At 41.4% G+C, this 133,286-nt stretch overlaps 1 protein-coding gene and 1 long non-coding RNA gene across 2 annotated transcripts; one reads left to right on the top strand and one right to left on the bottom strand.

Moving 5' to 3' along the window:
- Window positions 1–17,320: 17,320 nt before the first annotated feature.
- On the top strand, window positions 17,321–119,658 carry LOC140491367 (FERM and PDZ domain-containing protein 1-like). The gene is made up of 16 exons (XM_072589450.1): window positions 17,321–17,642; window positions 46,083–46,187; window positions 64,508–64,659; window positions 68,060–68,162; window positions 71,556–71,601; window positions 73,651–73,755; window positions 76,842–76,937; window positions 83,007–83,132; window positions 84,853–84,972; window positions 87,067–87,203; window positions 89,568–89,694; window positions 93,861–93,956; window positions 94,042–94,224; window positions 95,994–96,132; window positions 100,641–101,489; window positions 109,627–119,658. Exons 2-16 carry the CDS (start codon window positions 46,087–46,089, stop codon window positions 111,942–111,944), a joined length of 4,698 nt encoding a protein of 1,565 aa, XP_072445551.1. The 5' UTR covers window positions 17,321–17,642; window positions 46,083–46,086; the 3' UTR covers window positions 111,945–119,658.
- LOC140491372 (uncharacterized) lies at window positions 101,607–110,985 on the bottom strand. Its single transcript, XR_011963298.1, has 3 exons — window positions 110,881–110,985; window positions 109,904–109,984; window positions 101,607–101,918 (listed from the first exon to the last, which is right to left on the bottom strand). It is a non-coding gene; the product is annotated as an uncharacterized lncRNA (long non-coding RNA).
- Window positions 119,659–133,286: the final 13,628 nt, after the last annotated feature.

Here is a 133,286-nt window from a genome sequence, read left to right as displayed (position 1 = left end):
ATACATTCTGTCAATTGATGCGTGCTCATTATTCACTCACTTGATTCATACCCACAGAGTATGTACACTCCACTCAATTGTCACACCCTTGTTTTTAAATCTTCTGATTTTCGCTTGCTTCTTATACTCACTCTGCCCATTTGTCATAGTGTTGTTATTCACTCTGTCTGATAGATACCCTTTCAATATGTACAGTTGTTGATTGACACCTACCCATTAAAAACCTTAACAATTCACACACCCTCGCTATAAACCCCGCCTGATTGTCACCCACTCATTGTACACCTTTGTTTTTTGACACCCACTTGAACTATTCCTGCCTGATCAACCCCTGCCTGTGATATGTCCCATTAAATTGTCATGAACTGTGTTCGGCACACTCACTACCCACTTTTACACTTTATTGGTAAATATTAAAAGATTTAAGAGGACAGAATGCAGCTTTATATCTAAGGTTGAATGCACATCAGGATGAATATAGGAGAGAACTGAAAAGTGACTCAAAGGACAATAAACAGAACACGAGTTAAGGGCAGTAACTCAGAGTGGAACGAGATCTTCTTGAAGATCCAGTTCCAGGATCTATGCTGTTGAGTGAGTATTTCAATGATTTGGAATATAAATCTAGAGGTCCTGGTGATGATGTTTCACAAAACACCTAAAAGAAGCTATTATTTCTTTAGAAAGCCAAAGGAAATTGCAAAGGCTATCAGTAAACTGCAGGAATAGGTTAAACAGTCACAGCTCGAACAAAATGGCAAGAGAAAAAACAGGGGCATTTATAAAGCACTTTTAACATAATAATCAATAAACATGTTTCACAGGAACATTATCAAATAAAACATGCCACCTATCCATATAAAATGACAAGTAACCAAAAATTTGATCAAAGAGGAAGCATTTCAGGAATGAGTTAGCAAGGTCGAGAGATAGAGGAGGAGAGTTTCAGCTTTTCATTATATTTATTCCTAAATTGAGGGCATAGCTGCCTGCGGTGGTGTAATAAACAGTTACTGCTCTGAAGAGACCAGAATTGAAGGAATTCAGAAGGGCTATGCAGCTAGAGTAGGCTGCAGAGACATGATGCAGTGATGTTATGAACAGATTTAAACATGAGGATGCGAATTTTAAAATAATGCCCTTGGAGATCAAAAAGGTAGACAAGCAGGAGGCTGGGAGAACACAGCAAGTCAGGCAGCATCAGGAAGTGGAGAAGTTGACGTTTCAGGTGTAACCCTTCTTCAGGACTGCGGGGGTAGAGGGGGGGGTGTAGAGGGAGCTGCAGATAAAGGGGTGGCAGGGGCAGAATGGCGATGTTGGGATAGGTGAAGACAGGTAGAGGGTACAACCTGGTTGGTCAATGGGAGGGATGATTCTGGTTGGTGGCAGGGAGGAATGGAATAGAGGGGGAGGGGCTGAGAAGGGGCTGAAATTGGAGAACTCAATGTTGGATCCTCCAGGCTGTTGGCTGCCCAGGTGGAAGATGAGGTGTCGTTCCTCCAATTTGCGGTTTGATTCACTGTGGCAATGCAGGAGGCCAAGGATGGTCAAGTCAGAAAGGGAGTGGGAAGGGGGATTAAAATGGGCGGTGACTGGGAGGTCAGGTCAGCCCCTGCAGGTCTGGCTGAGATGCTCGGTGAACTGTTCCCTAAGTTTATGTTTGGTCTCCCCGATGTAGAAAAGACTACATCAGGAGCACCAGATACAGTAAACTAGGTTGGACGAGAGGCAGGTGAACCTCTGTCTCACCTGGAAGGACTGTTTGGGGCCCTGAATGGAGGTGAGGGGGGTGGTGTACCAGCAGGTTTTGCATCTTTTCCGGTTGCAGGGGAAGGTATCTGGGGGTTTGAAGGTGTTGGTGGGATAAGTGGCGTGAACCACAGATTGGTGAAGGGAACAATGAACTGCTCCAGTTCAGCCTGGATGCAGTAATTGATGTAACAGAAGAGTTAGGGCACAGTGCCTGTGGAGGGACTGAAAAGGAGATCAAAACATAGTGTAAAAGGTGAGTAAAAGGTTCACATTGAATGACAAGGACATGGAACGGATGGGATAAAGTCAGCAGAGCTTTGGATAAACTATTGTTTATAAAGAGTGGAGATGGGAAAATTTTGCAAATGATGAGTCTGGAGTCCAGGGAATGGATGAGGGTTTCTGCAGCAGATGAGCTCAGGTAGGGGCACATGTTATCACAGAGATAGTAATAGCTGGTATTAGTCATAGAGTCATAGAGATGTACAGCATGGAAACAGACCCTTTGGTTCAACCCATCCATGCCGACCAGATATCCCAACCCAATCTAGTCCCACCTGCCAGCATCCAGCCCATATCCCTCCAAACCCTTCCGATTCATAAACCCATCCAGACGGCTTTTAAATGCTGCAATAGTACCAGCCTCCACCACAACCTCTGGCAGCTCATTCCATACACGTATCACCCTCTGAGTGAAAACGTTGCCCCTTAGGTCTCTTTTATAAGTTACCCCTGTCACACTAAACCTATGCCCTCTAGTTCTGGACTCCCACACCCCAGTGAAAAGGATTTGTCTATTTATCTTATCTATGCCCCTCATGATTTTATAAACCTCTATAAGGTCACCCCTCAGCCTCCAATGCTCCAGGGAAAACAGCCCCAGCCTATTCAGCCTCTCCCTATAGCTCAAATCCTCCAACCCTGGCAACATCCTTGTGAATCTTTTCTGAACTCTTTCAAGTTTCATAACATCCTTCCAATAGGAAGGAGACCAGAATTGCATGCAATATTTCAAAAGTGGCCTAACCAATGTCCTGTACAGCCGCAACATGACCTCCTGACTCCTGTACTCAATACTCTGACCACTATCTTCACTGTCCTTTCTAGTTGCGACTCCACTTTCAAGGAGCTATGAACCTGTACTCCAAGGTCTCTTTGTTCAGGACCTTACCATTAAGTGTATAAGTCCTGTTAAGATTTGCTTTCCCAAAATGTAGCACATTGCATTTATCTGAATTAAACTCTATCTGCCACTTCTCAGCCCATTGGCCCATCTGATCAAGATCCTGTTGTAATCTGAGCTAACCTTCTTCACTGTCCACTACACCTCCAATTTTGGTGTCATCTGCAAACTTACGAACTGTACCTTTTATGCTCGCATCCAAATCATTTATATCAATAACAAAAAGTAGTGGATTCAGCACCAATCCTAGTGGCACTCCACTGGTCACAGGCCTCCAGTCTGAAAAGCAACCCTCACCACCACCCATTACTTTGGAGCCAATTCTGTATTCAAATGGCTAGTTCTCCCTGTATTCCATGAGATCTAACCTCGCTAACCAGTCTCCCAAGGGGAACCTTGGCAAACACCTTACTGAAGTCCCTGTAGAGCATGTGTCCCACTCTGCCCTCATCGATCCTCTTTCTTACTTCTTCAAAAACTCAATCAAGATTTTGAGAAATGATTTCCCATGCACAGAGCCATGTTGACCATCCATAATCAATGTTTGCTTTTCCAAATACATGTGCATCCTGTCCCTCAGAATTCCCTCCAACAACTTTCCCACCACCAATATCAGGCTCACCGGTCTATAGTTCCCCGGCTTGTCCTTGCTACCAACCTCCAGTCTTTGGGCACCTCACCTGTGACAATCAATAATACAAGTATATCAGCAAGGGGCCCAACGATCTTTTTCCTAGCTTCCCATAGAGTTCTGGGGTACACCTGATCAGGTCCTGGGGATTTATTCACTTTTATGTGTTTCAAGACATCCAGCCCTTCCTTCTATTTTTATTTTTCAAACTGTCACCATCTATCTCCCTGAATTCTGTACCTTCAATGTCCTTCTCCAATGTAAACACTGATGCAAAGTATTCATTTACTATCCTCCATCTCCCGCGGCTCCACACAATGGCCGCCTTGCTGATCTTTGAGGGGCCCTATTCTCTTCCTAGTTACCCTTTTGTCCTTAATATATTTGTAACAACCCTTTAGATTCTCCTTAACTCTATTTGTCAAAGCGCTTTCATGTCCCCTTTTTGCCCTCCTGATTTTCCTCTTAAATATACTCCTACTGCCTTTATATTCTTCTAAGGTTTCACTCGATCTATCCTGTCTATACCTGACATATGCTTCCTTCTTTTTCTTAACCAAACCCTCAATTTCTTTATTCATCCAGCATTCCTGCCTTTCCTTTCACCCAACAGGAATACACTTTCTCTTGATTCTCATTATCTCATTTCTGAAGGCTTCCCATTTTCCAGCCGTCCCCTTACCTGCGAACAGCAGCCCCCAATCAGCTTTCGAAAGTTCTTGCCTAATACCATCAAAATGAGCCTTTCTTCAATTTAGAATTTCAACTTTTAGATCTAGTCTATCCTTTTCCATCACTATTTTAAATCTAATGGAATTATGGTCGCTGACCCCAAAGTGCTTCCCCACTGACATCTCAGTCACTTGCCCTGCCTTATTTCCCAAGAGTAGGTCACGTTTTGCACCTTCTCTATTAGGTACATCCACATACTGAATCAGAAAATTTCTTGTACACACTTAACAAATTGCTCTCCATCTAAACCTTTAACACTATGGCAGTCCCAGTCTACGTTTGGAATCCCCTATGATAACCACCCTATTATTCTTATAGTTAACTGAGATCTCTTTACAGATTTGTTTCTCAACTTCTCTCTGACTATTAGGGGGTCTATAATACAATTCCAATAAGGTGATCATCCCTTTCTTATTTCTTAGTTCTATCCAAATAACTTCCCTGGATGTACTTCCTGGAATATCCTCCCTCAGCACAGCTATACTGCTATTCCTTATCAAAAACACCACTCCCCCTCTTCTCTTGCCTCTCTTTCTGTCCTTCCTGTAGCATTTATATCCTGGAACATTAAGCTGCCAGTCCTGTCCATTTCTGAGCCATGTTTCTGTAATTGCTATGATATCCCAGTCCCATGTTTCTAACTATGCCCTGAGATCATCTTCCTTCCCTGTCAGGCCTCTTGCATTGAAATAAACGCAGTTTAATTTATCAGTCCTACCTTATTCTCTGCTTTGTCCCTGTCTGCCCTGACTGTTTGACTCGGTTCTGTTCTCAACTGTGCCAGTTTCAGATCGATCTCTTTCCTCACTATCTCTCTGGGTCCCCCCACCCCACACCTTACTAGTTTAAATCCTCCCGAGCAGCTCCAGCAAATTTCCCTGCCAGTATATTATTCCCCTGCCAATTCAGGTGCAATCCGTCCTTCTTGTACAGGTCACTTCTACCCCAAAAGAGATTCCAATGATCCAAAAATGTGAATCCCTCTCCCATACACCAGCTCCTCAGGCATGCATTCATCTGCTCTATCCTCCTATTCCTATCCTCACTAGCTCATAGCATCGGGAATAATCTAGATATTACTACTCTCGAGGACCTTCTTTTTAAATTCCTGTCTAACTCTCTATATTCTTCCTTCAGGATCTCATCTTTTCCATTCCTATGTCATTAGTTCCAATGTGTGCAATGACATCCTGCTGGTCCCTGTCTCCCTTCAAAACTTTCTGCACCCTCTCTGAGATATCCTTGATCCTGGCACCAGGGAGGCAACACACCATCCTGATATTTTGCTGCTGGCCACAGAAATGTCTGCCTGTGCTTTGGACTAGAGAGTGCTCTAACACAATCGATCTCTTGGAATCCAACGTACCCCTCCTTGCATTAGTGCCAGTCTTGATACCAGAAACTTGGCTGTTTGTGCTACAGTCCTCTGAGAATCCCTCATCTCCTACATTTTCCAAAACAGCACAATTGTTTGAAATGGGAATAGCCACAGAAGACTCCCGCACTACCTGCCTCCCTCTCTTACCTTTCCTGGAGTTAACCCATCTATGTGACTGTGATGGTGAAGATGTGTAAATAAGGTCAGTTCAGATGCTGACGAGCAGTGTAACAAATCAGAGGCAATAGAGAGAGGTAGTGGTGAGCTAGTGATAACTTAAAGCTCGTTAATATTTCCCTGGAATATTTTCTTGGATTAAAAGGATAGTTTATGCAATTGCCTGTAAAGGCAATTTTTTTGTTGTGCTACCATTCCAAGTGTGTTAACTTAAAGGGGTTGACTTGTGAGTGGCTTGTGCAGGGGTCATTTGTGGTTCTACGCCACTTACATTTTTGGTGAGATGCACATAGGTCTAGTCAGCATATAATTTCAACTGATTGCATTGTGGGACAGCAGGCAGGTGAGAAACAGAAAGCCACGAGGCGTAGAACATTGGAGACGCCAGTGGTACTGATTCTGGGGAGGAAGTAGAGGTCATTGCAGGAAATTCTCTGTTCGATGCTTTGGATAAGGGCTGTGGGCCAAACATGCTACAGACAAGTCAAGTAGGGTGAGAGGGCTGGGGGATATCATAGTCATAGTTACTCAAGATCTAATTTGTGACATTTCAATGCTGTGGTAGATGTGGAAGCCCGATTTGAAGGATCAAATATGGAGTTGTGGGAAAGATGGAATTGACAACATGTTCATGAGCTTTGGAAAGAAAATGGAAGCCATAGCTGGGGCATTGGTTTCTAAGAATAAATAGGTCAAGAAGTTTTTGTTTTTAATGATTAGATAGACGATGATAGCAGTGAGGAGGGAGAGACAGTACCTGAAAAGGGAGGACCATTAACAATATCAGCTCAATGGAGACCAGGAAGGAATTTGGGTGGTCAGTGGTTTGGTGTGAATAGGGTTAGGGAGCATGGAGTGGTCTCATGGGCAGAGAATAAACAAGAGATAGAAGTGAGTTCGGGATTAGCAGGAACCTTTCACAGTTAGGAACAAATATATTTGGGTTAGTGGGTTTAGGGGAGGGAAGCAGAAGGTATTTGAGTCAATTGGATCAATGAAGCATTTTTAGACACTGCCAAGGAGAATCAGGCTCGAAAAAAATCAATTTGCAAAATGACAGATCAACAGTGATATTGATACCAGATACGTCTCTGTCTTTAGCTAGGGGACTTGTGAGGAGCTGGTTCATGGACCTGTGGCCTTGTATTTTTTTCATACTATTGTTCATTCAAAGGCTCATCACCAAGGTCACCTCAGTCTAAAATAGGATGTGGGTGAAATTTAGTGTTGGAAGGAATCCAAAAGTAACTGATTGGCTGTTTGTCATGCACCTCACCGGATGAAACCAATAGAATGAGCGATAAGGTGGCTGATTGATCTGTTGTTGCTTATTTCACATCCATGTCGGTGTTGAATATTATCCCTGTTGTTTTTATAATAGTAATGAAACAATTCACCACCATCTTTATGTAAGAAAATGGATTGGTTGAATTTTGTGCTTGGATGCCAATTGGTTCACAAGGAGGGTGACTAATAACATCTGTGAACTTTAAAATGAATTAGAATTCCTAAAGTGTGGAAACAGACGCTTAGGCCCAATAAGTCCACACCGACCCTCCGAAGAGTAACCCACCCAGACCCATTTCCCTACCCTATATTCACCCCTGATAATAACCTACATCATGGGCAATTTGGCATGGCCAATTTGGCATGGCCAATTCACCTAATCTACACATCTTTGGATTGGGAAGGAAACCCACACAGACATGGGGAGAAGGTGCAAACTTCACAGATAGCTGCCCAAGGCTGGAATCAAACCCGGGTCCCGGGTGCTGTGAGAGGCAGCAGTACTAACCACTGAGTCATGTGCTGTCCCAAATAGCCACATGGTAAAATATTGTCAAAAAGGAATTAAATATATCTCTTGCAGGGACCCTGAGGAATTCATGCCTTGACAAACCAATGAAGAAATTCCAGCAAACAATGTAAGATGGAATTTCCCAGAGCCTTTGATTTGATGTGGGATTTGTCTCAGGAAGTGAACCCTGGTCAATAAATGATTGAGGGACTTGCAATTCAAGGAATTGCACAGGGCCATCTCCTGATCCACCGCTCAGTTGAAGGAAATCAATCTCGATGTTTTTGATCATTAGTGACTTCATGTCTTTATTGACATGTTATCCATTGCAGACATGCCTCCTCATAACCATATGTATGTTAACCCCACTTTAGGTAAACTTGATAATATTTTGCACGTGTGTGAAATGATGAAATAAAGGGTCTTCAAACCAAACCTTTGCCTGGAACCCCCACTCGTCAAACTGCTTAACAGTAAAGAATTGGCTGAGGTAGTAAATGGGTAAAAACAATGACTGCAGATGCTGGAAACCAGATTCTAGATTAGAGTGGTGCTGGAAAAGCACAGCAGTTCAGACAGCATCCGAGGAGCAGGAAAATCAACGTTTCGGGCAAAAGCCCTTCATCAGGAATGCTGCCTGAACTGCTGTGCTTTTCCAGCACCACTCTAATCTAGAAAATGAGGTAATAAATGCATTCCCAATGGTTCGTGCACTGGTAAGAATTTTGACAAACATTTTCTCTTTTTTATTTTCTTCCTGTATGTTTACAAGACCCCAAGGCAATAGAAGGAGGTAGTAATTAAAGAAGCACTTTGCTTTCCCTGATCTGCAGTATTATTGCAGATGCAGCAATCCTTCTTTAACTGGTGGATTTATTTTGTTCTTGTTCAGTGTCATTAAGGATGTTCGTGAATGACTTATTTTAGTTTACTGAGCATCGATTTTTTTTTGCAGCAGCATTCTGTAATGTGTTTATAAGTACGTACTAAGTGCTGTGTTGAGGAAAATATTGGACCTTATCCAGAATGTATACTCCAGCTCCTAGACCTATCCAAGAGAAAATAGAGAGAATATCATGTTTTCAAATCATTTTTTGGAGATGGGAATTGCTGGTAAGGATAGCACACACTGCTGTTTCTTTTTTTCCCTCTTGAATAGGTAGTAAAGAGCATAATTCTTGAATTGCTTCAGTCCATGGATTGAAGTGGCACCTACAATGGTGTTAGGTAGAGATTTGAACATTTCAAACAATTTGGGACGAGGAAATAATATGGCTCTGATTCTGGATGGTGTGTAACTTGGAGGGCCATCTTGGTATTCCTAGAGCTACCCTTGACCTTATAGATGATGGTGGTCAAGGGTTTGGAAGCCTATCCCTCTTGATAAAGCAGTGTAACAAGCTGGCATTTATCAGAATGATCAGAATTGTAGCTCAGTGGTATAGTAATAGTGAAACGTAGTGAACATCATTCCTCGTAAGCACTAGTTTTCGGAGTGGTGCTCCTTCACCAGGGGGTTGTGCACAACTACCTGATGAAGGAGCAGTGCTCCGAAAACTAGTGCTTCCAAATAAACGTGTTGGACTATAACCTGATGTGTGATTTTTAACTTTGTACACCCCAGTCCAGCACCTCCAAATCATGACCACCATTACTTGTGCTACTAATGTCCCAGGAAATTCCAGCATTAATGCATAAGACTATGACTAGAGCAACTGGGATATTGATTAATCACTGATTAATCACTGAAACCTTGGAAGGACTGTGCTATTTTCCCAGATTTCCTCTCCTGGTACCTTGTGGTATTTGTCACCTCTGTCAATATGTGGAACTGGGTAAAGGTTGTTTGAGGCAGCTTACTGCCACCAGTTCTTATTTTTCCTTATTTTGTTGCTGGCCTATCTAATGATTAATGGTGGAGAGCATACCACCATACAATACCTACAAAAGACACACTGTTCTGAGATAATAACAAGGTTTATTGTAAGATAGCAATGAATACAGCTACATCTGGTCAGGCACAATTAGAAGGATCTTAAGAAGCTGGTACAGGGACTTTGTCTCCTTTCAAAAGCCAATTTATTCCTTTTCTATACAATTATCAGTAGAATTGCTACAGTAAATGTAACATAAACATTAACCAATTCAGAATCATTATCTTATACAACAAGGACAATTTTTCAAGATTTTATCAAAACAGGCCAGGTGCAGTTTGCCACATTAAGGCCATTTTTATCAATGCTGTTGTAGAAAGGCATTATGGGGAGGGAGGCTCAATTGCTGCATTACCACTGGGGCAATTATTATGTACTGACAGAGTTGAGACAAATATTCAGACAATAAATAAAACACAAAAGCAATCTATACTGCAAAATCAGACAGCCATACGTTCACAGTAAAAGGCAGAAATTTGTCGAATGCCACTCCTCAAAGAGCTTCCCAAAAACATCACCTTGCTGTCTCACACCTCAATCAAATCCACTAAATGATGTGAAACTCCTGTAGTGACCCCACACATATGAAATAAACATCTTTCAGGAAAAATTAGGGATTATCCAAAGAGGAACCTTGGCATTTTAATGGAATATTAAGGTTTCATTACTGCCAAACAACTGTTTTGGATTGAAAATTAATGTTAAAGAGCATGGATGCGCACGCCTGCAGTTTTCAACAATTACCAGGTTTTTAAAAGCATATTCATATTATTAGCTATTTCTTCCTGTTCCTTTTATTTCTCACTGAAAACAATTGTTTTCCACACTCTTTGTTTCACTTTCTATATTCACTTTGCCACTGAATTCAATATGTCAGCTAATGCTTCATTCTTCAACCTTTTGATCATTTATTAACAATTTTGCGCCCTAATTTGTTCAGGAGATACAACAAATACACCATTAATACACATGTAAAAGCTCATGGAAAATATATAGCTACGTGCGCATATAACAAACAGCTGGAGTAATTTATCTGCCACTCACAGCAATATCTGACCAATGCATCACCTAAAATATAGAAAGTGTACAACCTATGTGGGATGTTATTTTATTCATATGGTTGACAACCAAGTTGTTTATGAGAAGGGGGAGATTGCTGTACTTATTTTGGAATTAATCTAGGATTTAACTTTGGAGATATTCAGCCAAGATCAAAACATTTAGGTAAATGTAACCATGCCATGATTTGGCCACTAATATTGAGGAAGGCAGGTGGGAGTTAAGTGCAAACTAACTTTTTGAGTAAATAAGACACAGTTAGCTATTTGCAATTTGTATGAATGATTTAGATGAGGAAACCAAATGTAACATATCCAAGTTTGCAGATGTTACAAAAGTGTTTGGGAGAGTGAGCTATGAGAAGGATGCAGAGATATTTCAGTGATTTGGATGATTTGAGTGAGTGGGCAAGTACATGGCAGATGCAGTATATCACAATAAATGTCAGGTTATCTAATTTGGTAATGAAAACAGGAAGGCCGCTAATTATTTGAATAGATGTAGTTTGGGAAAGGGAGGCGGACTACAACAGGACTTGGGTGTCTCTGTACATCAAATGCTGAAAGTAAGCAGGCAGGTCAGCAGATGGTGAGGAAGACAAATTATATTTTGACCTTCGCAGTGACAGGATTTGAGTACAGGAGTGGGGATGCCTTGCTGCAACTGTAAGGGCCTTGGTAAGGTCATACCAGGAGTATTATGTGCAGTTTTGCTCTCCTTGTCTGAGGAAGGATATTCTGGATATGAAAAGAATGCAATTAAGGTTTACTGGACTGATTCCTGGGATGGCAGGACTAATGTATGAATAGAGATTGGATCAGGTATTTACACTAGAGTTTAAATGAATGAGGGAGTACTCGTAGAAACCTATGAAATTCTAACAGGACTAGACAGGATATATGCAGGAATGATTTTTCTAAAGACCAAGGAGTCCAGAACTGCGGGTCACGGTTTAAGGATATGGGATAAGGTTGTTTAGGACTGAGATAAGGAGAATTTTTTTCACCTAGAGAGTACGGAGTCTGTGGAGTTCTCTGCCACAGAAAGTGGTTGAATCCAAAACCTTGAATGATTTCCAGGGATTAGATGTAGTTCTTAGGACTAATGGGACCAAAGGATATGGGGAGAAAACAGAAACATGATACTGAGTTGGATGATCAGCCATGATCATACTGAATTGTGAAGCAGGCACAAAGAGCTGAATGGCCTCTTCCCGCTTCTGTTTTTGATGTTTCGATGTGTTAAATGTGTTTACTTCCTGCCAACATCATCCATTCATTGTATCATAATGAGTTTCCATCAAATGCACTCTCTCTCTCATTTCTCCTCATCAGCTTTGAAGACATCATCCGGTGAAAAAGCAAATTGGGCAAATGATCATTCACCAAAAACTCAAAGGCAGCTACAAACTTCAGCACTACTCGGGTTAAAAGTGTAACATCTTCTCGGGACTTTTAAGCTGTGAGAGTTTTGTTCTAATTTAAAAACAAAGAACTGTGGATGCTGGAAGCTTGAAACAAACAAAAACAGAAATTGTCGGAGAAACTCAGCATATGTAGAGAGAAACAGAGTTAACGTTTCAAGTCAAGTGACTCTTCTTCAGAACTGATAGTTGCAGGAAAAGGTGCTTTTTATGCTGATGATCAATGGGGGCTTGGGAAAGGGGGAGGGGTGGAGATGTTGAGGGTGGATGGTAGATACAAAAGAAAGTGTTTTGAGTCCAGAAGGCTGTAACATCCCCAAACGGAAATAAGATGTTATTTCTCCAGCCATAAAAACCTATCTTCTTCCTTTCTATATCAGACATACTCTCCTTTATTTTTTAACAACTTACATCTATGTTTGTGAGCACTTAATTTTGCATCTTTATAACTTTTCTTCCAGTGAGTAATTAATAAAATTCCATTTTCCTTCACTTAAGAAAATCCTATAAGTGGTCCCTTCATTTTGATCTAGATAACTACTTTATTCATTGGTGAGTGATATGGTTGTCCACCAGAAATAAATAAAAATATTTGGTGTGGCCAACCGAGAGGGTGTTAAAAAGAGCTTTGTGTTTGTCACAATCTTCATTGGAAAGGTTGACTTCCATCCCATGATGACCTGCTGGTTTGTACTTCCATGTTGTGCACTCACTGAGGGTTAAGTGAGCCAGGGTCCTAGAGTTCTCTGGGACAAAACAGCCCAAATTGTCTGGCTCCTCAATCACTGTCTTCAACAGATATTCCCTCCACCACCAATACAAGGTAGTTGCAGTGTGGACTACTTGCAAGATGGATTGCAGTAACTCACCATAGCTCCTCTGATAGCACCTTCCAAACCTGTGACCTGTACTATCAGAGGACAAAGGCAATAGATACATGGGAGCACTACCATCTATAACTTTCCCTCGAAGCCACACATCATCCTGACTTGAAACTATATCACCATTCCTTCACTGTTGCTGTGAGAAAAATCCTGAAAATCCCTTCCTAACAGCCCCTTGTGAATGTACTTTCATTCCAAGGACTGCAGTGGTTCAAGAAGTCAACTCACTGTCACTGCCATCTCAAGGGAAATTAAGTATGGGCAATGAATGCTGGTCCAGTCAGCAATGTCCATATCTCATTAATGAAAAATACACATCCTGATGTTTACACTTAATTTGGAAGAAGTGATATTTAATTGTACTGCCTCAGACCTTATGTGGGGAACTGTAGGAATGAAACTGTATTTTAATAGTTAAAGAGTGAAACATGCATTTCTTCATTTGCCAACATGAGTGTCCTCCCTGGTACCAAGATCAAGGACATCACTGAATAGAACCGGAACATTTTGCAGGAAGAAGAGACAGTTAGAAGCCAGCCAGTAAGGAAACATTGATGGATCCAGCTCTGAGGAAGGGTCACCAGACCAGAAATGTTAATTCTTATTCCTCTTCACAGATGCTGCCAGACCTGCTGAGCTTTTCCAGCAATTTCTGTTTTTATTAATGGATCTAATACTGTGGATTGAAGTTGGACAAATTGAACATGCTGCAGAAGGAAAAGAAGTGGGAAACAGAGATCACAGCTCAGATAATTAAATGAAAAAGATAAGAAAGGGTTACAAATGCAAGTACTCAGCTAGACTGGTGTTGATTTCAATGATTTACAAAGGAGTCCAGGTGGATTGCAATTGCTTATTGACAGGTAAATCAGAAAATCAGCAATAGGGTGCATTCCCATAAGGGGGAAAGGAAGGAATTACAGTCTCCTGGATGATTAAAGATAAAGAGATTGCAATGAAACAGAAAATGAAGGATAATGATCATTCAGAGAGGGCCCAGCTGAAGACAAACAAAAAAATTAGAAGTGAACTGAGAAAAGGAAATAAGAAAGGCAAAGAGAATGCATGAGAGTGGATTAGTGGAGAACATAAAGGAGAACATAACTATATTTTAAATATATAAATAGTAACAGATTAGTTAAAAGAAGGATAGAACCAATTATAGGCTGTAAAGGCGATCTTCTTGTGGATTTAGAAGGCAAGACTGAATGAGCACCTGTTGTCACAAAAGAGGAGGCTGCTGTGACGACAGTGAAGGGGGATGCAGCTGGAAAATTGGATGGGCTAAAAATAAAGACACATTTTTTAAAAAGGTTGGCAGCACACAAAGCAGAAAGGTCAGGTATTCCAAATGGCGTATGTCCTAGGATACTGGGGAAAGTAAGGTGAGAAAAAAAAACAGCAATCATTTATTTCTTGAGGTACGGCAATAGACTGGAAGATTGCAACACTATGGTTCACAAAAGGGGAGATGATAAACTTAGCTACTACATGTGGGAGAGAAACCTTCAGTGGAGATAATGTGTCCAGATTTACTGGCATTTGGATAATAATGGAATACTGAAGGAAAGGTAGCATAGATTTGTTAAAAGCAAACTGTGTTTGGCTAAATTTATTGAAATATTTGTTGAAGTAATCGAACAAGTTGATGAGGATAGCATTGATGGTGTTGCGTATACGGACATTCAGACCAGAGACAAGTATGCAATGTAATATTCCAGCGGCTGATGTTCAGATCACTGCCCCTTTGAACTACATATTACTTATAAAACTTTTCACTGTACTTTTTTTTGTAAAAATACATGTGAACAATATATTGCTGTTCTATTTATATTAATGACCTGGAGTTGATGTATAGGACATAATTTAAAAATGGACAGATAGTTCAAAACTTGAAAAATGTCATAAGCAGCATGTGGCTGCCCTTCAGAATGGGGATGATACTTGCTCAAAGCAAGAACTAAAGGCTAATTGAACATGGGGAAGTGGGTTCTGCTTGACCTAGGGATTCTTAGCATCTGTCATAGGTGTACCAGAATAACTTGTAGATTAATAAGCAACCTGTTTGACTGCATCATAGTACAATTTCCATGGCTATCCAATCCAGAGATAGAATTTCAACCTAGAGCTTCTGGCCTAGAGGTAAGTACACTATCACCATGCTGTAAGACCTCCAGCTGTAACCAAAAGTGAGAAGATAATGAAAGACTTCATGAAAGCATAGAAGGCATTGTGATGCAGGCAGAAATAGCAGATTAAATTTAACACCAGGAAGTGTGATCCAATTCATTTTGTTAGGAAGATTAAGTAGAGCCAATATATAAACAAAGTGTTTGAATTTTAAAGAAGGTGAAGGAAACAGATGACATGGAGTTTTACATGCAGAAATATTTGTTTTAAAATGGCTAACAGCATCTCTGGAATCTCTAAGAAGCATGTTATACAAAAGCACAAAAGTTATACAAAGCATCAGAGAATAGTGATTCGGTCCCAGCTAATGCCAATTTCAGACATGATACTGTTTGAAGGATATCAATGTTTTAAGGGGATGGGGGGTGGGTGGGCGGAGGATATTCACAAGAATAGAACCTGGGATGAAAGATCTCATTGATGTGGACAGACCAGAGAAAACGGACTATTCTCCTCAGAACCAAGTTTAGGATAAGATTTGATTTGTATTCAAAATGAAGACATTTGATAAGGTAAATGAGGAGAAGCTGTTTCTCTTGGTGGAATATCTGGTAACCCAAGGAAGCAGATTTAAGGTTAATTGACAAAAGGACCAGAGGAATCATGAAAAAGGCATTGCTTGAGTAGGTAGTTGGATCAGAATCAATAAAAACTTTCAATAAAATGTTAGATGATATGTGACAGGTAAAAGTTTAGAGATTCTGGAGAAAAAGCAGAGGAGTGGGATTGGTTGGAAAGATCTCTCCGAGGGTCAGCACAGAGACTTTGGATCAAATGGCTTCCTTCTATTCCATGTCATTCAATGATGTTTCTTTTAATTGTTGAACTGAAAGCCATCACAGTTCCTTAGCATTCACAGCCCAGCCCCCTTCCAGATCTGGCAGGTGCAACTACACTGGGTTGGGATATCTGGTCAGCATGGACAAGTTGGACCAAAGGGTCTGTTTCCATGCTGTACATCTCTATGACTCTATAACAAAGAGAGATCTGTAAGAAAACAGTCAGTGAACTGACCTGTAACTGGCAGGTCAGGCAGTCTGAATCCACAAGGCTGCTGAACCCAATGGTACCCACTTACAGGACTGCCAAGAGACCAATGGTCAATGACATGTATGTCAACCTAAAGACATCCAGTAAGCAGCCAACAAACGATATAAGAAGGGTTTCCAATTCTTTTCTAGAAAGTCTGTGTGTCGTGCCTACAAATGCCCTGCACACAGGGGCCTGATTGGAATTGACAGTTCAGTCATTGCCAGCAACTGTGGGCACTAGCATCAGGCTTAAAGGTGGATTTTGAGTCCACCTTTCCATCCAACCCTGTGTTGCTTTGTTCCCGATGCTGATTCAATTTGTGAGAAATCTGGGGAACGCTGCAATCTGATCCTTGCGAGAAGGTGCCCCATTCGACCCTGGGGATTGCAGGAGCTGCTTCAAACTCTTGGATGGCTCAAGAGGCATCCCACAATCCAGTGAGGATAGATACCCTCCACGTGCTCTGCACAGTCTTGGAGTGAGGGGAGGGTGAATCGAGATGTGTTGGGCGAGGGAGGATTCGTAATGTCCATTCAAGGGAGAGCTGTGGGTGCTGATGTCAATGATTGAACATCAAGGAATTGCAGGAGGTCGATTCCATTGTGCAGGGCAGGCTGAACACAGCCTGAACTTGGGTCTTGTACCGACTGAGTGCTCTGGAGACACCCTCACGTGACAGAGTGACCCCAAGTTAGGGCAGAAATTGCTTTTGTTTAAAAAAATCGTCAAAATTCACAAGGACGCAGTTCCACTTTTTAACCAAACGTCCCTAATTCTGTAAAATAAAAGTTGTGCTTGGTTTGCGTTACCTTAGATATAAAAAAAAACCTTCAAGGGACCCTGCAAAAGAGTTTTTATCTGTCATTCTTGGGGGAATGCAATCCTGTTTGCATTCAGTTCTCCAGCTCGGACATGACACTGTGAAAGCACTGCAAATGAAATAAAACCATGAGAGCCATTTAGCAGCTTCAGGTCACATTGATGGCAGTACCACTTCTGCGTTATTAGACAGCACTATCTATAATGGAGCAAAAGATTCCCATAATTGAATCATTCCTTCACTTTTCTGTCGCTCTAGTGGAAAAGCTTTTGTTTGCAAAGTACTCCTCTCAGCCCTTCTCACTCAGAACACGCAGCTGCTGTTCCTCGTCTTTTCCAGTCCCTCTCTTTCGTGCGTCGCCTCACAGCCCTGGGGCAGTCCTCCTCCAGCGTTTTGTCTCTGGGTATATTTTGCAAACATTGTACTGCCTGGAAGCTTGCGGCGTGGTGAGCACGGACGCCTGTGGTTAGGGAGTGTGTGAGAATCTGTCGACATGCATTGCTGCTGACCTGGCAATATCGAAGGTCCCTGGTAACCAGTCACCAGAGTCTCAGGCTTGGAGATTACTCGGAGAAGTGTCGGATACCCAGCTCCTGTGCTGCACCTACCGGGAGGGAGCCTATGGACAGTCAGCCCCTACATCCAGAAGGTGAGGCGATTTCATTCTCCAGCAAATCAAAAAGTTACTCAGCACCCTAATTACTCACGTCTGTCTGACCTTCGTGGTCAATATAGCCTTTTATCTACTTGCAGCTTCTAGATTCAGATTAAAAGCTTCTCGGTTTACATGTACAACAATCGAACCGCTTTTTAAAAAATGATTTAAAAACAGCCTTTGAACTCTGCCTTGCGATAAAAGAGGGGTTAGTCTCACTATAAATAGAAACCGAAAGAACTACGGATGCTGGAAATCAGAAATAAAGTTGGGTGACTGAACCCCAAACGTCAACTCTGATTTCTCTCCACATATCTTGCCAGAGCCACTGAGTTTTTCCACAATTTCTGTTGTTTGTGAATCTGACGGAGTCAGTTTCAGGTCTGTTGCAAAATGATTAAGGCAGTGGAATATCATTAGTTGTTGTTTTACATCCAACGATGGCACAGTGCAGTGTGGAGAAGGAAATTAAAACTGGCTCCATCACATTTTAAGGGAGACTCGTTTACATCCTGCAGATTGTCAGATCTTACTGCGTGTCAAATACTGGAAGCTGACAGAGAAGATTCTTGCCAAGGGAAAAGTGGTCTCGGCTCCACTTTGACTGAACAACGTTAAGTGGAATGTTCAAGAGTGCAGAATCAGGGAAGAAATTTGTGAAATTGACAGACAGGGAAATGGTCTGGTGCTTGTTGTACTTATTTATGTATTTTGTTTTTTGTGCATCATTTGCTGTTTCAAATACTTTCCTCATTAATTAATGATTTGGTTGTTACGTCATTTGACAATTGTGAATGCCTTGTAAATTATTGTGGAACAGAAGCAGGAGATTCAGCCTCTTATATCTGTTCCACGCTTCAGTTAAGTCTGTACCTCAATTCTATTTATCCACCTTTAATCCAAATGCTTGATACCCTCACCCAACAAAAATCCATTGACCAAAGTTCTGAAAGATTCAATTGTCCCAGCAATGCTAACATGGTTCTGATGACAGGCTCCAATTCAACTGCAATATTTGCTGCCTATGTTTGGTTTGTTGTCCTCAGGGGAGTTTTTGCATTACCAATGGGTCAAAACATTATCTGTCGCTTTCCTACAAGGCAAACACATGATATTCAAATTCTGTGGTGTTGAATTGAAGAGGATTATCATCTGCTTTGTTCTGTGCTGCTGCTTTCTGAAAACCCAAGAGAATCTGGCAGAGGAAGCAGAAAAAAAAATCAATGACTGAATTATTAAATTATAACAATATTTCTTTTCAAAGCTGAGTGCTTCTTTTTGATAACCATTAGGTCAGGAGATGTTGAAGAACACTGCAGCCCAACAGAATATAACAGAACTATGTCTATGGTAAAATTAATGTAAATAATACAGACCATCTTGTGAAGCACTCACAAAGCTCATAATGCTAATCCACATAGCTTTGAAAGGAATAGATTGAATATTTATGACAGGGGTCAGGAGCTCATTGTATTACCACAGCGTACATTTGAAATGCCAGTTTTGATGCTGTGAAGTGTTTACTTCAGATTTCAGTAAAACTTGCGCTGAGAAGACTCACAAGGTAAAGACTGTTCTGTCCCTTACTTTACAATCAATGCACTAAACTCTTTTAGTTTGTAATGAACAAACTAAATCCACGTCATATGCAGTGATCAGGATAAATACCTTATGTCATTGAGGTTAAACTATATCAGGCAGGCCTTAATCTTATTACTGGGAGTTTGAGTCATCAGACTACATATTCGTTGTATTGAAAGGTCACCCAGAAAGGTGGGGTTTACAGACTAAATGGGACAAAGTAATGAGCTAAATTGCAAAACAAATGCAAATTCTTACAATTTTCTTATTATTGAGTAACTTCTGCTAAATATTAGATTAGATTACCTACAGTGTGGAAACAGGCCCTTTGGCCCAACTAGTCCACACCATCTCTCCAAAGAGTAACCCATCTCCCTCTGACTAATGCACCTATCACTGTGGACAAATTAGCATGGCCAATTCACCTGACCTGCACATTTTTGGACTGTGGGAGGAAACCCACGCAGACACAGGGAGAATGTGTAAATTCCACACAGACTGTTGCCCGAGGCCGGATCGAACCAGGGACCCTGGTGCTGTGAGGCAGCAGTGCTAACCACTGAGCCACCGTGCCACCCCATATTAATCTCTTTTGCTAAACAATGAAGCCAGACTGTAGCATCGCGTTTGAGTATCTGCAGTATAGTCAGCAACAGCCGAATTGACTGATGTTGGGTCGGTTCATTTGGGCAAGTCAACTCTTACATTGCAGACTTAGAAAGATAGATTGTCAGCTTTCCCCTTGAGTCAAGCACGCAGTGCTGCTTGATCAAGCAATGTGGACACTTCTCCTGCTCAGAACACCAGACTGATGTACTAGAGCTGTTTTGCAATTGCAATCTAATCTCATGATATGCTAGTTAAAGGATAGTGTGGGACATTTTCCAGAGTCCAGTCCAGTTTATCCCTCAGCCAACATGAGTAGAATAAATTACCTCATCATCTATCTCATATTGCTGTATGTGAGAAGTTGCTGTTGTCAAACTGGCCTTTCCCTGCATCGACTACACTTCAAAACGTACTGACCCTTTCACCAATGCAGGCTGATTCCTCACTCTCTAACAGCCAGTTAGTTTCAGGAGGGATCACAGTTATAATATTGGGTAGGCAAAATGTGCTATGACTATCCCGTTGGTGCCTCAAATTACAATTACCTCCATTGTTCAAATTGGTATTGACGTTCAACAGTATGCTTAAGTCCTTGAGGTTAGTTAAGAGTGTAACTTTTTTAAGGTAAGGTTGCTACCGTAGTAAATTAAGGAGAGGGGTGAAGGACGACAACAATATAGACAAAGGTGCAATTTTAACCTGAAGTCTGGGAGCAGAAAAGAGTTACAGTCAAGTAGGCAAAAGTGAAGACTGCAGATGCTGGAAACCAGAGTTTAGATCAGAGTGGTGCTGGAAAAGCACAGCAGGTCAGGCAGCATCCGACGAGCAGGAAAATCGACGTTTCGAGCAAAAGCCCTTCATCAGGAATAGAGAACCTCTACCACCTTTTCTCGCCACCTTTTCTCTTCTAATTTCTACGTTCAAATCAATTGCAAACCAGATTTTGCTATTGCCGTCATGGAGTCATAGAATGGTTACAGCACAGAAGGGGGTAACTCAGTCTATCCTACCCACTAGTGCCACTCCTCAGCCTTTTTCCTGTAGCCCTACAAATTCTTCCTTTTTGGATAATAACCCAATTCATTTTTGAAAGCCACAATTTTCCCTGCCTTCACCACACTGTCAGTCAGTGCATTCCAGATCGTAACGACTCGCTACATTAAAATGCTTTTTTTCATGTCAGTGTTGCTTCTTTCACCTAGCATTTTAAATAAAGTCCTTTGGCTCTCAATTTTTCGAACAGTGGGTACAGTATTTCCTACATTGACCAGATCTTTCATGATTTTGAATACCTCTACCAAGTTTTCGGTTTTCTTCAAGGAGAACAGCTACAGTTTCCTCAATCTACCTATCGAATTAAACTTCCTCATTTCTGGAATTATTCACCTAAACCCTTTTATTTGCTTTGTCTCTAGTACCTCACATTCGTCTATATCTTCTTTAGATAAAAAGGGGACATGAGATAGCTTTGGCAAATAGAGTTAAGGAGAATCCAAAGATTTTTTACAAATACATTAAGGACAAAAGGGTAACAAGGGAGAGAATAGGGCACCTCAAAGATCAGCAAGACAGACTTTGTGTGGAGCTGCAGAAAATGGAGAAGATACTAAATGAGTATTTTGCGTCAGTATTTACTGTGGAAAAGGATGTTGAAGATATAGAATGTAGGGAAGTAGATGGTGACATCTTGAAAAATGTCCATATTACAGAGGAGGAAGTGCTGGATATCTTGAAACGCATATAGGTGGGTAAATCCCCAGGACCTGATCAGGTATAGCATAGGAATCTGTGGGAAGCTAGAGAAGTGATTGCTGGGCCTCTTACTGAAATATTTGTATCATCGATAGTCACAGGTGAGGGTGCCAGAAGACTGGAGGTTGGCAAACGTGGTGCCACTGTTTAAGAAGGGCGGTAAACACAAGCCAGGGAACTATAGACCGGTGAGCCTGATGTCAGTGGTGGGCAAGTTGTTGGAGGGAATCCTGAGGGACACGATGTATATGTATTTGGAAAGGCAAGGACTGATTAGGAATAGTCAACATGGCTTTATGCGTGAGAAATCATGTCTCACATACTTGATTGATTTTTTTGAAGAAGTAATGAAGAGGATTGATGAGGGCAGAGCAGTAGATGTGATCTATGTGGACTTCAGCAAGGCATTTGACAAGGATCCCCATAGGAGACTGGTTAGCAAGATTAGATCTCATGGAATACAAGAAGAACTTGTCATTTGGATACAGAACTGACTCAAAGGTAGAAGACAGAGGATGGTGGTGGAGGGTTGCTTTTCAGACTGGAGGCCTGTGACCAGCGGAGTGCCACAAGGATTGGTGCTGGGTCCTCTACTTTTTGTCTTTTTTATAAATGATTTGGATGGGAGCATAAGAGGTACTGTTATTAAGTTTGCAGATGACACCAAAATTGGAGGTGTAGTGGACAGTGAAGAGGGTTACCTCAGATTACAACAGGATCTTGACCAGATGGGCCAAAGGGCTGAGAAATGGCAGATGGAGTTTAATTTAGATAAATGCGAGGTGCTGTATTTTGGGAAAGCAAATCTTAGCAGTGCTTATACACTTATTGGTAAGATCTTTGGAGTATTGCTGAACAAAGAGACTTGGAATGCAGGGTCTTGAAAGTGGAGTCACAGGTAGATAGGATTGTGAAGAAGGCATTTGGTATGCTATCCTTCATTGGTCAGAGTATTGAGTACAGGAGTTGGGAGGTCATGTTGCAGCTATATAGGGTATTGGTTAGGCCACTGTTGGAATATTGCATGCAATTCTGGTCTCCTTCCTATTGGAAAGATGTTATGAAACCTGAAAGGGTTCAGAAAAGATTTACAAGGATGTTGCCAGGGTTGGAGGATTTGAGCTATAGGGAGAGGCTGAACTGGCTGGGGCTGTTTTCCCTGGAGCGCGGAGGCTGAGGGGTGGCCTTATAGAGGTTTACAAAATTATGAGGGGCATAGATAGGATAAATAGACAAAGTCTTTTCCCTGGGGTCAGGGAGTCCAGAACTAGAGGGCATAGGTTTAGGGTGAGAGGGGAAAGATATAAAAGAGACCTAAGAGGAAACTTTTTCACTTCGAGGGTGGTACGTGTATGGAATGAGCTGCCAGAGGAAGTGGTGGAGGCTGGTACAATTGCAACATTTAAAAGGCATCTAGATGGGTGTATGAATAGGAAGGGTTTGGAGGGATATGGTAAAAACAAGGACTGCAGATGCTGGAAACCAGATTCTAGATTCGAGTGGTGCTGGAAAAGCACAGCAGTTCAGGCAGCATCCGAGGAGCAGGAAAATCGACGTTTCGGGCAAAAGCCCTTCTTCAGAAATAGAGGTAGAGTGCCTGCAGGGTGGAGAGATAAATGAGAGGAGGGTGGGGGTGGGGAGAAAGTAGCATAGAGTACAATAGGTGAGTGGGGGTGGGGATGAAGGTGATAGGTCTGGGAAGAGGGTGGAGGAAGGTAGCAAAGAGTACAATGGTGAATGGGGGTGGGGATGAAGGTGATACGTCAGAGAGGAGGGGGGAGTGGATACATGGAAAGGAAGATAGGCAGGTAGGACAAGTCATGGGGACAGTGCTGAGCAGGAAGTTTGGAACGGGGGTGAGGTGGGGGAAGGGGAAATGAGGAAACTGGTGAAGTCCACATTGATGCCCTTGCGTTGAAGTGTTCCAAGGTGGAAGATGAGGCGTTCTTCCTCCAGGCATCGGGTGGTGAGGGAACGGCAGAGAAGGAGGCCCAGGACCTACCAACCTTCGCATAAACCAAATCATCCGACGACATTTCCGCCACCTCCAAACTGACGCCACCACTAGGGAAATATTTCCCTCCCCACCCCTTTCTGCTTTCCGCAAAGACCATTCCCTCCGTGACTACCTGGTCAGGTCCACGCCCCCCCCCCCCCTCCCAACAACCCACCCTCCCGTCCTGGCACCTTCCCCTGCCACAGCAGGAATTGCAAAACCTGCGCCCATAACTCCTCCCTCACCTCCATCCAAGGCCCCAAAGGAGCCTTCCACATCCATCAAAGTTTTACCTGCACATCCACCAATATAATTTATTGTATCAGTTGCTCCTGATGCAGTCTCCTCTACATTGGGGAGACTGGACGCCTCAACTCCCCCTCCCACTCAGCTGAGGACATGGAGGTCCTGGGCTTCCTTCACCTCTTCGCCTCTCATTTATCTCTCCACCCTTCGGGCTCTCTGCCTCTATTCCTGATGAAGGGCTTTTGCCCGAAACATTGATTTTCCTGTTCCTCGGATGCTGCCTGAACTGCTGTGCTTTTCCAGCACCACTCTAATTTGAATTTGGAGGGATATGGGCCATTAGCTGGCAGGTGGGACTCGATTGGGTTGGGATATCTGGTCGGCATGGACGAATTGGACCAAAGGGTCTGCTTCCGTGCTGTACATCTCTATGACTCAATGACTCTATGAGATTCTCTCGTGGGTATAATAATTCTCTTTTGTTCTCTAAATGTTACGCAAACTTGGATTATGTTTGCTTGAAGACCTCCACTAAGTTTCTTTTCAGTTAACCTAATACATAACACAGAGTAATCTGCAGACACAGGCTCTACCTCCAGTGCTACAAAGCCTGGCATCATGTAATATCAGACCAAAAGCAGTTGCATGTTGATCTCTTAAAGGGACAAAGGTTATGTTTGAGTTGTACAGGACATTGGTTAGGCCACATTTGGGACACTGCATGCAATTCTGGTCTCCCTGCTGTAGAAAGATGTTGTTAAACTTGAAGGAGTTCAGAAAAGATTTGCAGGGATGTTGCCAGGGTTGGAGGATTTGAGCTATAGGGAGAGGCTGAATAGGCTGGGACTGCTTTATGTGGAGTGTCGGAGGCTGAGGGGTGACCTTATCGGTGTTTATAAAATCATAAGGGACATGGATAAGGTAAATAGACAAGGTCTTTCCCTTGGGGTGAGTCCAGAACTAGAGAACATAGGTTCAGGGTGAGAGGGAAAAGATTTAAAAGGGACCAAAGGGATAACCTTTTTATGCAGAGATCGGTGTGTGTATGGAATGAACTGCCAGAGGAAGTGATCAAGACCGGTATAATTACAACATTTAAAAGGAATGTGGATGAGTATACTAACGGGAAGGGTTTAGAGGGATATGGGCCAAATGCTGGCAAATGGCACTATATTAATTCAGGATATCTGGTCAGCACGTACAAGTTAGACTGATGGGTCTGTTTCCATACTGTAAATCTCTATGACTATGACTCTATAACAACGGGAACTTCATCAAGTGTCTTCTGAAAATCCATTTATCCAGAAAATTAATCACTTTCTCAAAAGTAAGAAGTAGGTTTTACTGTTTCTAACAATGTACAAAGCTGTTCCTATATCATTGGTGGGGGTTGGATTTAGATATATTGTACTCCCATTGGAAGCACTATTCTTGTTTTTGAATATGCCATAGAAGTTTGGGAGATCCAGGAATTGAGTGTATAGTTTAGCAGGTGCTTAAGTATAGTACTAAGGGCAAGTTGAAACATCAGTGGTGCTGAATCCTAGGTGAGTATTCAACAAATCTGTTACAATATTTAAAGGGAATCAGGGAGCCTTTTAGTTTGCTAATCAACATTCATTTCAATCATCATGAAAAAAAGCAGATAAATTGATAATTTTCTCTTTAATGTGAGCAATTAATTGTTTGATATTTCTCTACACAATGGCAGAGCCTTCAATGTTTTTTACTTCCATTTCTATGTTACAAAGAAATAGAGATGCAAAATTCAACTGGGATGCAATGAATCACCGTTAAATTTATGTACTGTACGTAACGTTATTACTTGCCATTCATATTGTAGAAACAATATGAATGTGACGAGACATTACCTGTTAATTACTCTCATTGTTCTGTTCAATCCAATTTAAAACCAACCAACAAAATATGTGAACATTTCATATTGGCAAATAGTGACATAATATGCCATGAGTTTAAAAAGAGATGACAGGGCAAGCCTGAATTGTGTTCTGCTCAAAGTACAGTTGGATGGAATCTTATCAGATGAGAAGGAAAATATTTTATCCCTGCACAAATGTAATTTACCTTCCTAACTCTCAAGGGAGGATCTGAACTCTGAGTCAACGCCATAAATAATGTCTTCTTCTCCACCTCATTGTTTTAAAGGATTCAAATTCAAAGAACTCAAAGCATGCTGTGTTAAATTCATATTGAGATATACTAAAATATGAAATAATTAAATGATTAAAAAGGACTACTAATTATTCAATGACAGTGAACTTAACTCTCAAATACAGCCCAATAAAATGAATGTGCCAGCGACTGACAAAAAAGCATAAAGTAGATTGACCTAGTAGTACATCCTTCAGTGATCAGATTCACACCTAGGTTGCTTCATTAAACTCCTGAGATCAGGCATATCAGGAGGGATCTCAATTGAGTTATTCTATTTTTCAGAGGTTTCACTGAGCACACTGAATATTTGTGCAAATATTTGAAAAACAATTGGTGACTGTAAGCTCCCATATACCACGCAAAAGGAAATGTTCACAATGTACTTAATGCCACGAAATGACAAAGTATGGGACTTCATCCAAATTATAGCCCTAAACTCTGATTATACAACTAAATCGTCCAATACTATGTCTTATAAATAGCCCTGTTTAACTAAAAAGCCATCAAAATTATAGAAAAGAAAGAGGAGTAGGGTTGATATAATGACAAGAATCACATTACTAATAATTTGGGAGGGATAAGTGGTTAAATGTATATCTAGAGGGGTAGCTACATCTGGGGGGACGCTTGTCAGGTTTCTCTAATATCCATGGTGATGATCCTGATCTTCCACAGTATGTGCATGAATATTCAGGGCCTTGTTTCCACTGAATGGATATTCTGGAGGAGGGCCTAGGGACTCTGAACCTCAGACACTATCCTGAGGAACTCCTGCAGAGATGTCATGGAGCTGAGGTGACTGACCTCTAACAACCACGACCATCTTCCTATGTCCTATGTATGGCATCAACCAATGGAGATTGTGCCCCTTGAAAGCCATTAAGTCCAGTTTTGCGAGGACTCCTTGATGCCATTGTGGGCCAAATGCAGCCTTGATGTCAAGGGCTGTCACTCTTACCTCCCCTCTGGAATTCAGCTCTTTTGTCCATGTTTGAATTAAGACTGTAAGGAGGTCAGGAGCTGAGTGGCACAGACGGAACCCAAATTGGGTGTCACTGAGCAAGTTATTGCTGAGCAGGTGTTGCTTGATAGCACTGTTATTGACACCTTCCATCACTTTATTGATAATCAAGAGTAGACTGTTTGGACAGTAATTGGCCAGGTTGGATTTGCCCGGCTTTTTATGTACAGGACATGCTTGGGCAATTTGCCACATTGTTGGGTAGATGCCAGTGTTGTAACCGTGTGAGTGGTCTTTTTATTTTGCCTACTACAATGCACCACTTGCATGTCCATTCTGCAAGTTTGTTAAATTCTTCTATCTTGTCATTGTCTTCTTTCCTATTTGATGTACCTTCCAATTTTTGCCTTGTCACAAAATTTGTTGTTGTTCTTCGGATCACCAAGACCAACTAATTTATGTAACTGATGAACAGTACCAATCCCAGAACTGATCTCTATGACACTCCACTTCTGACCTTCTACTAGTCTGAAATAATTAAGTTTAAAACTCCAACCGTATTTTATAGCCATTTTGCTATCCGATCTGCCAGAAATTCCCTTCTTCTCACATACTCTGTCTGGAACCAAGTGGAACTTATTGCCTATGAGATCCTTGATTGTGTTGTTAGCCTGGGGCAATCAAGGAAGTCCTGGCTGACAAGGGATCCTGCAGTTAAGCGGTAGTGTGGGGGAGAAAGGGGATTAAAAGAAAAAAATATAGACAGAGGATTCACATGACATGGTTGCTGAGGAAAAATGAGAAAAATGCTAAAATAAAGAAAAAGAGAAAAAAACCAGGAGATAAGGGCATTGCTTGTCACTGGCCACTCAGGTGTTTCCTTTAAAAAAATATAAACAGAAGATTCAAAGTCTCCTGATTTCAGTGTATACAGCCAGTGTGCTGTGCACTTGTAAATAAAGGGTGACTTGGTGATGGAATACCGGCCTCTGTGCTGTTACTTCACTAACCTAAATCTATCCTGCGGTCCTTTATTGGAGGCATTTTGCAAGTCTTTGTAGATTAAATTCACATTGCTATCCTTAAATAATTCATTCACACATTTGATGAAGAATGACTGTCCTTTTGGAAATCTGTGTGGATTACTCTTCATTTTTCTCTCTGTTTCTAACGTTTTTCTGTATTACCTTTGAATAAAGATTCTAAGAATTTTCCTAACTCCAGTGTTAAGATAACTGATCTATAATTCCCCTGGATTTGTCTTGTCTCCCATTTTGAATAGAAGAATAGCATCAGCTGTCTGCCAATTCTATGGCAATATTTCCTCATATCATTAACAGAGAGGAGATAATTTAAAAGCATAACATTTATTTTAAATTTGCTAGATCTGTCTGGTGGAAAAGGAATGAGGTGGTTTCATATCGATCTAAGTTATTGGCCACCTTACTAATTAGTGAGGATGGTTCTTGGTGTTCACTTTATAAACTCAAGGAACTCCTTTTGCTCTGAAGTGTATCTGAGATGGCTGCTTTGATTGATTCCTTTAATACTCAAAGGGCATGTGGAGTGCATTTGGCTTAGCTTTTAGTGTTTACCAGCTCATCTAATTTCTAATATTATCTCAAAATGGCCAGCAAAATGAGTCAGTGAGATTCATTTCTAATAATTTTAATAAATGCATTAATATGTGCAATTTTTAAAAAAACAATTGCTTAAGGGATATGGGCATCACTGGTAAGGCGGGCGTTTATTGCCCACCCTTTACTACACTTGAGCAGGTGCTGATGAGCTACCTTCTTGAACCACTGCAGCCAGTACATAAACAGAGGCAGCTTTTAGGAAGAGAGTTTCAGGAGTTTTACTCAGCAACAATGAAAGGACCAGCATTTTAAGCTGGAATTTTGTGGGTTCTTTGGCAATGGCCTAGGAGGCAGGAATATTGGGAAAGGTGGTCATTGTATTCCTGATGAAGGTCTTTTGCCCGAAACGTCGATTTCCCTGCTCCTCGGATGCTGCCTGAACTGCCGTGCTTTTCCAGCACCACTAATCCAGAAAGGTGGTCATTGGCCTATTCATTGTGTGCCACAAAACTAGATAATGAAATACTTTACCGTCTTATGATAAAGTGGGGACCAGTAACTTTTTTTGAAAAAAAAAACAAAAACTCACTTATTTATTGAAAGAATTAAGTCTTAAAATTTCATGGTTTTAAATTAAAAAATGTTTACTATGAGACTCAAACATTGCAAGCACTGAGTACTATCTAACACTTAGAATGAATATAAATTAGATTTCACAGGCAAAATAACAGTTAATTACAAACAATGAATCTCTTGAAGAGCATTAAGGTGGATAAGTCCCCAGGGCCCAATGAGATCTACCCCAGGTTATTGAGAGAGGCAACAGAGGACATTGCTGGGCCTTGACCAAGATCAGGAGAAGGACTGGTGAGTAGCCAATGTTATTCCTCAGTTTAAGAAGGGGAATAGGAATAATCTAGGAAACTATAGACCAGTCAGTCTCATGTCGGTGGTTAGGAAGCTATTGGAGAGAATTCTTAGGGATAGGATGTACATGCCTTTAGAAAAGAATGGCCTAATTAGGGACGGTCAGCATGATTCTGTGCAGGGCAGGTCATGTCTTACTAATTTGATTGAATTTTTTGAGGAGGTAATGAAGGACCCCAATGAAGGTAGAGCAGTGGATATTGTCTACATGGATTTTAGTAAGGCTTTCGACAAGGTGCCTCATGGTAGGTTCATCCAGAAGATTAAGATGCATGGGATGCATAGTGACTTGTCCCCTTGGATTCAGAATTGACTTGCCATTAGAAGGCAGAGGGTAATGGTGGAAGGGTGTTTTTTTAGACTGGAGGTCTATGACTAGTGGTGTTCCACAAGGATCTGCCCTGGGACCTCTGCTGTTTGTGATATATATAAATGACTTGGATGGAAACATAGATGAGTGGGTTAGTAAGTTTGCAGACGACACAAAGATTGGTTGAATTGTAGATACTGTAGAAGGTTGTCAAAGGATACAGCGTGGTATAGATCAGTTGTAGATATGGGCAGAGAAATGGCAGATGGAGTTTAATCTGGGTAAGTGTGAGGTGCTGCACTTTGGGAGATCACATGTTAAGAAAAAGTATACAGTTAATGGCAGGACTCTGAACAGCATTAATATACAGAGGGATCTTGGCGTTCAAGTCCATAGCTCCCTGAAATTGGCCATTCAGGTAGAGAGACAAATGGCATGCTTGCCTTTATTGGTCAGGGAATTGAGTACAAACGTCAGGATGTCATGTTGCAGCTTGATAAGACTTTGGTTAGGCCACACTTAGATTATTGCGTTCAGTTCTGGAACCAGGTGGATTTTATTAACTATGAAATCCACGTTACAGGAAGGTTATGGAAGCTTCAGAGAGGGTGTCCACAATGACTAAAAACATTGAGACCACGAAAGGACCTGCATAGCCAACATGTAACCGAGTGTAGGGTCTGCCTGGCCATTACCATGAATGTGGGGAGCTGCTTGCAGTAATCTTTGTCCTTGTTGGCACTCTGGACACTACCTCACCAATGTGGCTATGTCTGCATCCAATCCTGGCCACCAGGTATAACTTCTTGCCAGCATCTTCATTTTGGAAACCTCTGGATGACCCTGGTAGAGTTTGGCCAGTGTCTGGCAGCAACCATTGCTTGGGACTTTCACCCTTGGCTCCCCATAATAATATGTCATCCTCTATAGTGATCTGGTCTCTCTGAGTCCAAAAAGATTTCAATTCTGGTTGTGACGGCCCTTTGGTTCCCCCCACCAGCTGTTTTAGTTTTGCCAGGCCCGGATCTTTCTGTGTCCAAAGTCTGATATTGTCAGCTGCGAAGCTATGGATAGCATTGCCTTGTCCTCTTAAGTAGACCTACCTGGTTATTATTACAAATTTACAAGTTATTGGTGGATTTTCCTAACTCCAAATGTAACTGCCAAACCTTCTCTATCTGGACGTAGTTAGGCACTGCATTTGCCAAAGTCCTGGATGTATAAATTATTAGGCATACCACTCCATTGGGCCACCCATGAGCTAATATTAACCTGATGCCATATGGGGAGGCATCATATATCAATACCAGATCTCGCTGTGGTCAGTGTGCCAACACCGTAGAGGATAATAGCTGTTTCTTCATTTCCCTGAAAGCTTTGGTCTGGTTACGTAACCATTTCCAAGGCTAACCCTTGTTTTAGGAGTTGATGCAAAGGTGCCAGGATGGAGGCCAGGTTATGTATGAACCCAAGGAAAGACCTGAGCTGCGGTACAGACATGGGTACTGGGAAACCTTTGATTGCCCCCACTTTACCTTGCAATGGGTGTATCCCAATCTAGGCAAAAGTGAGGACTGCAGATGCTAGAAACCAGAGTTTAGATTAGAGTGGTGCTGGAAAGGCACAGCAGGTCAGACATTTCGGGCAAAAGCCCTTCATTAGGACCTTCTGTTGCCCAAGTAGGTCACTTGGGGTGCCTGGAACATACATTTTTCCCTTCTAAGGCATACACCTGCCTGGAAGAAACATCTAAGGACTATATCTACGTTCTCTCAGTGCTCTTTATTGATCTTCCCTGTCAGTAGTATATCATCTAGATAAATGGTAACCTGGGGTAGACTCTGATAATGTTCTTCATCATCCACTAAAAATTGCACAGGCTGATGGTACCCCAAATGGCAGTCTCGTATATTGGTACAAACCCTTATGGGTATTAATTGTACTTCTGGGAATCCACACCTAACTGTGATTACAAGTACGTATGGTCCATGTCCAGCTTCATGAAGGACAGCACCCCTCCACTAACTGTGTACAAATCCTCCATGCGAGGGATTGGACATGTATCAGCTCTAAAAAGTGGTTTGTCATTTGTTTAAAATTCCCAGAAAGCTGAACCAACCCGTCTGTCTTCACAATCATTATGACCATTCCAGAAACACAGAGCATAGAACATAGAACAATACAGCGCAGAACCTTCAGCCCTTGATGTTGCACCGACCTGTGAACTAATCTAAGCCCATCCCCCTGCACTATCCCATCGTCATCATATGCTTATCCAAGAACTGTTTAAATGCCCCCAATGTGGCTGAGTTAACTACATTGGTAGGCAGGGCATTCCATGCTCTTACCACCCTCTGAGTAAAGAACCTGCCTCTGACATCTGTCTTAAATCTATCACCCCTCAATTTGCAGCTAAGCCCCCTTGTGTAAGCCGATGCCATCATCCTAAGAAAAAGACTTTCACTGTCTACCCTACCTAATCCTCTGATCATCTTGTATACCTCTATTAAATCCCCTCTTAGCTTTCTCCTCTCTAATGAGAACAGACCCAAGTCCCTTAGCCTTTCCTCATAAGACCTTCCCTCCACCAGGCAATATCGTGGTAAATCTCCTCTGCACCTTTTCCAATGCTTCCACATCCTTCCTGTAATGGAGCGACCAGAACTCCACACAATATTCCAAGTGAGGCCGCAATGGCGTCATGGCTCCGGAACTCAATCCCTCTCCCAATAAAATCTAACACACCGTATGCCTTCTTAACAGCACTATCAACCTTGGTGGCAACTTTCAGGGATCTATGTACATGGACACCAAGATCCCTCTGCACATCCACACTACCAAGAATTATTGACCCAGTATCCTGCCTTCCTGTTATTCTTCCCAAGGTGAATCAACTGAGATTTAACTGCATTGAACTCCATTTGCCACCTCTCAGCCCAATTCTGCAGTTTATCTAAGTCTCCTGCAACTTGCATCATTCTTCCATCTGTCCAACACTCAAACCGACGTTAGTGTCATCTGCAAACTTACTAATCCATCCACCTATGCCTGCGTCCAAGTCATTTATAACAATGACAAACAGCAGTGGTCCCAAAACAGATCGTTGTGGCACACCACTAGTAACCGGACTCCAGGCTGAATATTTTCCATCAACCACCACTTGTTGCCTTCTTACAGAAAGCCAGTTTCTAATCCAAATTGCTAAATTACCCTCAATCCTATGCCTCTGCAATTTCTCCAAAAGTCTACCATGTGGAACCTTATCAAAGGCTTAATTGAAGTCCATGTCCATCACGTCAACTGCCCTACCCTCATCGACATGCTTGGTCATCTTCTCAAAAAAACTTAATGAGAATTGTGAGACATGATCTGTCCTTGACGAAACCATGTTGACTATCTCCAATCAAATTGTTGCTTGCTACATGCTTACAAATCATATTCTCTTATAATCCTTTCCAAAACTTTTCCTACAACAGACGTAAAGCTCACTGGTCTGTTTAATACCTGGGTTATCTCGACTGCCCTTCTTGAACAAGGGCACAATATTTGCAATCCTCCAGTCCTTTGTAATTAAACCTGTAGACAGTGACAACTCAAAGATCAAGGCCAAAGACTCCGCCATCCCCTCCCTAGCTTCCCAGAGAATCCTTGGATAAACCCCATCTGGCCCAGACTTATCTACTTTCACACCTTCTAGAATTGATAACCCTTCTCCTTACTAACCTCTATCCTTTATAGTCTAATAGCTAGTATCTCAGTCTTCTCCTTTACAATATTTTCCTTTTCCTGAGTGAAAACTGATGAGAAATATTCGTGTAGTACCTCTCCGATTTCCATTTGGTCCACACGCAACTTCCAACTTCTGTTTTTGACTGGCCCTATTCTTACCCTAGTCATCCTTTTATTCCTCACATACCTATAGAAAACTTTAGGGTTCTCCTTTATTCTATTTGCTAAAGACTTGTCATGTCCCCTCCTTGCTCTTCTTAACTCTCTCTTTAAATCCTTCCTAGCTAATCTGTAACTCTCCATCACCTCATCTGAACCATCTCGTCTCAACGTCACATAAGCCTCCCTCTTCCGCTTAACAAGAGATACAATTTCTTTAGTAAACCACGGTTCCCTTACCTTATCACTTCCTCCCTGCCTGACAGGGACATACCTACCAAGGACACTCAATATCTGTTCCTTAAACCAGCTCCACATTTCAATTGTCCCCATCCTCTGTATTTTGCTACCCCATTCTATGCATCCTAAGTTTTGCCTGATCGCATTATAATTGCCCTTGCCCCATCTATAACTCTTGCCCTGTAGCATATACCTATCCCTTTCCATCGCTAAACTAAACGTAACCGAATTATGGTCACTCTCTCCAAAGTGCTCACCTACCACTAAATCAAACACCTGACCTGGTTCATTACCAAGCACCAGATCCAGTGTGGCCTCCCCTCTTGTCGGCCCTTCGACATACTGTGTCAGGAAACCCTCCTGCACACATTGGACAAAAAATGATTCGTCCGAAGTACTAGAGTTGTAGCATTTCCAGTCAATGTTGGGGAAGTTAAAGTCCCCCATAACGACCACCCTGTTCCTTTCACTGCCACCCAGAATCATTTTTCCAATCCTCTCCTTCACCTCCCTGGAACTTTGCAGAGGCCTATGAAAAAACCCCAGAAGTGTGACCTCTCCTCTCCTGTTTCTAACCTCAGCCCATACCACCTCAGTAGACAAGTCTTCATCAAAAGTTCTTTCAGCCACCGTTACACTGTCCCTTGACTAACAAAGCCACACCTCCCCCTCTTTTACCACCTTCCTTGATCTTAATGAAAGATCTAAACCCTGGAATCTGCAACATCCATTCCCGATATCTGCTCTATCCATGTCTCCGAAATGGCCACAACATCGAAGTCCCAGGTACCTACCCATGCTGCAAGCTCACTTACCTTATTCTGGATACTCCTGGCATTGCAGTAGACACACTTCAAACCAGCTTGCTGTCTGCAAGCACACTCCTGTGACTGTGAAATCCTGTCCATGTCCTCTCTACTTTCATCCTCCTGTGCACTTGAACAACACCACAGGTTCCAGTATCACTGCTGAGCTAGTTTAAACCCACTTGATTAATGATTCAATGGTTCAATGATTCCTTTGCTTCCAGCCTTCTGACTTCTGCCTCTACTTTTCCCCGTAAGATAAAAGGCACTGGGTAGGCCTTGCAGAATCATAGTTTTGGTTCCTGGTCAACGTGCAAAGTGGCATGCCTAGTCCCTAGGCCTCCCTGAAAAACCATTAGGTATTGAATTTGGACTTCATGCAGACAGCGACTTTCTAATTCAAAAATGTTGAGCCAATCAAGGTGAACCTTTTCCAACCAATTGTGCCCCATCAAGCTTAGGCATGGGCCTCTTACTACAATCAGTGGTAACTGAACCAGCTACTTCTCATTAGAGATCAGAAGAGAAGTTGTACCCTTAATCTGTAAAGGCTCCCCAGTACAGGTTCACAGTCTAGCCAAGGTCTTGCGCAAACTTCAGGGTTGGAGTCAAAAGTGAATTTTGCTAAAGACTGGTTGTGCAATGACTGATATAGCCACACCAGTATCAATCTCCATGAGAACTGGGTGACCATTTAACCAGATGTTTATTTCAATTGGTTCTGATTTGGATGTTGCTAAACAGTTTAACTGTTCCAAACCAGATGTAGGTGGACTTTCCAGAATGTACAGTCTTCTGGATACCGGCCTATGAGTTCCCTTACTCCGTTTAGGTCTAGCGGGACTCTTCTGCTGTCTCAAGTCCGAACACCAGCAACAACTACAATGGCTTGCTGGCTTGGATCCTGAAGAAAATTTTAACTGTTTGGCCGAGGCTTGGCTTTGTTTTGGGTTTTTGCTGTGAGCTGACCTGGAGTCCTTCTGTTCAGGATATGTCCTGAGTGAGGCTACGCAATCACTTTCACACAAGTGGTGTGCCCCAACCTCAGTGGAACTGGTGAGGGTGTCCACTTCCATTGAAACTCCTGCTCATATACTCCATTTGCTACATTTTCCAATGATAAAGCCAGTTGTCGTGCCTGTTTGAAGTCCACTTGGGCTTCAGCTAGTAAGCCTTTTTGCATGGTTACATCATTAATTCAACGTGCCAAAAGGTCTCTCAGCTTCTCATTAAGGATTAAACCAAAGTCACATGCCTCTGTCAGTTGTCTTAACCTCATCGAAAATCCCCTGGTTCTCAAATTGCCCAGTAAAACTGATCGTGTCTCAGAATTAGAGGAGGCTCGGGATCGTTATATTCCTTAACTAAATCCATCAACTCTTCAAAGCTGTCTATATCTAATGCCTCATGATAAGTTAGGTTCCTAATAACTGAAAAAGCTGCAGGACCACAAACGTCAGGGGGATCGCACATTGCTTTTCAATGGCCTCCAGTGTCATTTGCCCAAAAAGAAAGCATCCTTTCCTTCTACAGAGACCGTGTAGTTCTTTTCCATATGTTTGCATGGTGTGCCCGCCCATTGAAAGCCCAGTTCACTCGAATTATTTCTTCTTCTGAACTAAACTCTCCACATGTGAAAAAAGCATGCTTTCTGATTCTTGACTATATATGAGAGACATGCAGGAGTGAGTTGCTGGACTTTGGAGTGGACTGCCGCTGCTTTGTTCTCCTTGGTCAGCGTTCAGGCCTATCTTAATTAAGATCAGGTAGCGGTGCATCCAAATTGCACGGGGCATGGAGGCTGGACTGTAATGGGCAGGGGTCAAGGACCCTGGTGGAAATCTGAGTGGTCAGTAGAGGCAGGCTGATCAGGGAAGAGTGGAAAGACTGGAATAGAGTCATAGAGTCATTGAGATGTACAGCATGGAAACAGACCCTTTGGTCCAACACGTCCATGCCGACCAGATATCCCAACCCAATCTAGTCCCACCTGCTAGCACCCGGTCCATATCCCTCCAATCCCTTCCTATTCATATACCCATCCAAATGCCTCTTAAATATTGCAATTGTACCAGCCTCCACCACATGCTTAGCTGCAGGGGCTACATTAGAATCTAAGAGAGGGCCCAAGTGTTGCTGCTGGCTTGCATTGAGTGAATATGTGTCCAGCTGCCATTCAATTCACAGAATCGTAGAATCGTTATGGCACAGAAGGAGGCCATTCAGGCCATTGTGTTCTGCACTGGCTCCACAAGTGAGCACTGTGACGTATTGTGAGTTCCCTCCCTTTTCTCCATATCCTTGCACATTGTTTCTATTCAAGTCAACATTGAATGTCCTCTTGAATGCCTCAAATGATCCTGCTTCCACCACACTCCCAGACAGGGGAGTGCAGACCCAAACCACTAGTTGTGTAAAAAAAAATGCATTAATCCTGAGGTTGTCCCAGTTTTTGTGTCTGAATGTATTGATAGTGTTAAAGTGAGACAGTCCCATGATTGAATGGGTGTTCACGCAAAGGTGAGATTGAACATAACTACAATAGGGTTATTTATTTACATTGTGCTCTGTGCTGTGCTTGCTTTGAAGTGTTCAAATCTCGTTCATTGTTTGATTGGATCTATTAATGTTGCAATATTGCTTTAATACATGACTGCACCATAAACAGTACCTGCTTAAAACATGCCCATACCACAAGCACAGTTAAATGGAAGCGATTAAGAAATGTGATTAATGATGCTGTGGAAGACACAATAAATCTCTCTCATTATGTACTGTCTGAAAATCAGAAGTTTGTCTTTCCAAAGGTTACAATTTCAGTGTACCTTCTTTCCCCATCAAATGAGAAGAAATAGTTGCAAAATAAAAAACCGAAAGAACTGCGGATGTTAGAATCCAGAAACAAAAGCAGAAATTGCTGGAAAATGTCAGCAGGTCTGGCAGCATCTGTGGAGAGAAATCAGAGTTAATGTTTCAGGTCTAATGACCCTTCCTGAGAACTGATGGTAGCTGGGAAAATGTTGGTTTATAAGCAGATGATAGGATAGGGAGATGGTAAGGAGTAAATGATGGGTGGGGATAGAGCCCAAAGGAGTCAGTGATGATCTGTCTAGAAGGGTGGATAACTGTTAGTAGAGACTGCTAGTAGCCAACAATGGGTTGTGTGTAATAGTAGACTATGTGATAGCAAGAAATATTTGCAAGTTTGAATTGCTGTACTCCCAGCTATCCTGCCAAACTGTTTTGTCTCACATTGTATTTGTTACTTCTGTAAATTACTTTAAATCAGTGGCCTATTGTACTCCATCTTTTTAGCTTCTTCCCAGTTAGTCCAACCAGACCTCTTCAGATTTGGAAAACATTGATCAACTCCTCTCAGCCTCTCCTTTCCAAGGAGAACAGTCTCAGCATCTCCAATCTTGCTTCATAAACTAAGTTTCTTATCCCTGGAACCATTTTTGTTCATCTCTTCATTATTCTCTCCTTCATGTAGTGTGGCAGCTGAAACAGCACACAATACTCCACCTGAATCATGGAAGCCCTACAGTGTGGAAACAAGCCCTTTGGCTCAAGTCCACACCAACCCTCCGAAGACTATTCCACCGAAACCCATTCCCCTACCCTATTACTCTACATTTACTGCTGACTAATGCACCTAACCTACATAAACCTGAGCACTTGCGGCAATTTAGCATGGCCAATTCACCTAACCTGCACATCTTTGGACTGAGAGAGGAAACTGGACCACCCGGAGGAAACCCACCCAGACACAGAGAGAACATACAAACTCCACAGTTACCCAGAGCTGGAATAAAACCCGGGTCCTGGCACTGTGAGGCAGCAGTGCTAACCACTGAGCCACCGTGTGTGAAGACTAACCAATGTCTTGTTTAAATTCAGTATAACCCCTTACTCTCGCACACTATGCTCCTATTAATAATGATGATGATACTGTCAACTTTATTAACTGCTGTCTTCACCTGTCCCATCATCTTCAAAGACCTATGCACATACTCACCATGATCCATCTTCCCCTGAGTCTGTTTAATAATTGCATCTCTTATTTTATATTTTCTGCTGATGTTCTTCCCCAAAATGCATCATCTCGGGATAACTGGTCGGCATGGATGAGTTGGACCAAAGTGTCTGTTTCCGTGCTGTATATCTTTATGAGTCTAAAAAAACTCACACTTCCCCACATTGATCTTCCTCTGCCATCTATCTGCCCACTCCTCCAACTTGTTTATGAGCTTTCAGAGTACTATCTGTTCTCCTCACAGTTAAAAAGCTTCCAAGTTTTGTATCATCTGCTTCCTGTACGCTAAGATCTAGATGATTAATTATATATCAGGAAATGCCAGGGTCCTAATGTCAACCCCTGGGGATTTCCACTGCACACTTTCTTCCAACCTGAAAAATACTCTTTAACCATTGCCCTCTATTTTCTATCCACATTGCTATTTTCATGAGCCACAATTTCCTCACAAGTCTGTTGTGTGGCACCTTTTGAAAATCCATATACACAACAGCATTATCCTAATTAATTATTTCAGTTAACTCTTTAAAATAAACCAAATTATTTAAAAGTACAGTTTTTCCTTCAGGAATCTGTGCTGGCTGTTCCCAATCAACTCACCATTTTCCATGTGACTACTAATTCTATCCTGAATAATTGTTCCTCAAAGCTGCCTTACCACCGAGGTTAAACTGGTCTGTAATTGCTGGGCTTATCCTCACTACCTTTGTTTGAACAGGGATGTAATGTTTGCATTTCCAGGTATAGAGCCAGGTTCTTCAACTCCTGAGGGTAACAGCAATGGCTGTTAATTTCCAACCCTTCCCACTACAGGATTTTCTGTGCTCCTCATGCATATGTAACAAGCTGAAAACCATGCAATTGTAACAGGAAATCTACCCCTGAGACTGCATACTGGAAGATTCTGCCCTAAATTTTAGATCAGGGGCCAGAGAATGCATTGAGTACTGACAGCAAACTCGTCTTACGGTCTGCTCCATTAATCTGTGTTGCCATGCTACATTGCTTTTTAGCTGACAAAATTGTATAGTGCTTTGATCCCTAGCCAAATGTGAATCTAGCCATGCTGTGCAAAGACCAACGTGCATTAGTTTTTGATGGTGATGTTGTATAAGGTGGAACACAGTGTACTGCACCTCTCCAACACTGAATTATGCCAGTCTTTGAAATTTACTCAGATTTATGTCCATGCAGTAGGATTCATGCCAACCTGTCCTCTCATTAACCCTATACCTATTGTCTCAGTTGTTAAAATTCATTCTGGTATTGTCACATCTTCCTGCAATGGTGAGTGCTCACTTTTAATGCTTTGGACTAGCCAAAAGTATTAAAAGTGTTGGTTGGTGAATGGAGCACATTTATCTTCTATTCCTATACACTGCTGGAGTGGCATGATGGCTCAGTGGTTAGCACTGCTGCCTCACAATATAAGGCAACCTGGGTTCAAATCCAGCCTTGAGTGACTGCACATTCACCCCGTGTCTGCGCGGGTGCTCCAGTTTCCTCCCGCAGTCCAGCAACGTGCAGGTTAGGGTGGATTGGCCATGGGAAATACAGGGATCAGGCAGATGTGGGTGCGATGCTCTTTGGAAAGTCAGTGCAGACTCAAGAGGCTTTCTATGTTTTTAAGTGGCAATGTACTCATGAGAGCCTATAGCTGTTGTCAGTAGCATGTGTGAATCAGCAATAGAATAACAATGGAGACCGTGTAGTATGACTGCTCAGTTCCATGAAAAGGTTCATCACAAAGTTTGTTCAGTGTTAACAGTCCATGTTCTTAAGGCAGAGGTGCATAGAATCATAATAAACAAAGGAGTGACAAATTATTGGGGATAGGCAGGAAGGTGGAGTAATTAGATAAGCTGTGGTCTTATTGAATTACAGAACAGGTGCAGTGGGCCAACTGGCCAATTCCTGCTGCTAATTCAAATGCCCACATTGTTCGTGTAATCTCCTCTCATCCTTGTTTAAAATATAATCTGTGGCTGGGGTTTTCTGATTTTTTTGTTTAGGTCAATAGAAAAAGATTCAGTTAGTTATTGCTGAACCTTTCCTCCAGTATGATCCTGGCTTTGTCCTTTGCATTCTTTTGAGTAGTTGAATTATTACATCATAGTTCTCTTAGTATAATTGGAATTGCCTGGCGGAGTAACATAAGGGTCAAATATGGCAGACGGTTTGATTATTTGAAAAGGTCCCTCACGGTAGACTGGTTGAGAAGATTAAGTCACATGAGATTCATGGTGAGTTGGTAAGTTGGATACCAAATTGGCTTGGTCATAAAAGCAGAGGGTATTTACAGAGGGGTATTTTTCTGACTGGAGGTCTGTGACCAGTAGTGTTCCGCAGGGATCAGTGCTGGGACCTCTGTTGTTTGTAATATATATAAATGATTTGGATGAAAATGTAGATGGTGTGACTCATAGGTTTGCTGATGACATGAAAATTGACGGAATTGAGGATAATGAGGAAGGTTGTCAAAAGCAGAATATAGGTCAGTTGGAAAGTTGGGCACTAAGAGGGCAGATGAGGTTAATCTGGACTTGTGTGAGATGATGCATTTTGGAAGATCAAATGCATGAGGATTGTATACAGTAAATGGCAGGACCTTTAGGAGCATTGAGGGATGTTGTGGTGCAAGTCCATAACTCCCTGAAAGAGGCAACACAAGTGGATAAGGTGGTAAAGAAGGTGTAAGGTATGCTTGCCTTCATGGTCGTGGAATTGAGTATAAAAGTTATCAAGTCATGTTGCAGCTGTACAAAACTTTAGTCAGACCACATTTGGGGTATATGTGCAGTTTTGGTTACCACACTATGCAAATGGTGTGGAGGCTTTGGAGAGGCTGTGAAGAGATTTATCAGGATTTTGCCTGGATTTGAGTTTATTAGCTGTACCTATTACTGGACAAACTTGGATTGTTTTTACCAGAGCACCAGAGGCTGAGGGGATCATGAATAGGGTAGAGAGAGAATGGAGATGTCAAATACAAGGGGGCATAGGTTTAAGGTGAGAGGGGGACTGCTTAAAAGAGATGTGAGAGGGAAGTGTTTTTACACAGAGGGTATTGGCTGCTGGAACATGCTGCCAGGGGAGGTGGTAGAAACAGATATGATAGCAATATTTAAAAGGCATTTAGACAGACATACGGCCAGGCAGAGAATAGACAATAGACAATAGGTGCAGGAGTAGGCCATTCTGCCCTTCGAGCCTGCACCACCATTCATAATGATCATGTCTGATCATCCTCAATCAGTATCCTGTTCCTGCCTTATCCCCATAACCCTTGATTCCACTATCCTTGAGAGCTCTATCCAACTCTTTCTTAAACAAATCCAGAGACTGGGCCTCCACTGCCTTCTGGGGCAGAGCATTCCTCACACCCACCACTCTCTGGGTGAAGAAGTCTCTCCTCATCTCTGTTCTAAATGGTCTACCCCTTATTTTTAAGCTGTGTCCTCTGGTTCGGGACTCACCCATCAGCGGAAACATGTTTCCTGCCTCCAGAGTGTTTCCAGAGGGATATAGACCATGTGCAGGCAGATGAGATTAGTTCAGAACGACATCATGGGTGGTGTAGCAACAGTGGGCTGAAGGGCATTTGTTCTATGTTCTATTATTGCTTTATCTGCTTCAGCTATGGTTCATAGTTTTCTTAATCCATCTCCAAAACTAGTTAGAGTTGGTATTTGCAATGGGTAAACGTCTGGGTGAAAAATGTTGCAGAACTCTTTTGAGCTCCTAACCAGTTCACATGAGTTTACCCCATGTACCGGAATGTTAGCTTTGGCCCAGTTGATAGCCCTCTCAATTATATATTGCAAGCTCATAGGTTTGAACCTTGCTCCAGATGTACATAATCTTAGCAATCACCAAGGGATGCTGCGCTATTAGTACTAATTTTCTGATGGTGTGTTAAATGAGGATCCATCAGCTCCCGAAGGCTGGTCTAAGTGATTCCATGCAGCAATTTGAAGCAAAACAGAGTAGTTCAGATGTCCTGGCTGATATTTATTCCTCAACCAAAGTCACTTTAAAATCCAATTAAATGGTCATTTATCTCAATGGTGAAAGGGGCTATATCAATGCAAAGAAACATTCCAGAGCAGAACATGGAGCAGCCCAGTGAAGAAATGTTACATAATGGAGCAGAGCACATTTCAACATCAGTGAACTTTTCTGATTTGTGTTAACTTGGAGTAAATAGTCGAAAGGACGTAAGGGGAACAATTCCAGCTCTTTTATGTGAACAGCGACCAGTAACTGGGGTCGGGGAGTCCAGAACTAGACGGCATAGGTTTAGGGTGGGAGGGAAAAGATATAAAAGAGACCTAAGGGGCAGCTTTTTCACACAAAGGGTTCTATGGGTATGGAATGAGCTACCAGAGGAAGTGGTGGAGGCTGGTACAATTGCAACATTTAAGAGGCATTTAGATGGGTGTATAAATAGGAAGGGTTTGGAGGGATATGGGCCAGGTGCTGGCGGGTGGGACTAGATTGAGTTGGGATATCTGGTCAGTGTGGACGGGTTGGACCAAAGGGTCTGTTCCTGTGCTGTACATCTTTATGACTCTATAACGTTGAAGTACAGTTCCCCAACAAGTCTTATTCCAGCAGAAACATAAGTCTTATCTGCAACAAGCAATTTAATAAAATATCTGTGTCTTTTTTTTAAAGGCTATTTTCCCCAGTACTGGTAATAAATGGTAGCTTTTGGGTTAGAATTAGGTTTTTATTGTCATGCGTATTAAAGTACAGGGATACAGGAGTATAGTGAAAAGTTTATAATGTCACCATTCACGGTGATATCTTAGGTACAAGTATTGAGGTACAAAATCTTCGATAAAGAATAGAAAAATAAAGAAATAAGTTAGAATTTCAACAATACAGTTCTTGTCAGTATAGAGTGACAAATAAGAAATAAAATTAAAAGTTCCAAATGACAGTCTTCTTTAGCTGTGGATCTGCAGTCAGATTCCCTGTATAACTGGAGCGCTAAAAAGAACATGAATGATAATGAAGGCAATCTGACTCTCCCAATTGCAAAATGGAAACAGAAGAATGTAGTAAAACATGATGAACAAGAGTTGAGTTCTTCGAGCCTGTTTATGCCGAAACCAGGAGTAGGTGATGAAGCTCCCTATCAATTAGATTATAACTCATCTGCTCCTTAACTCTACTTATCTGTCTTTGATCCATATCTTTTCTTGCAAGACTTCAGATCTCATGGTGCAACATCTGTGGCTGTCTGGAGGAGAGAGCCCAAGATTTCTGTTTTTTTTAATAGACAAAGAAGTACTGTCTGATCGATTATAGGAAAATAGAAGTGTAGGTTTAAGAATTTCAGGCAGTGCAAGCCATCATTAAAAATGTCAGCATTGAACAAGTCTCTGACAATAATTCAGGATTGCATCAATTAAAATAACAAATTTCAATACTGCAAAATATTAGTGGCTATTTGGACCTGACACTGACAACACATTCTTACTGATATTTTCTAATTAAACTGCTCAGAGATATTTTTCCACACCTCTGAAGCAGTTCTTGAAGCCAGGCCTCCTGACTCAGAGTTAGGGACACTACCACTGTGCCATCACTGTCCTGTTTACATCTACCACCCAGATACCAGAAACCAGAAACTCCAGTCCAGCTGTTAGAGCTGAAGACAATTATCGTCCAGTTTTTAGAAACGTTTCTAAATGTGAGAGCTGCTTGTTAAGCTGGGGAAGAGAAGCCACTGGTGAATTTATTCTGACAAGAACATTTTGCTTATTCGCTGTTGAGTTGCTGATGCTGTGAGTCCCATTTTAATATTAACTTTCACTCCGTGAAATGCTTCAGTAAGTTTTCTCCAACTGGGACCATACCTCAGTTGTTGTGAGGAAACTCAGAAAGGTGCCAAATTATACTGGCAGCCTGACACCTCCAACAGTAAATGACATCATCCAACTCCCAGTCTAGGGCACTGGGCTGTGCTGGGCATCGAGCATATAGAATCCCTACAGTGTGGAAGCAGGCCATTCAGCCCATTGAGTCCACACTGACCCTTTGAAGAGCACCTCACCCAGACTCACCCCTCTACATTTCCCATGCCATCCCTTGACACTATTGGCAATTTAGCATGGCCAGTCCACCTAACCTGCACATCTTTGGACTTTGTGAGGAAACCTGAGCATCCAGAGGAAACCCATGCAGACATCGGAAGAATGTTCAAATTCTACACAGACAATAGCCTGAGGGTGGAATCAAACCTGGATCTCTGGCGTTGTACGGTAGCAGTGCTAACCACTGAGCTACTGTGTTGTCCCTAAACCTCTCTGTCTACTAGTACAAAGATCCTTTGCAAAATGGGTTGTGTGTTTTCAAACCAGTTCTCAAGAGATATAATTTGAATGGGATTGATTGACAATCTCAGACATAGGCATTAAAGGACAGATCAGGTGGAAATAGAAAAGTGACACGAAAGCAGAATAGTGTTAAAAGTGGTGCTCTGCTCAGGGAATAAGGCATGTTATTGGGGCAGAGTAAAGAAAGATTTACATTGAATCTAGTCTTCCTGTCCTGTTTGTGTTTGATGCAATACTAGCACCAATGCCTTCGGCGGGATGTTACTCATGACCCCCCTACATATTAACAGCACCGAGGTGGAACAAGTCGAGAGTGTTAAACTCCTGGGAGTAGTCATCCACAACAAGCTTTCTTGGATTCTTCACGTGGATGCACTGGTTACAAAGGCCCAACAACATCTCTCCTTCCTCAGGCAGCTAAGGAAATTCGGCATGACGGTGAATACCCTTGCCAGCTTTTATAGGTGTGCCATCGAGAGCATTCTGTCTGGATGTATCACTACCTGGTATGGCAACTGTACCATTCAAGATTGGAGATGGTTACAGAGAGTGGTGAACTCAGCCCGGACAATCACAAAGGCCAACCTCCCATCTATAGAATCCATCTACCAGGCCCGCTGTCAAGGAAAGGCTGCCAGCATTCTCAAAGATCCATCCCAACCTGGCAATGTTTTTCTACAAACACTACCATCAGGGAGAAGGTACAGAAGCCTGAACACATACACCATCTGGTTTTGAAACAGTTTCTACCCTACTGTTGTTAGAATACTGAATGGACTCACAAACTCTTAACATTCGCCTGTACCTGTGTTTTTGTTTTTGCTGTTTACCTATTATTTACTATCTATGCTACTTAACTCTGTGATCTGCCTGTATTACTCGCAAAACAAAGCTTTTCACTGTGCCTCGGTACACGTGACAATAAATTCAATTCAATTCAACGCAATAGTGAGATTAACACAAGTTATTATTTTCTACAGTTAAATGGAAGAACCAGAGGATAACATGGTCCAAGTCCGCAAATCCCACAAAGTTGAACAAATGGTGTCAAAATGGCTTCGCCTTACACGAGATAATTCACAGAGGTGAGATCTGTTTCTGTTGATTAAAGCCTGACTGCTGGAAGTGGAAAGACAAAGATCGTCAGGTCTCTTTGTTCAACCAATCACTTCAACATGAATGAACAATTCCTCTATTTCCACTGTGACCTTCATACGCATTACAGTTTGGAGAATTGTTCACATCTGGCAAGAAATTCATTCACATTTTATACCTTGTTGCCATCTGAAGAAGTCACTCACATTCTACATCATTGGCATCTGTACATAAATTGATTTGCATTCCCATGTGTGGTGAAATTCAGTCACAGCCTCAAAATAATGCAGACACCAGCCCTGAGCAGAGGGCAGGCCAAGCTAGGGTATGATAGGCCTGGATGAAACCAAAACGACTTCAGCACACCTGAAGATCCAACCTTAACCCCGATCCCTCAATATCAATTTACTTTTATCTTTTACATCCAATGTGCACTTGCATGACATACCATAATCTTAATTCATCTGGTCAAAGATCCAATTCCAAGATGAAATTTGGAGGATTTAGAAAGTGATGACAATTTATAAGAGAGACTCAGGTGTCATTTCACAATGTTTTGCTGGGTGCCATCAGGAGGCGGACAGAAATAATCTTTTTCAGGAACACAAGGAAGAAACCTATTGCTGTCTGTCCTCCAGCAGGTGTATTTTATACCTGTATCCAGTTCTGGAAGCAGTATAATAATTTAACCCACTCAGTAGAAGTGGGTACAGTTGCAGCCCATTCACTCTTATCTTGTTTAGCATATTCCATTTCATCACTTCTCACACCCACTTAAATTTGAAGAGTGCAAGTCATTCACTTTCTGTTCACATCCTCACCTCTCCACTTATTATTCCCACTCACCCTACTCTTCATGTAAAGTCCTGTATATTCCTGATGGATATCCTCACTGAATACACTGTATTTGTCTGGTGAAGACTTAGAGACACATAAGTCTGTGTTCCCTGGTTGTAGATAATCTGAGCACAACACACAAGGAAGGTGAACAGGACTGGAGGTGGATAACCACAGATAGCATCACTGACACTATCAGAGGAGGAATCCAGGGAGATCAGTGGTATATTTGATCATCTAGTGATAGATTTAAACTTCAAACCGCACCTTGTACTAGACTTGGTTATGTTGTCTTGATTTCAACAGCTTAATAGATTATGTTCATCTTAATTATGCAAAGTAGGAACATGTGAAATTAAGTTAGTAATTGTGCACATCTGCTTCTCCACTCCAGAGCCTTTATGCTAGAACTGCAGCCTGTGGACTCTCCTGATGATAATTTTTCTCTCAACAAACCGATTCCTTTTGAGGGTACATCACTGTAGAACTCACTCACAACATGCACTGGCACAAATATTCGCCCTTCACTGCGCTCTGTTAGATAGGTCATGGGTTTTCAGCTATAACCAGCAGCTCGTGAGTGAATATGAGCAGAGAGTGGTGAGAGGAACAACATTGGAGAATCCACGTTGGAGGATAAAGCTGTCTCCAAGCTTTATTCAGCCAGATATAAATGCCCAGGAACTGTCATTTAAAAAATAATAATAGAGAGCTGCAGCAAATCTGTGAAGTACAGGCACTGTCCACAAGAACAGTGAAGATAGAGGAAACTGAATTCCCCCAGTCTTATCAATAAAACGAGTGCCCATGGATCCTGACCATAGCCATACAGATACCAGTACATCTAAAACCTTAAGTAGGATGATACTATATTTTAATTGTGACCTTCTAGCTTGTCACTAATCTGTATTAAGCTCCCCTCCAATAAGAGAGCAGCATGGCTGTCCCCAAAGGATACTCCTAGGGGAAGAGGTCAGAGACATTGGATTAATGCAGTAGGAAGACTTCCCACCTTAAGGCTGCTGTAAACCATGGCGATTGTCTTCGTCAAAAGAGGACCAAACAAAAGTAGTCGCAACATCACCCTCTTGTTAGCACTCTGTTGTCATGTGAAGACTTCTGACCAAACAAAGTCTCTCACAATGCAGCTGAACTAAACTGTTTCCCAGAGGCAGCTGAATGACTAGTTTTGAGTCGAAAATGTTACCTGCAGAATGAGATTCCTGGGCTGTGGGTGTCCGCACTTACATTGTCCTTGAGGTTATGTGCTCCTTGTATCCAGCTAAAGCTCTTCAACCTGTTATGTAATGTGATATTCAGCTATTTGCATCTGTACATTTGCTGTTATCAAATGCAGCTCTCTAGTAAAGTGTCTAAGACCTTTCGCTTCACATACTTAGAGTTAGAGAGAAGACTGGTGTCTTCTCTCTAACTCTAAGAGAGTATCATGTGATCAGTAATTTTTAAAATAAAAACTCAATTGAAAGTTATTTGCTGTGATAAAAGAGTAGGATCTCTTCTAACTTGCTTATTTTTAATGAAGCAAAATATATAATTATCTTAATTATGTAATAACACTGTTAATCTACAGAATGTGGATTTTATTTCACCCTTATTATTTGATTTGGGTTTTTCTTGTTTTAATGCCCATACTTTGTGCCTTTATTATCTGATCTGTGCTCCTTTTTTGGTTTTAATGCCTTTAATAGCCTTAGAGAAGTTTACAGCTCCATGAGATTCTGTTGTTTACTTTGGATTAAAGTAATAAGCCCATCTCTGCTAATCTTATTATAATTTCCCTGTCTTCCCAGTCTTCTTTTGCTGAAAGATGGCACATCCACTAAAGCTGAGGATAAGCAACTGTCTGTCCCCATCTTGTGTAATTCTGGCTGGTACAAGTGAAAACACTGTTCTTCCAGTGGTTTCCATCTGTGACTATAATTGGTACTTCACATGAAGTGTTGCATGGTCACGCAGTATGTGTGTGATATGTACAGATATACCTATGTGTATAAATCAATATATATTTCCTCAGCTAAACTTAACATTTCCTCAGCTGTTGATCCATGTACACTATATCTACAGCTTGGATTTTTTGAGTTCATACCTGCAACATTTGGACTCTGCAAAGAAATATATTGTCTCGAATAATAAGCAATGGCAGTATAGATTTTCAGAGATAAAAAGTGACATCTTCTGAATGAACTGAATTGAAGTCCTGCTGTACCTGCAGAGTAATAGTTTATGATGAGAGTCTATATGCAAATCGACAAAGATAACATGGCCTTGGACTCTTTAACAGCAACCTATTAGCTTTAGTAACAGCATCATTTAAAAGCAAAGGCACAATTTACAATGTGTACATTCTCGGTGTGACAGTGAACAGTGGTGTCACACAGAAGTCTAGGTGTCCAAATATTCTAGCTGGTTATAGGTCTCATCAGACAGACGTAATTGCACACATTCTAAATGGAGTAATTACAGTAAATATTCCTGTAAGCCTTTAGGCCTATTTTTGAACAAGTAAGTGTGTAGGATGGATTAGATGAAAACAGCAAAAGAAACGTCTTTGTGTTTTGCAAGAAAGCTGTAGCGTTTGTTCAAGAAATCAGATTTTAGGTAACAAAATAGAGTTGGTAAGTTTTAAAACCAGATTTCTCATAATTTCATAGGGCTATTTCGTTGTTTTCTTTGTTTTGATGTATTGTGTTTCTTCTGCACTATTCAATTTTGCAAAGTGACTTAGTGACGGAACTGGCAAATTCAATTGTTTACTTCATCTTAAGGGGTTTCAACAAAGATGGATGGTAAGTTGTGCAGGTCAGTGAATTGGCCGTGCTAGATTGCCCATTGTGTTAGGTGCATTAGTCAGGAGTAGGCTACTCTTCAGAGGGTCGGTGTGGACTTGTTGGGCTGAAGGGCCTGTTTCCATACTGTAGGGAATCTAATCTAATCAAATCAAGAGAGTTGTGCAGGCTGTGTACTTCTGTTCTGAGTTTAGGCTGTGGAAAACAGCATCCCATTCTGTCGACTGAACTTGTGTATTTGGGCCTGTTTTCATCTGTGAGAGATTGGAGAACAAATTTCTATTACTTGTGACATAATCTACAACATTATCAATTTCTGAGACTGTGTCAGTGCATTATTTGCATTGAGTTTGATTATGCAAAGACAATTAGGCAGCTTGACTAGTCATGTGCTGCTCACCTGTAACTGTGTTTTGTCTTGTTATACTCAAGTTTCAGTTCTGTGCAGGATTTGGCAGTTTGCTGAGTACATGTATTTGCAATATGATTGTCAATAAAAGATTCAAATTGGAAAATAGATAAAGAGGACCTCAAATAAAAAGATTATTCTCCAGTTAAGTAATTCAGTAACATTTAGCAACCCTTTGCTTTCCATTTTAAAAAATTTATTCCTTGTTTTGCTCGTTCAGTATAGTATTAGTGTTACATGTCACTAACCTCTGAGCTCCTTCAATGGCATATGACTTCCTACAGTGATGATAACGATTTTAAATTGAATTCTGTATTGTTATACATATTTACAGGGCCTCCAAATTGCATGAACTTTAGCAATATTTATCATTACTTTTGAAAAATAACTTCGAGTTGCAGCTGAGAGACCTTCACACATACAGATGGAAACACAATAGATAACTCAGCCTTATAGTGTTCTTAAATCCTAAAGGTCTCTATAGAAGCTAATAACTATTATAATGATGATTACAGCCTGTTTGTACATGTTGGAGCAATGCTTGTATTGAGGAAGCTGCATTGTAGCTCCAGTGGCACAAATATATCCCATTGTACTGTTGTAATATTTCCATTTCTAAACCAGGCACGACTTTGTTGCATTTCTCCTTTGCCTTCATTCATTTTCCTAACTATGCTGGAATAGTTTTAACTATGTAGATCTCTGGTACTTCAGTCAAATGTCTACAGGTGGTATCCTGATTGTGTTTCTCTCTCAATTTCTTCATCTGCATACTTTCACTCAGGACCAACTGGCATTGGGCACTTGACATGGCTGATCTATCCTTTGCATCAGCCGCCTCCAAATTGGAATCTGGAGCATTTGATACTCTATGGATTTATGTCAAATAAAAAAAGAACATTTTTTTTAACATTTTGGAGCGGTCTTGCATCCCTGACTCAATTACCCATTAATGTGAAATTTGGAAGTTTAGTTCTGTACTAGTGACTCTAAACCAAAGCAACGACTGATCTGACATCATTATCGAATTGTTTCCTTTCATCAATATTCTGTAATTTCTGTAATTAGAAACAAAAGAAAACAAGAAATGTTGACTTGTTGAACTTGAAGTTTTTCTTGAGTATTATTCATGCTGACAGGAATTGCAATCCCAGGCCAACATCAGTCATTGACACTGCAAAATCACTCATTCCTATACCAAGAGTTTTTCTTCAGCTTCTCATCCTATGTCTGAAATGATTTTTCTTTGTCTGCCTTTTGCAGGTGATAGCGTAATTGGGAGCTGGATGACGAATAGCTTTTTCCATTGATTTGTTGGGATGCTTTTGATTATTTCTTTCCCTGTCCTTTTGTATACTTGGCAAGCAATGGAATCATTGTCAATTAGTATTTGGATGACTTTCAAAATGGTGTAATTTGCAAGTCCAGATAATTTGCTGCCAATCTCTTTGTAGCTGTCTTTGGTGGTTCATCTTGATTCTCAGTTTGTTTGTGATTCAAATATGCTTTATTTTCCATTAATTCTCTTGTTAGCAATTGGTTTTCCTTTTATTCCTTGCCTTGTGCTTCATTAGTGTTCTTGGTCGCTTCTCTCCAGTGCTGTTTTTCAGCTTCTTACCACAGGTTGCACATGCAGTGACTTCACTGTGAGAAAAAAGATTTTCATGCTTGCAGCAAACTTGCAAGTTGGGACAAAAAAAAAGCAGGAAACAATCGTTTCAAGCTAGTGAGAAGGGAAACCAAGGGCAGATTATAATAAATCAGAATGATAGAGAGTTGCTATAAAGAGTGTGAATAAAAAATATTTTCTAACCAGATCATTGACAAAAGGACCATGTTGATCAGGAATCTGTGACGTACTCTATGAGGTGCATGTTTTTCTGTGAAAAGTGGCTCCTTGTTTACTTCCTTTCTATAATTCCAGATTCCTACAGGCAGCAGAGTAGTTGATTTTGCAGCTGAGTTATGGAAGTTGAATTTTTAGTAATCTTTCTTTTTGAAAACCTTTTACTTGAAACAGCATTGTCTTGGGTAAATTGTGAGAAGGAAGAGACATGAGAAATTTCTCCCTGTGGTGTAGTGGTCAGCGAAGGTGGTTATCTCAGAGTACAACGGGACCTTGATCAGATGGGCCAATGGGCTGAGGAGTGGCAGATGGGGTTTGATTTAGATAAATATGATGTGTTGCATTTTGGTTAGACAAACTAGGGCAGGATTTATACACTTAATGGTAAGGCCTGGGGAGTCTTGCCAAACATAGAGACTTAGAGGTGCGGATGCATACTTGCTTGAAGGTGGAATCACAGGTAGGCAGGGAGGTGAAGGAGGTGTTTGATACACTTGTCTTTATTGGTCAGAACATTGAGTGTAGGAGTTAGGATGCCATGTTGCAGCTGTAGAGGACATTGGTGAGGCCAGTTTTAGAATACTGCATACAATTCTGGTTGCCCTTCTATAAGAAGGATGTTGTTAAGTGTGAGAAGGTGCAGAAAAGATTGACAAGGATGTTTCAAGGTTTGGAGGATTTGAGTTATAGGAAGAAGGTGAATAGGCTGGGCTGTTTACCCTGGAGTGGCAGAGGCTGAAGGGTGACCTTATAGAGGTTTATAAAACCATGAGAGGTGTGGATTGGATCAAAAACTAAAGCCTTTTTCCTAATGTAGGAGAGTCCAAAACTGGAGGGAATGGGTTTAAGAGAAAAGATTTAAAAAGAAGCTGAGGGCTAAATTTTTCATGCAGAGGATGGTCCATGTATGGGATGAGCTGCCAGAGGAAGTGGTGGAGGCTGGTACAATTACAGCATTTAAAAGGCATCTGAATGGGTACATGAGTAGGAAGTGTTTAGAGGGATATGGGCCCAATTCTGGCAAATGGGACTAGATCAGACTGGGATGGCACAGACAAGTTGGCCAGAGAGTTGGTTTCCGTGCTGAATGACTCTGTGACTGTGTCACAACTTACATGAATCTCATTATACCATAATCAGCACAGAGCCTCTGTAAACATTTGGCCTCTAGGCCTTCAAATTTTTTAATGTTCTTTACTTCTTCACATTTACCCGGAAGTGCTATTACGTACAACCAGTTTTTCCCACCACTGGATCATCTGTGGCAATATTCACCTCCTATCCACCATCATTAAATCACTCGTGTTTTCCAACTGATTTATTTACATACAAAGCCCATTAGGGCAATGCAGACCACCAAAGATGAGAGAGAACGAGGAGAGAAGGATGGGGCTTGGCCTTTAACTGGCCCCATAAGATGCTGCTCATTTGTGCCTCCATTTTAATCTGAACCTCGATGCAGCAGTGGTTAAGTTTAAATTTAAGTTAAAACTTTCTTTAATTCACCCTCATTTAAATATTAACACCACTGACCTGTCTCTGCAGGGGAGGGAGTTAGTTGCGATGGCTCAAATCTGAAGTGGTCATAAAGAGAGTTGGTTCATTTGCAGCAGTTTTGGAGTTGGACTTTTGCAAATGTAATACTCTCCCAGTGCAGACGCCCTTTTGTCTGTCACGTGGTGAGAAAGGCGCAGGTTAAAACCTCAAACACTATTCTTATCTGCTAAGCAGCTAACCACATTGAAAGCATCATGCCCTTCCCTCAGGAGTGTGAACTCAAATTCTATATGTTTGAATTTATCAAGAGATCTATTTATATCATATATACCATTATCTTTGGTAGAATGTATTCACAATGTTTACAACAAACTAATCAATACAGTTATTAATTCACATTTTATATTGTGTCCCATCTCTGCAAAACATCTTCACATTTATTGCAACATTCTCTTCCCTTCTGTAGAAGAATCCATTCAATTTTTAATCCAACCAATGAAGGAAATCATTCAATTAATTCCCATCTGTAAAATAATTCATTGTGTTTCATATATTATTCACAATGAAGTAGGAATTAATCCATGTATTTTACTTATACTGTAGTGTAATTCATTCACATTTTACATCTTACACTCGTCTATAGTGCTTTGTTTACATATTTATTGAAATTTTACAAATGTGAATATTTACATTTTATTCATTTATCAGCAACTGTGAATAAAATCATTTACATTTTATATCTTGTTTCCACCCCTTTCCACCTTACAGTAGTGACCTGCATAACAATAAACCTAATTTTAACTGTAAGGCAGTTTTTGTTTGTAAGTTGGAAGAGACACTCCTCTTGAAGTGTTGTCTGTGTCTTACTCAGTTGCAGGCTGCCGCTCCGATGCCTCTAACTGACCTCCCAGAATCGCAAACCTGCTGCCATCCTTAATTAGAAGTAGTCCCATCTCCAGATTAATTAAGAGTTCCCCATAGAAATAACAATGAATGACTGTTGTGACCAGTGGGGGCAAGTTCAGGACTTGAGCCTCATTACAGAGCTGTTTCCATTGCCAGTACAATTGCTGTGCCTGTGTACCTTTAAATCTTTGTGACCTATCAATATTGTGTAGGTTTTATATATATGCCTTCTGTGTAATAGCATTTACATTGTCATAATGTTTTGTTACACAACTTGTAATGGTACTTAATCTTGTAAATTTCTTTGTTTGCTTCTCATATCCACTTTTGATGTGTCAAAGGGACAATGTAACTGTAGTATTTGAGCACTCGTTGCTGCTGAGTCAGCAGGTTTTAGGTTCAATATTCCCCACTCCTGGGATTTGAGCTCATCATCCAGGCTGACACTTCACTGCAGTACTGAAAGGGTGCCAAACTGTCCGGGGTGCCATGTGTGAGTTGAGACATTGAACTGACCTCTGTCTGCTGGCAGTAAAAGATGCAGAACCACTTTTCAAACAAGAATGGGGAATACACCCAGTGTCTCAGTCAATGTTTATCTCTCAACCAACATCATGATTGACCATTTAAATTATTGCTCCTGGTGGGATCTTTTTGTGCAGAAATTGGATGCTGCATTTCTCTGCACTTACGTGACTACATTTCCAAAGTAATTCATTCACTATAAACATTTTGACACACGGTGAGTCGTGCTGTATAAGTTCAAATTTTTCTGTTGTTACCATCTTGGTATAAGAATATTTGTATTCCAATATTTGTGAGTTTAAAATGATAGTAATTGGGTGCCATTAGTGAATATGTAAACCATCTTGAACCTCAATGTTTGCATTTCAAGTCCTGCTGGCCTCCCAATCTCCTTGGGATATAAACTCGACTGTATCCAACAATTCCAGCTGAATTTTAACTCCTAAGAACTGCTAAATGGGAGCAGATGTTGGAGGAAGTGGCAGTTTTGGGATCGAGGGGGGAGCTGGGGAAGTGTCCTAGCCTTGGCCATTTTCACCTCCCTCCACAATAACCTTCCCACCGTCTTAATGTCAGGAGTAGGGATGTTCACCATGATTGCACGGTTTAGTTCCGTTCATAATTCTTCTGGTGAACAGAACAGTCCGGACTCACTTGAAGCAAATGTTATGAATGTGGCTCTTTAAAAGAGAGTTATTGAATTGAATTGAATTTATTGTCACGTGTACCGAGGCACAGTGAAGAGCTTTGTCTTGCGAGCTATACAGGAGATCACAGAGTTAAGTAGCATAGATAAGTAAATAATAGGTAAACCAGCGACAAAAACAAAAATACAGATACAGGTGAATGTTAAGAGTTTGTGAGTCCATTCAGTATTCTAACAACAGTAGGGTAGAAACGGTTCCAAAACCGGCTGGTGCGTGTGTTCCGGCTTCTGTACCTTCTCCCCGATGGGAGAGGTTGTAGAAAAACATTGCCAGGGTGGGATGGATTTTTGAGAATGCTGGCGGCCTTTCCTTGACAGCAGGCCTGGTAGATGGATTCTATAGATGGGAGGTTGGCCTTTGTGATTGTCCGGGCCGAGTTCACCACTCTCTGTAACCGTCTCCGATCTTGAATGGTACAGCTACCTGACCAGATAGTGATACATCCAGACAGATTGCTCTTGATGGCGCTTCTATAAAAGTTGGCAAGGGTATTCGCCGTCATGCCAAATTTCCTCAGCTGCCTGAGGAAGAAGAGACGTTGTTGGACCTTTGTAACCAGTGCGTCCACATGAAGAGTCCGAGAAAGCTTGTTGTGGATGACCACTCCCACAACCTTGACACTCTCTAGTCGTTCCACCTCTGTGCTGTTAATGAGCAGGGGGGCATGAGTAATATCCCACCGAAAGTCAATAATGAGTTCCTTGGTTTTGCTGACATTGAGAGCTAGGTTGTTCTCAGTGCACCATTTTTCCAGGTCCTCCACCTCCCGTCTGTAGTCTGTTTCGTTGCCATCTGAGATTTGACCGACTGTGATAGTGTCATCAGCGAACTTGTAAATGGCATTAGTCTGGTATTTGGCGACGCAGTCATGGGTACATAGTGAGTATAGTAGGGGCCTGAGTACGCACCCCTGGGGGGGCTTCAGTGTTGAGTGTTAGTGAGGATGAAATATTGCCCCCAGTCTTCACTAATTGTGGCCTGTGGGTCAGGAAACTGAGGATCCAGTTGCAGAGAGTGGGGCTTAGTCCGAGATCACTAAATTTAGTAATCAGTCTCAAGGGGATAATAGTGTTAAAGGCTGAACTGTTGTCAATGAGTAGGATTCTTACGAAGCTGTTCTTGGTGTCAAGATGTTCTAGGGAGGAGTGAAGGGTAAGTGATATGGCATCTGACATGGATCTGTTGGTCTGATAGGCAAATTGGAGTGGGTGAAGAGTAGTGGGGAGGCTGGAGTTGATTAATGCCATGACCAGCTTTTCAAAGCACTTCATGACTATTGAAGTTAGGGCCACTGGGCGGTAGTTATTGAGACATGCTGCACGAGCCTTCTGAGACACAGGGATGATGTTGGCCCTCTTGAAACAGGCAGGGACAGTGGCCTGCTGCAGGGAGAGGTTCAAGATGTCCGAGAAGACCTCTGCCAGTTGATCTGCACGTGCTTGGAGTGCACGGCCTGGTACTTCGTGTGGTCCCATCACTTTCCTTGGATTCACGTGAAGGAAAACTGATCTGACCTCTGATGCAGTGACTCTCATCAGGACTTGTCAGATTAGGTGTTACCTGTCTGCCGAAATTCTGCTCAAAGCGAGCATAGAGGGTGTTGAGATGATCTGGGAGGGATGTATCATTGTCAGCTATCTAGCACTGACTCTTTTTAGAACCTGTGATGTCATTCAGTCCTTGCCATAGTCTCCAGGTGTCTGTCTGGGTCTCCAGTTTGGATCGGTATTGGTCCTGTCTTAATAGCTCTGTGGAGGTCATACTTGGATTCCTTGTATTTGAGTGGGTCTCCTGATCTGAAGGCCTCACGCCTGGTTTTTATCAGGTTCTGTATGTCCTGATTCATCCAGGGTTTCCCGTTGGGGAACACCCAGATTGACTTCCTCAGTTGTGTTCTGAGATGTCTCCTTTAACCTGAGGTGTGACAAAAAGTCCTGAGTAGGGATAGTGGTGATTACATTTAATGTCAATCCAGAGACAAGCCCACAGTTTTTGCTGTGCCCCAAATGTCTACTAGATGGATACAGTTACAAGAACAAATCCACAATCTACTCAACTTTCTATCAAGCTCTCCTGGGTTCACTAGGATCCCCTAAAAGGGTGGATTATCTTACAAACCATAGTTAAACAGGTTGGTACTCTACTTCCAAGAGTTTAAAAGAATGAGAGGTGATCTCATTGAAGCATTTTAGATTTTTAATGGACTTGACAGGGTAAATGCAGAGAGGATGTTTCCCCTCATGGGAAAATCTAGGGGCAAAGGGCATAGTCTCAGAATTAAAGGCACCAATTTAAGACTGAGATGAGGAGTAATTTTTTCTTTCAGGAGTTTGTGAGTCTTTGGAACTTCTTGCACAGTGAGCTATTTGGAGCACAGTCCTGCTGTGTACTTAAGGCTAAGACAGCTAGATTCTATTCTAGATTCAGTTGGGGAATCAAGGGTTACGGAAAAAGAGCTGTAAAGTGGAACATGAAGAATGTCAGATAAGCCGTGATAAGCTGTGGTAAAAACAATGACTGCAGATGCGGAAAACCAAATACTGGATTAGTGGTGCTGGAAGAGCACAGCAGTTCAGGCAGCATCCAACGAGCAGCGAAATCGACGTTTCGGGCAAAAGCCCTTCATCAGGAATAAAGGCAGTGAGCCTGAAGCGTGGAGAGATAAGCTAGAGGAGGGTGGGGGTGGGGAGAGAGTAGCATAGAGTACAATGGGTGAGTGGGGGAGGAGATGAAGGTGATAGGTCAAGGAGGAGAGGGTGGAGTGGATAGGTGGAAAAGAAGATAGGCAGGTCGGACAAGTCCGGACAAGTCAAGGAGACAGTTACTGAGCTGGAAGTTTGAAACTAGGATGAGGTGGGGGAAGGGGAAATGAGGAAGCTGTTGAAGTCCACATTGATGCCCTGGGGTTGAAGTGTTCCGAGGCGGAAGATGAGGCGTTCTTCCTCCAGGCGTCTGGTGGTGAGGGAGCGGCGGTGAAGGAGGCCCAGGTCCTCCATGTCCTCGGCAGAGTGGGAGGGGGAGTTGAAATGTTGGGCCACGGGGCGGTTTGGTTGATTGGTGCGGGTGTCTCGGAGATGTTCCCTAAAGCGCTCTGCTAGGAGGCGCCCAGTCTCCCCAATGTAGAGGAAACCACATCGGGAGCAACGGATACAATAAATGATATTGGTGGATGTGCAGGTGAAGCTTTGATGGATGTGGAAGGCTCCTTTAGGGCCTTGGATAGAGATGAGGGAGGAGGTGTGGGCACAGGTTTTACAGTTCCTGCGGTGGCAGGGGAAAGTGCCAGAATGGGAGGGTGGGTCGTAGGGGGGGTGTGGACCTGACCAAGTAGTCACGGAGGGAACGGTCTTTGCGGAAGGCGGAAAGGGGTGGGAAGGGAAATATAACCCTGGTGGTGGGGTCTTTTTGGAGGTGGCGGAAATGTCGGTGGATGATTTGGTTGATGCGAAGGTTTGTAGGGTGGAAGGTGAGCACCAGGAGCGTTCTGTCCTTGTTACGGTTGGAGGGGTGGGGTCTGAGGGCGGAGGTGCGGGATGTGGACGAGATGCGTTGGAGGGCATCTTTAACCACGTGGGAAGGGAAATTGCGGTCTCGAAAGAAGGAGGCCGTCTGGTGTGTTGGAGTATAATTGTTTCATCTATCACTGATGAAATGGAGTTTTGTGTCAGCTTCTTTCACATTGTGTTAAAAGTTAGTTTGTTTCCTGCTGATCATATCTTGGAAGTGTGTCTATTTGAACACTTCGAACGTACATGCTTTGCTGTTTCGACAATATTTCAAATCTGTTTAACATGCTGTGTTTGTACTTTTATTGTAATATTTTTCAACTACTGCTGACAATCCTCATTGCGCATGGTAGCATGAGCATTTTTCAAAGGAACAGTTAAACCACAGTCTGCCTCTTCATGGGGTGGCACACTGCACTGTTAGAGGCTGTATCATTCAGAAACTCTCTCCTCCACCTTAGGCACATTTGAAAGATTCACAGCACTGTTTTGAGGAATGACAGGGAATTTCTCCATAGGCCTTGATCAAAGTTTATCATTTCAAGCAGATTATTTCATCCTTTGATGTCATTGCTGTCTCTGTTACCTTGCTGTGCACAGATTCACAGCTGTGTTTCCTACGTTGCATGATGAATATAACATGAAAAAATAGGAGCAGAAGTAGGCCATTTATTCCTCAAACCTGCTCTACCATTCAACCAAGTTATGGCGAATCTCCCATCCCAGCCTCATCAACTTGCACTGTCCCTGTGACCCTTCATTACCTTAAAACCCAAACAATGGTCAGTCTTTGACTTGAATATGCTCAGTGACAAAACATCCACAGCTCTCTTCTGTTGGAACCTGACGAGACTCAATCTGCTGAGTGACAACATTTCACCTTACCTTGGTACTGAATTGCTAAGCCCTTTTCTGAGATTGTGACTCCTAGTTCTTCACTCTTCTGCAAGTACAAACATTCTTCCAGCATCTATTTTGTCCAGTTAATTAAGAACTGAATAGGTTACAAAGTGATCCCCTTTTATTCATCTAAACTCTTAAGTCTGTAGACTTTGTCTGTTTAATCTCTCTTTATGGAACATTCGTAATGCCCCAAGAATCACTGTGCCTTCATTTCACTCCCTCTGTGAGGAATGTAAATCCCTTCATAGGAAAGGAGTACAAATCCTTTTACAGTACCAAGATCCTGTTAAATTGCAATTAGATATCTTCAACTTATATCTAATTTATCTTTAAAAATGCATTCCTAATTACTTGCTGCCTTTCTCATGAAATCGTGTATCCTGTGCTCCAGGTAAGATCTTCTCCTGGTTTCCTTGTAACACCCACCCCTGCCCCAAAAGCCCAGCTGCCACTACTTCAGACTCTCCCAATCAGCACTGATCTCTCACACTGCAGGGGCTTGATCTGGAAAAGGTCTTTAGGGGAAAGACAAGCTCCTTCCAGGACAGAGATCTGAAGGTGCTGCTGGGCTGTCTGGTGGAGAGGATGGGAATCCTTATCCTTGCTCACCTCCCCCATCCCCCAAAGGGGAACACCATAACAAAGCCAACCAACCCTGGCATAAAGAGCAGTGTGGGTCAGTGCTGTGTACAGAGTGAAAAGATTTTCTGCACTCTGCAAGATCAAGTGCCACCATCTTCGCTCTGTTACCTCTTACTCAGGATATGGCACTTGCCTTTCCCAAGGCTCATGAACTCCTTGCATGCATTGTGTCCCACCCAAGGGCTCACAGCATCACCTCAGCCTCCCAAACTGCTAACCCTTTCAGCATTTCTCGCTCACTCACGGGGGACACCTGATGACCTCTTGTGATAATGCTGTGGCTAAAGGAAGTGTGTTTTGTCCTGGTTACGATTAAGCAAAGTTTTAAGGCAGAGGTGCCGAATTGGCTAGTGAGAGCCTAGAATGTAAACAACTTGGGAGGCCTTGTTTCTTTTTAAAGTTGGAATAATAGATGCAGCCTGATGGGTGTGGTCAGTTCTCACATTTCTAGTTTTTTAGTTTTGAGATTCAGCATCGGTTGCTATTGTGATGTTGAAAAAGTGGAATCTATTTTTCCCCTCTCTTGATTATAATGAAAAGCTAGCGGTTCTCTTCATAGGTTGCTGGATTACATGTGAGTCAAAATCTGTTTTCTGAATTTGCCTTTTTGCCAAAAGGTGTGTTTATGGAATACTACTATATTGAAACAGTTAATTAGTAATAGTTGTTGTATTTATTGTTCTGTTAAGTTTTCCAGTCGAATTAATTTATTCTAAGTTCTTCTTTCTTTTGTTGTATTTTAACTATAGCATTTGAATACATTGTGTTTTACATAGAACATAGAGCAATACAGCACAGTACAGGTCCTTCAGCCCACGATGTTGTGCCGACCACTGATCCTCATGTATGCACCCTCAAATTTCTTGTTTAATATCAAGTAGTTTGACCAGTAAATAGTGTCCGGAACACGGCACGTTACATCTGTCTTTAAAATAAGAAAAGATTCGGGCCTAGACTACCTTCTTAAAATATTTTGAGAGGGTCTGGTCTGGTCTGGTCCATAACACTCTCCTGCTCATCATCTCCTCCCTCCGCTCATGTGTCCCTCTCTGTCAGACTGAATCTCTCCCTTTGTCTCATTGCAAAAAAAAGCTGGACCACCCCCCTCACAGATTGATGCCTCAACTGACCCACCTGTAATCACTAGACTATATCACTTGAATTGACTGTGACCATCCTCATATAGTGTGATTGATTGACTGTGGTGGATCCTCTAATGTTCACACATCACCACTTACTCGAAGCGCATGAATTGTATTTGGTGTGTAAGCAGCTGGCAGTCTGAGTGATGATGGTCTCCGACAGTCTGTAACCTGGTGCTAAAGTTAATGAGCGTCAATCCGCCATGTCAGCATCCTGTGTCGATGTGTGAAGTGCATTGGGTGATGGCAGGATGAGTCTTCACCAAGTTGTAGTTGTCAGGAACCGGCACTGACCTTTCTGTTGGAAATTTTCACTGTCTACATTTCGTGGTAGAGGAGAGGTGTTTTGAAAAAGTGATGTAAGTAGGTCGAATTGGGCTTTTAATGAACTGCAAATGCACTGAAATAAGGTCGTCACCTCTTCGAAATCACCTTTCTAAGTTTCAGGGCAAATCAAGACCTTCTTTTGCAATGATGCAAATCTATACTTTTTTCCTTTCTCACCTTATTTTGTCACCACACTTGTCATTACTCTCATGTCATCAGGGTGGGAGAATTCACTCAAACTTTTAAAATTAAAACTAAGCCTTTCAAATTCACAACTGTCCCAGAAGATGGCATTCCAAGGTAATATGTGGGACTGTAATTTTCAAAGTTTCCCAGCACTGAATCAAAATCCCATGGCCATTTGATGTCTAACCCAATAATTCAGATCTCGGAATCATTTATAGAGTCAGGGCAACACGAAAACAGACTATTCAGTCCAACTCGTCCATGAGGACCAGATAACCTAATTTAGTCCCATTTGCCAGCACTTGGCCCTTACCCCTCTAAACCCTTCCTGTTCATATACCCATCCAGATGCTTTTTCAATGTTGTAATTGTGCCAATGTCCACCACTTCCTCTGGCAACTCATTCCATACACACACCACCCTTTGTGTGAAAAAGGTGCCCCTTAGGACCCTTTTAAATTGTTTCCCTTTCATCTTAAACCTATGCCCTCTAGTTTTGGACTCCCCCACCCATGGAAAAGTCCTTATCTATTTACCCTCACGATTTTATAAACCTCTGTAAGGTCACCCCTCAGCCTCCAGGGAAAACAGACAATCTTGTGGCAGTGACTCTGTTGTCATTGTGTATCCCTCTTCCTCATTCATGTTTTGCTCCTTGATTTGTTCCATTCTGACTTCATTTGCCTAACACCATTACCCCCCATTTGTTATTGTCCAGCCTTCAATCTCATTTCAGACCATCCCATGGTTTTTCTTTCCACTCTCTACCCTTGCATTTGCTTAAAACCTGGTACATCCCTAAGGCTAGGATTTAATGTGGTGAGTACTAAGTGCAGGCATAGGTGACTTCATGGGGCATTAACCTACTAGCCCCCTCTATCACCCCAGCATGAACAATCATTGTATTGAGCATCAATTTAGTACTTAAGGGCTTCTCCTTTGTCCAATCAGGAGCTTGCTCACTGAATCCTTGCCCTGCCCACCACCCACCCACAGGTAACTGGCTAATCAGAGATTTGTAGGCTCAGGGAGTATGGTGGAAGCACAAGTGGCACACCATGACCAGCTTCACCAGTGGGTAAGTAAGTGGGTATTTTGGGGACACTATTGGGGATGGGATGAGAACCTCTCCTTGTCACAATTAGCCCCAGACTGAGGCAAGTGGAGGTTCCCTGTGAAGAAAACACGCCCTGTTCCCACCAGCTGGGAGAGAGGGTATTCAGGCCAATGAGTGGCTTAGGCCCTAAAGTGCCCATTAGCTGAAGATTCAAAAGCTTCACCTGTTGGCGGGCTGAGGATGCCCACCATGGATTTTCCTGCCCGGAGTGGAGGTGGTGAGAAAGGGACTGAGTATGCCTCTGGGTGAACTCAGCCAAATATTTGCCTTTTCCTCACCATCTCCAGGGAGGGGAAATCGCACCCTGACTTTATCCACTTCTGATGAAGACATATTGGAGCCTGAGCAGACCATTCAGCCCTTTGAGCCTGTTCCGCCATTCTAGACCTTGGACTGATCATTCACCTCAATGGGTGCATCAGTGACTCACTAACCTGAAAATTTCTCCACAGATGCTGCCAAACTTGCTGAAAATTTCCTGGTTTTATTCACTAACTACATTTTGATCTCATCCTAACCAATTTGCTGCAGTTTGGATAGGGCAGCCATTCTGTGACTCTTAGCCTCTGTCTTTGATTCTATTAACTCACCAAGAATCTTCTGATCCTTTGACATTCTTGAAACAGCTTGCTGGAATTTTTCACCCTGGATTTGGCAGGTCCCTCTTGTCCTAGAGGATGGGTGTGTCAGTTTTGAGGTGGATACAGAGAAGCAGAGGAAATCCCTTTTACAATGACCTAGCTCTCAAAAAGCCAATGCGATGGGGAGAGGCTACGAGTGAGAATTTTGCAGGAACCTGACAGAGTCCAGGCTGGGGGTGGGGGATGGGGGATTGAAGGGGTGTGGTGAGGATGGGTGCGAGGTGGATTAAATAATATGGAAAATAATATGGAAAATAATAAGATACTGACAATGATTGACAAATACGACTCTTGCTTTTTTTGTGATTGAAGAAATCGAGGTCCAGCCGATGGAGCAGCTGCTAACACAAACCAGCTGAGCAGCCCTTTGAAGGTGACAGTGAAGATTATCAAAGATCCACTGCTGGACTATGGCTTTATGGTCTCAGAAGATACACCAGTGTGTGTGAGGTCTGTCACTGCAGGTAAATACCCTGGGAATGGGCGGTTCCAATGTGGGCGGCACGTTGGCACAGCAGATAGCACTGCTGCCTCACAGTGCCAGAGACATGGGTTCAATTCCCGCCTCTGTGTGGAGTTTGTACATTCTCCCCGTGTCTGTGTGGGTTTCCTCCGGGTGCTCCGGTTTCCTCCCACAGTCCAAAAATGTGCAGGTCAGGTGAATTGGCCATGCTAAATTGCCCGTAGTGTTAGGTAAGGGGTAGATGTAGGGGTATGGGTGGGTTGCGCTTCGGCGGGTCGGTGTGGACTTGTTGTGCCGAAGGGCCTGTTTCCACACTGTAAGTAATCTAATCTAATCTAATCTAATCTAATCTCACTCTTCCTCCCATACAGTCAGATTTGCCATGGTGACAATACTTAGAGTGGAATTTTCTCTTCCCCGAAGGTGGTCAGAAGGTGATATAATGGGCTTGGCCCCTCACCCTCTTCCTGCCACCTCGGTAATTAATTAAAATGATCCATAGATAGCCTTCTTGACTTCCACCAAAATGGTCAATTAAGAGCCTGAACCTGGCACCTTCCAAATTATCTGCCCCCTGGTGGTCAACAAAGGTGCCTAATTTCCAAACTGAGAAACCATGACAACTTGCAAACTCGGTTAAGGAATAGAGCCTGCATTTTATCCAACTAGTGACAATGGGGGCAGGGATGGGGGCAAGGAATGGCCTCAAATCCGCACCCCAATCCAAGCCTCCAACTCCTCCTGAGACCCCTTCCTCAAGAACCCACCCCACAATAAGATCATAAAAGTGGCTTATCATCTCATTGCTGGATTTTTTCCAAGGGGTGAGATATGACCAGTGGACGTTAGGACCCAGAGGTTCTCTCCTCACGTATTTAAAAAAGTTCATAGAGATTTGTAGGGCCTTTACTACTGTCTCTGATCGGCTGAAAATTAGCTACATCTTCAGCCACTCTGTCCTCAATGATAGGCCTAGATATTTGCCAATGCAAGATGTGAGGTTATTTGGGCTATAATTCACCAGGCTTCTGAATTTAATTTAATGTAATTTATTGTCACGTGTACCAAGGCACAGTGGAAAGCTTTGTCTTGCGAGCAATACAGCCAGATCACAGAGTTCAGTAGCACAGATAAGTAAATAATAGGTAAACAGCAGCAAAAACAAAAACACAGGTACAGGCGAATTTTAAGAGTTTGTGAGTTCATTCAGTATTCTAACAACAGTAGGGTAGAAACTGTTATGAAACCGGCTGGTGCGTGTGTTCAGGCTTCTGTACCTTCTCCCCGATGGTAGAGGTTGTAGAAAAACATTGCCAGGGTGGGATGGATCTTTAAGAATGCTGACGGCCTTTCCTTGACAGTGGGCCTGATAGATGGATTCTATAGATGGGAGGTTGGCCTTTATGATTGTCCGGGCCGAGTTCACCACATCTCCAAATCTTGTTTGGTACAGCAGTGATACATCCAGACAGAATGCTGTCAATGGCGCACCTATAAAATATAACAAGGGTATTCACCGTCATGCCAAATTTCCTCAGCTGCCTGAGGATGAAGAGATATTGTTGGGCCTTTGTAATCAGTGCATCCACATGAAGGGTCCAAGAAAGCTTGTTATGGATGACCATTCCGAAGAGCTTGACACTCTCCAGTCGTTCCACCTCTGTGCTATTAATGTGCACTCTGTGCTGAAAGTCAATGAGTTCCTTGGTTTTGCCGACATTGAGAGCTAGGTTGTACTCAGTGCACCATTTTTTCAGGTCCTCCACCTCCCGTCTGTCGTCTGTTTCGTCACCATCTGAAATTCGACTGACTATGGTGGTATCATCAGCGAACTTGTAAATGGCATTAGTCTGGTATTGGTGATGCATCATGGGTATACAGTGAGTACAGTAGGGGGCTGAGTACACAACCCTAAGGGGCTCCAGTGTTGAGTGTTAGTGAGGATGAAATATTGTCCCCAGTCTTCACTAATTGTGGCCTGTGGGTCAGGAAACTGAGGATCCAGTTGCAGAGAGTGGGGCTTAGTCTGAGATCACTAAGTTTAGTAATCAGTCTCGAGGGGATAATAGTGTTGAAGGCTGAACTGTAGTCAATGAGTAGGATTCTCACGTAGCTGTTCTTGGTGTCAAGATGTTCTAGGGAGGAGTGAAGGGTAAGTGATATGGCATCTGACATGGATCTGTTGGTTCGATAGGCAAATTGGAATGGGTCAAGAGTAGTGGGGAGGCTGGAGTTGATTAATGCCATGACCAGCTTTTCAAAGCACTTCATGACTATTGAAGTTAGGGCCACTGGGCGGTAGTCATTGAGACATGCTGCACGAGCCTTCTGAGACACAGGGATGATGTTGGCCCTCTTGAAACAGTCAGGGACAGTGGCCTGCTGCAGGGAGAGGTTCAAGATGTCCAAGAAGACCTCTGCCAGTTGATCTGCGCACGCTCTGAGTGCAGGGCCTGGTACTCCGTGTGGTCCCATCACTTTCCTTGGATTCACACGAAGGAAAACTGATCTGACCTCTGATGCAGTTCTTCTCCTCTCAACTGTTGGAGTGACATGAGTAATTTTTCAGTCTATGGGACCAGTTCCTCAGCTTTGATAGGTTACAGTCAGGGTATATGTATTGTCTGCACCAATTCTCCTTTAAAACTCTGGCATGGAATCTTCTGCTCTGGGTGATTTGTCACACTTTCATGCCTTTAACTTGTTCATTATTTTCATAGAATCATCATTGAATCCCTACCGTGCAGATAGAGGCTATTCGGCCCATTGAGTCTGCACTAACCCTCTGAACAGCATCTCACCCAATCTCCTTACCTCCACATTTACCACAGTTAACCCATCTAGCCTACACACTATGGGGCAATTTAGCATGGCCAGTCCACCTAAATTGCACATCTTTGGATTGGCAGGAAACCGGAGCACCCAAAGGAAACCCACATAGACATGGAGGGGGAACGTAGAAATTCCACACAGGCAGATTTGCTTTGGTTATTTTGGTGAGCTCCTGTCCTTGGTCCAATATCAATTTCCTTATGATTTCTTGCATGCTGGTCTGCTGGTTCTACGCTGTGATTATTCAACACACACAAGAATCCTTAGTCCCATTGACATTATCTGTGTTCCCTAGTTCTCTATAAGAAAGTCCCAAACAGGTACAATCCACCTCTCTCTCTCTCTCCACAATCTGAGAAATGCATCATTCCCTTTTCATTGAGATGAGACAAGCTTCAGGCAGCAAGATGTGCAGTTGTAAAAAAAAAGTATGAATAATTTTCTGTGTTTTTTTTTATCCTTTGCATTTGCTAATGAGCTTTCCATGTACTTTCAGCTTTTTCTCCTCTTTCTGTGAGGGACAACCAATGCTTCATTCAAAAATATGCTGACTTCATTTTCCTTCTTAGGTGGTCCTGGAGAGGGAAAGCTATTCCCAGGAGACCAGATTTTACAAATTAACAACATGCCTCTGGATACAATTTCCCAGGAACATATCGATAACATTATTAGGTGAGGACCCTTTTAGCTCATTCACTGAATGTAAAGTTTTAATAGTTACCACCAGCTAATTAATAATGACCAGAGTCGCAGGTAGACAGGATAGTGAAGAAGATGTTATGGTTTCCTTTATTGCATTGAACATAGGAATTGGGATGTCATGTTGTGGCTGTACAGGACATTGGTTAAGCCACTTTTGGAATATTATGTGCAATTCTCGTCTCCTTCCTATCGGAAGGATGTTGTGAAACTTGAAAGGTTTCAGAAAAGATTTACAAGGATGTTGCCAGGGTTGGAGAATCTGAGCTACAGGGAGAGGCTGAACAGGCTGGGGCTGTTTTCTCTGGAGCATCGGAGGCTAAGGGGTGACCTGAAAGATGTTTATAAAATCATGAGAGGCATGGTTCGGGTAAATAGCCAATGGCTTTTCCCTGGGGTGGGGACGTCCAGAACCAGAGGGCATAGGTTTAGGGTGAGGGGGAAAGATATAAAAGGGTCCTAAGGGGCAACCTTTTCACGCAGAGGGTGCTGCATGTATGGAATGAGCTGCCAGAGGAAGTGATGGAGGCTGGTACAATTGCAACATTTAAAAGGCATCTGAATAGGAAGGGTTGAGAGGGATGTGGGCCAAATGCTGGCAAACGGGACTAGATTAATTTAGGATATCTGTTCGGCATGGATACGTTGGACTGAAGGGACTGTTTCTGTGCTGTACATCGCTATGACCTTATTTGAGGGCTGTCTTTAAGTTCTTTAATAGGTGAACGTGCTATGAAGTTTGAATTATGAAGTTTTATGACATTCAAAGTGCTATATAAATGCAAGTTGTTGGTGGCAAACTCAGAAAATAAAACAAAGCTAAAGTGTAGAAAATTGTTTGCAGTTCTAAAGGGAGATCACCAACAAGATTTAATTGAGTGTCATATGTCTCCATAGTTCTACAGCAGCTCACCGAGACATCTTGCACAATAGTGTTCTATAATATAAACCATTACATATATTGAATTACACAAACAGTTGAGTTCTCAATTACTCACAGAGACAAATATTCTGCTGCACGCACAGTCGACATTTCAATCGAAAATTCCATTACACAGACTGTTGAATATTTTTTCACACACAAGGTTGACTATTCCATTACACACCTTGCCTAGTTCTCTATTACATGCAAACACAATTGAATACCCCATTTTAAACACATTTGAAAATTCAAATACAAAGACAAACTTGTATGCACAATTGAATGCTTTGATATGCGTCAAGAGTGTGATGCTGGAAAAGCACAGCAGGTCAAGCAGCATTCGAGGAGCAGGAGAATCGACATTTCAGGCAAAAGCCCTTCATCAGAAATCCTTTATTCCTGTTGAAGGGCTTTTTCCCGAAACGTCAACTCCCCTGCTCCTCGGATGCTGCCTGACCTGCTGTGCTTTTCCAGCACCACACTCTCGACTTTGATCTCCAGCATCTGCAGTCCTCACTTTCTCTTTCTTTGATATATGCACTGTCAGGTTACACATACAGTCAAATACTTGAATATACATATAGTCAAATACTCCATATACACACAATCAAGAACTCCATTTCAAGTACTATTGAATGCTCCGCTGTGTACCCTACACAAATAACCAGTACCCCATTACACGTACAACCAATTTCTCCATAAAATACACACAGTTGAACACTCTATTATCCACACAGTTGAGTTCTTGCTTGCTTACCTAAGATGAATTCTCCATTGTATCCATAGTCCCACTATTTACAATTCAGTGTATTCTATCAGAAATGCAGTTAAAGAAAGCATTTTAAGTTAAAGATTGTTCATAAATGATAAACCAAATCAAGATGTATGTCGCGTGTGCATTTGTCAAACCCAGAGTCTCTTTTGTTGGAATATATTTCTCCTTTCCAATGCTTGCAGCTCTAGGATTCAGTGCTAAGGTGGGGATCATTACAAAAGAATTTCTCAGTAACTTTACTGAATTTGATTTGCTTCCTGTCAAAGGTGTTCTCAAGGGTTTTGGGCTTAAACAGTGTTGTCTGGCTGGATCTTAAGAACTGTTTAGCAGAATATATAGAATGGAGTTCCCACTTGTGTAGAAAACCTCACTGCAATCCCAATTTAAATACATGCCAAACATTGGAGGCAGGGTTTGTAAGAACCGATTATGTAAAACTAAGTATGGTCTGAGTTATGACTTGTACTCCTTTGGATGTATTTCAATCTCTAATGTGTTCAGGATCAAATCCAGAATGTATAAGGCTGACGTCTTTGTTAGACTTCACTCTGCTTTAATCTGGGCTGTGGGAGACTGCTTATAGGAAGACATCTTCGCCCTTTGTATCTGAACTCTGGACTTACACTGGAGCTTTAGTACTATTGATTACCAGAAATGTTTCTGATGCTGGTGTCTTTGTATAGACATTGGTTACCATGAAGGACTCTCCTTCTCAACCTTTCCCCTTTTCTGAGGTTCAAGTTAAACCACTACCATTACAGAAAGCCCTAATAGAGTCAGAGAGTCATGGAGATGTATAGCACAGAAACAGACCCTTCTGTCCAACTCATCCATGCTGATCAGATATCCGAACCTAATCTGGTACCATTTGCCAGCGCTTAGCCCAATATCTCTCTAAACCCTTCCTATTCATATACCCATCCAGATGCCTTTTAAATGTTGTAATTGTACCAGCCTCCACCACTTCCTCTGGTAGCTTGTTCCATACACGCACCACCCTCTGCGTGAAACATTGCCTCCTCAAGCCCTTTTATATCTTTCCCCTCTCACCCTAAACCTATGCCCTCTAGTTCTGAACCCCCACCCCCAACAATAGTAAGACTGCAATGTGAATCTTTTTATTTCATTATTTCTTATTTTCCTAACTTATACTGTGTATATCTGTCATGTTCTGTAACTTCTTTCTTTATTTTCTCTAATTTTATACCTGAGATTTATATCTCGGTATTTTGTACTTAAGATGGCACTGTGTGTTGGTGACATTGTACACTTTTCACTGCACTCCAGTACTTTTGTAACTTGAGTACACGTGACAATGAACCTAATTCTAATTCACCAGTCACCTCTCTTTCTCAAATGAGAGCGCAGTCCCATGGGTCTTGTAAGATAGTGGCAATTTTATTTTTAACATTGAACTACAATCTGAGTGAGATAGATGGACTAGATCAGATTGGGATGTCTGGTCAGTGAGGACAAGTTGGACAAAAGGGTCTGGTTCCACGCTGTTCAACTCTTATGAGTCTTATGTGTTGGTGTTAAGTTCAAGCCTGTGATCTCAGAAAATAATATTCTGCGCCAGGAGCTTAATTTTGCAGGTTTTAGTCAAGCGTCCTTTTTTTTCTGCACTGGACCCATATTGTTTTAATATTTGTCAAATTGTTTATTGCAGGGAATGTGGTAACACTGTTACAGTGACTGTACTGCGAAATACCTCAGTAAGTACAACCTTTCGACTTTAAAAAGCAGAGCTTTCCAATGCTACTCATGGTCATCGGTTCGATTCCAGCCTCGGGCGACTGTCTGTGTGAAGTTTCCATATTAAATTACTAAATTGCCCATAGTGTTCAGGGATGTGTGGGTTAAGTGCATTAGTCAGGGGAAATGTAGAGTTATATGGTAGGGGAATGGATCTGGGTGGGATACTCTTCGGAGGGTCGGTGTGGACCTGTTGGGCCAAATGGCCTGTGTCTACACTGTCGGGATTCTATGGGTTTCTTCGCAACTCGTTGCAGTCCAGAAGAGATTCACTCGACGTGATTCAGATTCATTCCCAAATACTTTAGTCTGGCATTTGCAATGGCAGTTTGAATGACATGATATTCCTCTCAGCTCAGATATAACGGATGTATAGCTGGGATGGATGCTGACATCTACAGTGAGCACTTGATCTTGGACACGAGAACAGGAGCAGGCTATTTGGCCTGTTCCTTCAGTCAGTTGTACCTCATCTCTGTCTACTCACTGTCGCTGAGTATTCCAACAAAACTCTATCAAGCTTAGTCTTGAAAACTTCAATTGACCCTATTTCCTTAGCATTAAGAGAACTAGATGTCTTGAAGTAAGCTTGCAGAAAGCCACCTGACTCAGAACAGGATGGTGCTTTATGTTCAATTAACATTTGATGGGGCTTGATGAGACTGTGCACGGGTCCAAGTTTGACACAAATTCAACCAGCTCACATCAGAAGGGTTTGATTCATGCTTCAGTGGCCATTTGTCTTGTGTGATGTGTTATCAAGCTACATAATCAAAGAAGCTTTATGCAGGATACAAATGAAGATTTGATCATTAATCTCAGCATATCCTAAAGTGGAGCAACACCCATCAACTAGACCTCCAGCTCTCTCTATCTAGCTAGAAGTCCATGATATTACGGGGATATTGGATGAGCTCCAGTGCAAGACTGAGGCAAGCACTACACTTTTAGAGTTGAATTATTAAACCGAGATGCCATGTCCTCTTTCAGATGGATACAAAAGGTCACATGGCTCAATTTGAATGGTTTATTGCAAGTGGAATTAACTGCAAATGTAGGGAGGTTATACATTAATTTTACAGGGCATTGGGGAGAACACATCTGGAGTACTGTATAAAGTATTGGTCACTGTACTTACGGAAGGATGTTAACACATCGGAAGCAGTTCAGAGAAGGAATACCTGGAATAAGTGGATTGCCTTAGATGGAGAGGCTAGGCCGGATGGGCTTGTATCCTGTGGAGTTTTGAAGAGTTATAAATGAGTTAACTAAAACATCTGAGATCTCAAGGGGTCTTGAACGAATGCTGAAAAAATTCAGGTTTCCTCTGTGGGAGAATCTGAGAACTGGAGATCATTATTTTAAAATGGGGGGGGCACCCATTTAAAACAAAGATGAGGAAACCCTTTTTCTCTCAAAGGGTTGTGGGCCTTTAGAATTCCCTTCCTCACAAGGCAGTAGATGCAGAATATTTAAATATTTTTTAAGGCAGAGATAGACAGATTCTTGATGACTGAGGAGTTGAAAGATTATCAGGGAGATGCAGGAATCCAGCCTCGGGTGACCCCGTGGAGTTTGCACAATGTCCCAATGTCTGCGTGGGTTTCCTCCTGGGTGCTCCGGTTTTCTCCCACAGTCCAAAGATGTGTAGGTTAGGTGAATTGGTAGTGCTAAATTGCCCATTGTATTCAGGGGTGTGTAGGTTAGGTGCATTTGTCAGGGGTTGGGGAATGGGTCTGGGTGAGTTACTCTTTGGAAAGTTGGTGTGGACTTGTTGGGCTGAAGGGCCTGGATCCTACAATAAAATCGGAACAGCCATGATTTTATTGAAGAGTGAAGGAGGCTCATAGGCCTACTCTCTTAATCCTTGTTTGTATGTTCGTATTTTAGGTTACAATCAAACTTTTGGAACTCAAAACATCAGTGCAGGGCTTTCCCAATTGCCACACATTGTCAACACAAAACGCCAAAGCTGTTGTTTAAGTGTCATGGTTTCTGTTTGTATACAGGGGCCCAAGTCATCATTTATTACTGAAGAAAAGCGAGCCAGATTGAAAAGCAACCCAGTCAAAGTACGCTTTGCTGAGGAAGTGATTGTCAATGGCCACACACAGGTTTGTGCCTTCCGCAGGCATTTAGCCCACTGACTAGTTCAGCCAGATTATAATTAATCTGATTTGCTCCCAGTATGTTCTGGACTGGGTAACTTGTATTTTTCTATAAAACACTAGGTGCCTTTTGGCTTTATGCTTCCTGAGGGCCTGAATAATGTTGATTGTGGTGAGCGTGAGTGAAACCTGAGTCCCATACTAGCATTCTAGAATTAAACAAAGCTAATTACATAGGGAAATCGACAGATTTGGCCCTAGTGGACCAGGTGGAAAGACTAAAATGTAGGACTATTGATGAACATTAAAGGAGATATTTAATTCCTCCAACTAAAATATATTTAGAATGGAAGAAAAGAATATAAGAGGGATAAATGCATCCATAGCTAACTAAGGAAGTTAAAGATAACATAATTGACGAGGTCAATTCCTGGAATGGCAGGATTGCCTTACACGGAAAGACTGAAGCGACTGGGCTTGTATACCCTTGAGTTTAGAAGACTGAGAGGGGATCTGATTGAAACGTATAGGCTTATGAAAGGACTGGACACTCTGGCAGGAGGGAACATATTTCCGTTGATGGGGGAGTGCCGAACCAGAGGACACAACTTAAAAATACGGGGTAGACCATTTAGGACAGAGATGAGGAGAAACTACTTCACCCAGAGAGTGGTGGCTGTGTGGAATGCTCTGCCCCAGAGGGCAGTGGAGGCCCAGTCTCTGGATTCTTTGAAGAAAGAATTGGATAGAGCTCTTAAAGATAGTGGAGTCAAGGGGTATGGAGATAAGGCTGGAACAGGATACTGATTAGGAATGATCAGCCATGATCATATTGAATGGCGGTGCAGGCTCGAAGGGCAGAATGGCCTACTCCTGCATCTATTGTCTATTGTCTATTGTCTATAAGGGCAAAAACTAAGGCATGCCATATTGTAAAGGGCAGTGGCAGGCTGGAGGATTGGGAAACTTTTAAAGACCAGCAAAGCGTGACTCAAAAGTAATAAAAAGAACGAAGGTTAATTATGAAAGAAAACTAGTTCAAAATATAAAAACAGACAGCAAATAATTTTATCAGTATATAAAAAGGAGAGTAGCTAAAATGAATGTTGGCCCTTTCGAGGTTGAGGAGTTAATAGTGGGGAGCACAGAAATGGCAGAGACTCTAAATCGATTTTTTACCTCAGTTTTCACAGTGGAAGACACTGAAACCATCCCAATGGTAACAGGTAATGCAGAGATTATAGAAAAGGTAGAATTTGTAGCAATCACCATCAATAGGGAGAAAATTCTGAGCAAAGTATTGGGATTAAAGGCAGACAAGTCCCCAGGATCTGATGACCTATACAGTATAGTCTTAAAGGAAGTGACAGCATGGATAGTGGATACATTAATTATAGTATTCCAAAATGTCCCGAATTCTGGAAAGGTTCTAGTGGATGGAAAATTGCTAATGTAAGACAATAGTTCAAAATGGGAGGGAAATAGAAAGTAGGAAACCACAGAATGGTTAGTTTAATGTCTGTCATTGGGAAATTGTTTAAATTCATTATTAAGTAGTATTACATTTGTAAAGTAAAACACAACCCACCACAGTTAGTGTGGTTTGATGAAGAATAATTCATTTTCTTTATGAAGAGTAATTCATTTAATTTGCTAGAGCTCTTTGAAGATGTAACAAGTGAAGTGGGTAATGGGGGTCCTGCAGATGTAGTATATCTGGACTTCTGGAAAGCATTTGATAAGGTGCCACACATAACTGGTCTGTGGTTTCCTACTTCTGCCTCCCTACAGGTAATGTGGAACTGGAAGGAACCTGTGTGTCTTCCCCATCAGGTTATTAAAAACAGTTTGTGCTCCAGACGTGTGTGGACATTTGATCCCCTGATACTTCATACCATGGTGCCAACTCTCAGTTATGCCACTACTTTTTTGGATGCCCAGATCAAAATTTAGTGCCCTCCAACTAGCCACATTTTGAGGCCTTCTTTCACTAATCTGAAGTAACTGTATGTCCTTCATTAGATCTACCAACTCTACTTAGGGCAACACTTAGGGTGGCTCAATGGTTAGCACTGCTGCCTCACAGCACCAGAGTCCCAGGTTTGATTCCAGCCTTGGTCGATTGTCTGTGTGGAGCTTGCATGTTCTCCCAGTGGGGTTCCTCCGGGTGCTCCGGTTTCCTCCCACAGTCACGAAGATGTGCAAGTCAGGTGTATTGGCCATGCTAAATTGCCCATAGTGTTAGGTGCATTAGTCAGAGAGGGATGGGTCTGGGTGGGTTACTCTTCGGAGGGTCGTTGTGGACTGGTTGGGCCGAAGAGTCTGTTTCCACATTGTAGGGAATCTAATCTAAACCTAACACAAGGCCCTTAGTAAGGCTGGAAATCTGGAACTTTAGGCACAAGATGCACACTACCTCAACCCCACTCTGGATTCCTGATCTTCAGTGTGGTCCCTCCAAACCAGTTGCTTTGTTTGGCCTGGTCTCCGGACAAAACCATAGAAAACTCCTGTGGCTGTGATGGTTTTTTTTATTGTTTAATCCCAAAGGATTGGCTGAGCTTTTCTATGGATGTGTGTATGTGAGTGAACTTTGGAACAAAATGACAGCAAGAACTTCATGAATACCTGGAGAGATTGGATCTGAAACTCCAGGAGGGATATTGGAGGCAAACTGTACATATCACTAGGCACAAACACAAAAACAGGTACACACACACACACACGCACAGACATATGCACATACGCAGACACAGATACAGACACACACACAAGCACAGATACCAACACCCACACAGGCACACATATGCAGACACACACAAACACAGACACATACAAACACACAGGCAAACACACACAAATGCATACACACACACAGACAAAGATACACAGAAACATAAATGTGCACGCACACACACATGCAGATGCACAAATACATCCACACCTATATATTTTATATATGCGTACACACACTCTCTCTGCTGTCCCTCATTTTAGTATTTGTAACAACGATAATGAGGAGTCTATTATGTTATTTTGCTTATCTGTTTTCATAAATAATCCTAGAATTTTGTGTTTTATCATTCCCGCAGGGTAACTCACTACTTTTCATGCCCAGTGTTCTCAAGGTGTATTTGGAAAATGGACAGACCAAAGCCTTTCGATATGAGAAAAATACAACAGTGAAGGTAATGATGGCTATAAGTGTTCTTTGTTCCTTGCTGTGATATTTTCCCATTTGTTGATTTTGCTCAGCTTTGAATGTACTATTAATTTTAACCATCGACTGGGGGTGGGGTAGGAGGGAGGGAGGAGGTGTTGGGGATGGGCTTGGTGGGGAGGGCAGTAAATGAGTGAAAAATTTTAATTCAGTTGTCGATGGATTAAAGTAGCATTAGTGACAAAGATGTAGGAGAGAGATGATGGTGCTTTTTTTCTTTATTTCTCTATTTTTGTACCTAAAGTTTGTAATAGGTAGAACTTTTATTGAATAGAATCCCTGCAGTGTGGAAACAGGCCCTTTGGCCCAACAAGTCCACACTGACTCTCTGAAGACGATCCCATCCAGACCCATTCCCCTACCCTTTTACTTTACATTTCCCCTGACTAATACACCTAACCTACACATCGCTGAACACTGTGGGCAATTTAGCACGGACAATTCACCTAACCTGCACATCTCTGGATTGTGGGAGGAAACCAGAGCACCCGAAGGAAACCCATGTCAACACAGGGAGAAGGTGCAAACTCCACACAGACAGTTGCCTGAGGCTGGAATCGAACCCAGTCCCTGGCGCTGTGAGGCAGCAGTGCTAACCACTGAGTCACCGTGCTGTCCCTAACTTTGTACCTGACGTGGTGCCGTGTGTGGTGGCATTGTAACTTGTCACCATACTCCTATACTTTTATACTTGAGTACACGTGACAATAAAACCTAAAATCTAATTCTGATTTAAAAACCAATTCTAGACCATTCGTTCCTGTCTACAAATGTTACTTTTCATTGTCACAATTTTTGTTTATGCTTTGTTAACACTGAATGTTGTAAATCAACATTTCCATTCAAGTGCCATAATGTTTTTACAAGCTGTGGCCACTAAGTGATCCCAGGGATATATTTCACTCAATACGATGTGTAGTAAAGACTCAGATTTGTTATCTAACCATGGAAGTTGCTATGGGCAATCTAGCATTCATTAATATAAATAATAGTGAGATTGATTTGGATTTATCATTCAGATAAAGCACCTTACCTTTAAACAGAGGTCTCCTCTGGGAGCACTAGTGAGACATAAACATCCAATAAATGACTGGTTCCAAATTCAAGGAACAGGCTGTTTGACTGAAATGAGTTAGCTTGTTCTTTTGTCTTGTTATAGAGTCATACAGTCATGGGGTCATGCAGCACGGAAAGAGACCCTTCGGTCCAACTCAACCATGCTGACCTGATATCCCAATCTGATCTTGTCCCATTTGTCAACATTTGGCCCATACCCCTCTAATCTCTTCCTATTCATCTACCCATTCACATGCCTTTTAAATGTTGCAATTGTACCAGCCTGCAACACGTCCTCTGGCAACTCATTCCATACATGCACCAGCCTCTGTGTGAAAAAGTTGCCTGTCAGGTCCCTGTCAAATCTTTTCCCTCTCACTTTAAACCTATGCCCTCTAATTTTGGATTCCCTTACCCCGGGAAAACGATCTTGACCAGTCATCCTATCCATGCCCCTCCTGATTTCAATAAACCTCTATAAGGTCACCCCTCAGCCTCCTACGCTCCAGGGAAAACAGCCCCAGCCTATTCAGCCTCTCCCTATAGCTCAAACCCTCCAACTCTGGCAACATCCTTTTTAATATTTTCTGAACCCTTTCAAGCTTAAGAATGTATTTCTTATAGCAAGGCGACCAGAATTGAACGTAGTATTCTTTAAGTGGCTTCACCAGTTTCCTGTACAGTTGCAACATGACCTCTCAATTCCTATATTCAATGCACTGACCAATGCACTGACAAACATGCCAAATGCCTTCTTCACCACCTGCAACTCCAGTTTCAAGGAACTATGCACTTGCACTCCTAAGTATCTTTGTTCAGTAGCACTCCCCAGGACCTTATCATGAAGTGTATAAGTCCTGCCCTGATTTGCCCTATCAAAATGCAGCACCTCACATTTATCTAAATTAAACTCCATCTGCCATTCCTCGGCCCATTGACCCACCTGATCAAGATCCTATTGTACTCTGAGATAACCTTCTTCACTATTACTCCATCACCAATGTTTGTTTCATCAACATCCTGTTTTGCCCAGTGAAATCATCCACCTTGTCATTTAATCTCTCCTGCCTTCCATCACAGATCTTTCCTTTTTCTCTTTCACCACTCACTGCTCTCTGTCTGCAATACTCATTTTGAACCTGTTACATCTCCAACTCTCTCTAATTCTGAAATATGCTCTTCATTAATGCTGAAACTTTAATTTTGTTTCTCTCTCCATAGATACAGTCTGACAGGTTTATTATTTCCAGCTTTTTCTATTTTTTTTATTTCAGAGTCTCAGTATTCTGATCTGCTCCTTATATTAAAATGATTTTTATTAACAACATCAATGACAACAATCTGCATTTATAGAGTGTATTTACTCAGGTGTTTCACAGGACATTTATGAAACCAAAATTGACACAAATCATATAAAGAGATACTAGGATAAATGATAAAACTCTTAGTGAAAGAGATGTGTCTTAAAGGAGGTGAAAGGGATGGAAAGGCAGGGAAATGCTGATCTTGGCTATCAGCGATGGAATGTTTAAAGTCAGGGAGTTGAATGAGGCCAGAATTTGAAGAATGTAGGTGTCTTGGAGGATGGTAGGAGTGGAGGACACACAGAAATAAAGATGGTCAAGAAAATGGAGGGTTTTGAAATGAAGGATAATGGTCAAGTCAGTGTACACCAAAGAGACAGGGTTCGGGTGAAGAGGAACTTGTAAGTTAAATGGAGGCAACAGATTTATGGATAAGTTATCATCTATGAAGGGTGGGAGATGGGACACCGGGCAGGAATTCGGACCTCAATATAATTAAGTTGCAGTCGAGTGTTTCAGCAACAGATGAGTCGAGGATGGAGTCAGGCAATAGTATTGAGGTGGGATATAGGCAGTCTTAGTGATGATGTGGATTTGTGGTAAGATCTCTGGTCAAATGTGGTACCCAGGTTGCAAAGTCTGGTTCAGCCTCAGCTAGTTGAGAGAGAGGTGGAATTGGTAACTAGAGAATGGCAGGACTTGAAAATAATAGCTTTAGTCTTTCTGGTATTCAGTTTGAAGAAATCTTCTCTCATCAGTACTGGATGTCAATCCAAAGTCTAATAGTCTGGAGACATTGAAGGTTGGAAGGGAATCATAGTTCAATAATTTCTTTGAGATTTTAATTTGGTTATGAACTGAAAGAGCAAGATTGATTATACCGTAGCCATCTGGTAATCTGTGAAATGAGCGAACTTTGAGGTACAATACTGATCATGTTTCAGAAGTAGCTTTTTGGCATTAAAGCACTTTGGAACATCTTTTGGTGATAAAAATGTGTTGTCCAAATGCTGTCCCTTTCTTTAATGCACATGAACAGTATACAAAAGCAACCGAATCTGCAGAATAGCAAACAAAACATAGAACAAAAATTATTGATGTAGGCTTGTCGGTCAACCCTTGATTTTTAATCTGACTTTCAATTCATATCCAAAGTCTTGTATTCACTGCAAAATGGATGAAAGTATTTATCCACTAAAGGCCAAATTCTGCAGTGAGGATTGTCAAGGTTCATGTATGATAACTGAAATAAGTCAACTCCGAAAATGCTTTTCCATCTTTGCAAGTTAATGTATCCAGCAATTAAAAAAGTTTTCAAAAGCTTTTAGACGTTGACAGAACAGGACAGACAATAGATGTTGGAAAGGGAAACAAGAACGACTGCTAATTACAATGGGCTCTGTCCTGCCAATGGCAGAGGTACTGGGAGATATGGTAACCCCCCCCCCCAACCCTTTACGTCTGGTCACCAATTAGTTCTAGTCAAGAAGGTCCATGGGCAACCTATTCAATCTGCTAAGGTCTTAAGTAATCAATTATTGGCCACTGAAGAGCCTCAAATGACCACCTTCGACGTCTCTCTCTTTACATTCCTGCTGGTGGTTGGTTTCCCTGGAAAACCAGGGTGACCTCGCTGCCGGATTGGGAGGGGATCTCCACTTACCCCAAATGGCATCTACCTCTGAACTCCCTGACCATCCCCCATCGCCTTCCCACCCTGTGACAAGAAGATAAAGAAGACTTGTGTTATTGCAGCTGGATCTCATGATGAGCAGGCCTTGCCTGACTTCAGGACTCAAAGGCTGCTAGCCTCTGATTGGCAGGCAGTTTCTGACAACCCAGGATACTAGCATTGAGCCCAATGAAGGGCCAGGAAACTCACCCAGGCTTACCAGTTAGCTCTGACTGTCTTCACAGCCAAGGGTAGGGGTACGTTACTCACCACCTAAAGCCAGTGTGAGAAAAAACAGGAACTTCATGCCCTCTGAGTCGATATATTAGGCACCAGGATTGTGGATGGTGCATAGGTTTGGACAATTTATAGAGCAAGAGATGTAGTGAGTGGATGGAGAAGGGGGTTTGGACAGCAGGTGGAGAAGAGGGTTGGTACAGTGGGTGGAGAAGGGGTTTGGGAGAATAGATGAGGAAGGGATTTGGGACATTGGAGAGAGATTGTGGTTGGGAGAGTGGGTGGAGAAGGGGGCTGGGAGAGTGGGTGAAGAAGGGGTTTGGGAGGTTGGGTGAAGAAGGGGGTTGGGAGAGTGGGTGGAGAAGGGGGCTGGGAGAGTGGGAGAAGAAGGCGGTTGGGAGGGTGGGTGAAGAAGGGGGTTGGGAGAGTGGGTGGAGAAGGGGGTTGGGATAGTGGATGGAGAAGAGGGCTGGGAGAGTGGGTGGAGAAGGTGGTTGGGAGGGTGGGTGAAGAAAGGGGTTGGGAGGGTGGGTGGAGAAGGGGGTTGGGAGAGTGGGTGGAGAAGGGGGTTGGGAGGGTGGGTGAAGAAGGGGATTGGGAGAGTAGATGGGGACAGGGGTTTGGGAGAGTGGATGGGAAAGGGGGTTGGAAGAGTGGAGAAGGGCATTGGGAGAGTGGGTGGAGAAGGGGGTTGGGAGACTGGGTGGGGAAGGGGGTTGGGAGACTGGGTGGGGAAGGGGGTTTGGGAGAGTGGGTGGAGAAGGGGTTTGGGAGAGTGGGTGGAGAAGGGGGTTGGGATAGTGGGTTGAGAAGGGGTTTTGGAGAGTGGGTGGAGAAGGGGGTTGGGAGAGTGGGTGGAGAAGGGGGTTTGGGAGAGTGGATGGGGAAGGGGGTTTGGGAGAGTGGGTGGAGAAGGGGTTCGAAGAATGGGTGGAGAATGGGGCTGGGAGAGTGGATGGAGGATGGGGTTGGGAGAGTGGATGGAGGATGGGGTTGGGAGAGTGGATGGAGGATGGGGTTGGGACACTGGATCGAGCAGGGGGTTCCCACAGCAATGGAGGAGCGGATATAGACTGTGGATGGAACAGGGACTGCAGACTTGGGCAGTGAGTAAGGCAGGATGTTAGGGATGATTTAATACTATTTCCTTCTTATTTCTGCAATGCTTATAATCATGTTGCCTTAGGAGTCTTCTTAGATCATAAGAGCATAAGGAACAAGTGGAGAAGTCGGCCATTTAGCTCCCTCACTCCTACCCTGCCATTATGCAAGATCATGGCTGATCTGCTCCAGCCCTCAACTCCTGTTTCATGCTCACTTCTTAATATTTTAAATATCTACCTAGTGCTTCTTTAAATACTTTCAGGGATCTCAACTCCACAACTCTTTGTGATTGAGAATTCAGCTATTCACCTTTCTCCGGGAAAAGAAATTCCTTTCCATGTCATTCTGTAACTATGTCCCCGAGTTTGAGATTCCCCCACAAGTGGAAACATCTTCTCAACATCCAGCCTTTCACGTCCCCTGAGAATCCTATATGTTTCAGTCAGGTCACCCCTCATTCTTCTACACTCGAGTGAATAATGGCCGAACCTGTTTAGCCGTTCCTGAGAACTCAACCCCTTTGTCCCAGGAATCAGCCAATAGAAGAGGAGTATTGTGTGAGTGAAAGTTGGGGATAGGTAATAAGACCGTATATCTTCAACAGGAAATTCAGAAAGGCAATAAGAAATTAATTTTATTGTCCCTTTCTTCTGCAATTTGACAGGATATCATCCTCACCCTGAAGTCAAAGTTATCCATCCGTTGTATTGAACATTTTGCCCTGGTTTTGAAGGAACGATACAGTATCACCAAGGTCTATCTCTTACATGATGATGAAATCATTGAGCAGGTATGTTGGGGTTTCTGTGGACTGTGTACATGAAGGAGTGATATCCCTGAGAGTTTGCGAGCTTTAAAGTAGACAACTAAAGTTACCCACATGTACGTCTACAGAATGAAACCCTTAACCATCCTCTGTATCAGTTCTGAGGAAGGGTCACTGGACCCACTGGGTCACATTAACTCTGATTTCTCTTCACAAATGCTGCCAAACCTGCTGAGCTCTTCCAGCAACTTCTGTTTTGCCTCTATATCTGTTGGCTTTGTTACCTAACATTGGACTGCTGTCCAAGTCTGGCATTTTAAATAGTTCCATCTGCTGCAGCCTAAAGAAAAGTTCTATTTTTGGAGACTTTGTAAATGGAATTTGAACAAAGCAGCATCTCTTGGTTTTATCAAATTCTGGTTCAGAAATGCTGATCAATATTAGACAACATAGGAGTGAAGAAGATGTCTCTCTGCATTACCTGTGGTATTTCCTGGTAATCACTTTTCTGGGAAGGCAAATTGTACGTTCACTTTGGATAAAAAATTGGATTGGATGTAGGAGTCAAACAGTCTTCGCACAACAATTCCAAGATATTGGTGAGGTCACACCTAAACGACTGTGTACTGTTTGGGTCCATCTACCGAAGGAAGGATGTGACAGTAGAAGAGGGGCTCAGACTGGTTCCTAGAATGAGGTGATTGTCTTATGTTGGAAAGTTGAGTAAATGAATTCAGTGTTTCTTGAAGTTCAGAAGAATGCGAGGAGATAGAATGGAAATCTATGGGACTGTTCTTAATGTCCCATGTAACATAAAATATGACAGGTGGCTAATTTACTGCCTTCCTGTCCACTCCAACCTGCTCCTGATAAAATGAAGGTACATGAGTGAGTGCCAATATCAGCAACTAGACTGTATTTTTAAAAGAAATTAACAGGTATTTGGAATTGTTAACTTGATCTAAATGGCGAAGCCATGATATATTTGGCATGGGTCAGCTCTTTCTTTAGGCAGACTGGTTAAAAGATAGGAGGAAAGAGAGTGGTGGTCCATCCTTCTTCGGGTGCTGTGTCCACATTGAGAGCCTTCCCCTTGGCTGTCACTCCCCCCCTTTGTAAGTTCCCACGTGGCTGGTGAATCTCGGACATAGGGTCACACCCTCAGAATAAGATGCTGCTCAAGTAGGACTGGGATAGAGAGTTGAGTCGTGAATCTTTGGATAACTGTATTTGGAGAGCTGAGGATGGTCTGACATCGAGCCTATTCAAGGTAGAGGGTGGCAGATTTTTGTGTTCTAAAAGAACAAAGGGATATGGAGATAGTACAGGAGGGTGAAGTTAAGTTACATGTTAATTATAATTTTGTTGAATGGTGGAGCAGGCTAGAAAGACCAAATGGCCTTCCCCAGTTCCTAATGCTTATGTTTCGTATGTTCAACTGCAAAATGTATGTGAAAATTGATTCAGCATAGAAATAACAAGTTTTATTGAGACTGTTAAAAATAGCATTGCATTGCAAGTAATTAAAGAACTTGGGGACTGGGCCTCCATTTAACAAAAGGAAATCTAGGCTGATATCAACAAATGTATCCAGAGAAGCTTCCCTCCTCTGTTTCACAACACCACCCAGTGCAAAATGCTTCTTCTTAAAATATAAGCTTAAAGAAATTTTTTTGTTGATTATTTCCACAGTGTGACAATAAGAAGTTAATTCCTGATATAAATGTTTTCTACCTTGTCACAGGTGGTCCAGAAGCGAGAGCCCCGTGATTATAGGTGTCTCTTCAGGGTTTGTTTCCTGCCAAGAGATCCACTTGTACTTTTACAAGATGATCCAGTTACTTTTGAATACCTCTACTCACAGGTATCTATTTGACATGAAGGTTCATGGTAAGCCCATTATAAGGATCATGGTAAGCCCCTTATAACAATCATGACTGACCACACCAAATAAGGTTCTGTTTCCCAAGATTGATAAAGCCGGAGGACGTATTTGCACTTAAAGTGGAATATATTCAAAACTAATACTCTGAAGTACATTAGGGGAGATTATGGCCTCGTGCTCATATCACTGGACTATTAATCCAGAGACCCAGCTAATGTTTTAGGAGCCTGGGAACAAATCCTGCCACTGCAGATTGTGGAATTTGAATTATCTGGAATTAAGGGTCAAATGTTGATTGTTGGGAAAAACTCATCCTATTCACTAAAATCCTTCAGGGAAGGAAACTCTGTACATGTGACCCAGACCCACAGCAATGTGGTTCACTCTGAAACCACCTTCTGGATAATTAAGGGATGTGCATTAGAGGCTGGCTTGGCCAGCGACATCCTCATTCCCTAAATGAATTTTAAAAGTATTTCAATGAGGACGTTGTGGAACATACCTCTAAGGGAGTGGAGTAAATCAGCTTGGGCGATTCACATAAAAATTAAATAGATTACTTTCAGACAATAGCAACTTTGGATGTGTCATATAAACATGACATTTGGTAAGTGTGACCGGTCTAGGAGAAATGGGTGACTTTGGATCTGCCAAAATCCCCACCTCCAGTGGTTTTGCACACGTGTTGTCTGCATCTGTTGTATATTAATAGTTAGGGATGAATTACCATGATTAGATAATAGTAACATTATCACTGTACAATTAGTATAGCAAGATTGCAGATGGTGAACTAGATGGACTTCATTTTCGTACATCCAACAATTTTGGTATTTGTGAGATGTTCTGTATTCATGGTTAAAATTATAGTTGACATATGGGGATTGGTAATTTGAGTTTTGTAGCAGCTAGAGAAAGTGAGGTGGTTCTCTGTAGAGCAGAGAAACTTAAGGGGAGATTTAATACGGGTGTCTATAAATACAAGTGGCTTTGACTGAGTAAATGAAAAGAAACTTTTCACCATTTTCACTTTGGTTACTAACCAGAAGGCACTGGTTTAAGATAAAAGAACAGTGAGCAGATGAACAATGCTCCCTCTCAGAAGTCCTGTAGATTTCAATGACTTCCGGTTCTGGAAGATACTGCAGGAATCTCAGGATTCCATGCAGCAGAAAAATAATTTAAGAGAAAGGAGGTTAAAGGTTTATATTCAGTGTGTTATAATCTGAAATTCACTGCCTGAAAAAGAATGGTGGATGTACTTTGGCAGTAAGATTTGTTTAGTGTTTGTAGATAATTTCTGTTCAGCCTGTTTTTTAAATTAATTCATGGGATCAGGGCATCACTGACTAGGCTAACATTTGTTACCCATTCTGAATTGTCCAGATGGCAGTTAAAAGTCAAACCACATTGCTGTGGGTCTGGAGTCACAAGTAGGCCAGACGGTAAGGATGGCAGACTCCTTCCCTAAGGGATGTTCGTGACCTAGGTGGGTTTTTCGCCAACAATGGTTCACGGTTATCATTAGACTTTTAATTCCAGATTTTTATTGAATTCCAGTTTCCAGCATCTACCATGGTGGGATTCAAACCCAGGTCCCCAGAACATTATCTGGGTTAACAGTCTAGTTGTACCACTAGATGATCACCTCCCTTCAGAGCTCAGAGGTGTTTTTACACGTTTCTGGAGCAGATGGGACTTGTAGCCAAAACTCCTAGCTCAAAGGTAGGGACACTGCCACTGTACCATAGAGCCTTTGATTAGTTTTGGATATGTAGTTGTAAAGAAAATATGTAGAGCTACAAGGAAAGAACGAGGGTGTTGGTTTAACTGGACAGATCATTCAAAGAACCAGCAGCAACACAATGCACTTGCGAAGCCAAGACAGACAAAGCTATGGACCAAGTGCTGGAAAAGGGGTTTTTGACCAACACATACTTGATGGACCAAGGGGCATTTTTCTGTTGCATAGTTTTATTCTATTCTGTAATTTTGTGAAAGCATTTGTAAGTGGTGGCAATTTGTGTGGATATTTTCTAGATGGCTGTGTGTTGCCTTTAGTAATCTCTTTTACAGAGTTGCAATGATGTGCTGCAGGAGAAGTTTGCGATGGAGATGAAATGCAACACTGCTATCCGTCTCGCAGCACTGCAAATTCAGGAATGCATCCTCAGCTCCAAGCATTCTCAGAAAGTCTCCATGAAGTACATTGAGTGAGTCAATACATTCAGCAGATTGAACTGGGCAGTGCTTCAGCTGCACCTCACACCACACTATGTTCACACGGCACTTTCTGGACTTCTTGATAGAAAGACCCCTGTTTCATAATCCATCTCATCAGTCAGACACTTTCTTAGTGGGCTGCTTAATTGGCAAATCTTCCCATTAGTGTGATCCTTCATTAGCTAGTCTTCCTTTTATTGAAACTCCTTATTAAGGAGATTCTTTATTAGTCAGTTACCTTGTTCATAAGATTCCGAGCTAGTGAGGTGTTTGTTTGGAGGAACTTGCTGTTGGTGAGGCACTGTTTGCATGAGTTTAGCAACTCGACCCTTCATTAAGGACACTCCTCATTGACAGCACTCAGTGTTTGTGAAACTGCAGGCGAGAGGAACTTCTCAGTTATGAGTTACTTCACTAACATGTCATAGAATTACTCTTTAAGTGTAATTAATCCTAGATTCTTATTTTTAGTCCTCTACTTGAAGACTAACTCCCTGGCACTTCGTAATTCTTTAAATTTCATCCAGACCCGAATTTAAATTAGGATAGGAATGGAAGTCAACTTAGCATCAATCTCTACTGACACAAAAACAGGCCCAGACACCTTTCACTCCCAGGCCCTGTCAGTGTGACCTCAATAGCTGTAACAGCAGTCCACTGATAGAGTCGTCGAGTCATAGAGATGTACAGCATGCAAACGGACCTTTGGTCCAACCCGTCCATGCCGACCAGATGTCCTAACTTAATCTAGTCCCATTTGCCAGCACTTGGCCCATTTCACTCTAAACCCTTCTTTTTGATATACCCTTCCAGATGCCTTTTAAATTTTGTAATTGTACCAGCTTCCTGCACTTCCTCTGGCAGCTCATTCCCTACACGCACCACCCTTTGTGTGAAAAAGTTTCCCCTCAGGTCCCTTTCAAATGTTTCTCCTCTCACCCTTTGGTTCTGGACTCCCGCACCCAGAGAAATCACTTCGTCTATTGACCCAATCCATGCCCCTCATGATTTTATAAACCTCTATAAGGTCACCCCTCAGCCTCTGACACTTCAGGGAAATCAGCCCCAGCCTATTCAACCTCTCCCTTTAGCTCAAACCCTCCAAACCCAGGCAATATCCTTGCAAGTCTTTTCTGAAGTCTTTCAGGTTTCACAACTAGGAAGCAGAAGTGCAGTACTTGGTATATTCTTCCTGAGAAAACAAGAGTTTTTAAAAAAAAATCCAACATGCATTGGATATTTCTAGCCAATATTTATTGCTCATCAAAATCAGGTTTTCAGTTCTCATTGCTGTGTGTCAGCAATTGCTGTGTACAAATTAACTGCAATGTTTCTTTTATCATGACAGTGACCATATTTTAAATGTACTTTATTAGCAATAAAGCACTTTGGGATGTCCCAAGGTTCTGACTCATTTACAGGGATCCCTGATTTACAAACGTCCACCTTAAGAATGCTCATACGGATCATTCTGCTGTAGTGCGCATTTTGTTAATGTGAATTCGCTATAACATAATTGACGAATTGGGGACACTGTTTCTATAGTGTAAACTTTTGAGTATAACACGACTATGGCCCCATTAGTTTAAATGGTGCTGCTATTACGTGATTTTCTTATAACACAGGTTTGCACAAGAACAGAACAATAGCATTATAGCAGAACTGACTGTACTTATGAATGTGTTCCATTGCATGTTCATAACTTTAACGACCAGATAGCCAAACATTTCCTGTACTTATGAATAGCTGCTTTCCATTGTCCTGCATTGTGTGCTGCCTTGTGTACAAACCAACTTGTGAACAAACTCCAGAATGGAACCCATTTGCAAACCAGACACTCCCTGTATTGGAAATCTCTACGGCAACTGTCGCAATGTAGTTGCAGCTTCAGATCACCAGATGGCTCTATGAGGTAGGGTTCTTTGTTCCAACTCCACCATCATTGTGCAGAAGATGCAACTATTACTTAATTGAACACGGGATTTTAAAACAAAATCACTCATAAATCATGGGTGATGCTGGCTGGCCCACCATTTCTTGCTCATCTCTTGTTGCCCTTGAGAAGGTGGTGGTGAGCTGCCATCTTGAACTGCTGCAGTCCACGTACTGTGGATTGACCCACAATGCCCTTAGGGTTGGAATTGCAGGATTTTGACCCAGTGACAGTGAAGAAATGGCAATAGATTTCCAAGTCAGAATGGTAAGTGGTTTGGAGGAATAGTTTCCAATGTCATAAATATCATAGCTGTTCTGGGAGCCAGTACAGACACAATGGGTGAAATAGCCTTTTTCTGTACTGTAAAATTCTATGATTTGGAGTTAAATAGTTTTAAATGCAATCTTATTATTTTCAGGAAGGATTGGGGAATTGAGAATTTTGTCTCACCAACGCTGCTTCATAACATGAGAGAGAAAGATATCAGAAAGGCTATTAACTATCACCTTAAGAACAATCATAGCTTGATTGCACCAGGACAAAAGGTAATTCTGTATAACCGGCTATCCAGAGGTGAAAGTGAGTTTTTAAAAAAAGATTAATCTTTACTGCTTTCCACCCAATCACAGATGCTCTTTCTGCACATACCCTTGAGTGTTTTTTATGCCTTGTTTAAATACTGTTACATCTTAAAGTGCTCTCAGTGCTGACAAAGCATTCCCCATGTTAACTGTTTTCCTCCCTCCAAGCATGCTACCTGACTTGCTGAATATTTCCAACTTTCTCAGGTATCTGTTTCAGATTTACAGCTTTCTTGGTGGTTTTGCTGTTTTATAAAATTGTGCTGTTTCATAAGCCATGACTCGATGTGTAGCGCACCTGCCATTTGGTCAAAAACATTGTGGATCAGGTCCAATTCTGGAGACTTGAGAACAAGTAACTTGGTTGATGTTGCAGTGCAGTAATGAGGGCATGCTGAAATGCTTAAGGTGCCATCTGTTGAATGAGTCATTAAACCAAGGTCCCTTCCTGCTCTCCGGAGATTTCATAGAATGGAGTCCCTCCAGTGTGGAAACAGGCCATTTGGCCCAACAAGTCTACACTGTCCCTCTGATGTGTATCCCACCCTGACCCATTCCCCTATCCACGACTCTATATGTACCCCTGATTAATGCACCTAACCTACACATCCCTGAACAATATAGGCAATTTAGCATGGCCAATTTACCTAACCTGCACATCTTTGGATTTTGGGAGGAAACTGGAGGAAACTTGCGCAGACACGGAGAGAACATGCAAACGCTAGACAGACAGTCCCCCGAGGCTGGAACTGATTCCGGGTCCCTGGCACTGTGAGGTAGCATTGCTAACCACTGATCCAATAGCACAAGAGTATTTCAAACACTTGGTCCGTTCTTCTTGTGTCCAAGAGAATCGATAGCTCTCAATGAGGAAAACAAGCAAAATAATTATCGTTCATTTGCACATTACGATTATGGAATCTGTTTACTGCACTGTGTACAATACTGATCACCATATGTATGGAAGGATATTAATGCATTGTGATTAGTGTAGGGCTTTACTAAACTGGACCTATATAGGAGTTTAGATGAGTCAGAGGTGACTTCATTGAAACATGTAGGAACATGTGAAGAGGTTATTATCCCAAGTGCAAAAGTTTCTAGTTTTATACTGAAGAGAAAATATTTCCCTTTACACTTTAATACTGTTGCTAAAGCAGGCCGGTGTAAGGTGTGAATGTTCTTTGCCTTCTAAGAATCAGTGAAATGTTTATTTGTTACTTCTTAAAGCCTCTTAAATATGTGTCTGAGTTGCATTTCAGATCACATCTGTATTCGTGAATTATTAAAGGAGGAGAAAATAAACTTTTGCAGTTTTCTCTGTTTCCATCTCCTGATGGTGTTAGCTCATTCCGAGTTTTTGGTTTTGCTGCCATTATTCATTCCTTGGTGCTTTGTCCAAGTGGCCTTTCCTCATATGGGAACCTGGTCGTGAATGGTTGCTGTATTCAACTGTCGGGGGCATCACAATGAAGCCCTGTCATACCCAGAGGAAAAAAACCCGATAAAACTGGCAGATGACACATACTGGTCTGCCCCTCTTGTAATCGAGCTTCATCGAGGGCCGAAGGGCCTGTTCTGCGCTGTATTGAAATTAAGCTTCATTGTGTCCAAGGATCACATTTCTTTTTAAACTCTCTATTTTCTCCATTTGCCACCACCTTGAATCCAGCCTGAGTTTATGGCCATCATCAAGGGCAGAATCTGAACTGTTATCCCTTAACCCAAGGTCATTGAGGCCTGTTTAAAGGAATGAAAGACATGTACTAAACAATATTCTTTTTCACAAAAGAAGTCACAAATACTTCAGACCAAGTGAACCTGTTTTGAAATGTTGTCATTATTATAGGACAGGAATCCTAGCAAACAATTTCCACAAAACAGGCTCCCACAAACAACAACACGATAACTAACTAAGGTATCTTAATAAAATGTTGGCTGAGTGGTAAATATTGGCCACTACTGTTCTTTAAATCGTACCATGGAATCTTGTTTAATTCTCTTTATGGAATATCTAATATCTCAATCATAGAAAAATACAGCGCAGTACAGGCCCTTTGGCCCTCAATGTTGCGCCGATCCAAGCCCACCTAACCAACACTAGCCCACTATCCTCCGTATGCCTATCCAATGCCCGCTTAAATGCCCATAAAGAGGGAGAGTCCACCACTGCTACTGGCAGGGCATTCCATGAACTCAAAACTCGCTGAGTAAAGATTCTGGATTAGTGGTGCTGGAAGAGCACAGCAGTTCAGGCAGCATCCAAGTAGCTTCGAAATCGGATGCTGCCTGAACTGCTGTGCTCTTCCAGCACCACTAATCCAGAATCTGATTTCCAGCATCTGCAGTCATTGTTTTTACCTCGCTGAGTAAAGAACCTCCCATCAAAGGATGGCAGCTTTGTCCTTGAAGAACATTAATGAAGTTTTCCCAACAATTGGCAATAGATTTATGATCATTACTCGACTCTTTAATTCCAGATATTTATTGAATTAAAATTTCACCATTTTCCATGGCAGGATTCAAATGGTTCACAGGGCATTATCTGGGTCTCTGGATTAACAAAACAGCAATAACACCACTAGGCTATCACCTCCTCTATCAGTCAGCCAATCATTAATGCGTGCCTGTAAGTTACTTCTCATCCTAAGTGCTTCAAGATAATCTTCGCACCAGTGCAGAATTATCCATTATCCTGAATCACCCTTCGATTTTTTTTTCCATATACTGCATTTTAATAACACTTTTACAATCCCTGTATGGTCTTATACATCTCTAGGAAACTTTTCCTACTTGACCTCCAAGTCCATATCCTTTTAACCTCGTCATGTGTTTGTCTTTTCTGCTGCTGTATTCCTCAATAAGAGACTTCAGTTGTGTATTTTCCTCCACTGCTTCTACCTCTGCTGCCCCTCTTTAGACATTCTCCTACTCAGCTGTGAAGTGATGTAGGAAATTCCACTGTAACCAGCACTATTAAGTTGAAGCTTGTTTGTAAAGAGTGCTTTAAACAAAATTGCTTTCTTGGGAATTGCAGTTTCAAAGATGCATATTTTATAATTAGGTCAAAAGTTTTAATTAAATCTTCTCATATTGTAAGCCCAGTTAAGCATTTCAATATTTTTGTGTATGAAAGATTGAAGTTGATCAGCCCCTGAAATTGCTCATCATTATCTATCAGCCACTTTGTGATCCCCAGTGTTAACTGCAGACATTACATTTTAGGGAGGAAAACCAACTGTTCACAATATAAAGAATATCTTTGATAAATTGAGCTTCATGAATATACATTAGTTATTTGATATTAAAACTTTTTTTTGTAAAACAATTATTTAAATCCATGCAACAAAGATAAAAGATAAAATGTATTCATCACATGGATTTTCCATTAATTTCTTTCAAATCAGAGGAAGTGTGCCTCGTTGTTTTATGATAATAAACTCAACTGGATTAGTTTGGTAAATAATGGAATCAAAATGTGAAGATGGCAAATTAACTAGACATCTGAAAATTCAGAACTATTGTGGGCGGCACGGTGGCACAGAGGTTAGCACTGCTGCCTCACAGTGCCAGAGACCCGGGTTCAATTCCCGCCCCAGGCGACTGACTGTGTGGAGTTTGCACATTCTCCTTGTGTCTGCGTGGGTTTGCTCCGGTTTCCTCCCACAGCCCAGCTTAGGTGAATTGGCCATGCTAAATTGCCCGTAGTGTTAGGTAAAGTGTAGATGTAGGGGTATGGGTGGGTACGCTTCGGCGGGGCGGTGTGGACTTGTTGGGCCGAAGGGCCTGTTTCCACACTGTAAGTAATCTAATTATGTCTGGGAAGGAAATGCTGAAAATCATGTTTTATGCATTGAAGGAGAGAATTATTGTAGGGTCTTTATTAACATGCAAGATTGAGTTTAAAGAGGATGTAATCACAGGGTTAACTTGATTTGCTGATAGGTGTTTGCTGTCATTGTACTGAATCACTAGTTAGAAAATTCCAGGCGGGATTCCCATTATTTTCCATTGAAAGTCTTTGACCATTTTTGATAAATGTTGCCAAAAGTGCAACGCTGCTGGGGACATCTTTTCATTAAAATAACTTTCCATGCCAGTATATTAAAATACACTCATTCTGTTTGAAGCAACTGATATCCACGGCACAAGTCCGGCTGAATTACCTGAACATACTGAGTGATCTTCGAGCATATGGAGGGAAGACCTTTAACGCAACCCTTCTGGTACGTAGGGAGAAACAGAAACCCGGCTCATTTTTTTAAACTTGACTTTTTTTAATAAGTTTCTAATGAAATGCAACTTCTTCAGCTGCAGGACAGAGAATCATTTATCACATTGTTGGTCGGAGCCAAGTATGGTATCAGCCAAGTTATTAACAGCAAACTCAATATTATAAACCAGTTAACAAACTTCAACAACATCCGGAAGTTGGAATTGACCTTTGAGTGTGAGAAGGTCAGCATGGTGAACATCTACCTGGTGGATGTGAAGGTAAAGGCTATTGATGCTAACTGCTTGCTTGGACAAGGGCTTGGTACATTTTATAATACAGGTTGTTGTTTGGTCAAATCCTTGATGCTGTGACCTGTGCTGCATTAACAGTTGTTTAGCAATTATTCCTATCCTCAGTTTGCTAATGTTTTGCAATGAAGTTACTTGGGAGTGACTCTTACCTTTGCTCACTGTCAATCAGACAGCAGATGCCTTTAGTACTTACCCGCACTGGCACCTCCATGATCCCAACATGAAGAGACCTGACTGCAATTTAACTCGGGCCTGAGCTAGGGAGGCCTCTGCATATTTCCAGCCAGGCCAGGCCAATCTGATCAAGCCCAGCAAAGTGAAGTGAAGGAAAGGGAGGAAGTACCAAGGACATTTACCAAGGAAAGATGGGATTTCTGCCTGTCTGCCAGCCCGTCTTGCCTGTTTTCCCAGAATGCCAGTGACACTAATCTGCTGACACTGGAATAATTTCCAAAGGCAGCAGTGACTAGGCCACTGCAGACCAGAGGAAGGCAGTCTCTCCGAGTCATAATTCCTGCCTCTCCAATTACAAATTAATTCTGTTCCTCAGAATCATTCAAGCAATTTCTCCACCACGAGGTAAGACTGACTGGCTTCTAGCTCCTGGTTTATCCTTTGCTCCTTTTTGAATAACAGTACTACACTGGCTGTCCTCAAGTTCTCTGACTCTTCTCCTGGGCCAGACAGGTTTAGAAAATTATTGCAATGTCCCTGATTTTGTCCCTGCCTCACTCACCAACCTGGGATATATTTCATCCAGCCCTGGACATTTATCGAATTCTAAGCCAGACCACTCAGATCTCTCTCTGTCAATGATAATTTCTGTTTTCAGCCCTGGATATCTGCCATAAGTATCTCTTTATTCTCTAAATCCATTGCTGTGTATCTTTAGATATCTAGGGTTCACAGGATTTAATGGTCTCACCCCTTCCTTTATTGGACCATGTTGGCCCTGTACTCTCCATATTTCCTTCTTGAATGCGCCCCATTTCTCTGTGACAAATTTGCCTGAAAGTTATAAGAAATTGTTGCATTTAAATATTAATGATTAATTGAACTCACCCCACTCCTTTCAGACGGTATCTGAAAAATAATCCATGTTTGTATAGTGATGTCTAGTGGCTCTGAAATATGCTATATAAATGCAAAGTTTCCTTTCAGGAAGTTGGCAATAGTTAGTACTTGACAACACCAAGACATTTTTAATGATGAAGTTTAGGTTTTCATAACACAATCCACCTCTCCCATTCAGAAGAGGAATAAATCAAACCCCAGATATTATTCCAAACTGTAATAAATGTTGTTAGAAATTTGCAACCTTTTACATTTGCTTTCACTTCTCCTTTCTCTCTTTTTTTTTGTCTGTATCCAAACAATTTTTCTTATTCTTTGTTTCTCTTTCTGAGCCCAATTTAACTAATTCACCTGCCTTCTCTATTGTTCCTGCTTCTTTCTCAATCCTTGAATTTCGTGGTTAAAGAAATAGATTGTTTTATCCAATATTTGCCCAGATCTTAGATTCCCTGTTGCCCTCACTTATCAACTCGCAATTTCAGCATTGTACAACATTTTCACGCTATAGATTGGAAGGAAAACAAATGAGGGAAAACACTGCTCCCAGCAAATTCAAGGAAGCTAATGTTGAGCAAACTCTTTAAAATGAGTGAGTTGATATCATTTTCAGGTTAGGTCTGTTAGTGGAAAAGTTTAATTACTGACTCTGTTTTTATTTACAGTCTCTGACATTGTTACTGGAAGCTCATCATGCTAAAGACCTTGTGTGTTTGATTGCTGGATATCATAGGCTATATGTGAACTCAACAGACTCCATATTCATCTGGCCTAGCAACTATCAAAGTCAGACAACTGAAGAAGGTAATACATTAGTCGTTTTTTTAAAAAATAAGAATCCCAGTTTTATTCCTGCCATACTTTTGCCCAAGAAACACAGAGAGTGATAGATGCCTGGAATGCAGAGGTAGTAGAGACAGACACGGTAGATTAATTTAAGGTGCATCTGGACAGATGTATGAGTAGGTGGGGAGCAGAGGGATACAAATGCTTAGGAATTGGGCGATAGATTTAGACAGTGGATTTGGATCGGCTCAGGCTTGGAGGGCCGAAGGGCCTGTTCCTGGGCTGTAAGTTTTCTTTGATCTTTGAAAGCAAACTTCCAAATGTGAATTTTGTTTCTATTGTCACCACCCCCAGGCAGAACTATGTTTTCTCTGCCATTTGTTAACACTCCAAATCAGACAGGGATGTTCTGAATATAGAGACTGATTGAATCCTTGGTTAATGTCAGCTTTTGTTAAGTGGCAACCTTTACATCCTGTGTGAAAGTTGCAGTTTCAAGTAACACTTGAAGACTCTCTCACTGACTGGATGCTGAACATTAAGACTTGGGAATGCTTAGATAATTCTGTGTACGATTTGGAAAAAAGGGAAGAGGTTTCTCCTGGTATCTTGGTCTGTTGTACCAGACTTGGTGTAGTGCAACATGACAAGATTAATTATTGGCCACAGAGAAGAGGCATCTCTAGGTAGATTGAATCTCCTATCCAGCTTTAAAGGGAGATGAGTGGGTCTGAGACTAGTATTTTACAATTTAAAAAGGGCAATTATGTATGCTCGAAAACTGCACACCTAAGATGAACTGAGACACTAAGTTCAGGAATAGACTGATATAGAAGTAAAGGTAGATATTTAAGGGATATTTCAAAATAAGTATATTTAAGAGTAAATATATTCCTACTGTAAAAAAGAAGTTGCAAAGGAAGAACAAACCATCTATGGCCAACATAAGAATTTAAGGAAGGTACTGAGATTAAGGAAGAAGTATAATATGATTAGCAGATCAGATATTGGACAGAAGATAAGGAATGGCATAGAATGACAACAAGATTAATCAAGGGAAAGAAATTAGAGTATGAGAGGATGCTAACTAGAAAAGGAAGAACAGATAATGAGTTTTTACTAGTATTTAGAAAGGAAAAGATTAAGTAAGGTGAGTGATCCTCTTGATAGTGAGAATGGGGAGAAATTAATATATAATAAATAAATGGCAGTTGAATTAAACAAATATTTGCTTCTGTCTTCACTATAGAAAATACAAAAACACTCTAGTAATAGCTGTAAATCGAAGGGAGAGAGAAACCTGGTGAAATTACAATTAAGAGGGAAGTGTGATGAAGCCAACAGGTAGACCTCTGGGCTGACAGGCTTTCAGACCCATTTGGACTTCATCCTGGGTTCTTAAACAGAGGGACCAATGTGAAAGTCGAAGCATTGATGTTGATTTTCCAAAGTTTCATAGATTTGGATAAGGTTCTATTGGATTGAAATGTAGCAAATGTTATGTCATTATTCAAGAAGGGAGGGAAAGAGGAAACTATTGGCTTGTCACAGGGTGAGTGTTGGAATAATTATTGAAGAGCTTATAGCTGGACACAACTCTAGCTATTTGGGAAGAATCAGCATTATTCTGTGAAAGGGAAATCATGCTTAATCAATTTATGTCAATCTTTGAAGGGTTAGCCTATGCTTTGGATAATGGAACCTGTAGAGATACTATACTTGGGTTTTCAGTGGGATTTGATGTGCCACATAAAAGATAATTGCACCAAATAGGACCCAAATATTCACTTATTTGAATGGATAGAAGATTGGCTGGGTTCAAGTCCCATCTGATCCAGAGATGTGTAATAACATCACTGAACAGGTTAATTAAAAATATCTAGAAGATTGACCGGCTGACAGAAAGAGAGAATGTGTTTGAAAAAGCTCTCTTTCTGATTGGCAGGATGATGAGTCCCAGAAGAATCTGTGTTGGGGCCTCAGCATTTATAACAATGATTTAGATATGGGGAGGAAAGCCATGGCAGCTAAATTTGCAGATGACTCAAAGATGGGTGGGGAAGTATGTTGTGAAGAGGACATAAGGAGTTTTCAGATGGGTGTCAATCAATTGAATGAGTGCCCAAAAATTAGATTCTAGATTAGAGTGGTGCTGGAAAATCACAGCAGTTCAGGCAGTATTCAAGGAGCAGGAAAATCGACATTTTGGGCAAAATTTCCTGTTCCTTGGATGCTGCCTGAACTGTTGTGCTTTTCCAGCATCACTCTAATCTAGAATCTGGTTTTCAGCATCTGCAGTCATTGTTTTTACCTTGTTGAATTTAACCCTACTGCGAATCCTCTGCAAGGATGCCTGCCTTGAAGAAGTTTTCCTCCTCTCTCTGCAAGAGTTTCAGGAAGTCCCTCTCCCTCTGCAACTCCCAGGTCATTTCCTCTGCCCTGAAGCTCTTCAACCACATCCTGAAACAAAAAGCTCTATTCCTGATGAAGGGCTTTTGCTCGAAACATCGATTTTCCCGCTCCTTGGTTGCTGCCTGAACTGCTGTGCTTTTCCAGCGCCACTCTAATCTTAGAATCTGGTTTCCAGCATCTGCAGTCATTGTTTTTCCCCCGCCCAAAAGTTAGGCCAATGTAGTATAATGTGGAAAAATTATTTAGTTTGCAGGCAGAATGAAAAAAAGCAGAGTATTACTTAAAGTAAGAACAACTGCACCATTTCAAGGAGCAGAGATATCTATATGTGATAGTGCATGATTCACAAAACATTAGTTTGCATGTGCAGCACATAATTATGAAGGCTAATGGAATGTAAACATAAAGGTGTTTTGCTTCAATTATCCAGGGAATTGATGACAGTACAGGTCTAATATTTCATGTAGTTTTGGTCTTCTCGATTATGGAAGACCATAAATGTTTTTAAAACAGTTCAGAGGAGCTTTCTGAGATTGATACCTGGAATGTGTAAGTTGTCTTATGAGAAAAGGTTGGGCAGACTGCCTTGTTTCCTTTGGCGTTTAGAAGTGCAATCCTTGACAAGTTGGAAATGGAAATAAAGTCTCCTCTTGTGGGTGAATCAAAAATTAGGGGTCACAGTTTTTAAAAGAATACAACCTTTTAGAGCAGAGATGTGTGCTTTTCTTTCAGATGGTTGGTGGGGGCTGCGGTCATTAAATCCTTTTTAAGGCAAAAGTAGATAAATATTTGTTAAGCAGGAGAATGAAAGGTTATCACATGGAAGTGGGGAAATGGAATTTGAAACACAGATAGATTAGTTATGGTTGTATTGATTGGCAGAGAAGGCTTCATTGTCCAAGTAACTCACATCTGTTCCCAAGTAGTATGTGCTTACATAAAGCCCTACTTTTTCTCTTCGCTTTCAGTTCAGTCAATTTCCTGAATGTAAAGGCTCAGATTCTTTTCTCAGTGTACATTTCCTGCTATGACATATCATCCACACAATTAGTAAAGATAAACGGCAACTCACCCACCATCCTCTCAAGGGCAATTGGGGATGGGCAATAAATGTTGGTCATCCAGCAATGCCGTCATCATATGAATTAATATATGAAAAAACACAGTGTAAAGGACAGGAGGACTCTTCTCTCCGACCCTTTGAGATGTGTGCAGATTATTAGAAATCGAGGTTAACGGACTGTTCAGCTCCTGTGGGTATTGTACCTAAGGGATGGTAACAATTTTCATGTCCATGCCAATCCTTCCATTAGACTGATCAGTTCTGTGGAGCATTAGCGAGGTTTGTGATTATTGGCATCACTTTCAGACAGTGACTCTTTGCAATGAAGTTATGATAGAAAATAAACTCATGTCAGTTTAAACATGTTTCCCTCTCAGAATGATATCAGTAGCAGCAATCTGAGAGAGAGTTCAGACACAACTCACATTTTCCAATGGCATTGCTCACTCTGACTTTATGCCAATTAGGTGAGTTACAGTTGCTGATAAGTCTTGTTAAAATTCCAGAATGTAGGAACTTACATTTTATTATATGTATCCATAGGATCTAGAAAGTCTTGAAAGCTTATGCAAGGAATGTCTCAATCAGAAATATTGATCAAGAAATAGGATATCAAATTTTATTTACTGTAAAAGTTACTACTTTTCTTTTTACATCGTGAGTAATAGCCTGGCACTGTATTTGAGTGGTGTCCTGAAGCTGAATGAACATGTACAATTGGTATGACTTCAATATTGAAGCTTTAACAGTTAAAGACTCCACCCCAGGTATTTCCTTCAACTAACTCCTTGCAGACAGTAATACCCTGTTTACGTGAAGAAACTTATCCAAACAAACATTTTCAAGCAAAATAAATAACCTAAACAGAAAGGAAGAGCATAGAAGTTAATCATTGAAGTTTTTATAATTTTTTTTATTCATTAATGGGATGTCATTTATTGCCCATTACTAATTGCCAGGAGGGCATTTTAAGATGGCAGAATTCAGTTTTTAAAGAAATATTAGATGGTTCCTTCATCTGACCTTAGATGTACCTTATTTTACTGTGCAGGTGACGAAGCCCGAGGATTAAGTGATTCAGAGTCATCATCAGACATTGAGTCATCATTAGACTTGTCTATAGAGCTCCACAAAATGAGGAATGGATTCATACAGCCTCTGACTGAAGAAAATGAGGACATCGAGAACTCGGAAAGTGAAGCTACAGACAGTGACTGCTTACGGGAGGATATCCAGGAAGAGACCAGTTGCAGCACAGGGGATGTGTCTGATCTGAATGATGAAACAACAAGTCAGGGAGGAGACTTTTGTGAAAGAAGCTGTTCTGCCGACTCTATGGACGAACTGCAAACGGAGACTTCAATGAGCAGCACTTCAGGTCCACACTCACATGGTGAGATTTCAGAAGATGATGACAAAGATTCTATCGCTGAAGAGAGTGATGGTGAGCCAGTTACAAAGAAGCACTGTACCATGGAATCAAAAGACAGTCTTGAACAACCTTCAGCAGACTCCTTAGCCTCTACTCCGACCCTTTCTAAATACATTGCAAGTGATATAAAGGTGGTTTGCTCTATTCCTGACCTCAGCCAAAGTGAGAACCCATGCACTGCAGAACTTTGCAACCAGTGCCCCAGAAACGAGGGTGAGAGTTATGCACAAGGGGACAAGTCTTGGAATGTGACAAGTCGTGGCCTGCTCACTGAGTTACCACCAATTCCTTTTCCAGAGGAACCAGCTATTGATGGGAACCTATCCAGTGAGGTCCTCACTATCCCGATTCTGGCTCCTCCCCCTGGCTTTCAGGACAGCAGCTCTGATGACGAATTTTTCGATGCAGCTGAAAAGTTTACTGATGTGGAATGTTCAGGTGACATCAAATTCAGTGGAACTGAAGCAGGTAGGTCTGACAGATGACAATCAGGTTTCCATTTACTTCCACTTACTCCATACAACAAATTAAATGAAATCCAAAATATATTTGAACACATTTTCAAACATACTTAAGAATGATGAATAATTAAAATATTTTCTGTGTTTATTTTGATTCGCTTATTACATGTTACCAATGCACCTTTATATACCCGACTAGTGATGTCACATGAGGAACAGGTACTGAGTTCCAGTGATGTGAAGAATCTGAATTAAACAGGCAATGATGAAATTATTGATGTCTTCACAAGTTAAAAATTGCATCTTCAGTTATGAATTCAATTTAGTCCCATTGTTGAGCTCATTTGAAAAAGTCAATTTTAAGTAATTTGCATATCTGAGAATTATAAAGCTTCAAATCTCGAGACAATTAATCCCTGGTAAAGTCATTCCGTTTCTAAAGAAATAAACAGACAAAGCAATTTAAGAAAATTATACTTCACTAAAAATAGAAGAATTCACTAAAACTTCTTTCTCCAAATTAAAAGTTTTTACCCTTGGTATGTCTTTGATCATTTTCCAGACCAGTTTAGTGAAATCCTGGTCACTATTATGGAAATACATTCCTGCTGATACTTCTTGAATCTGCCCTGCTTAGTTTCCAAAACCAAAATCCAGAACAGCCCTTGATCATCACAAAAGGGGATAAGAACAACTGTTCCCTAATGGAGAGACAGTTTGACTTTGGTGGTGGGAAAGTTTTTCAAAATGATAATCTGGGACAGAATTAACAGTATTAGGATAAGTGTAAGTTAGTTATGTAAAGCAAGCATCACTTTAGAGTCATAGAGATATACAGCATGGAAACAGACTGTTCAGTCCAACTTGTCCATGCCAACCAGATATCCTAAATTAATCTAGTCCCATTTGCCAGCATTTGGCCCATATCCCTCTAAACCCTTTTTATTCATATACCAATCCAGACGCCTTACAATTGTACCAGCCTCCACCACTTCCTGTGGCAGCTTCTTCCATACACATACCACCCTCTGCATGACAAAATTGCCCAGTAGGTCCCTTTTATATCTTTCCCCTCTCACTTTAAGCCTCTGCCCTCTAGTTTTGGACTCTATAACCCAGGGGAAAATTCTTGTCTGTTTACCTATCCATGCCCATCATGATTTTATAAATTTCGATAACGTCACCCTCAGCCTGATGCTCCAGAGAAAATAGCCCCAGCCTATTCAGTGTGTTTAAAGGCAGATAATTTTTACATAACTTGTATAAGAGGCAATAAAGAGGGTTGTTGAGGGTAATGCAGTTAATGTAATGTATATAAAGTGTTTGATAAGGTATCCCAAAGTAGGTTTGCTATCAAATTTGAAAACCTTGGAATACATAAAAATGAAATGTCTGAGGGGCTCTAAATGGGTAGTAGTAATTGTTTTTGGACTGGAGGGAGAAGGTGTTCAGTGATGTTTCCCATGGTTAAAAAATAGGATCACTGTTTTTCTTGACAAATTTTAGACATCAGTGTAAGCTTTAAGAGGATATGAAATGGCTGTGAAATGGACAGACATGTGGCAGATGACATGTAATGCATTTAATATTTTTACATGGTGAGTGTGTTTGATCCAGAATGTGTTACCTGAAGGTGTGGTGGAAATAGATGTAATCATGGCTTTCAAGAGATGAAGGGTGCAGGAAAGATTTACAAGATTGGTCTCAGGGATAATGGATTCAAATTTGATCAGCAGAATTGTACAAGTGAGACTGTTCACCTTCGAGAAGTGACGTTGAAAGGATGAGCGATCTAGACAGAGCAGATACAAAAACAATCAGAGGAGAGATGGAGAACCTGAGGACTCAAATTTAAAATGACTGGTGAAGTAACAAAAGAGAACATAGAAAAACCTTAATATGTAGTTGGTGGTGGTGGAGGAAGATTCAGTCATGTCTTTGAAAAGAGAGTTGAGAGTAAAAGTTAAAAATCACACAACAGCATGTTGAAGTCCAACAGGTTTATTTGGAAGCAATAGTTTCCAAATGGTTCATCACAACTACCTGATGAAGGAGCAGTACTCTGAAAGCTAGTGCTTCCAAATAAACCTGTTGGACTACAACCTGGTGATGTGTGATTTTTAACTTTGTCCACCCCAGTCCAACACTGGCACCTCCACATCATTGATAGTAAAAAGGAGACCAATGGTAGTAGTTGATCAGTGAATGGGATAAGGTTATAAGGTTGTAAAGAATAGTTGAAAGGCTGAGATTTGGGAGTGTTTAGAAAAAAACACTGAGTGATCAAAAGCCAGGCAAGAAGTATAAAAAGAATAGAATGAACTAACCAGGAATTTAAAAGAAAATCTGAAAAGTTTTTAAATTTGTGAAGAAAGGAAGAGGGTGGCTAAAATAAATGTTGGTCCCTTGGAGGAAGAGACAGGAGAAATTATTATTTGTACCCATCTTCACAGTAGAATACACAAATATATAAGAGAACTGTTGATTAATCAAGGAGTTAATAAGGGTGAGGAATGTAAAAGTGATTAATATTAGTGGGGGAAATGTATTAGAGAACCTCAAGAGACTAAAAGCTAACAAATCCTAAACTCTGATGATCTACATCCTGGGGTTCCAAAAGAGGTAGCTGTAGAGATAGTGGATGCAATAGTTATGATTTTGCAAAATTCCATGTTAAAAACACCAGTCCAGCATATTAGAAATAGGTAAATGTAACATTGCTCTTCAAGAAAGAAGGGAGAGGGAGAACAGGGAATGAAATGGTAGTTATCCTGACAACAGTGGCTGAGAAAATGTTGGAAACTATCATTATGGAAGTCTTAATAATGCACTTAGAACAATATAAAAGAATAAGACAGCACCAACATGGTTTTATGAAAAGGAAATGGTTTACTTAATTTATTAAAGCTTCTTGAGGATGTGATTACTGCTGTCCATTTTATTCTTGGTTGAGCGACAGGAAACAGAGTAATGGCTGATGGGTATTTTTCAGCTAGAGTGAGGTTTACAATAGTGTTCCCTATGGTTGATACTAGGGATTTTTGTTGCAGGAGAAAGTTTCAAAGCTTGCAGATGTCACAAAATTCAGAAGAATTATAAATGTAAGAAGACGGTTCAGAAAACATTGACAACTTAGTGATGTGGGCATTTGGGGCAGGTAAATTCATTGTAGAAAAGTGTGGGTGGTGCAGTTTGGTAGGAAAGAAATGGGCAGACAATATAAGATCTCCTTCCTATCGGAAAGATGTGGTGAAATTTGAAAGGGTTCAGAAATGATTTACAAGAATGTTGCCAAGGTTGGAGGATTTGAGCTACAGGGAGAGGTTGTTTTCCCTGGAGCAGTGAAGGCTGAGGGGTGACCTTATAGAGGTTTACAAAATCATGAGGGGCATGGATAGGATAAATAGACAAAGTTTTTTCCCTGTTGGGAGAGTCCAGAACTAGAGGGCATGGGTTTAGGATGAGAGGGGAAAGATATAAAAGAGACCTAAGGGACAACTATTTCACCCAGAGGGTGGTACATGTATAGAATGAGCTGCCAGAAGAAGTTGTAGAATGATTGTGTTATCTGGGATATCTGGTTGGCATGAACGAGTTGGACCAAAGGGTCTGTTTCCGTGCTGTACATCTCTATGACTCTGTGATTCTATAAGGGATACAATTTTTAATGTCTGCAGGAGCAGAAAGAACCAGTTGATTGTCTGCATAATTCATTAATGGTGCCATGACAAGTAGAAAGAGCTGTTAATAAAGTATGCAGTACTCGGGTCTTCATTAATATGGACATGGGGTCAAGAGCAGGGAGGCTATTCTGAACCTATACAGGACACTGGTTATATCTCAGTTGGAGGATGGCATACAGTTCTGGGTGCCACACCTTTAGAAGGATGTGAATGCATTGGACAGAGTACAGAAAGGCCCATGAGAATAGTTTCAGCGATGAGAAATTTCAGCTGTGAAGATAGATCCGAGAGGTTGGGACTGTTTTGCTGGAGAGGAGAAGGCTGATGGGAGATTTGATAGAAGTTTTGGAAATTGTGAGTGGTCTGTACAGAATAGACAGGGAGAAACTTGTGCCTGCTCTTAAAGGGATTGAGAACCAGAGGGTACACCTTTAAGGCATTTTGCAAAAAAAGCAAATGCAAAGTGAGAAAAATTAAATTCATGCAGCACATAGTTAGGATCTGGAATGCACTGCCTGGAAGTGTGATGGAGGGAAGGTGAATTAAAACGTTCGAGAGGGCATTGAACAATTATTCAAATTGAAAACAAATGTGCGGAGTTATGGAGAATACGCAGGAGTCTGACACTAGGATAAAAAAGCTCAGACATCCAGTACAGACTCAATGGGCCAATTGGGTATCCATCTGTACCATGACAATTCTGTGATTCTGTGTGGGTGAGAAATTATTCACTTTGGTAATAAGAATGGCAAAGTAAATCTATAAAATGTTTGAATATTCGTGTATAGAGAGACTTGGGTGTACTGGTGCATGGAACTCAGAAAGTTATCATGCAGGTACAGCAACAATTAAAGTAAAGGCTCTTTTACTTTTTTGCAAGGTGATTGGAGTATAAGGATAAGGAAACAGAGGAGAATAAAGGGATTTTATAAATATGTTAAGGACAAAAGGGTGACTAGGGAGAGAATAGGATCCCTCAAAGATCAGCAAGACAGCCCTATGTGTGGAACCACAGGAGATGGGGGAGATACTAAATGAGTATTTTGCATCAGTGTTTACTGTGGAGAAGCACATGGAAGATATAGAATGTGGGGAAATAGGTGGTGACATCTTGAAAAAAACATCCATTGTACAGAGGAGGAGGTGCTGGATGTCTTAAATGCATAAAAGTGGATAAGTCCCCAGGACCTGATCAGGTGTACCCTCGACCTCTGTGGAAAGCTAGGGAAGTGATTGCTGGGCCTCTAGCTAAGATATTTCTTTCATTGATAGTCACAAGTGAGGTGCCAGAAGACTGAAGATTGGCAAACGTGGTGCCACTGTTTAAGAAAAGCGGTAAGGACAAGCCAGGGAACTATAGACAAGTGAGCCTGACATTGGTGGTGGGCATGTTGTTGGATGGAATCCTGAGGGACAGGATTTACATGCATTTGGAAAGGCAAGGACTGATTAGGGATAGTCAACATGGCTTTGTGCGTGGGAAATCATGCCTCACAAACTTGATTGAGGTTTTTGAAGAAGTAACAAAGAGGATTGATGAGGGCAGAGCGGTAGATGTGATCTATATGGACTTCAGTAAGGCATTCGACAACGTTCCCCATGGGAGACTGGTTAGCAAGGTTAGATCTCATGGAATACAGGGAAAACTAGCCATTTGGATACAGAACTGGCTCAAAGGTAGAAGACAAGAGGGTGGTGGTGGAGGGTTGTTTTTCAGACTGGAGGTCTGTGGCCAGTGGAGTGCCTCAAGAAATGATGCAAACTACATGATCATAAACAAGGCGGCATATGAAGTGCAAAACATGTAAGACAGCACAGTAATTCCTGACACTTCAAGACAATAGTGGTGTATAAATTACAGTGTAATAAAAGAATGATAATTAAGAAAACGTTGTTCTAGCATTGTTTATGAAGAGCAGATAGTTGAATGTTGTTCCTGGTAATGTTGATATTGGTAATTGAATATTTTTTTTGAGAATTGTGCATTTGCAGGCTGATTAAAGCTCACTTGTCCTGATTTCTTTTTTAAGCAGTTTGCAACAGAGAGGGATCTCTGTTTCATTGTTCTGTTAGCTGACTTGGAGCATTTCGAGTAAGAAAATTCCTTTACAAGCAACAAGGGTGACAATGGCATAGTTCTTCAGTTGTGACCCTCACAGCCCACTAATGCCTGAATGCTGGTCCACAGAAAGGCCTTCAGTACCACTAGTCCACTACTGTAGAGTTGAAGCTGGCTATTTCATTCCTGTCCTTGTACATTATTTTCAGGGAAAAATACAAAACGTGTCTGTAATTTGCATGAGTGACTTAGTTTTGAGCAGGAGCTCACCGGCTCCTCCCATTATCGTCATACTCACAAGAGATCACAGTTCAGTCTGTTGTTTTATTCCTTTCGCTGTTATATTCCATCAATCCCACACTAAACCTTAGTCAGTCAATCTTTAAATTTATATCTGCCGTCATTTTATCTCAGTAATTGTAGTCTTTTTTAAAAAACACAGGTTTTGGAAATAAGGACTATAAATATCCGCAGTACTATTGATATTCTGAGTTGTGGTCTTGTCAGGCACTTATCCTTCAGGAAATCGAAATACAATCCATTCATCAGTTCTCTTTTATCCATGGGACATGTTCCTTCCTCAAAGAACTCTAATAGATTGGTTAAATGTGATTTCCCATTCACAAAACCACGTTGATACTACCTGATTATTGAGAGTTTATCCAAGTGGCCTGCTATAACTTCTTTAATAATAACTTCTGACATTTTCCCTATGCAGATGTTCAGCCTGTCATTCCCTGCTTCCTGCCCTCCTCCCATTTGAGTAAAGAAATTACATTCATTGTCTTCCAGTTTAATAGAATTTTTCCTGAATCTCAGGAAATTTAGATAATTAAAACTAAGGCAACAACTATCTCACTGTGGGGGGCGGGGGGGAAGGGAGGTCCCCGAATTACGAACATCGAAATTACAGACACTAATGTATTCAAACATGATCCTGGGATTTATTAATTGTAATTTTAAAGATCTGATAGTTGGAAGTTACTTACAAATGGTTATTTTACATTTTCCTGCATCGCATTCTGACTAGTCATTTCTTTTAAGATTCTTGAATAAAGTCCACCAGAACCTGGGCACATGGCAGGCTGCATCTCCAACAAATTACTCAATACCACTTCTTTGCTAATTGTAAATAGCTTCCCATCTTTTCATTTTATGACTTGTAGCTGCATCTGAAATGCTAATTGTATACACAATAGCGAAGACCGATACAGTTTCACTAACATTAGTGAACCATTTGGGCATTTTTGACTAACTGGCAACTTTTACTAGTAACCTTTTTCTGTGTTGCCAGCATAAATGACCTTGTTTGCTTCATTAAACTCCCACCTTGCAATGATGGATTTTGGTCTTAGAAACCTTTGGAGTAGCTGCCCAGACATATAACCGGAGCAGGAGAATCAACATTTTGGGATTTCTCGATGAAGGGCTTTTGCCCAAAACGTCGATTCTCCTGCTCCTCAGATGCTGCCTGACCTGCTGTATTTTTCCAGCACTACACCCTCGACTCTGATCTCCAGCATCTGCAGTCCCTCCTTTCTTCTAGATCTACAAATTGTGAAGGAGGGAGTCGGCCATCATGAATCACAGCAACATTCTAGCAAAGCTTGACCTGTTGAACCTAAGCAGAGCAAGCAGAAGTGCCATTTCCTCAGAACACTAGTGGTTGGCTCCTAACTGCAACATAGCTTTCATTGAAAAAACAGAAACGACATGTTGTTGAGTAGCTGAAACTGTCATTAACCGTGTAACATTCCTTGTTGCCAAGCAGCCAAACCCTCGTTCAGTCTACTGTCTCAAAGAGAGCTGAAACGGTAGACTAATGTAGGAAGATAGTGTTGTAACTATCGACAGGATAGTGGACATTTAGCAGCATGATATTCTAGATAAGGTTGCAGAACAAGAGTACATTTGTGATTTTGGTATATCTTCCCATTGAGGCACAATACTGGCAAGGGCACAAGCATTTAACCAATGAATCCTTGTCCCATTGAAAAATCCACTTATAAAAATTCACCCTAATGTGCCCCTAGAATCACTGGAATAAATCATTTCAAGGGGCAACTCTAGTACAGTAAAGACATTTGCTACGCTCACTATAAAATAGAAAGGAATATAGAAACTTGAAGTTTTGCTCCTTATCCGTTATTCAATTCATTTTATTTAAGATAGGACAGTTCCTCTTTGTACAGCTCTATTGGTATATTCAAGAATTTATTTCAAATATAGGTTGAAAATCAATTAACAATGGAGGCCAATGATTACATGTATATGCTAAGAGTCATGTAGATGAAAATTAAACTGCTCTGTGAACTAGCAGAGTAGTCACTGTTGTTTGATGTTTGGAGAAAGGATAAACAATATATCCACAAATTAAATATTTTATTTTGTTTTCTTGGTAGAGTTGGAGTCTGCTAACATTAAGGGGATTGAAGCAAAACAAAATATGCAGTTAAGTCCAAGTCTTTATGGCACAGGACTGGACATCAAATCTGTTGAATGCATCAAAAGTAAAGCAGAAGAAATAAAATACACAACTACAGGAAAAAGATATTTTGCATCTGATGACGTATATGATGTAAAAGCAGTTGAATTGCAGTGTCATTCAAACAAAGATGGAGATCATATGTGTTGTTACGAAAAGGAACATCTTATGACAAAAATGCAGCGATCACTTACTCTTTCTTCTTTGACAAGTATCGAGAGTGAACTTGCCTTGTTGGAAACTAAGCCTCTTGGTCCATTAAAATCCATTTCCACCTGTGCCAATAAAAAGGTCCAATCAGATTTAATGGAAATGGAGCCAGATACCATGGAAACGAAGTCAGTCACAGAAACAATACCAGTCATTACTCCAGTTTCAGTTAGACGTTACCCATGTGATTCAGGCATGAGAGAGGAATGTGCTTCTCATACAGAGACTAAAGTAGGAGAAAAAGTAAACAAACTTTCTCTTAAAGCCCAACGGCCTGGAGCTGACTGCACCAATGTGGAGGAGTGTTCAAGTCCTTCAGGAGTAATTCTAGAGCTTGCTCATGCATACTCACAGAATCTAACAGAAGATAAGATGCATAATGTTACCACTGTGTCTTGCGCTGATGAACAACAAACCATGAACACAATTAGCATGAAAGACAAGGAGCAAGATGAAGCAATTGTCAAAAACAACACAGTCCTAGAAATGGGAGATGAACATGCTCAGTGGATGGACAAGGATCAAAGTGGAACTGTATTCAGGCAAACTTTATATCAAGTAAACTCCAAGGAAAATATGTTCATCTCTGAAGAAGTGGTTAAAAATAGTCAAAGAGGAGGATCATGTTACCAAAATGATGATGGCAGTATAACTTCACAGCTATATTCTGTGAGGTCTACAGGAGATCTGACAGCACTGTCAGAAAACTCAGTACTGGAAAAGAGAATCTCCAGCAGGAGGAACTCATCTGAGACAGACAAAGGAAGCAAAGATGCTTACTCCCTTGACATATCCAGGTTACTTCTGAATTTAAACCGAGTCTCCTTTAAGACATTCGGCATGGTTAAACATTTGGGATCACCACACTTAGAACCAAAGATTGAAACTTGCGCAGTGAGGTCTCTTAACATTTCTAAGTTCAACACAGAGCCTGCAGAAGACAGTTCAAAAGATTACTTACCAAAAACAGAACAGATCTCTAACCAGACTGAGGCAAGTATAAATGAGATCAGTACATCGATAATTTGCCCTCAAGATAGAAACCTTCCTCAGGAAATATCTTCGCTGACAAATACACCAAGGCAGCTTTATGAAGTAGACAACTCAATCATTCAGGAATCCTCAACTGCAACTCAGCAAAATGAATGTCCCTCCACCAAACTGAGCTGTCTCCAACAAATAAAAGATAAACACAGTTTGAATGTTGACTCCAGAGTTCCAGCTGTCCTCACAACTGACTTGGATAAGGAAACAGATGAACAACTCCCAATGGGTGATAAGAACACATGTAGCTGTAAGATAGTATATGGGAATTGTTTTAGAGCACAGGGCACTGATGTTGATGACGAAAGCAAAGATTTAGCATATTCCATACAGCAGTGTTCACCAAAGACCACCCCACCTGATTCAGGAAACCACCTCTCTCAATACCTCACAACATTTACTGGGCGAAGTGAGAAATCCATGCTTACCTGTTGTTCCTTTGATTTTCCTAAAACTGATCTTACACCAAAGCTTGAAGGCTCCATTCTGTCACAATTCAAGGCTAAAAGATATAGCATGCCGAATGGATTCCATCTGATACAGAACAATATCATGGAGCTACTCAATGTGCTGAAAGAATTCCCCAGAGAAAGTCATATTGAGGAAGAATGTGCAATACTTACTTCATCAATAAAGGAGAAATTATATACTGAAAGTGGAAAACTGATGTCTGCTTGCCAGAAGGGCATTAAAGTAGACCAGGCTCCTGTGGAGATGCTCCTGGGAGTTTCTGAAAGTTTCCAGGCCCTCATACAGCTAACAGCAACATGTCTCCAGTTCACGACCTGCATGCATTGCGCAGAACGTCATGCCGAAGTGGTCAATAACTTAAAAGAGGTTTCTTTGACTTATAAAACCTTTGTGCAAATCTCTGAGGATGCATGCAGCAGGAAGTGTGATGACTTAAGCATGAAACTCCTGGCTCAACAGTGTACTGCACTGACCGCTGGGGTTTTCTGCTTGACACAGCCATTCAAATAATTCACCCCTGAAACAGAAAACAGTGTTTGTAAAGTTTGGGACATGAGAGAATATAATTAGAAAAATCTAAAGAAAGATGTAGAATTGTGTGACAAGTACATGACATGCACTAAACTCATCCCCTGGAAAAACATGTGTACTACAATATGACACATTGATTGGCATTGGCCACATGACTAACAACAATCAGAACTGATGCAAGACATGTCCTGTTTCTAGGGTAATATAGTACTCTGCTGATTCTTCAGACTTCTATATAGACAGCATTTTAATGCTGCCCTTTCAACCTGAAACTGAGGTCTGAATTCATTCCATTGGCTGTTGGGATCTGAAGGTTTCAGGGGCTTCCCACGTGTTACCAGAGAGGACCAGGTCATGCTACAAAATTTCATATCATTTGATATGAGTTGATACCAAATAAGCAATCTCATCCAGAGGGACCCAGTTGATAGCTCTCGAAATGAAAATATTATGTCTGCCTACGTGTGTCTGTGCATGAGTGCATGTGTGTGTGTGTGTGTGTGTGTGCTGAGGTAAGAAGGTGCTGTCTTCAGACTGTTGATAAAGTAGGCAGTGAAAAATAATGGAAATATAAGAATTTTCCCTTAGTATCTATCTCATGTTCTGTGTGTTTGATATTAGCACTAGATATTTTAAGCTGTAGAATGTTTCAGTCTTTTTAATTTGACATTGTTTGTTGCAATAGAAAAATATATGGTATTAAAGAATCCTATTTCCATATTACAATGTTAAACAGTGATCATTGGATTTTCTCAGGATGGCGGGAGACGGGTTGCATTATCTATCACTTGCTAGGGTTTACTAGAAAGACTTTCTTAGTTAGTTGATATATTTGTGTAATTTCTATCTGAATAGAAAGAGGCTAGGATTTTAGGATACAGAGATTAAATGGGCAATGCTGCGAAAGATCATTAATTCTCTCAGTGGTTTATAACAACAGAAAAATTTAAGCTATCACCTCACCAATTCTTTTGACATGCCAATGCTGATTATATCAAGATAGAAGCCATTATTTGTCACATACAAGACTGTAAAAATTCTAAGTTTTTTCGTAGTTATACACATGGTCTGAGACTAACTCCTTGATGCACAGCACTGAAAGAGCTCTTGAACACAATTATGTTATACTGAGGCTGACAATTTGCCCATCATTAAAACTAAGGTATTGAAAATTGTCGCTTGCAATTCTGGGTCTACAGTTTCTGTACAATTATCAGTCCCTAGATGGGGAGTGTTGGTTTAAGGAATCACCTTTGTGATAATGGATGCCCAAGACAGCTTTTAATCAGAAAAATTTCCTTGTTTTTTCTTTTAATGGTTCAAAACTCATACAACCTTGAATAAAAAGGCAACAAAGACTATACTTTCACAGAAGCACATTGTTGCATGTACAGAGAAAGTCATACTTTCAAACATTTTATTTTCTCTTTCAGCTATAATTCACATAAACTGATCTTTGCTCCTACAAGCAGGAAGTTGCATTTTTTTCAGTGACCTATCACTGGAGAGTTGCATAATCCAAGAATTAACAGTGTCCTGCTGGCAGTCATTTCCTCACTAATCATTGATGGTCAATTTCCATGGGTTTGGGAAGAGGAGAGAGTCTCAACATGTGGTTAAAAAGCCATATTCATTCCAGAAAATGACTGAAAATATTGTTTCTGCTATTTGAGGATTTCTGTAGGGATATTTACAACTCACATTTACATTGATTTTTACAGGAAACACATATGATGATCCCCTGCATAAGTGACCCGATTAGCTCATGCTATTACAGTAGCAACAAATTTTACAATGGGTGATTTAAAACTCAACTTTGTCTTTATAACCTAACAAGAGTGGGGGAATTCAAAACTAGGTGAGAGGAGAAAGATTTAAAAGGGATTTGAGGGTCATATGTAGAATGTACTGCCAGAGGAAGTGGTAGATACAGGCACAGTTACAAAATTTAAACAACATTGGACATGCACATGATTGAGGGATAGGGGCCAAACACAGGCAAGTGGCACTAGTTTAGTTTGAGAAACTTGGTCGGCATGGATGATTTGTACCAAAAGGTCTGTTTCCATGCTAAATGACTTTATGACTCTAAATTAACATGTATTTATTATTATTAAATAGAACTGTGATTTTAGGCATAATCTCTGGGGACCACAGACATGTTGCAGAGTTCCATGTGGTTATACAGTTTGAAGGGTACCTGTCTGCATTAAGCATAGCAAGGCAAAAATTCAATCCTTTATGTGCAGGATTTGAACATCCATTGTTCATTTTATTCTACTCCAGACACTAGTCATCCAGCCCAGTAAACAAATCAACCCTTAGAGAGAGATATGAAGCACACCAATAAGATCATTATAAGGGACAAGGAATAATCCTTTGAGCTTATGTTATTGATGAGCATGAATTCAATATGAGTCTTATTCTCAGATTTCTACATAAATGGAAGGTAGTGAAATTCCAGCTGGAAATGACAATGGCCACACAGTAAGTCCATTCAGATTGACTAGAAAGACTGTTACAATGATCAACCAGTCGGTAGGTTAAATGAGTGAACCAAATCAACCTAGGTTGAAAAAACATTTTCTGGTATTTTATTTAAAAAGGAAAAAATATCAAATTTTATGAGAAAACTAATATATAATTTTGTGATGTCAAAATCTGTCTTTGCACAATTCATTTCACCCAAATTGCTCTTCATTTGTCAGGTTCTCACTTTCTTCTCGCACAAAGTACTGGTTCAAAGAATCAGACTGCATCGAAGAGGCCCTTCGGTCCATCAAGTATGTGCTGACAAAGCTACACTAAACCTACACTCGTCCCATAGCTTTGAATATTATGACATTTCAAGTCCTCATTCAAATACTTTATAAAGGTTGTGAAATTCATTTGAGGTGGAGTTCCATTGAAGAGTGTACAATTTTGTTGAGTGTAGGGAGAATGAGTGACACGAGGCTATCCTGGCCATGAGACCATTTCCAGCATACTCCCTACATCTGACATTGCACCATGGTTGGCTGTATGTTTGGGGTGGAGGGCATTGAGTAATAATCAAAGTATGAACCCCAGCCCTTCTGTACTCTTTAGGTCAATGGTTAAAGGTCAACTATAAATTAAGAGGAATCCTGATTCCACTGATTTGTTTGTCATCTAATAATATTCATAGGTTAAGGACCTTCCTGGTCTAATTATCTCATGAATGTTTAAGAGGCATTTAGACAGACACATGAACAAGCAGGGAATAGAGGGATCTGGGCAATGTGCGGATGGGATCAGTTTTGAATGACAGAGCTATACTGTTCTGTGTGTAAATGTATGTATACTTTACACTGAGGAAGAAAACAATGAGTTCATATCAATTTTTTTCATTTGCACTAAAGCAGATAACCATGATTTTTTTTTTGATAATCACAGCACTGCCCTGAACCTAACAATGCAGAAATACAACAGAAAGGGCCTCACTCATATATCATAATGTGATTAAATTAAACTATCTAAAGACTGGAAGGGTAAAGTACTTCCATATCTGATGCCTTTGTTTTCACCAGTTGCGGAGGAGGAGTGAGCTAGAATCCAAATCTAGTAGTTCCAGTTCGAGTACAGTCCGTTCTGGATTCAAATGTGCAATATTGCTCTTTATTCAGATCAGGCTAACACAAAATTAACAATATCACATAACATTCATTAATAATACCTTAGTTTTCATAATAATAGTTTTCTTGTACCTGTTTAATTTTCTTCATTGTCTCAATTCTTTTTCTGTAACCTTATTCACCCCCCTACCCATCCATTCTGCTTTGGTCAGAATGGAAAATAGGAAATATCCCATTGATATAGTATAATTTTCCAAGGTGGAATTAAACATTAGAACAAGAAGTTTTATCTGTGTAGTGTCTTTAATGAAATAAAACATCCAAGATACTGCTCAGGTACATTATAAAAGAAAATGTGATACAGAGCCAGAGAAGGAGATCTTGCGTCTGATGAGGTAGCATCTAAAAGGAGGCTAATGTGTTCAACCATGGCTAGTCCAGGTGGATGAGGAGGGAAAAAAATTGATATTTTTCACAGTCAGACAGAACGCCATTGTGACATTGATAAAAGCCATTTCAGTAATGTGGCAGGGTGAAAAGTTGGTTGGAGGGATTCTCACACATATGCAGTTTTTTTTTTGCCACAACATAGAGGTTGTGAAAATTCCCAAACATCAGCAGTTCCACTCCTAAACCTGACACTTTCGATTTTCATGAAACACGGCCCAAGCTTCGCCTATTTCTGATTCCCTGGCCATTTAAATGATCTGAATCTATTTGACTCCCATTTTGTTATCTCCACTGTCAGGAACCCAGAATACAAGGAGCAAACCAGAAGTGTTTCAATGAATTTATTTTGGACAGCCAGGAGACCTGAGTACCCCTGTAGATTTTATCTTAGGAGACCACGGGAGAGGGCAGTCAGATTATCTTGATGGGGTATCCATTGCCCAAGAACCCATAGGATTCTAAAAGTGGGCAGGAATTATCAAATTTATCAAGGGATTACATTTTTTTACTCATTCATGGGATGTGTGCTAGCTAGACCAGTATTTATTGCCTATCCTAAATGCTCAAAGAGCAGTTAAGAGTGGGGCCTAGAGGCCCCTGTAGGCCAGACTGGGTAAAGGGTAGCAGATTTCCTTCCCTCATGGACATTAATAAACCAGATGAGTTTTTACAACAATAGTTAAGTGGTTGCCTTTAGACTGGAATAGATTGGACCAGATTTCACCATCTTCCGCATGGGATTTGAATGCAAGTCATAGATTCTGATTATTAGTACAGTGATATTACCACTAACTGTATAAATGTTTGTTTGTGTAGAGTTTCCACCTTCTCCCTGTGTCTGTGTGGGTTTCCCCTGGGTGCTCTGGTTTCTTCCCACAATCTAAAGATGTGCAGGTTAGGAGAATTGGCCAAGCTAAATTGCCCATAGTATTCAGGAATGTGTAGGTCAGTTGCATTAGTCAGGGGTAAATGTAGAGTAATAAGGTCGGCAATGGGTCTGGGTGGGTTACTCTTTGGAGGGTTGGTGTGGACTTGTTGGGCCAAATAGCCTGTTTCCACACTGTAGGGATTCTATGATTCTATGATAAAAGATTAAATTTTGGAATTTCAATGTACTGAGCTTTTTTAATCAGTGTATCATTAATAGACACAATTTTATTTTATGTCAGCATGGCTCCTGAGATTTTCCCACTGTGTGTACTAGTTAAGTGTACATGGAGCAGGGAGGGCAAAGGATTGTGGCCATGAGTTGGCATGTTGACACTGTGTTGGCATAGGGATGATGAAGGGGTGAGTGAGGCACGGGTTAGCACTGGATTATGGGGCTACAGAGGAATAGGATTACAGGAAGATTGAGGCAACATGCGAATGGATAAAATGACATAGGATCGCGCAGAGAGTATGAGAGGGGAATGGGGAAGTTATGGAAGTGTGCATAGGGTGTTAGGTGACATGGATTAGCATCTCTGGTACAAGGGAAGTAAATATGGGATTTTGTGAGGGGAGGGATGGAGGTTGGTTTTGATTTAATTAGTTTTTTAATTAATCTTCAGCACAGCTCCAATGCACAGAGACAAACTTTGTTCCCAGCCTAACTCTGCAGCCAATAACAACCACACTCATTCCCACCTTCCAAAGAACCCAGACATCCTGAAATGAAAATCCAACCTCCTGAGCTAGATTTCCCAGGTTGAGAAGCAGAAAATGTCCCATCTGTGCACTCTTCAACCAGAAATCAGGCCCACGGAGTTCCAGGGAAGAGGGATGCGAATTTGGGAAGTAACTACACATTTTAAGACCTGGAGAGAGAACAAAGACCTTGGAGGTGGGATGGTAGTTTGAGTTTTTTTGAAGGAGTGATGGCAGCAGATTTAAAGGAGTTTCAGGACCTGAGAAATCATAGAACTATAGATTCCCTACAGTCTGGAAACAGGCCAGTTGGCCCATTGAGTCCACACCAACCCTCCAAAGAGTATTCCATGCAGACCCAGTACCCGTATCCCCATTACCCTGCATTTCCCAGGCTAATCCACCTAGCCTATACATTTCTGGGCAGTGTGAAAACAATTGGCAATAGTTGTTAACATGGCAGACAAGCAGATAAGTTTGTAGTTTAGTGGATAAATGACGTAGAGAGGATGAAGTAATGTTCATGGCCAAAACAAGCTTGGAGAATGCATAAGGAGTAGCAGAGTGCACCTAGAGAAAGATATAAGTTCTGGTTTAGGGCAGGAATTAGCCCTGTAGGAAGACCTGATGATCTAGGACAGGAGAAGGATTTGGTGGAGGCAGCTGCTCGAATGGTCTCAATGTTGTTACAAAGGAATTCATGAGCTCCTTACACTTGTGGTACAGTGGAGGAGCTAGGTTTAAGAGAATGGTTTCCAGTAGGGGCTGCAGGGTAAGTGTCACATTCTGTGATGATGGTGAAATAGTGAGCAGTTTTCACAGGTGATATCAGGAGCCAATAGTGTTTTATGTTGTCCATCCCAGATCCAGCATTGAACCAATGAGCCAATTGGTCTCCATCTCTTGTTCAAACTGGAACCCTTACATAGGATACTGACTGCCCTTAAACTAAGTGGAGAAAACTTTCAAAACTTTCCCACCTGGTTGAAACATGTCTGCAGGCTGAAGCTTTCCTTTAAAAGGTCAAAGGTGCTCCTCCATGTTGCATAAAAAAGGTTGTAGTCTCCCATTCCCTACAGTTAATCCATCCCCCTTTCCATGAGGCATTATCAAATTGCATTCCCTAAACACTTCGGGCATGTCCTTGTGGAAAGACATTTAAATTAGCAGCATGGATCTTGCAGGTGCTCCTGGGATTGCAGGCTTAAAGATTTCTTGTATTTTTTTTACAGTTATTGTAGTCATTATAAATAAAACTCAGAAACTAAAAAAAAGCCTTTGCCCTGGAACTTCGGTCAGCAAATGCGTTTTATATTCATTCAATACTCCTATTGAAACAAAACCTCGGTTGAATTTAAAATTAATGTCCCTGGAAAATTTGTTAATATGGAGCAAACGTTTCGTCAAATCTTTCAACAGCAAAAAAAATTCCAGACGGGAATAGCCACTGACAACTTTTCCTAATGGACTCTTAAAATCTAAAAGAAAGAGATTGAGAGAATGTGTTTATTAGACTGACAAATGGTAATGCAATGTTTCTAGTCACTTGAATTTCCTTGGGTATGTACAATGCACTTTGCACATTTTCCTATTGAGCCGGTCCAAGAGTCAGCATTGTCATTGTTTCTATAATATGTATAATTCAATCTAAAGCTTTGAGAAAAGGTCTTGGTAATGGGCAATGTACTTGCTATGGCTATATATTTGCAAAATAATGATAAAATACTTCATTAACTGCATTATGCTGTCTAGCAAAATTGAACACTAAATTATTGTTCTGTATGCTAAGATACAGTTAAAACATTTCAGGTGTGTTTGTATTTGGTTGTTTCCTGATACAATGAAATAATATTTTGATGTAATGCAAACCTCTTGCTTCAATTACCGAGCAATTTGTTTCAAAATCTACAAATCTAAGCTGCTGAAACGATTGTGGAAGGACTGATGCAATTGAGGCACCAAGGCAGTTGAGACTACTTCTAACTTGGTGCTGGAAATCCTCAATAAACTTTTATTTTCTATCATTGGGAATGAAAGCATGTGTATGTGTGTTCCTACTTAGAACATAGAACATAGGATGTTACAACACAGTACAGGCCCTTTGGCCCTCGATGTTGCTCTGACCTGTGAAAATAATCCAATGCCCATCCAACCTACATTGTTCCTTTATTATCCATTTGTATGTCCAATGCCCATTTAAATGCCCTTAATGTCAGCGAGTCTACTACTGTTGCAGGCAGGTTGTTCCATGCCCCTACTACTCTCTGAGTAAAGAAACTACCCCTGATATCTTTCCTAAATCTGTCACCCCTCAATTTAAAGCTGTGTCCCCTCATGTTAGCCTTCACCATCCGAGGAAAAAGGCTCTCACCGTCCACCCTATCTAATTCTCTGGTTATCTTATACGTCTCAAGTAAGTCACCTCTCAATCTCCTTCTCTCCAACGAAAAAGCCTCAGTTCCCTCAGCCTTTCCTTGTAAGACCTTCCTTCCATACCAGGCAACATCCTAGTAAATCTCCTTTGAACCCTTTCCAAAGTTTCAACATCCTTCCTGTAATGCGGTGACCAGAACTGTACGCAATACTCCAGGTGTGGCCTTACCAGTGTCTTGTACAGCTGAAGCATGACCGCGTGGGTCTGAAACTCAATCCTCCTACCAATAAACGGCAACATACCATATGCTTTCTTAACAACCCTGTCAACCTGGGTGACAACTTTCAGGGATTTATGCACCTGGACACCGAGATCTCTCTGTTCATCTATACTGCCAAGAACTTTACCGTTAGCCCAGTATTTTGCATTCCTGTTACTTCTTCCAAAGTGAACTGCCTCACACTTTTCTGCATTAAACTCCATTTGCCACTTCTCAGCTCAGCTCTGCATCTTATCTATGTCCTTCTGTAATCCACAACATTCTTCAGCACTATCCACAACTCTGCTTACTTTAGAGTCAGCCACAAATTTACTAACCCATCCTTCTATGCACACATCCAGATCATTCATAAAAATGACAAACAGCAGTGGCCCCAAAACAGATCAATGTGGCACACCACTGGTAACTGAGCCCCAGGATAAACATTTCACATCAACCATCACCCTCTGTCTTCTTTCAGCTAGCTAATTTCTGATCCAAACCGCTAAATCACCTTCAATCCTGAAACTCCGTAGTTTGTGCTCTAGCCTACTGTGTGGAACCTTATCAAATGCCTTACTGAAGTCCAGATACACCACATTGACGGTTTTACCTTCATCCACGTGTTTTGTCACATTCTCGAATAACTCAATAAGGTTATGAGGCATGACCTTCCCTTCACAAAACCATGATGACTATCCCTAATCAAATTATTCCTTTCCTGATGATTATAAATCCCTGGGGTCTTATCTATTTTCAAATCTTCCAAAATTGCTAAAAGCTCCTCTTTGTCAACCTCAATCCCATCTAATCTTGTAGCCTGTATCTCTGTATTCTCACTAACATTGCCCTTTTCCAGTGTGAATACTGATGAAAAGTATTCATTAAGCACTTCTCCAATGTGCTCAGATTCCACACACAACTTCCCACTACTATCTTTGATTGGCTCTAATCTTACTCTAGTCATTCTTTTATTCCTGATATACTTATAGAAGGCCTTAGGGTCTTTCTTGATTGTATCCACAAACAACTTCTCATGTCCCCTCCTGGCTCTTGTTAGCCCTCTCTTTCGATCTTTCCTGGCTAACTTATAACTCTCAAGCCCCCTAACTGAGCCTTCACACCTCACCCTCACATAAGCCTTCTTCTTTCTTTCTCTTGACAAAAGCTTCAACTTCTTAAGTAAACCATGGCCCCCTCTCTCGATAACTACATCCCTGCCTGATATGTATATATGTATCAAGGACCTGCAGTAGCTGTTCCTTGAATAGAGTCATAGAGATGGACAACATGGAAACAGACCCTTCGGTCCAACCTGTCCATGCCAACCAGATATCCCAACCCAACCTGCCAGCACCCAGCCCAATCCCTCCAAACCCTTCCTATTCATAAAACCATCCAAATGCCTCTTAAACTTTGCAATTGCCACATCCTCTGGCAGCTCACTCCATACACGTACTACCCTCTGTGTGAAAAGTTGCCCCTTAGGTCTCTTTTATATCTTTCCCCTCTCACCCTAAACCTATGTCCTCTAGTTCTGGACTCCCTGACCCCAGGGAAATGACTTTGTCTATTTATCCTATCCATGCCCCTCATCATTTTGTAAATCTCTATAAAGTCACCCCTCAGCCTTCGACACTCCAGGGAAAACAGCCCCAGCCTGTTCAGCCTCTCCCTGTAGCTCAAATCCTCCAACCTTGGCAGCATCCTTGTAAATCTCTTCTGAACCCTTTCAAGTTTCACAACATCTTTCAGATAGGAAGGAGACCAGAATTGCACACAATATTCCAACAGTGGCCTAACCAATGTCCTGTACAGCTGTAATATGACCTCCCAACTCCTGTACTCAATACTCTGACCAATAAAGGAAAGCATACCAAACGCCTTCTTCACTGTCCTATCTACCTGCGACTCCACTTTCAATGAGCCATGAACAAGCACTCCAAGGTCTCTTTGTTCAGCAACACTCCCTAGGACCTTACCATTAAGTGTATAAGTCCTGCTAAGATTTGCTTTCCAAAAATGCAGCACCTCACATTAATCTGAATTAAACTCCATCTGCCACTTCTCAGCCCATTGGCCCATCTGGTCCTGTTGTAATCTGAGGTAACCCTCTTCGCTGTCCATTACACCTCCGATTTTGGTGTCATCCGCAAACTTACTAACTGTAAGCTCCACATTTGAAGTGTGTCCATCCCCTGCAGTTTCCTTCCCCATCCTATACATCCTGAATTTTGCCTAATCACATCATAATTGCCTTCCCCCCAGTTATACCTCTTTCCTTGCGGTATGTACCTATCCTTGCCCATTGCTATTGTAAACATAACCAATTTATAGTCACTAACGCCAAAGTGCTCACCTACCTCCAAATCTAACACCTGGCCGGGTTTATTACTCAGGACCAAATCCAATATGGCATCGCCCCTTGCTGGCCTATTGTGTCAGAAAACCCTCCTGCACACACTGAACAAAAACTGACCCATCTAATCTACTTGAACTGTAGTATCCCCAGTCAATACTATCAGGTTCCTGATACATCTCTTTATGTGATGAACATGGTGGCAAGCTAAGTTGCTGCCATGTACATATATAACCTTTCTTTTTTCTTTGGGTGGATAAATATGAATGAATGACTGTTTAGCACCAGATCTCAAAGTTGAAACAAATATTAAAATAGGCACTTGTGCTTCAATTTGATAGAATTTAGGTTTATTGAACATTATAAGGAAATGATGAAGTGAATAAATTGAAGTACTGTAGTTCGTGATTATGAACCACAATACAATGATATATAAAGAAGGATACTTGATTCATCTTCATTCATCTCTTCAAAAGGTCCTGACAATCCCCGATTGCAGCAGCCATGAAAATTATTTTAAAATAACTTGCCTTTCAGAATGACATGGATAAGCTTTCAATGGTAAATGATTAGGGATTTTGCTGTAGGAAACTTATCTCCTGACTCCACTCAGCTACCTTCCCACAGCCCCAACCCCCTCCCATTTATCTCACCACCCCTTCGGCTCACATCCTCAATCCTGATGAAGGGCTTTTGCCTGTAACGTCGATTCTCCTGTACATCGGATGCTGCCAAACCTGCTGTGCTTTTCTAGCACCACATTCTCAACACTAGTCTTCAGCACCTGCAGTCCTTGTTTTCTCCTCCTGACTTCACAAAGCCTGTCCACCATTGACAAGGCACAAGTCAGGAGTTTGATAGAACAGTCTCCAGATGCCTCGATGATTGGTGCCTCAACATCACTCAAGAAGTTAGAACATCTGGAACAAAGCAACCTACTTGACTGGCACCCCATCCACCACTTTGAATATTCATTCCTTTCACCACTGGCTCATGGTGACAGCAGCAATGTATACCATCAACCAGATGCACTGCAACTACTCACCAGGGGCCCTTTGACAGCATTTTCCAAAAGTGCGACTTCTACCATCTGGAAAGACAAGTGCAGCAGATTCATGGAAGCACCACCATTTTCAATTCCCCTTCAAGCCACAATATGTTGACTTCCCAACAGGAAAATCCGGTTTAAAAAAAACATACAAGTGGTTGTATTGGATCTCCCATTTTGAAACATACAAGAGGAGTCATAGAGATGTACAGCATGGAAACAAACCCATCAGGCTAACCCGTCCGTGTCGACCAGATATCCCAACCCAATCTAGTCCCACCTGCCAGCACCTGGCCCATATCCCTCCAAACTCTTCCTATTCATATACCCATCCAAATGGCTCTTAAATGTTGCAATTGTACTAGCCTCCATCACTTCCTCTGGCACCTCATTCCATACATGTACCGCCCTCTGTGTGAAAAAGTTGCCTCTTAGGTCTCTTTTATATCTTTCCCCTCTCATCCCAAATCTATGCCATCTAGTTCTGGACTCCCTGACCCTAGGGAAAAGACTTTGCCTATTTACCCTATCCATGCCCCTCATAATTTTGTAAACCTCTATAAGGTCACCCCTCAGCCTCCGACGCTCCAGGGAAAACAGCCCTATCCTATCCAGCCTCTCCCTATAGCTCAAATCCCCCAACCCTGGCAACATCCTTCAAACCAGCACATCTCATTTGCCAGTTTTACTGGGGTTTTTTTGGACTGTAACTATTTCACCATTTTTTCACTGTCACTGGATCAAAATCCTGGAACTCTTACCCTAACAGTGCCGTGGGTGCACCAACCCACTGTAAACTTCAGCGGTTCAAGATGACAGTAATTAGAGACAAGTAATAAATGCTGGTTGGGCTAACAAAGCTCACCTCCCACGAATGAACACAATTTAAGAAGTCAATTTCATCCTGGAACATATGAAGGTCAGAGACCCCAGAAACCTTTACAGTCTCGGGCTCGACTATTAACTGAATGTGCATCCATGCTGCCACCTGACTAATGTTGTGGAGTTTCTTTGTTGTTACTTGGAGTGACCTTGTTCTATCAAATATTAAATGTTTCATAGGATAGAGGCCGCAATATTCTTACACTAGGCAGGACAGGATAGAAGTTGGATTTGGTGGTTAGACAATTAAATATGTGAACCTATCCCACCATTATCACCCTTAAAGGAACAGTCTTTGTGCCTCCTGAGCGTTGGTGTCATGGAGAGATGGGACCTTCACTGACATATTTAAATAGAAAGTAATCTGTAGCCTAATTTAAAATTCACTGCAAACTGGGTTTTCCCGATGTCAGGAAGACAGCGGGAGAAAGGGAGTTAGAGGTAGCTGACCCCACAAATTGTGTCTTTCTTCACACCTCTCATGGGGCTAGGAGAGGCAGAAGTGTTACATTTATAGAACCATAGAATCTCTACAGTGTGGAAACAGGCTATTTGGTCCATCGAGTCCACACCAACACTCCCAAGAGCATCCCACCCAGATCCCTGCCCCTCCTGTCCCACTCCCTCACCTTATCTCTGTAACACTGCATTTCTCCTCACTAATCCACCTAGTCTGCACATCCCTGGACACTATGGGCAATTTAGCATCAGCAATCCCACTAACCTGCACATCTTTGGACTGTGGGAGGAAATCGGAGCACTCGGAAGAAACCCACACAGACGCAGGGAGATGTGCCAACTTCATACACACAGTCACTCAAGGTTGGAATTGAACCTGGGTCCCTTGCGCTGAATGGCAGTAGTGCTAACCACTGAGCCATGTGCTGCCCTACTGAACCCTATTGTATATCCTCTTTGCTTCCTCCTACAAACTCTAGCTAATTCCCCTTATTCCTGATTACTTTAGGTCCTCTAGAATAGGCCCCACTACGGTCTCCTACTGTTGCTCTGTAGCTCTGCCCATTAACTATGAAGTTGGGTGGCTGCCCATTTGAAGGAAAATATCCAAAAATGTCAGGAGATGACAAGGTTGCTCCATATGGCCTACTTCAGTGAACGTCAATGGTGTATTTTAACAGTACCAATTATGTAATGAAAAGTCCTAAGTTGATTCAGAGGAACTTTATGAAACAAAGTGATACTGAATCACAAAGGAAATTTTAAGATAAGTGATGGCCAAAAACTTGGCGCCAGAGCTGTATATTAAGGAATGTCTTAAAGGAGGATAGAGAGGCAGAAAGGCAGAGAGGTGACAGGACAAACCTTTAGAGATTGAAACCTAGCCAACTGACAACATGGCCAGCAAAGATGTATGGCTATTCTCCTAACTAATGAATCTCCTATGACTACTCCTCTGGCTTACTTGTTCCTTTAGACCTGAATAGTCAGGCCTCTTGTGTCCTTGAAGCATGGTAATGTCTATACTCCCTTGCGGAATCGGCACCTCTTTAACAGCTTCCAAAATGGAAAACCAATTTGTGAACATGAGACTTCTGGACGAGCTGCGTGATTATTTATCACAACTGGTGGCTACCCATTCCCTTCCTTCATCCAGTCCCTTGACCTGCTATATGACCACCTTTCTAAACACGTTATCCAAGTAACTCCCAGCCTCACGATGTCCACAATGTCTGCAGATGCCACTCAAGTTTCTGCAATTGGGATCCCTTCCTGCACACATGGTCATCTAAGATGCTGGAGGTTCTGCGACACCCCACATATGACATATTACACATTTTACACAGTTGACCTTACCAATCAAGATTAAAACTTAGTCTTACTTGCTAAGTTTTCAAATTAAATAATCTTAGAGATACTCCCTTTACCTTAATTTTAATTTCCTTCTCTCATACTCTGACTTTTACTTACCTCTGGAGCTTCTCAGTTAATCCCTTATCAATCTTGCAACTCTTGGCCACTGGTCTGCTCCTGTCCCCATTGATTTGTGAAAAGTAGTTAAGAAACCAGACAGCAGAAAATAAAACTTCCTCCCCACAATTCACTAAACTCCTGCAGGTTGCAATCTAACAACATCCTAGAGGAAAAAGTACATAGTTGAGAAAGAGTAAAGAGATGCCAAAGTTTTTGAAGGAGTAAGATTAGGGAAGGATAGAAGAAATGCAAAAAAAAATCTCTGAGCAGGAAAGTAGATGATAGGACAGATAAGCTCAGGCAGATATAAGTAGCCAGCTGAATAGAGTTATTGGAAAGGAGTAAAAAAGATGGTTCCATAACAAATTGAGAGAAACAGCTAGTAAAAATGAGTTAATCCATCTGTACAGCAAATCCATAATAAAACAAGAGGACAAGTGACAATAATATCTTGTAAGGAACCTGATATGGTGGGGAAGTGGTCATGGAAAACTCAGGACTGGGAATTAAATGTTGCACGGTGTGGCATACTTTAAAAGATGGAAAGGCAACATGAAGATCTGGAGTCGCTGTATATATTGATAGTTGAACGAAAAATAGCATCCACAGCTATCAGTCAAATAGAAATAATGTCCAGGACAATGGATATAAAAGATAAAAATCAATCATGCTCATAGGAGTAATCTATATATTTTCAATAAAAATGAAAAAAAGGGATATATACTACATGAAAAGCAGAGGAGAGCAATATAAGGAAGATATGAAGAGATTAAGAGAACAGTCAAAATAATTGGGAAGGAATTGCACCACCACACACTGCCCTCGAAGAGGTGGTTAGATTGGGGGGGGGAGGGAAGAGCCTTCGAGACTGTCACACCCCTTTGCAGAGGAAGTCGAGAGAGAGATGCAGTGGTTTGTGTTGAAGTTAGTCCCGCGCAGCTCTGTTACACAGGACTCTGTGCTCTATGGTCTGTTCCCCAGGATGTACACCGAGACAACTGTGCCTGGAGGACTGTCAACTTGGTGAAAAATGCTATTTGTCTGCCCGAAAGTAGTTGGTGTCCAGAGCAAGGAGGAGACGTGATCGAGTGTTACAGACTTGCACTATGTGCAGGACTATGTGCTGAGGGGTGCACTAAAGCTTGGGGCAGCTGCTGCCCAGGCACAGTGCAGAAAGACCATCTAAGCTCTTTCTGTTGAAGTACACTCTCCCGATGCCTCAAATATATATAAAGAGTGTCTTGCATAAGTCAGGAAAGCCTTGCATTTGTTTGTTGGAACTGTCAGGAAAGTCAAACTCCAACGTTTGCTTGTTCTTAGAATGGGTAAGACTGTGTGGAACCTAACTGCCTGAGTGACTATGTATGTATACCATGTTATTCTCTGATTAAAGTATATTTTTGGAATGGAAAAAGGGATGAAGCTACAGAAAAGGTGCACTGGAAGGGTGGGATGGAAAGGAATGGGAGGGAATAGAACTTAAAAGGGCATTTATGTCTGGGGCAATGGAAAGATCCTGGACACTGGGGAAAGTGGAAGTAATAGGGTCAATAGAACAAGCAAGGACAGGAGCTGGATACTAAGTGTGGGGAACACAGCTGGATAATGAAGTGTGCTGGGGTGGGGTGGGGGAGAGTGAATAAATGCACCTGTAACTCGAGTGATGGAGCAAAGTGGACAGGTAGAAGAATCGGAAGGGTTTAGAGGGATAAGGGACAAATGCTGGCAAATGGGACCAGTTTGCCAGTTAGGATATCTGTTTGGCAAGGACAGTTGGACTGAAGAGCCTGTTTCTATGCTGTAAAACTCTGAATTAAATTATCAAAAGACATAAAACAGTAAAATATTGTACAGGCAAATAAATATTAAAGGAAAGTCAGAATCATTTGGGATAGTCCACATAAAATCACAGGCAATGAGAGTGACACTGTATTGGCAGTAAATAATTATTTTGCTTCACTACTTATCAAAGAGATTGATCAGTGGATACAACATCAGGAACATATCCGGGGAGCTATGAATCAGATAGCTTAACATCCGCTTTGGAAAAATGAAGGAATCCCAACTAAAAGCTAAAATAGACAAACATCTAGGGCACCAAAAAAAAACAAATGAATAATCAATATAGATTTCAAAAGCAAACCTTTGATCATACTCTCTGAATTCTTTGCAGTGAGATAAAGAGGAATAGTGGCCGGGGGCAATATACAACATTTCTAGATTAACAAAAGGCTCAGATTCCATATGACAAATGGAAACAGCATCCATGATGTATTAATGGACTGGTGAAAGCGTTGTTGGAAGCAGCCCAAGTAAGATGGGAATGAGATAGCTCCCACACACAGACAGGAACAATTGGGACCCATGAGGACACGCAAAGCCACAGCTTTGACTTGGAGAAAGTGAGATGAGTTAAAGTAGGAATCGATCAAAGTGAGAATGAGCTTAGCCGGGTGGAATGTGGTGGTGGATGGGGACCGTGCCGGTCTCTTTTCGAGGGAGAAAGGAACTTTCAGACCGTTGAAATGGGGATGGATGACTAGAGGGATGGTATATTCATGGTGAAGAGGAAGCAGCTAGGGCTAGAAATTATAAATTGTGAAACGGAGGGAAAGTGTCAGAAGAATAATCAAGACTGAATGAGCAGAGAAAAGAAATAGAATCAAGATTGGAAGTACTGCGTTCAGTTCTGTTCAGCTTGCTATAGGAAGGATTTTATTAAGCTGGAGAGGGTACAGAAAAGATTTACCAGGATGCTGCTGGGAATGGAGGGTTTGAGATGTAAAAATAGACTGGAAGACTGTGACTTTTTCCACTGGAACATGGGAGGTTGATAGGTGACATTAGAGATGTTTATAAAATCATGAGAGGTATAGATAAGGTGAATGGCAGGTGTTTTTTCTCGAAGTTGGGGGATTTTGAAGGTGGGAGGAAAAAGATTTTTAAAAAGACACGACGGATAATACTTTTACACAGAGAGTAAAGGTTTGTGTGTGGAGTGAGCTTCCTGAGGAAGTGGATGAATGCACACTAACAACATTCAAAGGAAATTTGGGTCAATGCAGGAACAAGAAATGTTTTGAAGGATGTGGATCAAGCACAGGCAGGTGAGACTAGTTTAGTTTGGGATTATGGTCAGCATGGAATGGTTGGACTGAAGGGTCTGTTTCTGTGCTGTGTGACTCCATAACTCTATGAAGAAATAGGTTCAGTGGAGTAAGAAGAAGCTGAAAAGGTGGATCTATCAAGGCAGTCTTGTGGGTCAATTTTGGGAAGGAGGTAGAAGTGGATTGTGTGGTTTTGGGGGAACTATGAGATGGGAGGCTGTGGAGGGGTGATCTCAAAGGGGATGAGGCCAGTGACAATTTTGGAAATGGGCTCAATATTCAGTGTTGGGGTCATGGTCTGTGGACTCAAACCATTAACTCTACGGAGAGAGAAACAGATGCTGCCAAACCTGATGAGTTTCAATAGGCTTTCTTGTTTTTTTTGTTTTCATTTCTCCAACGTCCACAGTATTTTGCTTTTAACTTAGAATAACAAACAAGGTCAGGGCACATCAAGGCCAGGAATGGATAGCTAGCTGACTGAAAGACAGAAAATCAGCCAAAAAATGAAAATAATAGAGTCAGGTAAAGGACAGATATTCAAAGTTTCAGAATATGGGTAGTGGGGACAAACATCAACAAGCTTGATCACAACTTAAAGCAACAATTTGGGCTTTACAACCCAAAATAGAATTTCTGTATTTGTGGTCACAGAAGGACAGTTAATGCTGTGGACTGCAGTTAATTACAGAAAAATATTAATCATCTTGTTGACTGAGTATATAATTGACAAAAACATTCTTTAGTGGTATAGAGTTGGTTAGCTCAGTTGGCTGGACAGCTGGTTTGCAGAGTAATATCAATAGTACAGGTTCAATTCCTTTACCAGATGAGGTTATCATAAAGATCCCAATTTCTTAACCTCTCCCTCATCTAAGGCGTAGGGACCCTCAGGTTAAATTTATCACCAGTCAACTCTCTCTGATGAGAGAGCAGCCCTATGGTCCTCTAAGATTTCAAGAGAAGTAAATATGAGATATATATTTTGATAACAAAATATTGGTGTCACATCTAATTTAGAACATCCACAGGGATTGAAGGAGTAGTGAGATCTGGGAGTATAAATACACAAATCACTAAATGTAGTAATGCAGGCAACAGAGTTTATTTTTGTGAGGAATAGAACTGAAGAGTTAAGATATTATTTCAAATCTATAGATTACTATGTGCAGTTCTGGCTGTCAAATTGTAAAAAAGACATACAGCCACTAGAATGAGTACAAAAATTATTTAAAATGATGGTTTCAGAACTGCAAGGTTATATGCATCAGCAAAAGATGAACAAGCTCTTTCTCTTGAAATTAAAAGGCTGACGGGTAACTCCTGGTGTGCTTCCATTTGTGGGAAAGAACAACAATTAAAGGTCATTAATATAAAAATTGTTATTTCTTTTCATGGGATGTGTGCATCCCTGGCAAGGCAAGCATTCATTGCCCATCCCTAATTGCCAGTGTGAACAGGTTTTGACTTTTTTTTAACACTCCTGTGCTGTTAGGAATAGGATTTTGACCCAGAGACAGTGAAGGAATGGCAATATATTTCCATGTGCCCTTGTTCCTGTGGGTGCTAGAGGTTGCACATTTGGAACATTCTGTCAAAGGACTCTTGGGGAGTTGCCAATTAATATAAGATAGCCTCCAAGAAATGCAATTGTGAATGCAGAACAAACCTCTCCACCTACCTCAAGGTGAGTCGTCGGGATACATTTAAAGGATAATGAAATAAGCAGAGAGTGGAGAAGGATATTGATGGTGACGCTGACAGAGATAGATGAGGGGGGATGGCAAGAGTACTGGATGAAGTATTAATGCTGACATGAACTGGTGTCTGAATTACCTGTTTCTTTGTTATATATTTTTTATAACCAGACATGTTGCTTAAGTCATTTAGACCAGAGTCTGTTACAGTATTGGTTCCTGCCAGTTACAGACTGTGACTGAATTCAATATGCCATTTTTCCCATGCAGTAGAGATACCAATGAAATTCATGTGAGAGATTTAGAGAATCTGCCACTTTTATAAGCAGGAGGAAATCCATTACCTTATCAAATGCTGGTTGTGTGTGAAGTCCAACTGTGAATTCTTCACAATAAAACCAACCTGTATTTATAGAGTGCTATAACAGTAAAACACCTGAATTCATTTCACTGGAGAGTTAACAAATGAAATTTGGCAGAAAGTTCATAAGGAGCTATGAGAACATGTAACTAAAAATTTGATCAGTCATAGCTCTAAAGTGTAAAAGTTTATTTAAGCATGTGAATCTAAAAGAGATCAGTTAGGACCAACATGGGCAGGTGGAGACAGGACAACTTAGAATGAAGAACAGGAAAATAGGAACACTAAACAATTATTTGTATCTGACGTCAGAGAAGAAAATACATTAAATCTCCCAGAGATGCCAGGTAACCAAGGGACTGGTGAAACTAAAATTAAATTAACTTTAGTAATGTTGTGGTGCTTGAGAAGTTAACTAGATTGAAGATTGATAACTTCCTGAACCTGATTATCTACATCTCAGAATGTTGAAGAAAGTGTTCATACAGATAATGGATGCAACAGTGGTTACCTCGTAAAATTCTGTAGACTCTGAAAAGATTCCTGCAGTCCAGAAAGTAGAAAGCATAACCCCATTATTTAAGAAGGTTTGGAAAGGGAGAAACGAGAACTATAAAATTGTTAGTTTAATGTCATAGTAAGGTAAATTTTATAATCTATTATAAAGAGTGATAACTGGACACAAATAAATAGTAGATTTGGGGAATGTCCATGTGGAGCTATTAAGAAGGAATTATGTTTGAAAACACCTGTTGGAGTTTTTTGAAAGGTATTATTTTTAGCATTGATACAGGAGAATCAGTGTATGTGATGTATTTTGATTTTCAGAAGATTTTTACTAAGTCTTTGTGTCCAAAGCTACGTGGGTGTTACTGCTCACGTGTCACTAAAAGATAACATGCAGGTGCATCAAACATAGGCAGGCTTTCATCACCTGATTAATTACAGAAGTAAAACATATTGTTCTAATTGTACAGAGCTTTGATGAGACTGCAGAGTGTTGTGTACAGTTATAGTCACCTTACCTAAGGAAGAATGTGCTTGACATACAGGTAGTGCAATAGAGGTTCACTAGACTAACTTTAGGGATGGTGGGATTGTCTTATGTGGAGAGATCGAAGAAAGTGGCTGTGTGTTCTCCGAAGTTTCAAAGAATCTTATTGAAACTTATAAAATTTTCACAAGGCATGACAGGGTGGATGTAGAGACATTTCCTCTGGCTGGTGAATCTAGAGATTGGAGACATAATACCAGAATAAGAGGCAGGAATGAAATGAGAAGGAATTGCTTCATCCAGTAGGTTGTAAATCTTTGGAATTCTTTGCATCACATAGCTATAGAAGCTCAATTACTGAGCAAATTCAAAGCAGAAATTTATTTCTGAAGACTAATACACAGATATGGATAGTAGGAAAAATGGTATCTAGGTAGATGGTCATCCATGATCTTGCTGAAAGGCAGATCAGGCTTGAAGAGCTGAATCACGGACTCCTGTTCCAAGGATGGTGACATTGGGGGGGTTAGGATATTGGGATACTTGAATATAATGTTGAGAATTTGAAAATTGAGATACTGTCTGATCAGAAGCCAATGTAGACAGGCAGGAGGCTGGAAGAACACAGCAAGCCGG

This window comes from Chiloscyllium punctatum, chromosome 2, assembly GCF_047496795.1.
Source record: "Chiloscyllium punctatum isolate Juve2018m chromosome 2, sChiPun1.3, whole genome shotgun sequence".
Lineage (NCBI taxonomy): Eukaryota > Metazoa > Chordata > Chondrichthyes > Orectolobiformes > Hemiscylliidae > Chiloscyllium > Chiloscyllium punctatum.
Note: the sequence above shows the minus strand (reverse complement) of the source record. Positions and strands in the feature narration are given on the sequence as shown.

What these genes read in the sequence shown, in the direction of transcription:
- LOC140491367 (XM_072589450.1), top strand. Translation starts at nt 46,087, where the DNA reads ATGGAAGAACCAGAGGATAACATGGTCCAAGTCCGCAAATCCCACAAA. An exon ending in TTGAATACCTCTACTCACAG is followed by an intron (nt 84,973 to 87,066) that starts GTATCTATTTGA and finishes TCTCTTTTACAG; the next exon opens with AGTTGCAATGATGTGCTGCA. An exon ending in TGATTGCACCAGGACAAAAG is followed by an intron (nt 89,695 to 93,860) that starts GTAATTCTGTAT and finishes TTCTGTTTGAAG; the next exon opens with CAACTGATATCCACGGCACA.